This window comes from Callithrix jacchus, chromosome 4 (assembly GCF_049354715.1).
Source record: "Callithrix jacchus isolate 240 chromosome 4, calJac240_pri, whole genome shotgun sequence".
Taxonomy (NCBI): Eukaryota; Metazoa; Chordata; class Mammalia; order Primates; family Cebidae; genus Callithrix; species Callithrix jacchus.
This window is the reverse complement of record NC_133505.1, coordinates 106461816-106590224: the sequence shown is the minus strand read 5'-3', so window position 1 is coordinate 106590224 and position 128409 is coordinate 106461816. Positions and strand designations below refer to the sequence as shown.

The window sequence follows — 128409 nt, the reverse complement described above, 5'->3', positions numbered from 1 at the left end:
ATTCCTATGGTAAAATTGTAGATCAGCATCTTACCCATTTTACAGATGACAAAAATGAGGCTCCGTCCAATTACATGTCTTAGCCAAGGCCTCACAGCGAATAATCTGGCAGAATCAGAATTCAAATTCAAACAAATTCAAATTCATTGTCTAACTCCAAAATCTGTGTGCTCTAGCCAGGGAAGCTGCACCTGTGACTGGACTCAGGGATTGGTGGGGTCTAGGAAAGCAGCAAGAAGAGAGATCTGAAGATGTCATTCAGGGGTTGATTCTGTTGACTTTGATCACATTCAGGCCATGAACTGAAATAGGAAACCCAGGGATATATTAGTTTTATGTGCCCACCCATGCAGAATATGAGGTCCCTAAAGTAACCAATCATTCAGTGGATGTGTCTAGCATGCAATGTGAATGCAGGTTTGGAGTATCAGGAGGGCTCAAAGCCAAAAAGAAATATTTACAACCATGGAACAGGGTGATGGCTAATAACTTGAGGGTAAAGAACATCACCCAGGGGACTTGCAGGGCAGAGATGAGATGAAGACTCAGGCAGGGCCATCCAAGACCCCTGCACTGAGCAGTTCCTCATTACCAAGGGATTTCAAGGCATTTCATAATGCCTAGCCTGGCACAAAAGGCCCTCCTCCACTGGAACCCAGACTTCAGATTCTTTCTCACCTGATTCCAGCAACCAACTCTCCTCTCTGGTTAAACCTACCTGCACTCTCCCAGCTCTGAGCAGTTCCTCATTACCAAGGGATTTCAAGGCAAGAGGCTGAGGTAAGAGGATTACTTGAGCCCAGGATGTTGAGGCTGGGGTAAGCCAAGATTATGCCATCCCCGGGCAACAGAACAAGACATTGTCTCTTAAAAAAAAAATTAGCCCACCAGTTTGGGATACTTTATGTACAAAGTATCCAGAAATAGTAATGGCAACATTATTTAGAATATATAGGTAGGCTTCCAAAGGGACTATATGAAAGGCAATAGCACTTACTGGGATATATATTATAGCGCCTAAAGTCATGGTGGGTTCAGTAGATAGTCACTGGTCAACTTCTGGCCATAGCAAATACTTTCTTATAATTTGGGGCAAGTTACCAAATTTCCCTCAGTTTCAGTTTCCTACTTGTAATAGTGTCACTTATTTACCAAGCAGATAAAATGAGATGGTGCTTAGCCTGGGCCTGACAGCTAGTGAGGCCTTAATAAATGCTAGAAATCGTTGTTATTATAATTACTTAAGCCCATCAAGTCTGCTTATTAGAGCTAGAAGGAACTACACAGAAAATTCAGTCCCAGGACTTAATTTATAGATGAGCAAATGGATGCTCAGGTGTCAGGCCATGATTAGGTGGGGCTCAGATATAAACCAAGTCCTGTGTTTCTTCATCCACTGGCTGGCACTACTCAATAGTCTGTGACATTTTATACCTGCACAGGCCCATGCTTTTACTTGTATTATAAGTGATGAGGCAGAGTGATCTAAATCTGGTTTTTGTTCATTTTCTGAAGAAATAGAACATTTATATTATCAAATCCAAACTTTCTTGATGAGAGAGGAAAATATAATAAAACATTTAAGACAAATCTTTAAGGCCAGGTGTTGTGGCTCAAGCCTGTAATCCCAGCACTTTGGGAGGCCAAGGCAGGTGGATCACGAGGTCCAGAGATTGAGACCATCCTGGTCATCATGGTGAAACCCTGTGTCTACTAAAAATACAAAAAATTAGCTGGGCATGATGGTTCGTGCCTGTAATCCCAGCTACTCAGGAGGCTGAGGCGGGAGAATTGCTTGAACCCAGGAGGCGGAGGTTGCAGTGAGCCGAGATCGCACCATTGCACTCCAGCCTGGGTAACAAGAGCGAAACTCCGTCTCAAAAAAAAGTCAAATCTTTAGAGAGGAAGAGTTATACTGTAGTTACAAAAATCATTGTTGGTGATCCTAATACCGACACTTACGGTAATAATGAAAGCAAATATGTGAAGGGTGAGGTTGAAGTGAAAGTCATGAGGGTGTTTTGTGCACGATATTTTTTTTTTGTTTGTGTTTTGGGGGTTTGTTTGTTTGTTTTAGACCCTGTCTGGGTCACAGAAAAACACTTGTAATGAAAATTTCCACCTATAGGTGGCAAACTTGTACTGCTGTCACTCTGTCCTTCAGTGCCCTTGCAAATAAATGTCATTGGGGATGGAGATCAAAGTGAAATTTGAAGAAAGAAAACAAGAAATCTAAATGGATCCAGAAACAACATTCTCACAAAAAATGTAAAGGAAAAAAACACATAATAATCTCACAAGATACTTAGTCTGATTAATCTGCAAGAATACCTATGAAATTGCACCAAATGCATTTATTCAGGATCCATTTCAGAGTTCCTACAACATAGCATACCCTGGTTTAGAGTGGGAAAGACTCATCCCTGCCTTGAAAGCCCTGACAGCTTGGAGCCTTCCACCCACAAAGCACTTCCAGCAACAGCTCTCATCTGACTTTTGCTGTTGTCTCTGATGTCAGAGATAAGAAAACAGAAGCTCAGAGACACCTGGGGAGTGGCAGACTGGAGCCCAGCTCCTTAGAGTCCAAGTTTTTTCTCTGTCTGCCACTTTATGCTACCTTCACACAAGACAGAAAGTGACAAAGTCATCCAGGATTTGGAAGTAAGAATAACTAACTCTTCGGGGTTTATCACTCACAGGAAAGCCCCCATTCAAGTGATCCTCCTACCTCTGGTTCTTCCAGAGCCTTTGTAAATAGAATGTCCTTGGACGCCCTCATTTCTACCCTTCACCCCAGCTAACCTACACTTACTCCCTAACTATGGATGGGGGTTGTTTCCCAGAGTGAGGGGCAGGATGCCCTGGGGCCTCTACGAAAAGTAGTGAAGACTTTAATTTACAGTGGCCAGGCTTGGTGGCTCATGTCTGCAGTTCCAGCTACTTAGGAGGCTGAGGTAGAAGATTCACTTGAGCCCAGGAGTTTGAGGTTGCAGTGAGCTGTGATTACGTGCCCACTGCTCTTCAGCCTGGATGACAGAGTGAACAAAAAAAGACTTTATTAATAAGAAATAATTATTCTATTGTATTTTTTAAAACTTGATATAGTATACTTGTTTAAATGTGTTTAATTAAAACACTATTGAGTGCCTGTTTAAACGTGTTAAGAGGGAACGATGTCTTTTTTCGTACATTCCTTGCTCCTTTGAAGATTTTTCTATGTATCATCCCAGGCTTATACCTAAGTATTTACATATATGGAGATATGTTCAGTGTGGATATAGAGAGAATTTTCTTCACCCAATTCATGTAGTACTCTGCTGCTCAGTTTTTTCATTTAACAATGTAACTTAGAGAGCTTTAACTACACATATGTCATGCAGTTTAACGTGACATGAGGTTTATAGTTTAAATGTACCATAATATATAAATCATTCCCTTCTCTACTGTGATGTCTAGGTTGCTTCTGTTTCTTACTATTATAAACAGATCTGTAGTGAAGTCCTTTTATATATAGCTGTGTACATGTACAATATCTCTGAAGGATAAATTCCTTAAAAGAAAAAAATTGATACATAATATCAAAGCATTGTTATGCATTTTGAATTTTAAAATAAATACTGTTAAATTACCCCTCACAAAGACTGCCTTTTTATTGACTCCACCTCTTTCTCATTAATGTTCTATGCACAACCTATAGTTTGGGGCACTTTTATTCTGTTTTAACGTTTTGTTTTGTTTTGAGACATGGTATCACTCTGTCACTCAGTCTGGAGTACAGTCGTGCAATCATGGCTCACTGCAGCCTTGACCTCTTGGGCTCAAGGGGATCCTTCTGCCTTAGCCTCTTGAGTAGCTGGGACTATAGGCACACACCACTGTGCCTGGCTAATTTTTAAAAAGTATTTTTTGTATAGATAAGTCTTGTTATGTTGCCTAGGCCTGTCTCGAACTCCTAAGTTCAAGTGATCCTCCTACCTCAGCCTCTCAAAGTACTGGGATTACAGGTGTTAACCACTGTGCCTGGCCCTATGTTTTAATTTTAATCTTGAAGTCTTCCTTCTCCCTCTTTCTCTCACCCCACACTCAATTCACCAAAAACTCTGTTGGATTTACCTTCAAATATGTCCAGAATCTAGCCACTTCTCACCACCTACTCTGCTATCACTCGGTTGAAGCCACCACTGGATCCCTGTAGTAGTGTCCTATGCATCTCCTTGCTTCTGCTCTGCCCTCCTTCAAACTACTGTCAACACAGCAGCCAGAGTGACCCTGTTAAAACAAGTCGGATCATTCTATCCCACAGCTCAAAATCCTGCAATGTATCCTCACTTCACTTCATAAAAATCCTTAGGATGGCCTCCAAGGACCTATGAGATCTGCACCTACAGTCTCTTCTCTTACATTCTCCTCCTCCCTGTCTGTACTCTGCTACAGACACTGATCTTCTTGCTATTCCATGAATACTACCGGCACACCGCCACTTTAGGGTCTTTGCTCTAGCAGTCCCCTCCTTCCTGATAACTACTTGAATAACTCCCTCACCTCCTTCAAGTTGGGTCAAATTTCTCTTTCTCAGTAAAGCCCTTCCAATACTCTTTTTTTTTTTTTTTTTTTTGAGACGGAGTTTCGCTCTTGTTACCCAGGCTGGAGTGCAATGGCGCGATCTCGGCTCACCGCAACCTCCGCCTCCTGGGTTCAGGCAATTCTCCTGCCTCAGCCTCCTGAGTAGCTGGGATTACAGGCACGCGCCACCATGCCCAGCTAATTTTTTGTATTTTTAGTAGAGACGGGGTTTCACCATGTTGACCAGGATGGTCTCGATCTGTTGACCTCGTGATCCACCCACCTCTGCCTCCCAAAGTGCTGGGATTACAGGCGTAAGCCACCGCGCCCGGCCGCCCTTCCAATACTCTTATTCAAAACTACACACATCCCCACTAGCGCCCTATGCTCCTTGCTCTTCTTCTTTTCCCAGTATTTACAACCCTCTTAACTACTACATAATTAACTTTATTACATTCATTGCCTACCTCCCCCAGTTGAATTTACATGCTGCATGGGTGGGATCTTTGCTGTTTTGTTCACTGAAAAAAATCTTCCATAAATATTTGTAATAGTTGCCATTCCTCTCTTTGTTGCAATGGTGAAATAGCTTCAAAAAGCTGTGGTTTTGACACTGAGTCATTCCCTTGTGGATGATGTTGTCCTACTGCTTTTTAAAAATAAGTTTCAAAAAGGAAAACAGAAAAATTGGACATTATCAAAATTTAAAACTTTTGCCTGTGAAAGACTGTAAAGGGGATGAGAAGACTACAGACTGGGAGAAAATATTTACAAATCACAAATCAAAAAAATCAAAAGTAATAATCTCAGTATATAATCAGAATATACAATCTCAAAACTCAACAGTTTAAAAAACACACACACACAAGCAACTCAATTAGAAAATGAACAAAAACATTAACAGACATTTTACCAAAGGGGATACAGAAATGGCAAATAAGTACATGAGAAGATATCTAACGTTATTTGCCATTAGAAAGATGTAAACTAACAAACACCACAATGATATCAAACCTATCTGAATGGCTAACATAAAAAAAAAAAATCACATCAAATGCTGACCAGGCACAGTGACTTATACCTGTAATCCTAGCCCTTTGGGAGGCCAAGTTGGTTGGATTACTTGAGCCCAGGAGTTTGAGACCAGCTTGGCCACACTTATGAAACCCCGTCTCTACAACAAATATAAAAATTTGTTGGGCGTGGTGGTGTGTGCCTGTAGTCCCAGCTACTTGGGGAGCTCAGGTGAGAGGATCACTTGAGATTGAGAAGTAGAGGCTGCAGAGACACTAGGTAACAGAGAGAAAGACAGTTTCAAAAAAGGAAAAATCAAATGCTGGTGAGAATGTGGAGAAATCAGATCACTCATACATGGTGGTAAGGCTGTAAAAAGATGGAGTCACAAATATAGTTTTACCTTTTCTTTTAAAACTATAAATGGACTTCCCATACCACCCAGCAGTTGTACTTTCAGGCATCTGTCCCAGAGAAATGCAAACTTATGTTCATACAGAAACTTGTACTGCAATGCTCACAGCAGATTTATGTATAATATGCAAAAACCGGAAACCACCCAAATGCTCTTCAACTGGGTGAATGGTTAAAATAAAAATTGTGCAGCATCCATACCATTGAATACTACTCAGAAATGAAAAGGAATGAACTATTGATACATGTAACAATGTGAACTGATGATCTCAAGAGGTTGTGCTGAGTGAAAACACCAATCTCAAAAAGTTACATTGCATATGATTCCATTTACATAACATTCATGAAACAAAATGATCAAGATGGAAAAGAGATAAGTGGTTTCCAGGGTGTAGAGATGGGGATGGAGGGAAAGAGATAGGCGTATCTCTAGAGGGGTAATATAAGGGAGTCTTGTGGTGATGGTGCAATTGTGTATCTTAATTGTGGTGATGGTACACTAAGCTACACGTGATCAGACTGCATAGGACTATGAGTGCACACACACACATGCACACACACACACACACACACACACACACATGCACAAATACAAGGATAACTGGAGAAACCTGAATGAGCTCTGTTCATTGTACCAATGTCACTTTCTTGGTATTTATACACACTGTAGTCATGCAAGATGTTACTAGGGCAGGCAGGGTAAAGGGTACACCAGACTTCCCTATACATTTCCTTGCAACTTCCTGTAAATTCATAATTATTTCTAAATTTAAAAGTTAAGAAAAAAGTTTCAAGAAGAAATCCAGGCCAGCTTTCAATTGAGATGTTTTCCCTTGGGGTTACTCTCCTTATTTCCAATACATCTAACCTTAATTTCTTCTTATTTAGTCTTTTTCCACTCTTCAAGGAAAAGCCTGAAAATACTTACTTGAGTGAACATTATTCTTATGTGGTTCTGGGTAAGCTACTCAGCTCTCTGTTCTTCAGCCTTCCCTTTGGAAACTTGGGGAAATATAATCTGTCCCCAACCTCACAGGAATGCAGAAAGTTACAAACTCACAGAAGTTCCAATTAACTCCTTCCATGCTGATATCATAGAGCACGTGGGAATTGAGGTGAGCACTCTCCTCCAGTGAGCACCCACCACATTCTGGTCAGTGCACAGGCACTTAAAATACACAGTCTCACTGGCCAGGTTTTAGCTCATTCGAAAAAGATGTGAAGGTCCTGTATAACCTACAGCATTGCTGACCATTGAAGAACTAGTGGCTGATAACATTATTAAACAGCATAAATTCAGAGTGGGTTTACAATTCTCAAATTTCCAATTAGTCAAAGCAGTAGTAATATTTAAGTTAGTTTTTTTAAAACGCACAAGCTAATTGTCTAATGCAATTTTCAAAAGAAATATACTTGGCTTTTTAAAGCATTTCCCCCTTAATTTGGGCAACAGATTTCTGAACGATTTTGTGCATGTTGATGAGAAAGTTTTGAAAAACTTTCTCCTTAGTACTTCCCACTTCCATATGTCCATCTCTTTTTCTTCCTCACAGTAGCATTTATTTTCATTCTCTACTTTCTCTGGGATATGCCTTCACTAAACAAATTTGCTCTGTCACCTCTATTCTTACACTCACTGGGAATGAAATGTTATTTCCTAGTCACCCATTAAGTGCTGAAAGTCCTGCAAGATTATTCCCATGCATCATGACAAACATTCTTTGAACTGTGTCACTTGAGCCTTGAATCAGCAAGGAGGATAGTTTTGGGAGGGCTGTTGCTAGACCATACAGTGTCTTTGTGCAAATTGGAAAAAGACCTCACCTCTGGATGGGACACAGGACTAAGCTAGGGCTGAATTTCAGCCCTTACCTGCATGGATGAGACACAGCCTCCTTAGTAAGACCCAGAAGTTATGGACGGCACTCTCAAAAATAAACTCAGCTCATCATCACTTTTGTACCCAAATCCACTTGTTGACTTACAGTGATTCCAAGAGTGATCACTTGACTCTTTTATGACCCAGTTTTTTTTCCTGTGTTAGAGTAAAAAAATTTATAAAATACTTAGTCATGAGGTTTTACAAACCTGTCCTGTACAGGTTTCTTATTTATCATTATGACAGTGGTACTAGTACTCATTGGGAGATAAGCAGATTACTCAACTTTGGGACAAATCAGAGTTCTAAATAAGACAGGATACACCAGATATTTTTAGCCTTGTTTAGTTTTCCTCTTCCAGTGCAGTGATCTGTGACTCAACAAAGCCCAACATTCACAACCTGCTGTCAGGGGCCTGATGCATGCATTATCTTGAGTTGAATGAGAACATTTGACTCCTTTGTCAATTTGCAGTAGAACACACCTTCCAGATTTTCTACACTGTGTGATACCAGCAGTGAATATTTCTCATTCAGTGTTCACCTCTGTCAGCTAGTCTGAAAATTGGAACCAGAAATGCTTGACAAATCACTGGCTACATCATGGTTACAGGTGGTGACACATTGCTGCTGATGCTGCTTATTCATGAAACTGGAGGTTAACACCCCGATTCTGAGATGTAAACTAGGGAAAACCCCACATAAAGTATCAGCACTGAGCAGAATAACAGACAGACAATTTTCAACTGAAATGCCGGTTATTAGAAGTCATGTGGAGTCAGGAGTTGCCATGGAATCCATTTGTTTCTAAACCAGCTCCTCCTGCTGGAATAGTTTCTCATTATCATGTCTTTCGTATGGGGTTGGGGGAGAAAGAAAGTGAGAGTGGCATCTAATATAAAACTATGTTATAATTTCAAAGCTCTGAGGCCTTAAAATAAATAGAAAATTAAAAGTTTTTAGGGAAGTTAATGTAAAATTTGAACACCCATTTATATTGTTGTTTGGCTTGGGGTAAAACAACCATATTTCCAACAAGATTTCTTTTCTGTGACTTTTGGTTATTCAAGGAGAATACACAGTAGCTTATGGTATAACATTTATCTTCACTAACTAGTTATCAGATGTCCAGGAGTGAAAATAAATATCAAAGCAGATCTAAACTGAGATGGGCTGCACATTTGCAGTGCACATGTTTTCCTCTGTTTTCTCCTACGTATCATTTTTATTTAGATTCTTAACCAGACCATTATGGCTTTTCCTCCTGTGAAACTGCTGATGAGTCTATCCCCTTGATTCCTCCAAGTTATTTGTTCAAATCATGAGAAGTGATTGGCTAGCATATGTTAATGCTTGAGTTGTTTCTTCCATGAAGTCTCCCATGTGTTTGTAGGTAAAATACAGAAACAGATTGATCAAATATCAACTTGGGACAATTGAATTTCAAACCATACAGAATCCAGAAATTAATCACTGTTTTAACATATGTATGATATAATTGATTATAATTAGACAGAAGATCTGTTGAACGAAGATACATTAGAATTATATTTGCATATTTATCTTGTTCTGTGTTTTCTATGAAAGAATGTTAAATGCTTCATATGAGAAAAAGTGTGGGTAGATGACTCCAGAATCTTGAATCTGTGCTTCTCATTGTCTCCACTTTTGAGTGTTGACTAGTGAGCTACCCGCAGGGATTCAAGAAAGGCTCAGCTGTATTTAAAACCAGGCCCCACATCATCCACCTGCCCAAGGATTTACCCAACTCAGAGCCAAGGCATCCACTGCCCTCAAATAATTTGGGTTGACTGCTTACAGGAGAGCCCTTAGGCATATGAAAAAGCAGCCCTTAGGCATATGAAAAGATGCCAAACCTCCATAATAGAAGAAAAAAATTAAAACTCAATTTTCACTTATTAGACTGGGAAAAAAGTTAATAATGTGCTTCACTGCAAGACTGTAGGGAAACAGTCACCCTCACACATTGCTGATGAGAGTGTCAGTTGGCAAAACTGTCATGGAGGGCAATTTAGCAATGTTTATCAGGAGTACAAACCCACGTATCCTTTGATATAGCAACTCCGTTTTTTGGAATTTGTCCTGTAGGTGTACTTGTACACAGGTAAATGACATGTGTACAGCGTTATCCACTGCAGCATTGTTTGTGATCGCAATAATGGGAAACACGCCTAAATGCCCTCAGTGGGTGAAAGGTTAAAAAATTTATATTGATATTTCCTGGAATGCTATACAGATGTTTAAGAAAGAAAGGATGAAGCAGCTTTCTGTATACTGTCATGAAATGTGAAAGAAAATCAAGGTGAAGAACGGTGTGTAAAATAGAAATCTTAATGTTTGCTTGAAACTCCAGAAAAATAATAAGAAGCTAAGTAGTTGTATAGCAGCAGATATAAACTGGTAGCCCAAGACCCATTCACTTGGTTTGCATAGTGTGTTAAAATTAGGTTTTCTTTAATAAGCTAGATTTCTAGGTAAGGAAAATAAGTGAAGCAGCCCAGGTGTTAAGATAAGAAATGGTGCTGGTAACCTACTCTGTCTGGATTTTCCACTCGGTTTTAGGGTGGAGGGACTCTGCAGTGGGAGCCCTGAGGAGATGAACAGTTTCATACCAGAGATGAAGCTGTGACTCATGGATAGAAATCCTCATCCCAAACCTGTCTCCAAGTTTCTGAAAGAGACTTGGAAACCACCACTGGGAAAAGGCATGCCCAGCATCCACATCATCCCAGGTGTACCCAGGAGCAGCACTAACTTACCATTTCATTTCACACCATAGTCACAGTGCCTAGAACCCATGTAGTTTTATGGTCTAAGAAAAATGTTTCAATGGTTATTTCTTTTACCATCAGAAGAAAAAAATAAATACATAAAATAATGAATATATGATAATGAAACCAACCTGAATTATGCTCATCCGTTTACCAATGCAGTTGCAAAATATAATTTAAAAATATTTTCTTATGCAGGATGGAACCATAAAAGCATGACAAAAGTGCTTAAGGATCAACAAAATAAGGTCATAATGTGACCTTGCACAAGAGGAAGCACTTGCCACTTGAGGGGAGGCCTAGACCTCCCTGGCCCAATGCATCCAGGCAGGGCCTCCTTCTCTGAGACCACCCCCCTGCACCAACCTCACACACACACACACACACACACACACACACACACCACATATCTTGAACACTTTATGCTTAAGTGGTCTTGAAAAATGAAGGAACAGGTTTGGGGCCAAAAGGAGAACCAATGTTGTCTGCTATCTTTCCAGTGTGTCCCACCCCTGCTTGACTGAACCAAACTCTCTGGACTTCTTTCTGCAACATAGCTGAGAACCTCAGAACACTGGAACATTCTGAGAGCACCCTTTGTATTTCCCTGCTCTTCTGAAGCCAAACACCCATGGAAGGTTGGTCTGGCTAAGGCCCCAGCTTCCTCTCCCTCTTCTTGGGACCAACCTCTTTCCTAAGGAGGCAGGAATGAGCCATCTTCAGAGACCTCATCGCTATCACAGAGGACAGCCTCACTCCTGGGCCTCAACTCGATTGCACTATCATTCTATGCTGTATGTTCAAGATCCTACATACTAGGGCCATCGGTTCGAATATTTTCCCTCCTCATAGTCTTCTACTTCAAAAGTAGGCTGAGAAAAAGCAGACTAATGCATTCTTTTTTTAGACGGATTCTCACTCCCTCACTCAGGCTGGTGTGCAGTGACGCGATCTCAGCCACTGCCTTCGCCTCCCGGGTTCAAGCGATTCTCCTGCCTCAGCCTCCTTACTAGCTGGGACTGCAGGCGCGCGCCACCACTCCTGGCTAATTTTTGTATTTTTAGTAGAGACGAGGTTTCACTGTGTTGGTTAGGCTGGTCTCAAAATCCTGTCCTAGTGATCCCCCACCTCGGCCTCCCAAAGTGCTGGGATTACAGGCGGGAGCCACCGCACCCGGCCGGCAATGGTTCTTAAAGTGTAGGTCCCATACCAGCAATATCACCCGGAAACCAGTTAGACACGAAAATAAATTATCGGGCTCCACCCCAGATCTAATGAATCATAAACTCTGGAAGTGAGGCCCAGCAATCTGTGTTTTAAGCAGCCTTCCAGTCAATTCCCATGCACACTCAAGTTCCAAAACCGCGCTAAGAGCAAAAGCGCCCAGATTTTCAAGGGCAGACTCCCAAGTCTCAGGCCCAGAGGTGATGAGTCCAGGGTAGGACCCAGGAATGTGCCCCAGACTCCCGAATCACTGGTTCTTCGGCCCAGACTAGCACAGTGGTGCTTTCCCGGGGTCCTGGGGTTGCGACGCGAAAGCTAGAACAGCTATTGGAGGCTCAGGGCTTGGAGATGCAACCACCTCAGCAGGGGGGCGCCCTCAGCTGTGTTAAGCTGCCACTGCCACTGCATCCCGGGGCGGGTCCAGGGCCCCTCACTGCGCAGCCGGGGGCGGCGTCGGCGCCCCTTGCTCTGAGCTCATCCTTGCTCCCGCTTCCCCCCATTCGTAGCTCCCTAGTGTTCTGAGGCCCTACGCCCCCTTACGGAAAGCCAATTCCGGAGTCGGACCAGGATTTCCGATTCCTAAATCAGGGTGGGGCCTTAGGGCCCAAATTTAAAAGCCGCCCTCCTCCCCCACCGTCATCCCAAGCTACCCAGAGGCTCGGCCAGACTAGAAGCCGGCCGTCTATTTACAGATTGGAAGGATCTTCCTCCCCAGAATCTTTTACCCACCTACGCCACTTCCGAGGGTACACTGGCACCAGGGGCTAGAAGGAAAGTTGGGGTTCAGAGAAAGGAAGAACTCTCTAGAAACTTAGTCCAAAAGCTCTCAAAGCCAGAGGGGCTTAAGTGCTAACCTGAAGTTACAGATAGGTACCTGCTCTCCAACCCATTCTGATGTCCCTTACCCTTTTTCAGGCCACTGACCCCAGCCCGTCCCTCCAGCCGCCCGCCTGGGCCTCGTGAGCGTAGGCCTGACGCAGCCACCTTTTACCAAGAGCAGAGTTTGGTTTGAAATTCGGGAACCTACTTAAGAATCAAAGTGTCTTTTAGCTCGAGTTTCCAATGCAGTGTTTATCTACAGAGTTAGAACCCCTCAGTTGCGTGCCTGTATTCAGCGTTGCTGAAATTTATGTACGCACAGTGTCCTCTGCTCGATTTCTGGAAAATAAAAGTGTGAAAGTGCCTGGACCTGGAGTGGCAGGCACCCACCTGCTCCCATCCTCAAAATGCACAGACTGATTTCTTTCCAGCTAGCAATTATATTTTAAAATATTTATAATATTTTAAACCTTAAAAATTTTGTCTGCAAATACAATGATGCACAATTCAAGAAGCACTTATTTTTTAGCGGCCATTCAAGGTTATGTATATTACACTATGGTTTCCAATATCTGCAAAATTAACCATACTGTTCAGAGAAACTATAAGAAACCCTTACTTGTATTCGCCAATCTCATTTTCCAACTTGGTGCACTTTCTTTTTTTTCTTTTTCTAGTGTGTAACCACTGAAGCGAATCTGGGGGTATTTCAAGGGTCAATTTAGGGAGACAACTGAAAAGCATCACCTCAGAAAAGGTTTTTAAAAATTTTAGATACATAAAATATGCTTTCCAAAACGTCCCTATCAAACAAGTAATATTTACTATAACTTTTAACATAGCAAATATAACCGTATTTTGGGGGGCTCCTACCCTTTGTTTGGGGTCAAGGTTACAAGTGTCCCTTGTTTCTGCCTCAATAACATAACGACTTCGCAGAGACGTGAACGTCTAAATGTGGTAATAAAATGAGTCTAGGGCAATACTACATTATCTAAGTTATTGGCAGTAGAAAATGTTAGTATTTCCTAAGACAATTGTGTGTCCCTAGATAACTTGTGCTTTTCAGTGATAGAGTAAACATCAGATTTTGTATCTTGATTATAAATATATCCTTCATCCTGACCTTGGACACTGAGCAAAATCCATGTCTGTGAGCTTTCGGTAACTGTGCATGTGGGACATGCGAGCATGTAAAAGTGTATGTGTGCATCCCTAGCAGTCTGCAAAAAAAAAAAAAAAAAAAAAAAAAGGAAGAGAAGGGTGGTGGACAGAAATTATTTTACTTTTGATAAGATGCTCAAACATCCTGGAGCAGAGAAGAGTTACTAGAGGAGTTATCCGAAGGCAGGGTGGAGGTCTGTGCCAGAGCAAGGATAGGGGCCGAGGCGCTGAACTCCGGCTCGGCTGTTTGCACCGGAATTCCACCATGCTGTCACTGGTTCTTTTACAACCGAAGGTTCACCTTCTGTAGTCTTGATTTTGCCTTTTGCCAGGAGGGGTCAGAAGGCTCTGAGATGTGCCCTCCCCCTTCTTTCTGGGTGCGCGCGGCATTCTGGACATTGCGCGCACAGGAGCGTGGGTTCCCGAATCCACCCGGCTGGCTCCCCAGGACCACTGGGCTAGAGTCACGGACACCTGCACGTCCTGGCGTCCGAGGTCAAGGGCAGGTTCCATGAGGGCAGCATCCCGGGTTGCCCCAGAAGTGGCAGGAACTCACACGAGGCTGTTGGCCCTGCTTGGTAGGGGAAGGAGGGAGATACTTGTTTGCAGCCCGGCATGGGTTTTCTCCCACATCAGAATCGTATTATGGGTGCCTGAGGTTCCAGAGGCTAAGTGGCGGCCTAGATTCTGTAAGGATCTCTATTTGGGGTTAGTGGGTCGCCCGTGGCCGTCTCTTCGTTTCTCGGGTTTTTCTCCTTATATTGGCAAAGCGGATGGTAGGATTAGCATCTGAGCCTCAAGAAATTCATTTAAAATTTCCCATGCTAGAGGCGAACGCAAATCCTCAGAACACGTGGTAGGCACCTGAGGTTCCGGTTCACGGTTCACGCCTCCGGCTACAGGGCGCGTGGGGGACTGGCTGGCGGGGTCCCCGGGAGGGTGTAGAGCCAGGTCCCTGCGCCCGGGCGGAGGAGTGAAGGAGTCGCATTCCGGCTCCAACCTAGGTTCAAAGATTAGAAAAACAGGTGTTACGTCGTCATGCTAATTCACTCTCTCGGTAAACGCGGCTCAGACAGTTGTGTGCTGAGGGCTTATCCAGAGGCCGTCACCTCGTGGTCGTGCATTCACTTTGTTTATTAAACGGCATCTACTCGGTTCATTGACAACTGAGCTTCATTGGGACATTGGAACAGCCCGCCCAACCCCCCGCCCCACCCCAGGACATCAGTCTTAAGCATGAAGACTTCCTTACTCATTTTGCCCATCTTACTTCGGAAGGCAAAATTACTGCATTTCTTCCTCTGGAAACCCATCATTGCCTGACTCCCTACGCCCCCCGCCCCCAAAAAGTCTCTGCTGTGGACACAGGTTTCAGACCCCTGAGAGGCACTTCCACACCGGTATGTTGTTCTAAGTAGACATAGGGTTGGCATAACCACAGACTTGACTGAAATCCTCTCTAGAACACAGTTGAATAAAAAAAACCACCTCTTAACCCAAAGTGTCATTGCTTCGCCTGGCAGCTATATCTGACCCTGTTGGAGGAGAGAGGAGGGTCAAGAAAGATTATTTTCCTTCTCCACAGGCACCCTCCACCCCTGGCTTTACGCGTAGTAGCCAACTTGACCTTATCTGATCTTTCTGGAATCTTGTGTATAAGTGAGCCATAGTGCATCTCTTGCTATCTTCGTAGCTATCTCTTGTTAAAAGTGCATCATTGGGTGGTTGGAAGCCGCCCAGAACCAGGTCTCTAAGTCGCCTCAGCCACTGGGAAAATGACTCGTCCTGGATTAGAGTCCATTAGCTGGATTCCAGTTTTGAAAGACCTATAAAATTTCCATGCTTCTTTTTCTTTCTATCCAAAACGTTTACCTCCTTCAGCCAGGTGTTGCCCAGATGTGTAAATACCACCAGAAAACTCCTGTTGTCCTTCTACGACGATCTTACTGCCATCGGGCGGCAAAGAGGTGGCAGATGTCTGTATTTTTGAACAAACATTCTTAAAGTTGTTTTGAATATCAGCAGAATGGCACACACCCCTCTTCAAAGTATTTATTTTCTCAGTGGCAATTAGCACCATAAACGAGAGGATAAGTGACCCGTCACTGGTGTTCTCACAGATTTTTATGGCAGATGAAACAACTGCCTCCAAACGCACCTCCAGGATCCGAATCTAGTCACCCGCAGTACCAAAACCAAGGCGGGAATCGAGTCTGTAGGGGTGATTCGTGAGCACAACTGTTTTTGGGACGAGTTGACTTTTTCTTGCTGCTATCTGTTGTGTTTTCTCAGTTCAGAGAAAGAAAAGGCTTTCAAATTAGAGATCTCTAAGAGATAATTAGCAAGAGTCCTGGCCAGCGTTTGTTTAAACAGCTCCTATTAGGGAAATGTGAGCAACATTAAGTCTATTCATGCAGACTGTATCCTTTCTGTAAGGAATATTCATGTTGGACCTTTGTTTTCTGAAACAAAACAGGAAAAATAGTTGGCTGATATTTAAGATAACGGACTGTGGTGAGCTATGCATCTCTACATATCAATCACTCGAATTCTATTTTGCCACGAAATGTAACCTCTTCCCCTAATGTCCCCCTCGCTGCTCCCCAAAGGAAAACTCCCCGACCGAGCTTTCCAGGGTGAAAATAATCACCCCCCGCCAAACCCAATCCATTTAGAAAAAGACGCACTTCTTTGGGATTAAAGACAGTTAACTGTATTTATTTCCTCTGGCAATGAATTCCGTGTGGCCGTCTTCAGAGAAACGAAAAAGAGAAAAAGCCCCAAACCGGCCTCACGCACGCCGTCTGCCCGCGACTGCCCAAGGGATGGGCCTTTGGGCGAACCTTGACTCCTCCGCTGGGAGACCCAGTCAGCCCCGCCGACCTCGGCGGCCTCTGGACGTCCCCGGCTCTGCGGGGCCGCCGCGTTGGACCGAGCGCTCAACCACCCAACTCCGGGGAGCCCGAGGAGCGCGGGTCGCGCCCAACATCGGGAGGGCCCGGGAGGCCGCGAGCAACGGCGGCAAACTGACAGCGCCGACCCCGCACCCGGTGCTCTTTAGGAGCGCAGGGGCCGCGCTGGTAGTAAGATCCAGAGCCCCGAGCCTGGGCGAGCGGGAGGCGGTGCGGGGCCGACTCGCGTCACTCAGCCCTATTGGCCAATGAGCGCCTCGCCCCGGGCCGCGCCAGGCCAATGGGAGGCGAGGAGGCTGGTGAGTGGCATTGAGGGAGGCGGGAGAGAGGCGGCTCGGGAGTGAAGTTGAAGCTAAATCCTTAAGCTATAAAGAAGTTACGGGGGGCAGTTTTCGGCTTCCAATTAGGCATAATAGTGAACTGGCTTCGTAGCAACTACGGAGGCCCAGGATTCTAAAATCACCTAACTCGTCCCAAAGCTTGCATCCTCCTCTTTCTGCCACGCACCCCTCCCCCAATTCATGATCCAGAAAAGGGAGCCGGGAATGCTCTGCTCCTCTCTGTCGGTGGGAAGCGGAGAGGCCGGCGGAGTCGCTGGGTTGGACGGTAGGCATGAATACAGTTAGGAGATGGGCGCCCCCGAACCCTCTGCCGCCTGTGGGGACTGAAGGTAGGTGAAACAGAAGACACCTCGCGCCCGCCCAGTGGCCGCGCAGCTCGGCGGCGGTGCGGGAGAGGCCGCGGAGCCTCCCACCCCCGGGGTGCCTGAGAGGGGCTGTCGCGAGCGCGCCACCTGTTAACCTGGCGCTGTCGGGCCCCGCTGGTTGCCGCCCCTGCTGGGCAGCCCGAGCGCTAGGTCGCCTTGGGAGTCCCGAGGGACTTGGTGTGTGTCACTTTTTGAGGAATCCCTCGGACTTGAGATCCAAGTTAAAGAGGTAGCCACGGTCCAGATCTGCCAAGGTCGGGAACTGAAGGCCCCGCCGCGCAGAGGAGAAATTCTGATTTGCAGAAACCTACTTTCCTGGGACGTGCGCCTGGCTTGGGCGCGGGCTCGGGGACCCGCTGAGAGAAGTCCACTGCGGGTCTTCGAAAATATGCATTTTGTTGTTTGGGCAGCTTCCAGGGAGTCGGGGGTATGCGGCTGGCATAGGTGAGGGAATGCCAGCATTATTTGCAGGGAAACTGTCTCGCTGCTGATTTACCCGTTTCTTTAAAAACAAACCCAAAACGCCTGGCTAGGCGCTGTGAGGCCCTTCTCAGCAGTGTTTTTGGAATTGGGGCAAGTGTGTGAGTGCTTGTGGAGCCGCGGATCTCTTACGCTCTGATGCAATTGTCTTCACAGGAGCCTGAAAGAGTTGTCTGGGGTTCCTGCTCTTCCTAAAGAGGCTCGGAGCCACCTTAAATGCCGCGAGACTGAAGAGCAAAGGTCGGAGATTAGTATGTCGATTTTCCGAGGACCAGGGTTCGAAGCGCGGAGTGGAAGAAAAGGCTGGCTCCTCAGGGGTCCCTCCGGCATTTGATACCCGGAGACCCCCAGGATTGCCCATATTGCGGTGGATCAGCAAATTTCCTATCCGGCATCCCGCATTTTCAAAGAAAATAGTTTCTGTTCATCCTTGCTGGCCTTTTACTGCCATCAATACACTGTTCCTGGTGCAGATCCTTCAGCCTCTTCATTCAAAGTATGTTTTATGTTTTTACCAAATATGATCTCTAATTGAAAGTTTATTTTTTGGTTTTGGATGAATCTGCGGAGCTTAGGTTGTAAGAAGAAAGGGGGAACAAGACACAATGAAAGAAAAGTCCAAAAATGCTGCCCGGACTAGGAGGGAGAAGGAAAACAGTGAATTTTATGAACTGGCTAAATTACTGCCTTTGCCCTCGGCTATCACCTCGCAGCTGGACAAAGCATCCATAATCAGACTCACGACCAGCTATCTCAAAATGAGAGTGGTGTTCCCAGAAGGTAAGTGACTTTGCCCAGATGGAATTTCAGAGGCAGAAGGGGCAGGGGATTTGCCAGGCGAGAAGCCTACACCACTGACTGGAGAAATTCATACATATTTACTTAGATACTCTGCAAAGGGAAGTTTAGCTCGGCTGCTTCACTAAGGTCCTCACTGAACTCAGAATTTCTGTTGTTTTTTCAAAGCTCCCTCTACTTCCCCATTAATACTTTCTCTTCAGTTCATCAGATATGTTTGGTTGGGAAGCAGCCCAACAGTCCTTTTGTCAACACTTCAGATACTAGGCTCAATTGAAAGTACTACTAATCCAAACATGACTTTCTTTTTTACTCCTCTTTTAGAATTGTGTCCAGTAGAAAGCAGGAGCACTGCCAAATTCTGTATTTTCTTCAGGTGTAGGTAGACTCATGTACCTGGAGCTAGCTAAACCGGATAATAATTTCTGTATATGTCTGAAATTTGGCAAATGAGTAACAGGCTCATCTGTGAACAAGTATGCCTGAATTTTTTCAGTCTCTTAAATAAATTCTAAGCAAACTTATTCTGAGTTTTCAAGACATTCACAGATTATGCAACTAACTCTGGAGGTTGATGATTTGCAACTCTGGGCTTGATATTATCTGTAAGATAATTGGCTAGTCCCAGAATACATAAGATTGGATTAAGATGGCTAGCCCGCTTAGAAAATATCTTCTGGGTGGCAGGTTGGCAAACAGATTCTGAGAAAATTGTCTTATAAGGCCTAGAAGTTAGAATAGCTGAGCTAGTGACATGATTTAAAACTTGTACTTAGATTATCAAGATTCACCTTGTGAGGACAAAACAGCTTTCATAGAACACTGTCCTGTATAAAACCATTTATAGTTACTAGAAAAGGACACATTTCTATTTGCCCATCTTTTCCTTTACTTGCACTTAAATAATAAAAACAGATTAAAAATGTTTTTGAAATGTCTGGGGGAAAGGGATTCAGAAGTGTAAAAGAAGGATTACTAAACAAGCAAACAAACAAAAATTCAAGAGAAAGAATTCTGTTTATTTACAATCGAGAATTTCTGATTTGACCCCTGGAAGTTTTCGTTGTTGATTTTAGATGTTTGGAGTTTGTGGTTTTCCATTAAATAAATGGATGGGCAGGAAACAGTCATTATTGGGTTCGGAGTTTCACTTTGCTTGATCATGACATAAAAGTTATTATCTAAGTCAAAAGCCTGCAAAACATGCTCCAAGCTAAAGGAAAACTTTCAAATTATAGTTCAGTTCTACCTTCAAACTACAAGTGATGTTTTAGTCATTCCCTTCTAAAGCTGTTCCTTGAACAGTTCTCCTCTGACCCTGGAAACCGCGGGAAAAAAAGAAATCAAAGCCTAAAGTATCAGAAAAGTTGAAAAGAAAAAAAATAAATAAATAAATAAAAGAAGAAGGAAAAGGAAGGGAAACTTAAATACTAAAAACTACATTTCCCATTCAAATTGTGCTGAGGATTGTTGATGGGATAATTACCATTATACCACACTGCCTTCTATTTAAAAAAGAGATCTCGTTGTCTTTTATACTGTCAGCGCCTACTTTATAAAAATAAAGCTATTGCGAACTCCGCTGGCCGCACTGTTCCTAACAGGATTATTAGCAGTGATTTGTCAGCTCCTGCGGTCTCAGTGGGCTCCCTTTCTGCGTGATTTCCAGCCGGTCTCGTCAATTATCGGTGCCGATGTCGCTCGCTGTTTGATCAGAAGCAGCATATGGTGCTGCTTGTGGGACTGCGAGTAATCGCGGGAGGAGAATAGCTGGGCGGTGTTCTGGGGCGGAGAGCGAGCGGGCCGGGAGAGCTCGGGGAGTCGCCCAGCCAGCGACGCTAGTCGTCTTGGTGCAGACCCGGGGCAGGCGCAGCTGGGAAGATATCGGGTTGTTTTGTTTTCGTTTTTAAAAGAGCGAGCTTTTTTTTTTTTTTTTTTTTTTTTTTTTTGTTTTGTTTTGTTTAAGTGCTAACTCTAGACATTATAAATCGCGCTGTAAATAAATAGGAACAAAAAGTAAAACTCTCACAGCCAACCTCTCGTTATTTTTAAAGACAGCGCTGAGGAAGGCTCCGGCTGGAGTCCCCTTGGTGGCCAGGACGGTCCCCTCTGGCTACTTTAACAGCGACTGTGCTTTCTGCAGCCCCCTCACCTTACTCCCGAACCCCTCCTTTCTCTCCCTTCTGTGTGTGAGTGTGAGTTTATGGGGAGGAGAGGGTGGACGATGTTTGAACTCTGGGCACATCATTTATTTCTCCAGCTACTGTTAAGCTCGTAACTCACCCTCAGCCTCCACCCAGTGAGCTAGACTGGGTCATCAGAACAGCTGGCTCCTAGGGATGAGGTTTTAATTTTGATGGTGGACGAGTCTCAAAAACCCCAAACCCAAACACAGCTCTTTAAAATATTAAAGAACAACAACAACAAAACCACAACAGCTTTCAAAGAAATAAAATAGTCACAATCGCAGGACCAGGGACAACCTGCAGGGGGTGCCAAATTTGGGTTCAGTGTTGACCGAAGGCAGAGAGCGGACAAGATTGGGGTCCAAGGCAGTTGGGAAAACTGATCACTTTACATTGATGTAATTTTTTCTAGTGGTGTTAGATGGAATTTGTTGGAAGATGAAATTCATGTTTACATCTGTCTTGAAGCCATCCTAGCACATAGTAGGTCCTCAATACAATTTTAAGGTTGGGATAAAGATAGCTATAAATGTCCTATCACAGGTAATATGTGGATTTTATAAGTTATATAATCTAATTATTAATCTGATGACATAGATTTAGGTATGAAAATACCATAAAGCTTTGGTTTTGGTCATATATTTCATCTGTAATACACCAAAATGCCAAAGGGCTATAAGTTAAATGAACAAACAAAAATCATTGCGTAATTATATTTGAAAAAATAAATATCCTTAAATACAGGCAATTCCCGTCCGAATACACTTTTTTCTTCTCCCAAGGTCTAGTAGCTTACTTGCCTGGGGGCAAGTTTCAGCTTTTATATGCCTGAGTAGATGAAATTGAACTGTTTAGGTGAAAATAAGGGGGAGTGGTAGGAGAACAGAGAAATGGGATATGGGTACCAGGAATAATTAAGAAAAAAGCATTAGATTGGAGATTTCAGAGGAAAAAAAGAAAATTAGGAAAGCTAACTGAGAAATCACTAACACTTCATATCTCCCAATTAGTGACATATTCTATTCCAAAGTAGCCTTGCAAAGAAAAAGTTGAGGCACATAGAAATGTAAAAATCTTTGAAGTTATCAAAGTCAGAAGGACAGGATCTAAAAAAAAAAAAAAAATAGCATGACTTAATTTTTGTGCAAAATAGGACAAATTCAACTAGAAAGATATATTTGTATCCAGCTATAAATAAATTTTGGCTGGGGGTGCAGTGGCTTGCATAATAAACCTTGAAAAGATGAGATATATTTCCTTATATATAGCTATTCAGAATCTTGGTAACATCACATTGCCATTTCATTGACAACATGTTTTGGAAAAATAAAAATAATTGCAGAGTTGAAATAAGTAACTGCTCAGGAAAGATCGTCTCTACAACAGACAAGGATGATTCAACACACTTCCACAGACGGTTTCTATAATATGCACCTCAAGATTGAAATCCTTAATGGTGTTATAATTTTTTGAGGCAGAATACTGAAAAAGAAAAAGAGGCCCCATTTCCCACGTGGGTCAGTGATTTAAGGCTGTTTTTCTTGCTTCTTGGGGAAATGATTGAGCATTAGGTTTCCATGTTTATTTTCTTACAGAAGTTTTTCTCATTTAAAGGCCTTTAAACACTGTTTACTGCTCCATGCTGGTTTTCTGTGTTTAATTCCAGTTTTGATGTTGACTTAAAATGTGGAGTGCAGAACTAAACTCCGTACAGAGCATTTGCAAGGCAGATTTATGTGCTAAATCAATAAAAAGGAATACTTTTTTATTTAAAGGGAGAGATCGCTAATAAAACAAACAACAACAACAAAAACAACAGGTATTATAAGCTATGGTGGGATGCTTTCAAGTAGGGTACAATTACCCATCTGATGATAAAACGGGGCTGAATTTCTCGAGGACAAATCTAATTTCTCGGGGAGTTGTTTTCCAGTTCTGGGGAATCTTGGCAGCTTGCAGCTTTTACAGACCTAAGTGTAGACAGAATGTGAACCCATAGATTCTCGTCGCATTCTCCGTCCCAGGTATTTATCTGGAAAATAAGGTTTGTACCTGGCTAACACCTAACGATTTTAATGGGCCACCCATTGCCAGTCTTTGATTCCTGACATTTTAAAATTTTGTGAAGGAAGGGGAATCTCAATTATTTAGGAATAGTCCTGCTACTCTAAAAGTGCTAAAACAGTGTCCATGGCAAAGTAAACTTCCTTCCACAGGTAGCCCCACCGAATAGTCGGCTCCTGAGCCTTGCCACTCGGCTTCGGTGGCGCAGGAACGACAGAGGACAGTTCTGTCGAGGCCCCCGTCGCGCCTCCCGCACCGTCCGAAGCACTCAGCCAGCCAGGTCTGAGCGGTGTGTCCCATCTTCTGTCCGCAGTGGCCCCAGCCAAGGGCCTAGCTTGTGGCCTCAGTACGAATCTCCTCACTCCCCAGGCCAGCCCAGGTGCCGCCCCCTGCTCGGCTCAGAGGTCCCGCCAGTGCAGGTGTGTGCCCGCCGCGCCTCCTGCCTTCCCCGCCACTGCTCCCTAAGAACAAGCGGTGGTCAAAACCGTAGCTTGAGGTCTGTCTGTTTGGGCCGTTCCAGGGAAGGCAGCTTAAATGCCGCCTTCCGAGTCCCTGCGCCAAGTTGAACTGAAGTGGGATTCGCCTGCGCCTTCGGGCTCGGCGCTCCAGCGCCGGCCTCTAGGGAGGTGACATCGACAAAGATGGGCCGCATTCGAAGACCCGGAGTCCCAGGGCGACAACGATTGACGTTTTTCGGCCGCCACGCCGGACTGTCTCATAAACAACCCAGTTTTAGTCTAGACCTGGCCGAAACCCGCCCTCCCTGTGTTTCTGCAGTCTTTTCGCGGCGGGCTCCAGCTCTGGCAGCCAGGTTGGCCAGCAGGCTCGACCCTTACGAGAAGCCCAAACTAAGCCCAAACTCGGAGGCCGGAGCTCAACGAAGGCGCAGAGAGAGAGAAAGAGAGAGAGGTGGGGGTCAGCGCTGTGACCTTCATCGCTACCCCACATTTACAGTAGCATTAGTAGATTCCCCGGACAGGGCCGCAGAGTCTCTGGCCCGGGAGCGGCAGGCAGGAGAGGTCAGGTCCCTTGCTGAGGCAGGCACACACTGTGGAGTCCAGGATGCTGCGTGGAAAAAGTCCTGGCCCCTCGCGCTCGCTAATGCCCTCGGGTCAATTACTCCGGCACCTTGGTAGGAGAGGGCGGCAGGCAGCGTGGGCCGCAGCGCCGGAGGTGGGGTCGGGTGCTCCTTCTTGCGTGAAGCGGCCTCCTGCCAGTGAGGCTCCAGGAACTTGGTTCGGGCTGGTAGCACCCATTTAACGTCCGGTCCCTTTTATTCTCCGAAGAGCCGGGCAGCGGAGTCGCCCGGAGCCTGAACACGAAGGCCACTGGACGCCTCAGCGGGGGGACGGCTTGGACAGTATGCATTTAGCGAGGATGCGCAGGACCTGCAGTATACATGGGATTTGGAGTTTTCAGGATTATCCCCTGGGCCAGACTCTCCTACATACTCTCAAGGGACACCCAATTGGTTGAGACAAACTGTTCAGGGACTGCAGTGGCCTCGGCCTCGAAGGGCTTTTCCCTCCTCAGTCACCAAGTCGTGGTCAGGTCGTGGAACAGCGCCTCCTCCCCACTCTCCCGTTTCCTAAAAGGGACATCAATTCGTTGGGGAGGTGAAGGTTCCCGGGAAGGACTGCAAGGAGGATACATTTCTATTGAGATGTAGTGTTTATTTATTAAAAGAAAGAAAAATTTTAAAAGAACAGTAGAACACTCTCTTCTCTTCCCCCTCTTCCTTTCTGAGTGAAGGCGGGTGATGATGCCGGGTCTGTAATCTATATTTTGTCAAGGGTATGAAATTCATTCCGAAGGAAAAGCTCTATCAATTTATTTTTGCTGCTTGCAATAACACAGCTGGATGATGCTTTGAGCTCACGCTAGACTGGGGCTCATCATTCATTCGCCAAGGACGGGCCTAAATGGTGCCTATGGGATTAGGTCAATTTTAGTGGATCTACTTCGCCTCATTTGGTTACTAATTGGTTTCTTGTTTTATAAATCGAAATCTCATTTTCAGGAAATTACAAAACCCGTGTAGTCAGTCCATTGAGGTAATCCTTGGGTCAGGGGGTATTTAAATGGAAATGGCTCAACCGAGCAAGGAGGGTAAAGCAACAGTGAAACTTGCCTGGGTTTCACATGAAATGTGAGCTAGCCCTTTAGATCCATAATAGACACATCCCTTCTAATGCTACTTATGTAAATATGATAAACCAGACTTTAAGGGAAGAGGGGGGCCTGGGAGAAGCAAAATTTATCAGCTAAGGTTAATGTGGCATATCTTGGAAATCTTCCAAAATAGATTCTGTTTTCCTTTGTCTTCGGCCACTTTAGCTCAGGAAAATCCTTTTGTCTAAAACCCGATTTAGTTATCGCCTCCCTCACAGAGCTCCTTTTCTCCTTTGCAAAACCCCGTTCCCTCGGCCTCACCGAATTACAAGAGAATCTTTAGATCTTGTTCCCACTGTAATCCCGCCGCAAAGGGAGCTGGTTTCCTCCTCATTTTAAACAGACAATCAAAGGATTTGCGAATTTTCTGCGGTAGGTCAAGTGCAGAAACGAAATCTCAGCTTACCCCCTCGCCAACTGAAATTGGGTGTGCCAGCGTGCGTCACCGAAGGCAGGAGGCGAGGGGGTCCAGGAAGAAGGTCTTCAGCCTACTTCGAGACTTTAGGGAAGGGGGACACTTTACTAGGACTTGGGAGGTGCTCTCGATATTAGATCGGGAAAGCCCGGCAGGTAGACAAGGGTAGCCAGTCCTTTATAAAACATTAACCCAGACACACCGTGACATTTTGACTGGGAACAGAAAGAGTAGGCAACGCTCCGTGAAAGCAAAAGGTTCTTTAAAAGATGGTGGGGGTGGGGCAGGAGAGGGCGAGGGAGGCCTCTGTTAACCTGCGCCAGTCGGGCTGTTTATTAACCTGTGGGGAAGTCTTCTTTTCCCTCTTAGGCGCATAGTAATGAGGCCGAAACCCAAAACAACAAACAGCCTTGGTTGGCTTCAGGAGTTCCGAACCAGTATTTAACCTGAGCCCAGCCAGGGGGATTTTCAGATCATTCTGGTTGGGAGGCCGCTTCGGGTGTCTTCTGGCCGCTTTGAGAGACCCTCACATTTTTAGGTTAAAGACATTTTGTTGGCCTTAAGTTCAGGCTTCGCACCTTTCTGGGAGCCGCGCGAGACCTGTCCTCATTCGCAACGCAGCCTGCAGCCTCCGCCCGCTCTGGGCTCTCCCGAGTGCCCTGGCTCTTTGCCCCAGCCAAGCTTTGGGGTTTCAGGCCTCCGTGGGCCCCAGAGCGCCCAAGGGCCAACGTCGCCGGCGCCCTCGGCTTTCCCAACAGGGTCCTTTCCCCTTTCCCCTGTGCGACCACCGCAACCAATCCCTCATGTCACTCCTTCTGAGTGGGTATGTCTGAGCCGGGATTTTAAAAGAAAAGAGCATATCGTGACAGAAACCAAGGAGAATAGGTTGGCTGAGACGGGAAGAGCAATACATGTGAGAAGTCGAAGGGGTGTGTACAGGTGACTGTGACTGGGCCCTCCCAGAATGTCCAGGAGGACCCCAGGGACCAGGGCAGCGGAGTCACTCCGGGGAGGAAAGCTGGGGCGGGCTAAAGAGTCGGGAGGAGTTGACCGGGAGCCAGAGAGGCAGACGAGTCCCGAGTGCGGGCGGGGAGCATCAGTGTTTGCAGAGTGGTGGGGAAATCGTTAGATTTATTTAGATGAGCAAACACCCAGAAAGACCGGATTTGAGCTTAAGGGGCGCTCACGGTTCCTCGTTGCCAAGGCTTTGATCGCTTGCTTAGGAAGCAGCTCCTAGCCAACACCTTTTAAAAATCCAACTCCATGTTTTATTTTGAAAGATCTGCACCAACCTCATATTACAAGGCGAGTGTTTATCATTGTGTACTTCTTGGTGATTTGCCCCTTAAAGCAGTGAATCACCTTTCTGAGGGGTGGGAGAGGTCATGTTAAACTTTATTTAATGGTGTAAGAATAAGAGGATTTAACTACCTGGTTAAAATAATTTTAGCAGCAGCACTATTAAAAATATATTACCCATAAATAGCTTAACACAGGTCTTCGGAAGCTTTTCTGCCTTTTTTCTTTTCCTTCCTCAAAAGAACATTTTAGCAGTCTCCATATTAAATTTTTAGAAATAAGCCACAAGAGTCCTGAGCTTTATATATTTTAGCCATTACCAGAGAAAGTTTGCGGCAAAGCCTCCAAAGATCTTAAGGCGAAAACATCAAGGAGAGAAAGAGACGGTCTTTGTTAATAGAATACAGTACCTGTAAAGTAGAAAAGTTGAATGAGCCTCAATTAGAGATGAGAACGAAAATATTGCAAAAAGGTTGTTTTAGCACCCCAAAGTAATTGACTTCTGAAAAAGCCCATGTGGGTTTTGGTGGGGGGCAGGGGGATGGGGCAGGAGTTGTGTGTAAGGCAGGGGTCTAGGAGGGGAAAAAAATAGGAAGAAGGGTTGAGCAGGGATGCTGGTAAAAGTCAGGCTGTAAATCAGCCGCCAGGGAACTGATTTTTCCGATGGGGATTAAAGTCAGAGGCCAAGGGGAGGAGAATCGTTAGAAGCCCCGCAGCCAATCAGAAAGCCCGCCAGGGACCCTTTGGACCTGGCCAGTCTTCTCAGGTCTCTGCGGGCTGGCAGTGGCATTCGCTGGGTGTCGGGACCAGTTCGACCTCGGGAAAAGGATGACAATGAAACTTTGGGCGAGAAGCAGAGTGCCCTCACCCCCGTAAACACACTAGTGAACCTACAGGAAAGTTATGTTATCAGTGGGGTGTAGTTGGAGCTTGGGCCACTTGGAGTCCTGCCAGGGAGCCCTAGGCATGGGCCAGCCCTCCCTGAAAATCTAGGTCTGGTTCCGGAAAGGAAATCTAACCTCTACTGAGCAGCAGAAGGCCGACTGAAATACACACATTCCCATCCCCCGCTGTCCACGTTGAGAGGGCTCCCCTATGGTATCCAGCCAAAGGGCCGGCGCTCGGATAATACAAACTGCCTGCCAGATCTAGGTTCAGTGGCTACAGGATGTTTCTGTGTCTCCACAGGGCTTGGCGAGGCGTGGGGCCACTCGAGTCGGACCAGCCCCCTGGACAACGTTGGCCGAGAACTGGGCTCCCATCTGCTCCAGGTACAGGCCCAGGTCTTCCGGCGGCGCATAAGCTTTGAGGGTCTGAGTGCCTGGCCCTGAGTTGGACTTTTAGTTTCTCGGAAAAAATAAAGGGGGATCTGGACTTCACGTGGACCTCTCAGAGCCCAATAGCTGCTACAAAGTAAAATTTTAGCTTTTGCAGATGATGCCTTAAGAGGTTGAGAGGGAGGCAAGGTGACAAGCCATACATGGGGTTTGGTAGGTAGCCCAGTCAGGCCCCATCAGGGCGACCTAACTGAGAGAGGGGGCACCACTTGTCTCCATTGGGCTGAGGAAACTGGAACACCCCAGATCAGGCAGAAGAGGCAGGGTCACATCCCAAATGAAGGATTTACAAAGGAAACAACAGGAATCTGGTAGAAAGACCTGTCAGTGCTTTAAGCCCACACCTTTCCCATTCAGCTGCATCTGCAACTGATTTTGTCTCCCTGTAGTGTCTGGGTTCCCTCTTCTCTTCCTATTTCCCTTCATGCCAGCCCAGGCTGGGTGCAGGCCCTTGCTTAAGCACAACCCCCCGGCCCCCAGATGATGAGTTTGACCAATTCAAGGCTTCCCATTACCTTGTGGTTTGTAGTGCTCACAGTTTTTAATTGCTCTTTGGCTGCATAAGTTATAGAACAAGTATTTTAAATTGCAAAACCCCAGTGGCATTTTTAGATTTTGCACTTGTCCCCAACTCTGCACCATCATTAGTATTATTATTCAAGTCCACTGGGAGCTACTCTCCTAGGAGCCTTGAACCTAAGCAGCATTTGGGGAATTGAAGCCAGTTTTCCCTGTGGACTGGCATGAGTGGCATCTCTTGACAGGAGCTTCTGTTCCTATCACTATCCTATACCTCTCTCCTTCCCAGACACCAAGGAGATTTTAGTTTCACAGAACAAAGAAAGGGCTTGGGCAAGCATTGTCTCACTGACGTGGCCGCCACACCTTTGATTTTATCTAGAAAGGCATTTAACTCAAAAACATCTTCTATCAGATTTCCCTGTATCCTTCCCCCAATCTTTTCATATTCCCAACTAATTTTCCTCAGAAACATAAACAAAAAACAAAACCCAAAGTTTCCCTGAGCCTTTCTAGCTCTTGCCAATTTATTTCCTCTTCTTCACCCTACATTACTGTCTGGACTGACTTACATTCCCAGTTTCAATGGCCCACCTTCTCCCCATTCACTCCCACATCCCTGCAGTCTGGCATATCTCCCACCCATCATGCTCTTCACAGGCTCCACCACATTTTCATAGCAAGAATTAGATGCGCATCTCTTATCCTAAAGGAGCTCACTCATTCTACAAATTTGGGAGGAGCAATTGCATGCCAGATGGAGAGCCCTGCTCTCATGAAATTTACATTCTAAGGAGAACAGCTTTACAAGCCCACACAGGGGCATTGTATAGTGTACCAGGTGGGATAGGTGCCATGGAGAAAAATAAGGAGGAGAGGAAGGAAGAGTGGTACCTTTTAACATAAGAGATGGTTGGAGAGGGCGTCACTGAGAAGGTAACACTGGTACTAAGACCTGAAGGAGGTGACACTGATGATTTAATATTCTCTCCTTCCCTCAGTTTCTAAAATAGCACTGTTGCCCAGATTCTTCTCTATCTGCCTGCTCCCTTTTGATTTCCCCACCACTGCTTGGCCTGCAAATGCTGTAATTTCCGCAGGGTTCTAGCTCTATTTCTCCTGTCACAGGTTCGAGGCCAAATGGGTAATCTCAGCCAACAACAGCCTCTCAACTCCTTTCTTCACATGAACCCAACTGGTTTCTCCAGTCTAGACTCTCTTCCTGAGCTCCAGATTTTTGTTTTCTACTGAGAACTGGACACATCTAAATGGAAATCTGCCTACACCTGAAGTTTAGCATCTCCAAGACAAGAATGCACTATCTCCCTCCCCCAGAATTCTACTCATACAAAATTTCACTAAATCTTGGTTAATGATGTCACCTTCTACTGAGTGCCTTCACTGAAACCTTGACATTAACCTCTCTCTATCACCAATTAAGTCCACATCCAGAACCATTTCTGAATTAGATTCTCCCCTTTTTAAATGCCCCTTGTGACTACCTTATTTCAGGCTTGACCATCTCTGCTGCAACTGCCTTCTCTGATATCCTCTTCTGCTCTCCTTCCTCCTGTAGATCACTGTCTACATTCTGCCAAACAAAATAAAATTAAATGAAGGCCACATCTAAGCATGCTCTTCTCCTGCTTGGAAACCTCTGTTAGAACTCAAGTGCTTACAGAGCAACTCCAGGTTTCTCAAACTGACATTTCAAGCTCCAAAATCTATCACAGGTGTAGCTCCTCAGTCCTGTCTCTGGTACACTAAACTCATCATCTCAGAATACCCTAGATTGGCACTATCCCCAGACCCAGACTTTGCCACTTCATTCCTTCCATCTAGAATGCTCTTTCTTCCTCCTCCATTTCAAGCTTCCTGTTCAAGGTTCTGCTCAAACATCAGCTCCTCTAAGGCCTGATTGTCCCCCAGGCCTCTGGTCACTCAGGATCTGGGCCCCCTGCCTATTCAGCACTGTCTGTTTAGCTGTGTGGTCATTATAACTGTCCTCAGGCCAGTTGCCCCTGCTGGTCTGACAACTCTTGTCTCTGCCTGGACTGAGGCCTTATTCATAGAGATAGAGACAGTGAAAGTCTTAAGACTTTCCTTCTTGGAGAGCCTGTGAGTTTGATGTATCAATGGAAACATACACACACATACACACTATAGCACTACTCTATGGACTTGCTCCTTGCAAAGCTTCTCATCTTCTAGACCCCCTTCTCCTGGACTCTTTCCAGAGTCACTGGCCAGCTTTCTTCTGTCTACAAACTTTAGACTGCCAGCCCTTCCATGTTGACCGAGTAGTGCATACTGCACTGCTATTCCCAAACCCTGATATTACTCTTTCCATTCATTACAGAGCAGGTAGGCTGTGATTTTTCACCACCAGAACTGTGTGTGTGTGTGTGAGAGAGAGAGAGAGAGTTTGTGTTTGTGTTTTATGAATATATTTTTTCTGTTAATTTAAGTGGATCCGGAGTCTTAGAGGGCACTAGCCTTGTCCGCCACTTACTCTGGATCTCTCCCATTGGGCTGCATGCCCTAGATGCCTACAAATTTAGAATGAACAAAAGGGGCGTATGTGGCTAGTTTTCTATGCCATTTCCTGCCAACTCTGCTCCATTCCATCTCTCTACACTTTTGGTTAAAGTCTCTAATTTCTGTCCTCCTGCTCCCATTTCTCCAGATGGCCCAGAGGGCTCTCTATTCTCTCTATTTCTGCCTCCCCAGACCTTGGATGGCTTCATCTTCGTGGTGGCCCCAGATGGGAAGATCATGTACATTTCAGAGACAGCCTCAGTCCACTTGGGTCTTTCTCAGGTAGGTGAGTGGTTCACATTCCCCACTTGCAGTGTTTACAGTCAGAGCTGGAAGCAGGGGTAGGGGGCTGGGTTGGAGGTTGAGTGTGCTTCTTTAAACCTTTTATATCCACATTTCTGGTGCTGGAAATCTCATAGTTGGCAGGAATACTCTTAAAAGGGTCTGGATCTCTCCATTTCTCAACTTCTCTTCTCCTTTACCTTCCACTCTAGGCCCAAACAATGGCTTCTTTTTTGAGTCCCTACCATAAGCCAGACAACATGAGAGGAGGTTACATATTTATTTCATGATGTCTTTATCAGAACTTTATCAGATCTATCCACATCAATATTAGATAGATCAACGAGACAGAAAATTAACAAGGATATCCAGGACTTGAACTCAGATCCGGAACAAGTAAACTTAATAAACATTTATAGAGCTCTCCACTTTAAATACATAAAATATACATTATTGTCAGTACCACATCGCACCTACTCATAGGTTTAAATGAAATATTAATCGGCCATTATTAAGCACAATTATTGGCATAAAAGAGGTTTTCAATACCCATTTTTAGAATAAAGGAGCATTCCCATTCTCTCTCCCTCTTTTTCTTCCTCTCCTTTACTCCTTTTTTTTCTTTCTTTCTTTCCTTCTCTCAAAAAAAAAAAAAAAAAAACAACTTTGCCAGGGAGCTGTTGCTGCTACTACTGTCATTATCATCATCATTATCACTGCTATTATTATATAGACAAGAAGCAGAATCTTAGATGGGCTGTAAAAGATAGCAAGAAGCAGAGCTGGAATTAGAACTCAGGGCCGATTCCAGAATTCTGGCTGCTGCCCTCACGGTCCTGCAGTTCCCCTGGCCTAATCTGTCAGTCCCTTCACCGGGCATTCCACCGCCACTGGGGCGGCCACATCCTCCTCTTTACAGGTAGAGCTGACCGGAAACAGCATTTATGAATACATTCACCCGGCAGACCACGACGAGATGACGGCGGTGCTCACCGCCCATCAGCCCTACCACTCTCACTTCGTGCAGGGTAAGGTAGACAAGTGCCTGGGACGCTCAGGCCCCTCGCAGTCTGCTTGTGGTTTTCCCCCAATTAGTCGTGGCAGAGACGCGCGCCTCCACGCCGCCAATATCACATGTTCTGAGCTTCCCTCCGTTCCTCTTTCCCAGAGTATGAGATAGAGCGCTCCTTCTTCCTGAGGATGAAGTGCGTCTTGGCCAAGCGTAATGCCGGCCTCACCTGCGGCGGCTACAAGGTGCCTAGCTGGAAGATCCGCGCCGGGTGCAGTCAGAGGGCGCAGAAAGCGAGGCGCCGCGCGGAGTAGGAAGAATGTCCCCTCCCCCTGGCCTTCCCTTGAGGGAGCCCCCAGCTTGTGGCCGAGGAGCCCGCGCCAGGACGCTCCAGGAGGGCCACGGAAATTTGTGAACACCTGGGGACTACGCTTAAAGACAAAGTCTGACTGGGTCCCAATACTGGGTGGCCGCGGGGAATATGAATTTGTGAGCCGTAGAGATGGGTCTTTAGGGTCCCTAAGGCCTCTGAAGGGGAGGGTAACTTTGGTGGATTCCTAAGAGTTTACGCATAGAGTCACATGAGAGGTTAGAAACCAGAGCTTTAGTTCGAAGTTATGCGTCACACGTGAATGTCGTTGAACGTCTTTAGCAGGTTTCAGGGTCCTACTTCGGAAGCGTTAGTGTTGGTGGGGCCAGGCCTCTGCATTTTTAAACACTCCTAGGTGAGTTCAGTGTGACTTTACTAAGACCCCTTGAAGCACCAATAACTTTGGATCCCTTAGTGCATGGGCTTGGTCCGCAGAGCGCTTGTGGCTGAGTGGAGTTTCAACAAGTTTCAACCCCTTCTCCACCTTTTGGGGGCTCTTCTCGACTGTGGCTGAGTCTCCCTTTCTCTCCCCTGCCTCAGGTTATCCACTGCAGCGGCTACTTGAAGATCCGCCAGTACAGCCTGGACATGTCACCCTTCGACGGCTGCTACCAAAACGTGGGCCTGGTGGCCGTGGGCCACTCGCTGCCTCCCAGCGCCGTCACGGAGATCAAGCTACACAGCAATATGTTTATGTTCCGCGCCAGCCTGGACATGAAGCTCATCTTTCTGGACTCCAGGTGGGTGGGCAGGGCCGGATGAGGCCTCCCCTAGCCTGAGGGATGCCCTGCTTAGTGACTGAGAGCTTTCTATTTAAACTATGAGCCCATTTTGCAGATGAGGCGACTTAACCGGCCCTGGAAAGTGAGGACGGACACCTAGGTCTCAGACGGCTATCGAGGGTGGTGGGGGGCATCCCTGCACCCCCCGCCTGCACTCATCCCGCTGGAATTGCTCTCCGCAGGGTGGCGGAGCTGACAGGGTACGAACCTCAGGACCTGATTGAGAAGACCCTGTATCACCATGTGCACGGATGCGACACCTTCCACCTGCGCTGCGCGCACCACTTACGTAAGGCGCCACGCTGACCCGTACCCAGCCAACCTTGGCGCGTCCCCTGGTTAGGGGTGGGGGAGCCGGGATTTAAGTCCCTCGTTAGAGGACAGGTGGCAGCCCAGCTAGCCCGGTGGTGGTGGCGGTGAGGGTCTGCTCCGACACTAGGCTCACCTAAATTCTCTGACATCCGCGGACCGCTAATACAGGCGGATAAAGCGTTTCTAGGAGAAATCCCCCAGAAGGTATAGTATTCTCCTATTGGTATTTTTTTCCCCCATCTGCGAACCACACTAAAAATGAACAAAAACCAGGGCTGGCGCTCACGTGTAGTGACTCGCCTGGCTTTTGATACAGCTTTGTTTTGAGCATCAACTCCCGGGCAGGGAACGTGAGCGCCAGAGTTCATCTGCCCAGAGCCTTACTTACACGGTTAGAAAAGCGAATCTGGAGGAAATCTCAACTCTGTGTTCCCCCCTTTGTTAATGGTGAAGACATCTGGCCACCCCGGTATCATCCCTGTGAGGGTGCCGGAGGGTTCCATGCAATTTAACAGAACAATCAATTCCTGTCATCTCTCCCTCCTGCCTGGTGCAGTTATTAGAGCCCACAGGGGGCCCTCAATTCTCACCACTAGGGATTGCATTTGGGACCAGTCTCGGGCAGGCTGGTTCACCACCATCTGCCTCCTGTCTCCCCATCAGTGCTGGTGAAGGGACAGGTGACCACCAAATACTACAGGTTTCTGGCGAAACACGGCGGCTGGGTTTGGGTACAGAGCTACGCGACCATCGTGCACAACAGCCGCTCCTCCAGGCCACACTGTATCGTCAGCGTCAACTATGTCCTCACGTGAGTGCAACACTGAGACACCTTCACCCACTCCAGGCGATCCTGGTCTCTGCGAGAGTGTGGGTGGTGGCAGGGCCGGGTTAGACAAGGCTGGGGCCAAGAGAAATGCCAGTTTGACCCTCGAATGCTGGCTGCGCTAAGAGGAGGCAGGTCGAACACTCATCTTTTTAAAGAGGCTTTCTTCGTTATATTCTGGAGAAAGATTTAGGAGCTTTTCCACCACAGTCCATATTTGCTTTCTTCTCTTTCTTTTTCTCCCTTAACCTTTTAAGCGAACTCTGCATTAAATAAAACTTAATGCGGCAGAAAGAAAGAGAGGAGAGAGAGAGAGAGAGAGAGAGGGAGGGAGGGAGGGAGGGAGGGAGGGAGGGAGGGAGAGAGAGAGAGAAGGAGAGAGAGAGAGAGAGAGAGAGAGAGGGCGGGGGTGGGGGAGGATCCGACGTACGGAGGCATTTATGGTTAACAAACAGGACATCTGTTTCATTTTTTCTAATCTGGGGTTTGAAGTTCTTAATTTTATCCAGAGTCTCCAATCAAAGTTAAGAGTTCTGAGAGAGTGGTTTCCCCCCGAAACCACAAAGGGGGCTTAAGTGATCCTCCCGGTTGGGAGGATCTGACTTTAACTCGCAGAAAGCAAAGGGACCCGAGCGAACTCTGCAAGTTTTGGCCGGCGCCCAGGCCCCGCGCGGAGTGTAATCGCTTCACTGAGTGAGGAGCTGAGCTCCGGTTAACACCTGTGGGCGCGACTGACAGGGAGGCTGCAGAGGCCTGCATTTGAGCCTTATTCTTTCTAGAAACAATAATCGTTTCTGGTTGCCAGTGTGGCCCTGCAGGCTGATCACGTGGCCTGGTGTGTGGCTGGTGAAGAAAGCACGTTCTGTATAATGTTTCTGAAAGTCGAATTGCTTAGGTTTGAAGACTTTGTGAAGAACTCTTGTGTGTGCAGATGTCACTCCCACCTCCCCACCTTTTTTTTTTTTTTTTTTTTTTTTTTTTGGTAGAGGTTGAAATTCTTGTGATTTTAGGGGATCTCATGGATTGTTTACTTTGGAAGCTAGAAGCGTTGACACACCAGGCACTTAGTAGAATGCTATTTAGACATTAGGAAGTTGGCTAAGGGGTGCTATTTGGAATCAGACTGTACTATAGGTGATGAGGACTAGATTCATTTCGCGTTGTTTTAAATTGCCAAATTAAAAATGTAGTAGTTGGAAATATTGTGCTTGGCAGTAAGACTCTTTATTCCGTGTCTTGTTTAATAAGTAAATTTAATTCAATAGACTTAGAAAACGAATTTGGCTTAGATGAGGATTCAACATTCAAGAATAGTAGCTGGCAATTAAGAATAATCTTTTAATTTTTTATCTTAGAAAACAGTGTTAACATATAATTTTTATAATAGCAAAAAGGCTGTGTATTTTAATACAGAACAGATAACAATATTTTGGATTTCATGAAACAGAACCATCAACTTTATGAATATAGTTCTTCATATTATTAAAATAAATGCAAGAGAAAATGGCAAGGCATAATTCACAAAATAAGCCACTCTGTGAAGCAGTAGTATTAGAGGATGAAAAATTATGTCTGCTTACCATGGAAAGGAAACGGACATTCTTTAAGAAGGTGCTTTGTATGTCTGAGACATCACAAGCATTACACATACACCCTGTTCTCTGGTGGGTGCCTGTGGTTAGTAATCATTTTTTATCAAACAGCAGGGTATATAGTCACACAGACCCATATAAATGATCTGAATGCAAGTTAGACCTCCCAATGGGTAAACTTAATTTATGTTTGAAGTCATTTTGAAATATTCTGTTTTGGTTTTCAGTAGATAAGTGTACATTTTTTCTTCTGTTGATTCTGTCATTCTTGCCTTTACATACTCCTTCAGAACTGCAGGATTAGACGAACAACTTTATATCAAATTAAAAAAAGATGTAATGGGGATAAATAAATGATTAATAGAAGGAAAAAGAGCCTGGTGCCCATTGTTAAAAGATTTTATACCTCTGAATGAAAATGTAAATAAACTCACAGAAGCATGTATACACAGCACACAGATAAAAAGCTGAAATTGACTACCTTTTTATGAGTCTCAGCTTCAATTTCTGGTACAAAAAGTCTTAGGACAATTTTTATAGCTGCAAATGTGGAAATTGCTTTAGATGAAATGTCATCAAGTGGCTCTGTGTGTGTTGACAGGATTTTCATAATGAACAGGTTGCAGTTTGTTTGATGTCCATATCACACATCTGGCTGGAAGTTACTAATTTACATTGTCTTAGCAAATTAAATAGATGACTATTGATTCTCCATGGTTGTAGTGAACTACCACATACTTTTGTTTTTAGGGCTACTTCCCTATGAAGCCTGAGGATAACAAGTGAATTCTTTCCAAATACACCACCTCAAACAATGTACTTAAAACCACAAGCTCTCAAATAGTTTGACATGCCAGATGTTTTCCAAATTTAAACATTTTCATAGCATACATTTTAAAGGGATTTTCATGTCATGAAAGTAGAGATTTTAAATAACCATTGGTCAAATGAGGTTGTGATGTTTTGGTGGAGGCAATATTCATAAGCTCATTGATTTTCTAATTTCCTGATTTATTGCTGAAGTTAAAATATGTCTAGAAAAATAAGTTATTATTTATCTAACAAAGGCAACAATGAATAGACTTATTTAGTAACCTTGTTTTAATAAGCAGTTACAACAGGGACTATAAGAAAACTCAATGGTTTTAGAGGCAGGTGGTATATGTGCTGGTGCTTTTTACTTGCTTTTGTACGCCCACCATATGTTCTGAAAATCCAGAGGGGAAAGTGAGAAGATAGTGTGATGAAATTCTGAAAATTCCTTTAGTTTTTCTGGGTCTCTGAGGTTCAGTGAAGCTTCTACAGTTCTTCATTAAACCCTCACTCCAAAACAAAACAAAACAAGACACTCATCAGTTCATGATTTTCTGTAAGACACATATACCTTGTTAGCTTTACTTTACACATTTAAAAAAGATTTTTCTTATGAGTGTCCTCAAGCTTTGAAATAAGTGTTAAGTATGACAGACCCTGCTCTCTGGTTATTTTCAAGATGGTAGGTGAATGGAACTAGTGTCTAGTAACAAGGATGTTGGGGAAAGTCCAGAATATCTGGAGAGTAAAAAGAAAGTATACTGTTTAAAGACCTAGGTGATTTTTTTCTTGAATTCATATTTTCTTGAGTTTGTTTAATTAGTATTATTAATTATTCATAGCCAGTTCAGATGGAAAACTTTAGTTTTTAATGTAAAGAAAATTGAAAATGTGGAACACCTAATAAACTATGAAAAATAATTTCTAAGAAAATTAAGAGTATTGGTTCTATTTATGTTTTTAGACTACATACATTTTTAAAATAAGAAATATTCTGCCACTTTTAAAGATAACCCAATGAAATATAAAATTTCTATTTTAAGATATTTTAAAATATAAACATTGCAAATATAAAAGCTAAAAAAGAAGTAAATGAATATTCACATTCACATCATCTACATCCAACAGCTGCTAATATTTTCCTGTATTTGCTTTATATCTCTACCTATATGTGTGCCTACTTTTAATGTGTATTTTTTTTTACTAAATCATTTCAAAGTAAGCCACAGATATCAATGCTTCATCCTTGAATAGCATTTTCCTACATAGCCACTGTACCATTTATGATGGCACATTTAAAATGTTCAAAATTATTATGTGTAGAGCTTGCAAAAATTTAGTTGAGAGCTAGTTTACTGGTGCCATTAAAAACAATCTGCCACTAATATTCATCAAGTACTCATTTGTGTATGACCTCAATTAGGCTGACTGATAGATGATATTTTGTGAGCAGACTTTTGTAGGAGAGTTCTAAATGATACTGCATTTAAACTACATTTCTAATAAGACTTGCAAGCTAATACAATTCTGATACTATGTCTAGAACGTAAAAAAGAGAATAAATTTAGTGAGTGATTTGGAAATTTTGGAATCAGATTTAATATCTTCTTTTTCTTAGCAAAGACGGCTTCTCTGCTTATTTATTTTCTAAGTTTAGGATGGAACATTGCTTTTTTAGAAAATCTCACATGGTGTTTTAGAGTGATTCACTGAACATATATGACTAAGTAGTTTTCTGTGTTAAACTTTCTATTTCTGTGTTACTAAAAGCAGAACAAATAGAGGCAATTTACATTGCTAGTGTATATAACATTTGCTGTCTACTAAATATCCCTTTTGAATTCATAGAAAAGTTAGGGCAAATACCAAAGGAGATATACAGTACTTCCTTCATGTCAAAGAAAAGAAAAGGGGTAGTGTAATTACTGAGGATTCCATACTTTTTGTTGTTGTTTGCATGTCATAGTATGTTAACCATAACAATTTATAATTATGAGAACCACTGTAGTTCTTAGAATTAAAAAGGATTTTAAATATTAACATATTCTGTAAATATAAAATCTGACATATCCTCACTATAGAGCAGCAAACATTAAAATGTTCATACCACTTTTCTCTTTTAAGTACATTATTGGTGCTGAGTTAATTTGGGGTTTCAAATTTCAGAAAATTATTTAAAGACCAGTGATATATTATTATTATTACTAGGAGTTTTTAGAGAATATTTGTTTTTAAAAACTTGACCAATAACATGGTTATTGAGTAGATTTATTTTCCTGGTTAGCAAAATCACTCTTATATTATAAATAATGTAAAATGAAGCATCTTTTCACTTAGCAAGCTATGGAAAATAGAAAATAATTTACTCTTATGCCTCAGATCTGTGCAGCATTTGTATAGACTTAATCTTTTTAATCTTCCAAAATAAGAATCATGCACTAATGTATAACCATAAATTAGATTTGATCCTTAATTGTGTTTAATCTTTACTATGATAATATTGAACATCAGAGTCACAGTTGTTCTTTTCAGATAATCTTTCATGTAACTTAATGATTACAAAAATATTCAAGGCATATTTGTATTAATGCTAATTTTATAACTACCAAAACAGTTAAAAGGAAGAGCTGGGAGATTTAGTCTCTTTTGAAATACAAAATACCAGTACCCACTTAAATAATCTTATCCTTCATACACTTTTACTTATAATAGTATTTTATAAAAAGGATCTGTATTTGGTTTTGAATTCATCTTTTATGAACTTATAAACTTTGTATTTTTTTAAACAAATGCTGAATGCACATCTCTTTCAAAGTGCTGTCACATTGGTTACCTGACTTGCTTCTTTGATGGTTCTGCATAGTGGTTGGGTCAGAGATTGCTTTCTGTGTTTTTTAGGTGTGAAAACTTTGGCCCAGATATGCTGAGTAAGTAGCAAAACCAGAATTCAAAGCTGGTGTATCACTCCTACTGTATCTTGCTATTCTCTGTGTATGGGGGAGTGAAAGGTGGTTGTGGGGAAGACATCGGAGAGGCAGAGATGGATTTGAATGAGTGAGGCCTGTAGTGTTCGGCTCATAAAACTTCAGGATAGGCTTTGATCTGAATTTGTGATGAAAGATTAAGAAGCTGCCTCTTTGTTGTTGCTTCACAAACGTGTGCAGATATTGATATTTTCCAAGCTAAAATTTAGCTGTTCTGTCTTCTCAATGACATTCAATTAAGAATGTCTCATTTTTTCCCCATAAGTCTCACTAAGGACATTTTCATTTTGTAAGTAGAAAATGTAGCTTGCAAGCATTTTAGTTTTTGCTGAATTGTTTGCCTCTAGATTATACAGGTCTATTATTGCTATAGTAATTATTCTATTTCTTCAACCAGATTAAACATTTTATGTTTTTGCTAAACAAAAGAGCTAAATCAAATATTAATAGATTTGCAAGCCAAGTCAGAAGATGTGATACAAATTGCCTCCTGTGGCAGGGGTGTATTTCTTACATGGTGTGTGTGTTCATACCCATGGAGATGGGACAGGAGAAAAGAATTGGCCCTTTTCTGCCTCTGAGAGAGAATGGAGGGGATATATGGCAGCAGGGGATGTCCCCTGGGGGTTCTATTTAGAGGCTGAGGATAGAGAACTTCTTGGGGCTGCTGCGCCATCCTCTGGCCCAGTATTCTTGGGACTACTGTGCCATCCTCTAGCACCGTGGCACCGCCACTACCTGGCTGCTTCTCCCTCCCCAGGCCTCTCTGACCTCCATTCCTTCCTTTGTTGTAGCCCTGACCTGGAGGGCACTGACTCACAGAAGTTTCCCTTTAGTTCCTGGGTGGAGGCCACTTGGCGTGTACCAAATGACCATCCTGTATACTTTCCTCTGGCTTTCTCTTAGTCTGGCTGTTGTGAAAAAAGGGTTTTGATCTTTGACTCACATTGTGGGAAAACACGGATCACTGCCTTATTTGAAGGCAGGTACCCATACGTGATTGTGAATCAATGGAGAAATTCAAGGGGGGCTTTACTTGACCTTCAGAAAAACATGTTTTTGTCTCCTGACTTAGTCTACTCACATGGGAAACACTGTTATATTTGATACAAGATGTGTGTGTGGTGGAGGGTGGAGTGGAGTATACATATCTTGATAATTTAGTAAAAGGCTGCTACTCCTCTCACCTTAGCCAATACTTCCTCTCTGTTGTTGGATTATGATGTCTTTCCACATGAGCAGGTGATCACAGAAAATTCACTGGGGTAGACATGCCAATGTCTGAAATTAAGCCTTCATGCAATAAAAGGATTGGTTGGAGTTTAGATGAAACTTAGAATTCCTGAGTACCTGTGAATGGAGGAACTCAACGTTCTGCCTTGCCTAAAGCAATAAACTTCCCCACCCCATCTCCCTTTCCCTTGCCTTTGGAATTCAAAGGACCAGGAAGCTGGCAGGGAAGAGGGTTGATCCTTGGTGATCAACTGAAACGAGAAATTACTTTATAGGGCATTGACAATGTTTGGGGTCTGACTGAGCCTGGCCATCTCCAGAAAGTGATATTGCAGTAGGATTGTGATTGTGTTTTTATAAAGACCCACAGTATCCTTATCCAAGCGATCTGTGAAACAAAGCCATGGGCTTTAGTGCCAGATGTGCTGGGTTAGAATGAAGACTCGGCCACCTAATAGCTGTGAGACCTTGAGCAGATCACTCTGCCCTTTGACCCTCTGTTTTTCCCATATGTGAAATGGGGACATTTGTATCCACCTTTCTGGGATTTATAGAGGATTAAATGAGATAATATATATAGAAAATATAGCACAGTATCTGATAGAAAGCAGGTACTCAGAATTTTTTAGCTATTTTTATTAGTTCTTGCCAATTATGTAATATCAATGAAAATACTTTGAAAGAGAATAGCTTCCTCCTTAACTTGACTTTCTATATCCTCAAATGCATAAATTTAGGTTTTATTTTCCTTTCCTCCCCAGTCCCTCAACACAAAACTCTCCAAGTTTTGTGCTCTTTGTGTGTGGTGATTTCTGCAGTTTGGTTAGGCTTACCTGTTTTTCACTGTTTTCTTGATACTCTAAAGAGAACAGAGATTTCCACATAGCGGGAGAACACACAGCATTTACTGAGCACTTTCTTTGTTCTATAGAGGGTGGAAGGTGTTTTATACAGGTTAGTTTCCTGAGGAAAAGCAGTCATAAGAAACTAATCAAATACAGAGGGTTAATTTAGTTGGAATCAGTGTTTTGTCAATTTGACCAATGCTAGTAATTATAATTTAATGTGCATAAAACACTAAACACTGGCATTTCTGATGGTGTTCAGTGGAACCTTTTGTATATTCCTCATTGCTCTACATGGGCTGAGTATGGCTGTATACCAGTGCTTCACAATGTACAGCAGATTGCAGTGATTAACTGCATGATTGCATGAAGTAGGAATCTTAGCATTTCTCAAGCATTGACAAGTTAGTTGGAAAAATGGAAGCATTTCACTGAAATCTTTGAGAAGTCAGATTAGCCCAATTTGCAATGTTGTAGTGTACTTGTACCATTTTCTAAGGACACAAAGTGACACTGGAGCTATCAGGGAAAGGATGGAATTTTAAGGGTTGGAAGCAGAAGTAGGGTGTTTTGAGATGGATCAGTGACCTATATATGTTTGCCATGTTGTTCTTTTTCAGTAAGTGCTCCTTGTAACACCATTAGTATCACTCTTCAAATTAGATTCAAACAGTGATGGTCTCACTACTTTTGTCTAAGCTGGGTTTTCTCTCTTTCTTTACATTCTTTACTGAGCGTGTTTCTTTTTTTATTTCAATAGTTTTGGGGTGCACAGGTGGTTTTTGGTTACATGGATAGTGGTGATTTATGAAATTTTAGTGCACCTTTCACCCATGCAGTGTAACTGTAGCCAGTATGTAGTCTTTTATTCCTCATTCCCCACAACCTTTCCTCCCAAAGCCCCAAAGTCTATTACCCCATTCTTATGCCTTTGTGTCTTCATAGCTTAGCTCTTATTTATAAAAGAGAACATATGATATTTTAGTTTTCCATTCCTGAATTACTTCACTTAGAACAATGGCCTCCAGCTCCAACAAAAGTTGCTGCAAAAGACAGTATTTTGTTCCTCTTTATGACTGAATAGTATTCCATGGTGTATATATACCACTCACTCATTGATGGGCACTTAGATTGGTTCTATATCTTTGCAATTGCAAATTGTGCTGCTATAAACATGCATGTGCATGTGTCTTTCATATAATGATGTATTTTCCTTTGGGTAGATACCCAGTAGTGGGATTGCTGAATCAAATGGTACTTCTACTTTTAGTTTCTTAAGGAATTCCTATACTGTTTTCTTTTCTTTATATATATATATAAATATACATACACAATTGCAGTTTAGGTTCTGGGGTACATGTAAAGAACCTGCAGGATTGTTGCATAGGTTCATACATGGCAGTGTGGTTTGCTGCCTCCATCCTCATCACCTATATCTGGCATTTCTCCTCATGTTATCCTTCCCCAACTCCCTACCCCACACTATCCCTCCCCTAGTTTCCCCACCACAGACCTCAGTGTGTGGTGCTCTGCAGGAATTCCTATACTGTTTTCTAAAGTGGTTGGACTAATTTACACTTCTACCAGTAGTGTGAAAGTGTTACCTTTTTACCACACTTACACCAATATCTATTGCTTTTTAACTTTTAAATTATGGCCATTCTTGCAGGTATAAGGTGGTATCTCACTGGGGTTTTAGTTTGCATTTCCCTGATGATTAGTAATGTTGAGCATTTCTTCATATGTTTGTTGGCTGTTTGTATAGCTTCTTTTGAGAAATGTCTGTTCATGTCCTTTGCCCACTTTTTCATGGTATTTTTTTTTCTTGTCAATTTCTTTGGGATGCATGTAGATTTTGAATACTTGTTCTTTGTCAGATGCATAGTTTGCAAATGTTTTCTTCCAACCTGTGGGTTGTCTGTTTACTCTGCTGATTGTTTCTTTTGCAGTGCAGAAGCTTTTTGGTTTAATTAGGTCCCATTTATTTATTTATTTATTTATTTGTTACATATTCTTTTCTGGTCATAGCTGTGAATTCTTTGCCTAAACCAATGTTCATAAGAGTTTTTCCAATGTTATCTTCTAGAATTTATGGTTTCAGGTCTTAGATTTAAGAGATTTAAGTCTTTGATCCATCTTGAGTTGATTTTTGTACAAGATGCGAAACGGGGACCCATAACTGAGCATGTTTCTTCAGGCCTGGAAACTATTTATTCTATATCCTCAAACCCACATATTTAGGTGTTTATTTTCTCTCCCCTCCCCAGTCCTGAAACACACAAACCTCCAAGCTTTGTGCTCTTTGTATGTGGTGATTTCTGCAGTTTGGTTAGGCTTACTCTGTTTTTCACTGTTGTCATTGATACTGTAAAGGGAGCAGAGATTTCCATGTAGAGGGAGAAATGTCAGTATTTATGGAGCACCTTCTTTGTTCCAGAGAGGCACAAATTTTCTTGCCTTTCCCAAATTAGTACTGATGTATGTTTGACATGTTCACCTAGTTTTAGTAATAAATACTTTTTTTTTTTTTTTAGCATCTAGGCATAGAACACCATTTTAATTTTTTTTTTTTTTTTTTTTTTTACAGTCCAGAAGTCTTTTATTTTTTTTTAACACCTATTATGCCATGAATTCATAGGGAATAGGTTCCAGCAGCTCAGGCTCCTTCCCATTGGTTCTCACAAAGTGTGCTTCTCTGGGTGGAGCAGGCTGTCGCTTCAGTTGGACCCAGGTACCTTTCTCTTTGGCTTCCTTCTTTTTCTGATCATTTTCCTTCACACGTTTTAGGAAGCTATCTCGGCTCTTAGAGTGCTTGATGTGCTCAATACGCACATCAATTCTCTTGGCAAGAATCTTGCCCTTAACTTGTTTGTTTACAACAATGCCAACAGCATGCTGGGTAACATTGTAGACTCTTCCAGTTTTGCCATGATAGCATTTGGGAGCATTCCTTTTTGAACAGTACCCATTCCCTTGATGTCTACAATATCACCTTTCTTATAGATTCGCATATATGTGGCCAAAGGAACAACTCCATGTTTTCTAAAAGGCCTAGAGAACATGTATCGAGTGCCTCTCCTCTTTCCCTTTGTGTTCATCATTTTGGCGAATTACTGGAAGATGGTGGTTCCAGCTAAAAAGCCATTTTACATTTTTTTTAGGGATATCAGTTTTCTGAATGTAAATCTTATTGAAATGAATACACTGTGCTACCATATATATGATGGTTGTATTTTAAAAACTATTTTCAGAAAGAAAATACGAGGTATATATTAGGATGACAAACACCAGGAGATTAGAGGAGAGGGAGGTTCAAAGTCCCTATAAAGCTGGTTCCAGATTTGCAGGGTCAGAGGGTCTCATTTGATATTATAATCCTGTTGCTATTAGAATATGATGCAGTCTAACCCTTAGACTTCTTAGTTAGATGTTTCAAACTCTGAAAAACATAGGAATGTATTACAAGGTATTTGAAAAATGTTATCAAATGAGATATCATAATATTTTATCCTGTTACATCGCATATTAGTTAAGAGGTTGGGCTCTAGAGTCTATTATCTGTTCCCTAGCACTGCCACTCACTAGCCCAGTGACTGTGGGCAAATTGCTTATCTACACTGTCTCTCTATTTTTGAAAAATCTGTAAAATGCAGGTAATAATAGGTTCTACCTCATAGAGTCAATGGGAACATTTAATGAGATTATGTATAAGGTTGGTGGCCCTGTGCCCAATGCAAAGTCACATTGAGTAGATGTGAATTATTATAGTGGTTATTTTAGTGAAATTGAATAAAATAATTTTGTCCTGCCAACGAATATGAAATAAATGTGTGTGAGTCTTTGGACTGAAGAAGGGAAAGCATGAGTCTTAGGCGGCAGAAAATGGCCCAAGAACAAGAAATCAGCAATTATCTTGATGGATCTGGAAAGATCCTCCTTCAATTGGTTAGAACTAGTGGCCTTTAAGCATTCATGAAAGGCTTATTGGGCACCTATTATGTGTCAGGCACTGTGCCCAGTTCAGAGGACATCAAAATGAGTGAGAGTGTCTGCAGAAAAAAGAAATAAGTGTATGCCCAAGCTGTGTTCTAGCCTGATTTCCCTGAGATGCCTTTATGAAGGAAAGTGCCTCCATCCACAATTAGAAGGAAGAGGGTCCAAAGCATCTTGGCACTGTTTCGGTCACTCCTGAATGAGCTCACAGGTGTGGTCAGACTGCTTTCTGGCTAGACAGTAGGAAGGGAGGAGAGACAGTGGGAGGAATTGGGTACTTTAGGAGGGGTGTGTGGCAGGGTGTGTGTGTGTGATATGCATGCCAGTTCATGACTGGCAGCAAAATAACTGGCTACAGATTAAGGAGTTCAACATTAACTCTCTCAAGGACATTGGCCAGGGTGGGCCCTGTGTGTCTCATTGCCTCAGGGAGAGAAAGCAGTTGATTTTTATCTTGTTGGAATGATGTTTTGTCCTGCCGTAAATGGGATTTTTCAAAATTTTGGGGGTTGAGTTCTGATAGGATTATGAATCTCAGTGAATTTTTAAATTAAAGAATTCTAGATTCAAAATAGTCTTGCAGATGTATTACATTTGAAACGTGTTGCCAATTATTTTAGCTGTTTGTAATATTTTTTGCTTCCTTTTTTTTTTTTATAATAGGTAATTCTCAGGCATTGCTGCTCTGTCTGGGAGCAACTGGGAGGTGGTTGTTAGCTCCAAGCTGAAAGAGGAGTGGCATGTTGTTCTGTTCATTACCTGCTTAGGAAGGCTGAAGAGTAAGACAGACTCACATTTGAAGGGCTGCTGCTTTGTGTGAGAGGTCAGAGAAGCCAGGTGACTTAGCCAACACAACACAGCTAGTGAGTGGTCCAGTGGGCATGCCAACCCAGAGCCTGGCCTCCAGCATCCTCCTAATTTCCTCTTTGTCATGCTTTCTGTAAGTGGATAATGATGTTTTAGGGTGAACCATATGAAATTGTCACTGCTATACATTAAAACAGTTCAATATTGCAATTTCATATGATTCTCCCCAACATTTACAAAGTAACTTATGACATTTTGCCAATATTTTACATGATCTATGGACAGTTTACTCCCTTTTAAAATATGGGATCTCTACAAGGTGACTCCGTTTCTTTAGAGTTTGGGTATACTTGGGACCTACTCAATTGCCAGTCAATGTCCTGAGCCCATCTCTTTTTCACTAATTTTAGCATCAATAATTATGATGTTTTCACAAAACAACAATCAATGTATCACCCACAGAGCATTGTTTTATTTTTTATTTCATTTTATTTTATTTTTGAGACGGGATTTCACTTTTGTTACCCAGGCTGGAGTGCAATGGCGTGATCTCGGCTCACCGCAACCTCTGCCTCCTGGGTTCAGGCAATTCTCCTGCCTCAGCCTCCTGAGTAGCTGGGATTACAGGCAAGCGCCACCATGCCCAGCTAATTTTCTGTATTTTTAGTAGAGACAGGGTTTCACCATGTTGACCAGGATGGTCTCGATCTCTTGACCTCGGGATCTACCCACCTCGGCCTCCCAAAGAACATTGTTTTATTTAGAACATTTAATATTTTACCAGGATTCAAATGGGAGCTGCTGTCTTTACTGGAAGAATATTTTTTCTTTGATTGATTTCTAAATGGATAGGGCCTATGAATGGATCTTTCTTTTTTCCCAGGGATTTCTTGTTCAAACAGAATTTGTTGTATCCACATCAGTAAAGCCCTACTAATATAGGCTGCTGGCCAGATTGTAGAAATAGCCTCATTATATTAAACTGGATGTCATAATAGTACCCATTAAGGTGGGATTCTCTCTGTGTTTGTGCTTTTAAACCCAAGTCCCTTGCCACTTTTTACATCTCTCCAAGAATAGCAACATTCTCTGGTAAAATGCAGTCTTAGAATGTGCTGTCTCTCACCTCCTTCTACTGAAAACCATTACAAAAGTAGAATCCTTGGTTCTGAGCATTTTTAGGGGTTTGCAGCTGATCTTCAGCCATTCATTTTACTCTCGTGCTTGTAATGACTGTAATGTGCTCTTATGACTGGACTGAACCAGGAGCTTCACTTGTTTTAATACCTCCCATTAATTGATATTTGTGTCCAAATAAGTGACAGGCAAAGAGCTGCTTATTTTCAGACCAAGCCAAATGCAACACATACGTTTTTCATTTTAATTTTGATAAGCCGTTAAGAGACTAATAGTGTTGGAAGCCACAACATTTATATTCACTGTTGAAATCTTACCACAGTCCTGGCATAGTGAAGTATTTGTTGTGCTGGATTTGGGTAATGGATCCCTGCAGGGTTACAGCTCAGGAATGCTAGAAGAATGAAACTCACAAAGGGGAGGACAAAGTGGGTGTCAATTTTATTCCTCCAATTAAAGCAGTTAAAGAAATAAAAATATGCAGGACAGCGTTTTATTGTGAAGGCTAATTGAAAACCAGGAAGGAAATATTTAGAGATGTTACATGGCACTTTACAGTATAATCTCTTTTCTTTTTGTGTCTTCTTGGTTGACTCAATAGGACCTTCATTATAAACAAATTTCTGTCATTAGAATCAGCTTAATCTCTGTTGCTATAATTAAGGTACTAGTAAGAAATGTTTTAGAGTGTAGTCCTCTCTATGACAAGCTGGGGATGGTTCATGCGTTCACTCAGCAAATATTTCCCCTGTATTTGCTGTGTGCCAGTGTGGCTGAAAGAGACAAAGTCCCTACCATCATGGAATGTAAGTTTTTAATGTGTGTGTATATATACATATTTAAGTTTTTAAAAATATATTTAAATATACATATATACACACATATATATTTTAAAAAACTTAAATACGTATATATACATACACATTAAAAACTTACATTACATGATGGTAGGGACTTTGTCTCTTTCAGCCACACTGGCACACAGTAAATATATATATATATGTAAATATATATTTTTAAATATATGTTTTAAATATATATATATTTAAAAACTTAAATATGTATATATATACACACACATACATATATATACGTGTGTGTGTGTGTGTGTGTGTGAGAGAGAGAGAGAGAGAGAGTGTCAAGATCATGCATGTTTTACTACACCTTGACCTCCTAGGCTCAAAAGATCCTCCTATGACCTCAGCCTCTGGAGAAGCTGGGACGGCATGCATGTGCCACTGCATCTGGCTAATTTGAGTATAAATTTTAATGTACTTATAAAGAAATTTTAAAATGGCATATAATATCAGAAAGTGGTAGGAGAAAAATTAAGCAGGGCAAAGAGGTGGGAATGGTCAGTGAGGTTTCTCTAAAGACTCGTGAATGAAGGAAGGGAGCCAGCCATGTGAAATCCTGCAGGGAAAGAATTCCCAGCAGAGGGAAGTGAATGCAAAGGCCCTGAGGTGGAAACCAGCTTGGCATGTTGAGGAACAGAGAAGGTCATTCCAGTGGCCACAGAGTAAGGTAGGGGAAGAATGGAAGGAAATGATGCTAGAAGAATAGGTAGGGCCAGATTGTGTTGGATCTTGAAGGTTTTGGGAAACCACTGGAGAATTCTGCACACAGGTGTGATATGATCTAATTTATATGAAAAGATCATTCTGACCAGTTTGGAGAGTAGGCATTTGGGAGCATGGGTGGTGGAGATAGAGAGTACCATTGAGAAATGATTGCAATTGCCTCGGTGAGGGAAGATGATGACTTGAAAGATGAAGTAGTGGCAAAGGGTTGGATTTTGCATATGTTTTGAAGGTAGGCTCGCTGGGATTTGCAGACAGATCGGTTATGGGATATGAGAAGATGAAAGGAGTCAAGAACAATACCTAGATTTTTTAGCCTGAGCAACGTGGGTAAATGGTGGGAAGGAACAATTTGGCGGGCAGAGGCGGCAATCAGGGGTGTGTGTGGACATGGTTAGCTTTGAGATGCCCGTCATTCATCAGAGTGGAAATGTCTTGTAAGCAGTTGAACCTGGGGGTCTGTGGAGTTGGGAGGTCTGGGCTAGATATTAGGGGTAAACAGTGTATGGAATTTAAAGCCAGCAGAGTGGATGAGATCCCCAGAGAGTATGTGTTAATAGAGAAGAGAAGCATCCTGGAGACTAAACACTGAAGCTCTGCAGTGTTTTGGGGTCCGCAGAAATAAGAGGCACTCAGAAGGAGGTTGAGAGGAAGTAAGCAGTTGGGAGTAGGGGTGGGAGTAGTACAGTGAAAGATGAGCAATGAGGTATGCCTTGGGGAAAGTGTGAAGCTTGATTTTTGTCTTTGAAACCCTCCCTTTTCAGTGGTTTCTTATCTTCTCTGTGGTCACCTTCCATCTGATTCCTTGCATTAAAAACAAACAAACAAACAAACTCAGATAACAACTGCTTTAGTTCTGAAAGCATGGCCCCTGATTGCAGCATCATCACCACCCAGTAGTTTGTTAAAAATGCAAATCATTGGGCTCAACCCTAGACCTACAAATGAGAAACTCTAAGGGAAGCATCCCAGCAAGCTGTGTGTTAACACACTCTTCAGGTGCTTCTGAGACATGTTGAAGTTTTAGAACTACTGCTTTCAGGAAAGTAGCTGATTAACTAAATAAGGCATACACTATTATCTCTCTCTCTTTTTTAGAGACAGGGTGTTATTCTGTCACCTAGGCTAAAGTGCAGTGGCATGATCATAGCTCACTGCAGCCTCGAAATGCTCAAGCAATCCTCCTGCCTCAGCCTCTCATGTAGCTAGGATTACAGATACGCACCACTATGCCTGGTTAATTTATTTTTTGTAGAGATGGGGTCTTGCTAGTTGTCCAGGCTGGTCTTGAACTTTTGGCCTCAAGTGATCTGCCCACTTTGGCCAATGAATGAGCCATCACTCATCCAGCCCTACAATTATCTCTTTCTGGACCACCGGCCTAAAGACAGATAGATTAAAATATGAATAAGTTAATTTTAAGCATCAGCCATTAGACCACTATTGAAACAGCCTCATCGTGGCCAGGGAACTTTCTCAAGCCCCATAAATCATAAAAACAGGCTGCTGCTGCCTATTCTGTCATTGGTAATGGGATCTATTGATAACTATGTGTTCTGTGTTGTATTATACAATTTCCCAGACTTCAAGTATAGAGACAATGAAAATTTTGGTGTTTGAGTGGGCAATCCAAAATCTCTAGCCACCACTCAGAACTTATTTTGTTTAAATACAACTTATCTACCAGGCTATTTGAAATAATGTCTGAATACTGAAGCACAGAACAATACTAATAATAATGGTAGGACATTTGTTGAATTGTGGATTTTTATTCATAAAATACACCTCAAATTTATTTTAGCCATTTAAATAATAGAGTTTAATGTATATTTAGCCAAGCATTACAGTAGTAAGGGCTTTAAGGAGATTAGAAATAAATGAATCCAATTAAAGAACATGTCTATGAGATTTGATATGTCATAGGTATGAATGAACTGTTTGCACAGCAACTGTAAAGAAACCATTAATGATTAAATATCTAGAAGAGATTTAATCAAGAATAAATGTTATAGGACATATTTTAAGATATTTAAGTTAAACAGATGAAGATTTGTGCATTTGAAAACATTGCATCATGCCATCATTTTTGTGGTGTCATTTCCTGGGGAGTTCAGAATCTGAGGTTCTACTTTTCTATAATCTACAGAAATGCCAGTGTCTTTGTGTTGCACAGAAAAAGGCAGAGCTTCCAACTGTGCTGTGAGGGCTTATGGGGTCTCCCCACATGAGATCCTGTGGGGAATTTGGGGACTCTGTAGCCTTGGGCATGAGGTCTAAATCTCCCAGTATCATGGAAAATTATTTTATGATTACAGTTTTTTTGTTGTTGTTCCTGGAGTTTGTGTGGAGCTGAAAACAGGAGGTATGCTCCCTTCACCCCCTCCACCAGAGGATAATTTTAGGGTTTAGTAATCAGTTTTGCTAAGAACTGGGTAGGAAGGCTGTTCCTGTGCTAATAGAACCTCAACCAAATATAAGGTGTTCAAAAATGAGATCCTCTATTACCTACCTTTCTTAGGTATTGGGAACATACACTTGGAAAACATTACCTTAATAAGTGACAGTGAAGGGACTGGTGAGAGAGATGGACACAGCAGGTGGGGAGGTGGGAAAAAATGGAAAAGAAGGGCCAGAATAACATGTGTATTTTATTTCCTATTTTTTAAAAATAACAGAAGTAATACAAATGCGATTGATATTAATATGATATTAATATTACTTTGTCTTTGTATTTGCTTCTTTCCTAGAAGTGGGCTAAAATTAGGGTTTTAGATCGTGGAATAAGAGACTGACAATTTTAAATATATGCCTCATTTGAAAGAGGCAGCATATTTTGTGTTTAATTTTTTCAGATCTAACTTTTAATGACCAACACTCCCTTCCAGCCCCCAAGAAAATATGAAACAGAAAAAATACAAGATCAATAGAATGTGGAACTTTGGACTAAAGGATTCACACATATATTTAAACTTTAATAGTTAAATATGGAATGAATTTCTGAGCATAATAAAGGTCCTTAGAACAAGAAATGTGGCCCCATATGATGGTTTACTTCATTTGAACAATGACAAATGTACCATTAAAAAGCCACATGAAACTAAGTTGTTTTAAGAAACTACATGACAAGACTTTCTTTTTTTTTCAGTTATGGTAACAATTTAAATTATATTCTCCTAAGAAGGAAACAGAAAGTCATATAGCTCACATGAAAGCCTTCAGACAGATAATTCTGTAATGAAGGAAGGGCGGAAACAAATCAGAAAGTAAGTGAAATATACATGCACTGAGAAAGCACATGGATATTTTAAAATTACAGATGGTATACCTGAGAAGCTGAACCTTAAGGAAAAGAAATTTACTAGTGCTTTCTCTTTTGTAATTTAATATGCACAAAGAAGAAATTCTGAAAATATAAAGAAAAATATTAATATGAAATTAAAGTACCTGAAGTTTGCCTCAGTTATTATTTTTTAAAAAGAAAGATTTTTCTGATTATAAAAGTCATACATACTAGAGAAACAATTAAGATAATGTAGAGATGTTTAAAGAGATGAAAGACATCTTTAATCCATTTTCAAATATCAACTAAATATTTTAGTTTATTATCTCAGTATATATATATATATATATATATATACACACACACACACACACACACATACAGTACATGTCAAAGAGATAATTTTTAACTTTATTATGGTATATTTTATGCCATTAGAGTAAAAATATTTAATAACTACATAATATTTTATCACATGGATATATCATAATTTAGTATTTTTTTGTTGGTTGTTATTATTTGATTATTTATAATTAAATTTAAGAGATTATGCTGTGATAAAGACCCTTGTATATGGTGGGGTTTTGTTTGTTTGTTTGTTTTTGTTTTTTGAGATGGAGTCTCACTCTGTCCTCCAGGCTGGAGTGCAGTGGTGCCATCTCATCTCACTGCATTTTCTGCCTGCTGGTTCAAGCAATACTTCTGCCTTAGCCTCCCGAGTAACTGGGATTACAGGCATGTGCCACCATGCTGGGCTAATTTTTTGAATTTTAATAGAGATGGGGTTTCACCATGTTGGCCAGGTTGGTCTCTAACTCCTGACATCAAGTGATATACCCACCTCAGTCTCCCAAAGTGCTGGGATTAAAGGCGTGAACCACCACACCCAGCCCTGTATATAGATTATTGATACTTATCTCTAATTATTATCATTAAATATATTCCTCTAGGTGAAATTACCATAGTCCCTCTTTATCCACAGTTTTGCTTTCTGTGGTTTCAGTAATATGAGGTCAACTGCAGTCTAACAATAAGTGAGCGCAGTACAATCAGATATTTTAAGAGAGAGGAAAATAGAGCACATTCACATGTGTTTTACTACAGCATGTAGCTATTATTGTTTTATTTTATTACCAATCATTATTGTTAATCTCTTATTATACCCTATTTTAAAATCAAACTTTATTATGGGTATGTTTTTATAGGAAAAATGGTATATATATGTGTATATATACAGTACTATATGGTTCGGTACTATCCACGATTTCAAGCACCCACTAGGGGTCTTAGAACGTACTCTCTTGGATAGGGGACTAGTGTGCTGAATTTAAGGTATGAACATTCTTAAAACTTTTTATAAACACTACCAGTTTACTCTCTTACTAGCAGTATATAGGAATGTCACTGGGCATGGTGGCTCATGCCAGTAATCTCAGCACCTTAGGGGACGAGGTGGGTGGATCACCTGAGGTTGGGAATTAGACACCAACCTGACCAGCATGGAGAAACCCTGTCTCTACTAAAAATACAAAATTAGCCTGGTGTCATGACACTTTCTCTAATCCCAGCTACTCAGGAGCCTGAGGCAGAAGAATCGTTTAAATCCAGGAGGTGGAGGTTGCCATGAGCCAAGATAGAGCCACTGCACTCCAGCCTGGGCAACAAGAGCAAAACGCCATCTCAAAAAAAAAAAAAGAATGTCCATTTATTTCACCTTATCTTCATTTGGATTTATTGTCATCATCATCATCATTATTATTTAGCCTATTTGAAAGCAAAAATGGCATCTGTTAGCTACTTTAATTCATATAGCTGCTTTAACTCATTTTACTCATGAGGTTAAATCTTTAAAATTGTTTCTCAGCAATTTGTGCATTATTCACATCTTTTTCTTATTTTTCTATTGCAGATATTGTACTTATTATTGATATTAATTTCTCCGAAGTTATTTCTCTGGGAGTCTACAACACTATTCTTTCTAACTCCTTCAATACAATGGTAATAGTCCAAATAAATGGTTGAGGATGAAATTAATTTAAAATTCCCAGTTTGCCTGAGTATTAAATATGCTGAGCCTGAATTATAATTTCATAAAAAAGTGGATTTTATTAATGTGCATAACACTAAAACATGATTTGCTTTTTTTGATTTAAGATCTCACAGAACTTCAGAATCATCATTATTAATTATAATCTGAGAATTTAAGAATCTCTCACATAAACTCACTTACTTAGTAGATATCTTTTTTATTTATGTAAAACTATTTGCCAGTATTTGAATTTTTAGTCATTTGGATTTGAGATGAGCAAAAGTTTATTACAAAGATAATTATTTTGTTAATCACTTGCAAGTGAGCATCTGTTCTATGTCAGACACTGCCAAGACAGTAATAAACGCTGTTATAAGAGAAGGAAGTAAGGAGGTTGTCAAGATATGAAGCCACCATACAGTAAGACAGTGCATTACAAATGCCAGATGAGTGGTTGAGGCAGTGAATGGTACAGGAACTCACAGGAAGGAGCTGGGAGAAATCACCATAGAGGGGTGAGGAAATGAATTTAGATGTAGTGTGATGGCAGGTCTGGATTTAGTCATATTTCCACTTGTTTCATTGGTTGGTATGAAGCTATTACACAATCTCTGTTATGAGGTTGGTTGATTTTACCACATCTTATCAACATTTCACAATTTTTTTTGGTCTTACTTTTTGGTTGTTATTGTTTGCCTGTTGATTACACTCAAGTTTTTCCTTCTTGAAATTATAATGTGATAGCAAGTTTTGTGTCTAAACCATTCCTTACCCTTGTGGTGCCATCCACTCCATAGCATGTTGGAGGAAACCTTCAAAATGGAGAAGAAAGATGGTTTCTAGGCAGAGGCAATGTATGTTTATATAAAACGAAAGACTTTGGGGAAACTATTAAAATCACCAAATCAAATGGAGAAAACTATAAGGAGCAAACATAAATCCACTTATTAGTATGAGACTGTTATATTTCCAAGGGTGCCTTAGTCTAATTTCCCAGCAGATTGTCTTAGTCTGTGAGTCCTTCTCAGTATTCCTCCTTATCAGCTTTCTCTGCTGAGCTCCATGGGAGCTTGAAAATGAAACATAAAGTAGATCTCTCTGTTGCGGAGGTTTACCCAGTGGCCAGGGGGTAACTCTGCCAGAATATAAAGAAGGTCATGCACTTCGTGTAACAGTGACTTTAGAATCCAATTAAAAAGTTTAGTGTAAGGCACAGTCATTCCCACCTAATCCGATCATGGTTTAAAGCAATCCTCTGCTTATTTCAATCAGTGCCTTTAGAGCCAAATCAATTGTATGTCTTTGTTTCCACATTTTCCTTGGTAATTTGATCGCCTTCAGCTGTTTAGAAAAAAAATAGCTCAATTGGGAAATCTGGCAACCTCTTTTGAGAATTGCCACGTAACATAAAGCCAGCAAAGAAGCTCCAGAATGGCCAGCAGACTCCCAATTGACATGACAGAAGCAAAAATAAAGTTGTCTAAAATGAAAGTGGAATATGGTGGGGTGAAAGAGAAAAGTTCTTGCAAATAATCTTGAATCAACAAGAACTGATAAAATACTGTTGATTGCTTTCTCTGTACACGCATTCCAACTTACTTGAAATTGTAAATAGTTCCAGATTTCTTTGTAAATTAGTTTGGCTGTTGGTATTATGGAAGCCATTCTCCCAGTTGAAATGATAGAAATAATGTGAATGCATTTCTCTAAAGTTAACAATGCCTTTTTGTGGTGAAGACACCTTCTATTGGCTTTGCAAGGGTGTCATGCTGAGCTTTCCATATGGGATGTTGGCATTTGCCTCATGAGTGGTCACAGTGTATTGCTTAAGGGAAGGCTGAGGAAGCCCAATGATACAAAAATGGCCCCATTTTCTCTATTGGAATTTGAGTTATTTCAAATATGTACATGACTATTATAAAGTTTAAAGTAGACTCAGATGGTTAATTCTGCAAATTGAATGATTTCTGACTGCCCATAATGGAATAAGAGGATTATTTTGGTCTGTGCAAATATGGGTGAGATTGACAAACTGCAAGTCCTAGTGATTGCAAATTTCCCATTTCTGACTGCTTTCAGAGCTGAGGCACCTGAAAATGTCTGCAGCTCTCTACAAATCATTGAAGGGAGAAATAAACATAAATTTTCCTCAGTTGTGTTTTTAGGAATATGTCACATGGCATGTGCCATAGTTCCTTTCCATATGCCAATCATGTCTGAGGTAACAGCATGCCTTGAGAAAGTTACATTATGGAGCCCCAAACAGGATCTGTGTGGCACTTTTCAAGAAAACTTTAGAAGAAGAGCAGTGCTGTCCTTTATTTATAAAAATTGGCTAAGTCAAATTTCTTGCCACACGAATTTAAGAGTCTCAGTTCTGTGCAGCTGAGTATTTTATTTTGTTCGACTTCATGAAGAAGCATTAAGTAAGTGATTCTACTGATCATGCATTTAACTTTGAGGACATGTGCAATACCAGAAAGTGCCTCACCAAATGGAAGGAAGAGGATAGGACCAGACAATTTGTGTCTGGGTTAGGAGGAAGAAAATGGAATTTATAATGTGATTCCCATCAGCATCTAGCCCTTTAAGCTATACAAATGAAACGCTCGATTTAATAGAATTCTAAAAGTAAAACAAACGCTTTGTTCTTAGTGAATCTGCCATTCAGAGCTGCTCTTGGCAGCACATCAACCGTATTTGAAATGGCTTTAAGTGGGTATTTTTTATTGTGCTTTCCACCCTAGCACATCTTTTGAGCTGTTGGAGTTTTGAACAGAGAAGCAGGAAGGCCAGATTCCTCTCAGTGACTGCATTGCCATAAGTTCCCCATTTGCTGACTTAGCAATAAAGAACTTACCTTAAAAAGTATTATGGCCATACTGTGATAGATTTTAGAGGCTAAAACGTAACAGAGCAAATTGAAATTAGTTTGGGATTGTATTAGTCTGTTTTCGTACTGATGAAAAAGACATGCCCAAGACTGGGGAAAAAAAGAGCTTTAATTGAACTTACAGTTCCATGTGGCTGGGGAGGCTTCAGAATCATGGAGGAGGCAAAAGGCACTGCTTACATGACAGTTGCAAGAGAAAATGAGGGCGAAGCAAAAACGGAAACTCCTGATAGACCCATCAGATCTCATGAGACTTATTCACAATCACAAAAATAGAACAAGAAAGACTGGCCCCTACGATTCAATTACCTCCCCCTGGATCCCTTCCACAACATGTGGGAATTCTGGGAGATGAAATTCAAGTTAAGATTTGGGTGGGGACACAGCCAAACCATATCAGGGATAGAAGAAAGAAATACAGCATCAGGTCCCCCCACCATCCACAGATGGAGTCTTGCTCTGCCACCCAGACTGGAGTGCAGTGGCACCATCTTGGCTCACTGCAACCTCTGCCTCCCAGGTTCAAGCAATTAACCTGCCTCAGCCTCCCAATTCGCTGGGACTATAGGCAGGCGCTACCACACACAGCTAATTTTTGTATTTTTAGTAGAGATGTGGTTTCACGATGTTGATCAGATGGTCTCAATCTCTTGACCCCATGATATGCCTGCCTCAGCCTCCAAAAGTGCTGGAATTACAGGCGTAAGCCATCACACCAAGCCAGCATACGGTTTTATAATGAAATGTACTGTAATCACTACCAAAGTGAAATTATTGTTCTGGGGAGAGCAGGTGCCAAAAACTGTCACGCAGTTTGGAAGGTAAGATCTAATACCATTTATTGAGCATTTACTATGTGCTAGGCACTGTGCTATGAGTTTTTTGCATAATGCTTTATCTAAACTTCACCAAATCTAAGGCCAATTATGGTGGCTCACCCCAGTAATCCCAGTACTTTGGGAGGCCAGGGCAGGAGGATCATTTGAGCCTGGGAGTATGAGACCAACCTGGGCAACATAGTGAGATCTTGTCTCTACTACAAAAAAAAAAAAAAAAATCAATTGAGCATGGTGGTACATGCCTATGGTCCCAGGTACTTGGGAAGCTGAGGTGAGAGGATCACTTGAGCTAAGGAAGTCAAGATTGCAGTGAACTGAGACTGCACCACTGCACTCCAGCCTGAGTGAGAGAGCAAGACCCTGTTTCAGACAAAACAAAACAAAATAAAAGAGTTCACCAAATCCATATGACTTACAAAAAGGAAATTGAGACCTATACACAGAAAGAAGCAGAGATTAGCTTAAACCACTGATCAACCTGCCATCATGGTCTTCCATTAAATTTTGGTGGATTATTTTTGTATTTTTGATGTGTACGAAAGCATTAATATTTGTATTAATTTATCAAGAGTATCTGTGTAACTCTTCCTATTTTTTTAAGAGTTTTCATATGAATATGTGAAATTTTAAACCATATCTTGGTTTTAAATGTTATTTAAACCTATTTAATTTGAAGTATTTCTGTTATGAGAAGCCATGCAAAAATTTTGGGAGACTTTTTCAACAGTGAGATGCATACCTTGGGGGGTCTGAAAGTGTGCAAGAGAAATATAAATCCTTGCTTATTCCCTGCTTATAGCCATAAAGCCCCTCGGCTGAGATGCAGCATTAGAAATGGGTTTACAAAGTTATTTGGCCACTTTCATGGGTGCACAATTCTTACTGTATGTCTAGATCCTGTCAACCGGGAACTAAATATCCACTGGACTATTGTCCAATGAATGGAAGTACATTTGACACAGAAAATGCCCAATGGTGGAGGCTCTCCTGTTAGAGTCCAGTTAACTTGGCTCACTGATATCTAATGGTAGGTAGTTCAGAGAACTCACAGCCCACCTGAGTCTTTTCTCATACAGAAAGGATATTGGGTTGCAAGTTATTAGTGGTCACTGGGGAAAACGATCTTTCTTAATTTCATCCTTGTTATTTTCTTCCTCTTCCATCTATGCGAAATACTGTGTAAATGGCCTTTGGAATATAAGAAAATGTCTCTTAACTCTTGTCCTCTAGGAACTTAGAATCCACTGAGAAAGACAAGATATAATCGCTTGAAAAATAAGGTTAGAGGTGCAAAAGGACAGTTCTTGATTCCTTTGGCACGATACTCAGGAACTGGCCCTGATACCTTCTTCATGAAGGGCTGGAACTTAGTCCTTGTGCTCATTGATGTCTCCTTGGTCCCCAGAACAGGTCCCACACAAAAGAGACACTCAATAAATACCTATTGAATGAATGAATAGCTTTAGCAGTCAGGAAGGGCTTCATAGAGGCAAGTGAGAGTTAATAAGAGTTTTACAGGTGGAAGAGAACCAAGAGAGTTTAAAGTCAATTCGGGACAACTGTTTGGATGAAGCAAAGGATAGATAAAGGAAAATTTTGAAATATTGTCAGAAAAACAAATGGAAGCCACATTTTGAAGGGTACTGCATATCTGACAGAGTGCTCAGGGCCTGTATTGTCCTTAGAAGGAATTGATTAGAGCTGTAAAGCAGACCAGTAATGGGATCGGACTTCCCAAGCCTGAAAGACACATTGCAGATTCACTTTCTAAATTTTTACTGCTCACATAGAAGAACCATTTTTGCTTTTCCTTCTTTATTTTATTTTTTAAAGAAAACTTGCGTTGAGTGGATGGATTATTTGATAGAAAGCCATTGTAATCTGCAGATCGATATCACTGCCCTGTGTTTTGTGGCAGTGATGTTGTTAGAGCTGTTTTGGCTGGTTTCTATTCTTACTCACTTGAGAGACTCCTTGTCTGAATTATATTTACCCATTTTAAATCGACAAGTAAAAAATGTGTATCTGTGGTGCACAACATGATGTTTTAATGTATGTATACATTGCAGAAAATCTAAATCAAACATTTAACATGTGCATTACCTCACATACTTATCATTATGTGTGTGTGTTTTTATGTGGTGAAAATACTTACAATCTACTCTATTAGCTATTTGCAAGTACTGAATTACACTTTTGCTTTTGCCTGATCTTGCTATAGAAGAACCAATAGGGACAAAGAAAAAAGATAAATGAATATTTGCTGATCCATGGAATGTACCAGTCACTTTTACATATATATTTTTACCAATTTATCATGTTTTAGGCCAGGCGCAGTGGCCCATGCCTGTAATTTCAGCACTTTGGGAGGCCAAGGTGGGTGGATCGAACCCGAGGTCAGGAGTTTGAGACCCGTCTGGCCAACATGGCAAAACCCTGTCTCTACTAAAAATACAAAAGTTAGCCAGGCATTGTGGTGGGTGCTTGTAATCCTAGCTATTCGGGAGGCTGAAGCAAGAGAATCGCTTAAACCCAAGAGGTGGAGTTTGCGGTGAACTGAGATTGTACCACTGCACTCCAGCCTAGGTGATAGAATGAGACTCTGTCTTAAAAAAAAAAAAAAAAAAAAATCCAAAGACTATTAAAAATGCATGAAAAAAAATTAAAAGGCAAACCCATTAGAGAATTAGAGAAAATGAAACATAAGAAAAAGAAGCCAGTTTAGTTGCACAAAATGCCTGCCATGAGGACTTTGTACACTTGCTGGCAGTGATTACAAATCAGACTCAAGGCTTGGAGACTTTTGACTTTGTGAAGAGTTACATGATTCACGATGTTCATGAGATTAAAATAAATCAATTACCCAGGGGCAGCCCAGTTAGTTCTGGAACCTGAGAGAAAATTCTCCCATGAGTCTTCATAAAGAAGACTCTCTAAAACATTTTATTTTGGCTGCCAGTGGAAAGGGTTGATATCCTTTTAAGAAAACTGAGGAATCCAATGAGATTCGCTGCTGTCTAGAAGGCAGCAGAGGTTGTATCTGTGCACAGGTCAAGGCTGTCTTCTTTAGCCCCTAGATATCTCAAGCTATACCTTTGTGATGAGCTTTCTAAGATAAGCTTCATACCACAGTCTGCAGTTATTATGCATGTTTATTTGTTTACTGTTTCTTCTCTCCAATATAGTATGATGCACACACAGGCAGGATTTATAGGTGTCTTCTTTATTCTTACATCCCCATGTGGCACAAAGTCTGGTGTATATTAGGAACTCAATAAATAGTTATTGAATGAAGGAAGAAATGAAGGAATGGTGGTAAAACATACCTAAAGTAACTGAATTAATCTGTTGAGAGGAATTTTTAACTATTTATAATTCCAGTTATAATTTAAAACTAGTTAGCTAGCTTTAAAAATGTTTGACTGTTTACCATAATGATTGCTCTTGGAACAGCTGATAGTAGACATTCTTCTTATACTCTTGGTAGACATGCTACCAATAATCCAGTAGCATCAGATGACCACCCCACATAAGAAACTTGTTGTAGAGTGGTTTTTTTGTTGTTGTTGCTGTTGTGGGGCTTTTTTTTTTTTTTTTTTTTTTTGAGATAGAGACTCATTCTGTTGCCAGGCTAGAGTGCACTGGTGCAATCTGCGACCTCTGCCTCCCAAATTCGAGTGATTCTCCTGCCTCAGCCTCACAAGTAGCTGGGACTATAGGCACGTGCCACCAGGTCCAGCTAATTTTTGTATTTTTATCAGAGACATGGTTTCACCATGTTGGCCAGGATGGTCTTGATCTCTTGACCTTGTGATCCACCTGCCTCAGCCTCCCAAAGTGCTGGGATTACAGGTGTGAGCCATTTTGCCCGGCCAAGTGAGTAGGTTTTTTAACTCATATCTCATCAAAGAGCTAACGGAAGTTCAGAGAATTTAAATTATGTGTTTATTTTCCACCTAATAAAAATAACAAAAAAATACGTTGTTACCAGCACACTAGTTAAATGTTAGGCCATGCTAGAATAATCCAGGTGTTTGTGGAAGCTAGTTATATGGCTAACTTTTGCTTGCTTTCTTTTCAAATATGGATTACTATCATTCCTGATGAGAGTATGCATGAATCCATTTCCTATGGTGGCTGATTAAGGGCTTTGTCCTCCTACCCTGCAGAGACACAGAATACAAAGGCCTGCAGCTCTCCCTGGATCAGATCTCAGCCTCCAAACCAGCCTTCTCCTATGCCAGTAGCTCCACTCCCACCATAACGGACAACAGAAAGGGGGCCAAATCCCGGCTCTCGAGCTCAAAGTCAAAATCCAGGACTTCTCCATACCCTCAGGTAAGTGCATTGCTGTTTTGCAACCTTCTTTTTCTGGGGACATGGTTTGAACTTGAAGTTGAGAAAGTATTAAAACTGTTTGGAATGAATTATCTAGTTTTAATAACTAAAACATCTGTCAATCTCTGAAGTTCTCCAAACTATCTGCCTCCTTTTCCTTTAAAATAACTGTGCTAGTAAAAATTTGAAATGATGTTGTGGTTTACCACATTAATTAAAGGTCATGAGAGTCTGGTTGCTGTCAGAACTGTAACTTCTTTGTGATGTTGAGGAGATTGATCCTGAATTTCCCTCCTACCCCATGAGTGACCAGAAATATGTAACCAACAAAACAAAAGACAGGAAAGAAGAGCTTGATGTAGAAAAACGAATCTTGGGACAGGAACTAAAGAAAAAGAAAATTAAGAGGGGGAGGCAAAGCATCAAGGATGCATGTCCCCATGCAATTTGAACACAGACTGGCTATTTACTAGAAGGAATGAAACAGAGAGGGTCTTCCAGATGGCAAAAATGGTAGGAAAAGCAAATTCTTCTCATATTTGCAAGGTGGAGAGATTAGGCCCCAAGATATATTCCAGAAACATTGCAAGGTACAAATAAGATTCCTGGTTCTTGGAAGAAAAAAAAAATTTCCTGTTCAGTCACAGACATAGAAACTAGACTATGTCGGCCGGGTGCGGTGGCTCAAGCCTGTAATCCTGGCACTTTGGGAGGCCAAGGCGGGTGGATCACGAGGTCAAGAGATCGAGACCATCCTGGTCAACATGGTGAAACCCCGTCTCTGTTAAACATACAAAAAATTAGCTGGGCATGGTGGTGCGTGCCTGTAATCCCAGCTACTCAGGAGGCTGAGGCAGGAGAATTGCTTGAACCCAGGAGGCGGAGGTTGTGGTGAGCCGAGATTGCGCCATTGCACTCCAGCCTGGGTAACAAGAGTGAAACTCCATCTCAAAAAAAAAAAAAAAAAAAGAAAAAAAAAAGAAAGCTAGACTATGTCAAAGTGTGTACACAGCTTTCCTGGCCTGAAGGAAGTAGGACAGGACTGAGAATTATCCACTCCCAATATCCTGTAGCCTCCTTATCTCCATCCTTCTCTTTTAATAGCATCATGTCAAACCTCCTGCAGTTCACTAGAGTAGCTCAGGAGATGCTACCTGGGCTAGTATAAAACCAAACTGGAGGCTGGGCATGGGTGGCTTATGCCTGTAACCCCAGCACTTTGGTGTCTGCCTGTCATCCAGCTACTCAGGAGGCTGAGACTGGAAAATGTCTTTTCAATGTATAACTGAGACTGGAAAATGGCTTGAACTCGGGAGGCAGAGGTTGTAGTGAGCTGAGATCAAGCCATTGCACTCCAGGCTGGGCTACAGTGAGACTCTGTCTCAACAAAACGAAAACAAAACAAAACTAGTTTCTGAGTCACTTATTCCTCAAGGTGGTCTTTATCATTTATTTTAAAATATATTTTATAAGTAAAAATAACAATCTGGTGAGTATAGAAACTATTGTTTCCTTATTTGTCAGACTTATGTTATTCTGTTGATATCTATAAGTGTATCTACTATGTGAGAGAATGTTGTTCACTAAACCAGTGGTCACTAAGAAGCTACTATTTGCTAGATTATTTTAGTGGCTTGGTGTATGAAGATGAGAACGTGGTCTCTCCCTCTGAGACTTATGTCACGTGGCTTGAAATCTTCCACAGAAGATCAGATTTCTTTACTCTGGCAAAAGAAAGGAGAGTAGATGTGTAATGCCCAGATGTTTTTCAGTGTATAACTTCCAATGTAAGGACTGGGCACTTTACTTATAGAGTATATATTTTAGTCAAAGTCACTGCAGAGAAGGAAATTCCTCCTCCTCCTCTTCTTTTTCTTGTTCTTCTCCTCCTCCTCCTCCTCCTCCTCCTCCTCCTCCTCCTCCTCCTCCTCCTCCTCCTCCTCCTCCTCCTCCTCCTTTGGAGATGGAGCCTTGCTCTGTTGCCCAGGCTGAAGTGCAATGGTGCGATCTTGGCTCACTGCAATTTCTGCCTCCTGGGTTCAAATTATTCTCCTGCCTCAGCTTCCCCAGTAGCTGGGATTATAGCTGCCTGCCACCAAGCCTGGCTAATTTTTTAGTAGAGACGGAGTTTCACCATGCTGGCCAGGCTGGTCTCAAACTCCCAACCCCAGGCGATCCACCTGCCTCAGCCTCCCAAAGTGCTGGGATTACAGGCGTGAGCCACCATGCCCAGCCAGGAGCTGCTGCTTTTTACAGAACATCTAATGAGAAGCTTTTCTTATTGCTATCTTGTACCTTGGGAAGAGCGTTTTATGATTTCTTTTTACTACTTGGAAGGATGGATTATGCCTTTGGGTAGTTCTTTCCTTTAATGTATAGATGTGTTGGACACATAGATGAAAGAAGAATTTAAATTAGAAAGTACTAAGTAGAAGGAATTTGTCCATTGTTATATAGAAATTAAACCACGAAAATAATATCTTCCTATTGGACCTTCAAAGCCTCACTATCTAGTCTGTTTTCTTTCATGCTCAGGTCTTAATATCTAACATTTCTGTTATTTCAAACTAACAGTAGACTAAATGTTCTAACTACCATTAGACTATCCCTTCTATGTGGTGAGGATGGAAAGAGAGGAGTTAATTTGAAAGTTATACATGTTCTATGGTTTAAAGAAAAGGAGTATAGATGAGTAGAAAGTAGAAAATTTTCTTTTTTAATTTATGTATTTATTTATTTTTAGAGATAGGGTCTCAGTCTGTTGCTCAGGCTGGAGTGCAGTGGCAAGTCCCTAGCTCACTGCAGCCTTGAACTCCTAGGCTCAAGCAATACTTCCCTGTTGTATCAGCTCTCTAAGTAAATGGTACTACAGGCACACAACAACATGCTCCACTAATTTTAAAATTACTTTTTAGTTTTTGTAGACATGGGAGTCTTACTTTGTTGCCAGGCTAGTCTCAAACTTCTTGCCTTGAGTGATCCTCCCGCCTCGGCCTCCCAAAGTGCCCATTCCTCATTTTTTCTCTCCAAAATTGTTCTTTCTTTTAGAAGAGTTCTATGATGTATAAAAATTCACATGCACACACATATGTTCACATAGGATTTATCTTGAAGTTTGTGTATTTGTTATTGTGGTTAATATTTATATAAATTAATCCTTAGAATTTCAACTGTACATTTCATTTGAAATTGCACATCATAAATTAACCTTATTTAACATTTATCTGCCTAGTTAAGGTTATTCTTTAATTGTGTTTGGATAATGATGGTGCTAAGTCAATTACTAACTGAGTTCCTAATGCATGGGTTGCTGATAACTTAGAGAGCAGAAATAAAACATGCTATCCTTGCCGGTATAGACAGACAAGTGAACAATGAATTGTCATAGGCTGAGAGGTTCCTCTAGGGCACACTGGAAAAGCATGATCTCCAGGGCAAACTCATCACCATTTCTGTTGGAGGAAAGCAACTTAGAAGCCCTCCATCTTGGATTCTAAATTCTCAGAATTTTTTAAAAATTAGCTTCTCAAAAACCTTATTTGGTCCAAATTGTTTGTATATTGTTAAGAAATCACTTTTAATTTTCATGCATCATTGCTATTGTATGTCTTTGACTTAGCAGATGCTAGCTGAATACCTGCATTAAAAAGATAGTTCTCTGGCCATCATGATACTTGGGAGTTAGGGGTTGGATAAAAAGTACTAGACTACAAAAAAGTGGTATGAGAAATGCCCTTAAGTTTTGAAGTACCAATGAAGTCATAAATTATATACTAGAATAAGTAGCATCTAGGAGAGGGTGTATACAAAGGACATTGCAGGTGGTGTGAGCAATATGGACTCTGGCCTGGCTGAGAAAGGTGTTGTGGGAGACCTGGTGTTGAGGGTAGAACTCAGGTATATGGGCATAGGGGAAAGGAGAGGGAACTTCAGAAAGCCTAAGATTATGAGGAAGTGCGAGAATAAATTGTTAATATGATTGGGTCTGGGGTTGGAGTAGAGGAGGGTTGATATCTTTTGATGAGAGCAAAGAAAAAGTGATGTGTTTGGAAACATAGATTGATATCAACTATATGCTAGGCCAAAGAGTTTAGAGTTTGTTTTTTTGAGAACTAGTAAAGGTTTTGAACAGGAAATGAAAGGATTAATGTGATCGAAGCAAGGAGAACTATTTAGGGGACTAATTTTAATGGTCTAGTTTGAGTCTATGAAGATCTAAACTAAAGTTCTCTCCTGAAATAAAAAGGTACTCTAGAGGAAGAATGGATAAAATGTCTTTTCCTTGGTTGTTTGTATCTTTTCTTGTCATAAATATATTTTGATTATGGATATTTGGAAATTATACTTTTAAAGCTTACTTTTAGTAGTTACTGATGCACAAATTGGATTCTCTTTTTTGTGTTAATAGCTGCCAAATAAATTATTTTTTAGTGACTAAATGATAAAGCTTTTAATTGTATTTAATTTTAAATATTTCTGTCCATTTTTTCAAAAATAAGGTGATGGTCTTTTTTGTTATTTACATATTTTTGTCATGCAAATTCTCATCAAAATTTTCAAGAGGCAGTTTGCAGAGCAAAAGCAAAATTGGCCTCGTAGGGCAATGTCTTGTGCCTCTTTAGTTACTTATATAAATGGTGATTTAGTGGTTCTATCATTAGGGTGTTTGCTCTGACTAATATGTATTAGGCATATCTAGAAATTTCTAACAGATACCTAACAAATCGCTGACAGTAACACTGCTTTTGGAATTATTTAGGCATCCTTATATGAATATTCAAGACATGCACAAACTGTAATTTGCTATCACTGTAAGAATTAAAGAAAGAAGAGAGAAACATGAAGGGTGGCTTGCCAGTCAACAAGGACAGGTTTACTTTAGAAAATAAACCTGAGAGGGGCTTCTGGCTGAGTTAGGTCAGAGCCATACTCTCTTTCAAAGAGTTTTTAAGGATTCAGGGTGGGAGAGATTATTAGAGTCTTAGACTGCTTCTGTGTCTCTTTGTTGTGCTTATCTGGGAGGGAGAGTTGTATGTCTGTTCCCATACATCTTCCTGCAGCTGCAGGCATGCCCTCCAGTCTGCTTTGAGCTTCCCTATCATAGTACACCTGAAGGGAAAGGAGTGTGCTTATTAAGGCCCACTGTTTTACTGGGGCCCATTGTATGAGTGAAGTTTGGCAGTTACCCCAGAGTTGTCTTATCTGTGTTTTATTGTCTGCTCTTTCTGTCTGCTTGTAGTTAGAAGAGAAGTGATTTCCCTGAAATGCATGAGGCTAGAAAGGGAGCTGGAACTTATAGTGGCTATGTTTGTCTGAAGATGACGGTTCTGCACTGTCAACCTCCATTCAGTTTGTCTGCATTAGTAGACGAAACTTAGGTCCCTTTCTAGTAAAGAAGCCCTTAGGAATGATTTTAGACTTGATTATATTATGGCCACTTAATGAATGACTCAGATACCTTTGTAACTCTTGGGACAGGAGAGTCAAAATAAAATTGTTTTAGAAGAATTGTAAAAAATATTATAGCTAATTTCAAAAGATTCTGCCCATAGCTACTGTGCTGCTGTATGGTAGCAATCTTACCGTTATGACAGTTGTATTTTATTGTTATAAGGTTTGTTATGCTTACGAAAATAGCAATGTATTTTTCATAGTTCTGTTGAATTAGAAATACTGAGTTTATAGAATTTGTTTCAAAGACTTTATCTGCTAGAAATTGCTACAATATTTTCTGTCTATTTTAATGAAACTAGTTACAGCCACATTAACATCAGTTGGATGTTACCTTGGTGTTTTAGTCATGTCAATCATGAATAAATTGCCTCCTCATTCCAGAGTTCCCTTTTAAACTTCTCATTGGCATGTTTATAGTTACATTTATTACAGACAGTGTGTGCCATCCTGTTTTATTGTATCATCCTGCCCTCCTCTTGCCTTTTCCCTAGTCAGTAATAACCAATACACTATATAATTTAGTAATAATAGTGCATACAGAAGACTATATGCTTCTGAAATCTGAAAGTATTTAATCACTTGCCACAGATACATGGTAGCACTTGCAGATTTTATTCCACATCTGTTACCTTAAATAATCCCACAGAACCCTCTTAATTTTCATTGCCCACAATCTGGCTTCCTTTTGGTGAAGGTAGAAACTCTTCTTTTGCAAAGGTTTTCTCTGGCCTCAAAAATATACCAGTGACTACTGTGCTGAGAGATTGACTTTTTAAATCACAGAGATCAGAAGGGTCAATAATTTCTTAAGCATAGTTATCCCTTTATACATAGCACTTTAATCACTATTGGTATAGATATTCCTTCATTTCATGTTTTATATGAAACACCAAAACATCTAATCCCTGACCACTAACAACAAAAAAATTTTAATGCATTTTGTCAGAAAAATTCAGGTTATCTTTCTAGAAAGTCTTATACTAGATAGGTTTATTTGTATTTTCTGGCCATGTATAAATTTGAGGTTAGTCTTCCTCTCCTGTTGAAATTTTAGAAGATTGTTAGAGTAGGACTTTATAGTCTTTTTAGATGGTTTTCTTAAACGAATCTCAGATTATTATTTTAGAAAACGTTTTACTCAGTGGGGTGAGGCCTCTGCAGTTTGGTTTTTACTAATTTTTGCATTTAGTTAAATACTATGATGTGCAATAAAGTAATGCAGGTGAATTCTTAGGAGATTTGTGTCTAGTTGGGGAGGCAAAGCTAACCTGTTAGAGAGGAATTATAAGATGCCATTGGTCCTAGGGTTTCAAGGGCACAATTTCTGCCCTTTTATTCCCTTGGCATATGATTGAGGCAAGGGGCAGACAGCAGTGTCCAGGAACCATTGGCTTCTGCCCATCCATTCCTGTTCACAAACTGGGTTTCTTCATAATTGCTGTACGAAATCACATTCTGGTCACACTATTCCCCATTAATTAACTTTCTTATACTTCCAGATGTATTTGTCACTATCCTGTTTTTCTCTCCTTACCCAGCACATGGATCCCAGGAGGAACCAGGGTGCCTTATTTAAAATAAGTTAGTGAAGTCTGCTATGAAGGACATACAATTTTGTTGAGCAAATATGCATGGTAAAGGAGCATAGAGAAAGGGAACATTTTAGAAGACATAGTGTATAGAAGGGTGAAGAGATGGAAGAGAAACGACAGTAGGGATAGGCAAAAGTGGTTGTTTTCAATGCAGTTTATCTAAGCCATTATAGAGAACTTCTTTGGCCTTCACCTTGCTTTGGAGCACAACAGTATAAGATAGTTATTTATGGTAGATAAAGTAGGTACATGGAATCAGATACAGAATTGTATACCTTTACATTAGTTTACTTAAATGGGTGTATATCTTAGGTATAATATTTTATTGATGTTTACTATCATAACATTATAATATTCACTGATACATGGGATTTTGAATGCATTCTCAATAGTGAGAATTTAATGACAAATCTCACAAAAGTTAAGTAAACAATGGCCAAATTTAGTCACATTAGTTTTCTTGGTAAGGCAGCAGGAATTATTGAAAAAGAAAAGACCAATGAGAAGAAAAAAATGAGAAAAAGTAGCATAAATGAGGAAGGTGAAATTAGACCTAACAACAATGACATGGTAAAAGGAAGAAATTTTGGGGCAGTAAAGGTAAGGTTCATGAGGACAAGAGATGTTGCTCTTGGTAACCAGATTGCCTTGGCCACCTAGAAGTCCTTAGTAGATATTGAGTGAGTGCATGGGTCAATGGATGGATGATCCCACCAAGGTGATGGGGTAGATGGAGAAAGAAGCAAGAGAGTGATGGGATGTGTTAAGTCCTGAGGATACCGTCCTCACCCCAGAGAGCTTACAGATTCAATGGGGGAGATCAAAATGTAAATATAATTTAAACACATGTAGTATATAATGAGATAAAGGAACATGGTGGTGTCAGTGTGGTGACTGTGGTGGTGTTGGTATGTGTTGGGAGCTGACCTGCCCTTCCAGCAATGATCTGGAGGCAGAAGTTGGGAGCAGATAGTGAGAGAACCAATAGCACCTAGGCTTAGAGAGCTCACATGTCATGGGAAGTTATCAGCAAGATTGGGTTTATCCTTGTTTACAAGATTTGCAGAGAGGATGCAAGATGACAGTTAATAAACTCCCGATGTAGTCTGGGTGCCCCTTTAAGGACCAGACTCATGCTCACTCTCAACACCCAGCTGTAATCTCTCCTTTCTTTCTTTCTTTCTTTCTTTCTTTCTTTCTTTCTTTCTTTCTTTCTTTCTTTCTTTCTTTCTTTCTTTTCTTTCTTTCTTTCTTCCTTCCTTTCATTCTTTCTTCCTTCCTTTTTATTTCTTTCATTCCTTCCTTTCTTTTCCTTCCTTCCTTTCCTCCTTTCTTTCCTTATTTCTTTCTTTATCTCTCTCTTCCTTTATCCCTTCCTTCCTTCTTTCCTTTCTTTCTCTCTTTCTTTCTTCCATTCTTCCTTTTCTCCTTTCCTCCTTTCTTTTCTTTTCTCTTCTTTTCTTTCTGATGAGTATTGCTCTGTTGCTCAGGCTGGAGTGCAGTGGCATGATCTCAGCTCACTGCAACCTCCACCTTCCAGGTTCAAGCAATTCTCCTGCCTCAGCCTCCCTATTAGCTGAGATTACAGGCACTTGCCACCACAGCTAGCTAATTTACTAAATTTTTAAAATAGAGACAGGGTTTTACCATATTGGCCAGGCTGGTCTTGAACTCCTGACCTCAGGTAATCCTCCCACCTCAGCCTCCCAAAGTGCTGGGATTACACGCATGAGCCACTATGCCCAGCCCAAGCTGTGATTTTGTGATTTTCTATGCTTTCACCCATTTACTCTTCTTCCCTCAATTGCCTGTGTCCTGGGAGCTCCCTCAGCCTGGGTGATTTTAACAGCATCTTAACTTTCTCCCTATTTTGGAAAATTTTCCTTCTCAGTCTGCCATGTCTCCCAGATTGACCTTAGGAGACCACTGATCACATTAGTGCTTGGAGACTCATCATGGCCCTAGCTGTTCCTCAAGGTCATTTATAATTGGGCCCTAAATAACCTTTACAGCATTCTCTCTTATTGGTCCCCTACCTGAACTTTGTGATCTAGGTAGACTGGTCTACTCACTGTCTGCTGAATGCCTTGTCTTTTTCTGCCCTCATGCTTGTGCTTATACATTTATTTCTACATGCATTGCCACTTTTTTTCAAAATTCAGCTTAAGGTCCAGATTGAGTGCCATCTCTTCCATAAAATATTGCTGAGTTATAATTCTCCTTCGGACCCCTATTTAGGATAATCTGCCTTCTACTGCCTTCTAGACACATCATATCTCCTCTCTTGGACTATAATCTCTTTGAAAGTAATGACATGTCTTTTTCATATCCACCTCACTCCCCTTCCATTTCCACATATTTACTCACTAAATGCTAATGGAATGAATGAATGAATAAATACATAAATTTAAAGAGTGTGGAAACACTTTGTTAATTGTCTGTGGAGATATAAAAACCCCATGAGGAGGGGAACATACTGCTACTAAGAAATTTATAACCTCTGTGAAAAGACAAAACAACCTAGGGATGGTCTGACAAATGACACATCCTCTAATACAAATCAAATACCTAAGTGCTGAGGAGGAATTAGATGTGGTGGAATCTAAGGGTTCTTTTGACAGTAAAACTTTGAACAAGCACTCTGTGTCTCATACTCCAGGGACAGAAAACCATCCATTTCCAGTCCTGATCTGGGTTTTCTAGTCTTCTTGTCCTCACTGTCATCTCCAGTATAAAATGGAAATACGTGACAGCTGATATTTGCTTTTTGTGTGTGTTTTGATAATAAAATACTTGCGTTGGCAGTTGAGGGGCTATGCAGGAAATGCCATTTGACTCTATCTTCCATTTCAGTTACCCATGTTTGTTTATGGCTCAGCCCTAGTTCTAGGGCTCTGTTCTCATGATAATTAGAGTCTTTCTAGATTACATTCTTATTCTTCTTCTAATAATTTGTATACTTTTTTATGCTACATCTTTAATAGTGTTATGCTTATGAAAGATGGATTTTCTCGATAATAAAGGGAAAAGTTTAAAATGTAAACATCATTTAACCGCATGTGGTATGTAATGAGATAAAGGAAATTATCTGTTTGTTTGACTTGGTTTTTGATCTTTTGAACACCAAAGGCCTTGTCAGGGTCACATTCCTTCACAATTTTTTCTTGACTCTGGGTCCCTCCTCACTGTCTTTGTCTGGTTTCAGGCTCTCTGGAACAGGACATTACATTTAGACAACCTCATCTGCCTCTTTATTGTCCTTTTGGTCTCTGATCATTTCTGCCAGAGTAAGATTCCTGAAATATCATTTTCATTATGCCTTACCTTCTCTGCTTAATTACCTACCGGGGTACCTCATTCATTATAGTATGACATCAAATCTTGACAGTCCGGCCCATTGCCTGCCTCACTCTACTCACTCTACCCATGCGAGCCCACCTGCCAACTCCACTCCCATGTCAGCACTCCACTCTAGCTAGACTTTGTTTGCTCTGCCTGAGGATAACTTGCTTCTCAAATCCTATCCACCCATCAAAGCACAGCTGCAGCTCCACCTCTAATCCCCACAGATTCCTGGGCATAAGTCATAATTTATGTTCAACATGTCACTATTCTATAGTGTAGCATGGTTTGGATCAGGGGAAGAGTTAGTATCAAAAAAGAAATCAGGCAGCAGAGGGGAGCGACTGTGCTAAATCAAATGGGAAACCTCTGCTCCCGGCTTAATGGAAGTGATGCTGGAATTTGTGATTCTGCTCCCCAGCTGAAGAGAAGAGGAGAATGGCTGAATCTACTATCAAAATGTATCTAGGGAAATTTATCTTAACAAAATCTATAGAATAAAATATTATTAAAACTAAACAGTAAATTTAAAGAGAACAGTGCTTCATTTGACAGTTTATGGTGGGATTTCACCCTTCTAGAGTTAATGAGTTGAATTTGGTTTATCTTTAGCTAAGAAATGTAGATTTAATTCTTCCTTCTTTCACAGATTTTTAGAAAACTCCTTTAGCATATTATATTGCATTGAATTTCTTTGTTTTCCTGTAAGGTCAAGGATCTGATGCAGAATATACATTTTCTCAAGCTCATGCAGAGCATTCTTCAGGATAGGTCATATGTTAGGCCACAAATCAAGTCTTAATAAATTCAAGAAGGTTGGACTTATGTCAAGTATCTTTTCTTACTGCAGTGGTATGAAACCAAAAATCAGTAACAGGAGGAAAATTTAAAAATTCGCAGTTTCATGGAAATTAAAAAACTCCTGAACAACCAATAGGTCAGAGAATAAATAAAAAAGGAAATAAAAAATATCTTGAGATGATTGAAAATGGGAACACAACATATAAAAATGTCTGGGATGCAGCAAAAGCAGTTTTAAGAGGAAAGTGTTATAAACACACTAAGAAAAAAATGAAACTATCATATAACCCAACTTTATACCTAAAGGAACTATAAGGTAAAAAACAAACTATACCCAGGTTTAGCAAAAGGAAGGAATTAATGAAGATTGGAGCAGAAATAAATGAAATAGAAAATGAAAAACAATAGAAAAGATTAATAAAAAAAGAGTGTTTTTTTGAGAAGAGCAACATAATTGACAAATCTTTACTAGATTAGCCAAAAAAATGATAGCAGACACAAATAAAATTATAAATGGAAGAGGAAATATTATGGCTGATACTACAGAAATATAAGAGACCCCCATGAACAATTATATGCTAATAAATCGGAAACTTACACTTCTGCATGAATTTCTAGAACATACAGCCTACCAAGACTGAATCATTAAGACACAGAATATCTGAACACATCAATACTGTGTAAGAAGATTGAATCAATCATCGAAACCCTCTTAACAGAAAAGTCTAAAATCAGATGACTTCACTGGTGAATTCTCCCACACACTTAAAGAATTAATGCCAATCTTTCTCAAACTCTTCCAAAAAATTGAAGAAGGAACATTTCCAAACTCATTTTACAAGGCCAACATTACCCTGATACCTAAAGCCATAAAAGGACACCACAATAAAAGAAAATGACATGTCAGTATCCCTGGTGAACACAGACACCCAAATTCTCAACATATTACTAGAAAACAAAATTGAACAACACATTAAAAGGATCATACACCATGATTAAGTGGGATTTATCCATGGGATGCAAGGTTGGTTCCATACACAAATCAATAAATGTTATATACCACATTAACTAAATGAAGGATAAAATCATATGATCATCTCAATAGATGCAGGAAAAGCATTGGATAAAATTAAACATCTTTTTATTATTAAAAATGCTCAACGAATTAGTATAGAATGAACGTAACACAACAGGGCAGGCCCACAGCTAACATTATACTCAATGGTGAAAACAGAAAGCTTTCCTTCTAAGACCAGAAACAAAAAGAGAGAAATAGAAAAAGATTATCAAGTTTATATGGAACCAAAAAAGACCCCAAATATCCAAAGCAATCTTGAGAAACAAGAACAATTATTAATGCATTACACTTCCAAACTCCAAACAATATTATTATACAAAGCTGTAATAATCAATATAATAATAGTACGAGCATTAAAACAGACACATACCCCAGTGGAACAGAATAGAGAGCCCAGAAATAAACTCACATATCAACTAACATTTGACAAAGGTGCCAAGAACACAAAATGGGGAAAGGATAGTTTTTTCACTACATTGTACTGGGAAAACCACATATCTACATACAAAAGAATGAAATTGGGCCCTTATCTTAGACAACTCACAAAAAGTAACTTGAATGGATTAAAATCCTAAATGTAAAAACTGCAAGTTTCTAGAAAAAATAAAACAGGGAAAAACTCCTTGATGTATGTCTTGACAATGATTTTTCAAATATGACACCAAAAGCACTGGCAACAAAAGCAAAAATAAATCAATGGAAGTATATCTAACTAAGAAGCTTCTACATAGCAAAGGAAACAATATAATGAAAACGCAGCCTTTGGAGTGAGAGAAAATATTTGCAAATTATGTATCTGATAGAGTTAATATCCCAAACATATAGGAAACTTGTACAACTCAATAGCAAAATAAACAAAAGAGAAAGACAGAAAAAATAAAGAAAAGAAGAAATTATTCTATTAAAAATCACCAAAAAACCTCAATAGACCTTTTCCTGAAGAAGGCATACAAATGATCAACACATACATGAAAAGGTGCTCAACATCACTAATCATCAGAGAAATGCAAATCAAAGTGAGATATCACCTCACCTCATACTTGTTAAGATGGTTGTTAATGCAAGAGATAAGTGTTGACAAAGATGTGTAGAAAAGTGAACCCCTGGCACTGTTAGTGGAATGTAATTGGTACAGCCATTTTGGAAAATGGTATGAAAGTTCTTCACAAAATTAAAAATAGAACCCTGATATGATCCAGCAATCTCACTTCTTATGTACCTGAAGGAAAAATTATCAGTATGTTGAGGAGGTGTCTGCAGTCCCATGTTCCTTGCAGCATTATTCAAAATGAAGACATGGAAACAACCTAAATGTCCATTGATGAATGAATGGATTAAAAATGTATTTATTTACAATGAAATATTACTCAGCCACAAAAGAAGGAAATTCTGCCATTTGCAACAAAGTGGATAATCATGCTAAGTGAAATGAACCACATGGAGAAAGATAAATACTGCATGATTTCACTTATATGTAAAATCTAAGAAAATTAAACTCATAGAAACAGAGAACGATAGTGGTCAGGGCTCAGAGGGTGAAGGAAATGTGGAGATGTTGATCAAAAGGGTACAAACTTTCAGTTATAAGATGGATGAGTTCTGGGGGTCTAATGTAGAGCATGATAACTATAGTTAATAATATTGTATTGCACACCTGAAAGTTGCTAAGAGTAATCTTAAGTTTTCACACCACAGACACACAGAAGGTAATGATGTTAGGTGACAAATGTGTTAACAAACTTGTTTGTGGTATTCATTTCATAGTGTAAACATATATTTAAATTTATCATGCTGTATACCATAAATGTATACAATTTTATTTGTCAATTATACTGCAGTGAAACTTGAGGAAAAGGTTCTGATGTATATTGTTTAATATAGTTTATATTATTTTAGTTTTCCTCATTTTTACTGTACTTGACTTAGAAGAAGCACAGTTGCTTAACTTGGTGGAGGGCCTTTAAGTTTCAATTTCTTTTTACAAGATTACAAATCGGATCGACCTCTTCTTTCAGCGTACAGAAAGTGGGTAATATGTCTGCCAATCTGTTGGCCTAGTTCTAGGACACTGCCAAGAGCAGCTTGGGCAGTTCATCCTTTGTTCAATCACAGAATAAAGCAGTGGAAGACCAAACAAAGCTGCAACAAGGGGTTGGAGCAGGTGGCACCACCTGTACCCATCTAATTCAAACCCATTTAATCTGCCACTTATATGTGAAAAATCGGAGAGTCAGTCAGAGCATCAGTGAAAGGATCAAAGTGATTCTGGCTCATGCCTGAAACCCATCATGGAAGATGACTGCCATTAAAATTATTGCTACTGGTTCTAGAAATCCAGGTTTTTACCCAGTGGGCTAGAACTATTTCTATACTATCTATGCAAGTTGGGATATACTTAAAATCATTCACAGCTGTGGATGTCATGACAGAAAATAACTTAAATACTTATTTTAATTAGTTATTACCTGTTTAAAATCTTCAGTGCAATTAAAATGCTTGCAAGTCTTTGAGACTTCACCTTTGGATCTACAAAAGGAATGGATTGTAGATTTCATGGTTTGGGAACAATTTTCTCCACATGGAATTCTATAGGAGATTCCTTATAGAGTTACACTGAAGGAAACTCAGCCCTGGGTCCTGCGTGCTGATTCCCTTCCAGCTGCACATCACCCTGACAGCTAATGAGATGTCGACTATGGTTACTTTTCTGTGAGAAAAATGAGTGAACCAAATCCCGGGAACATTTTTGTAACTTTTTTGGTGGGTGGAGTGGATTAAGAGAAGGCCTATGACATTTCAAACCACATTTGAGGCATATTTTAAAAACTTCCCATGTTTCTACTTTATGAAACATATCAGATAATTTATAGGTATAAAAGATTTTTTTACCAGAATGTTTTTTTGAGCAAAATACAACTAAAAATGTGGATAAAAGGTTAAAAAAACCACAATAAATAATAGATTAAACCATAAATGAATCAAATTATAAAATAATGGGGAAAATCTTGTGAATAAATACTTTAAAATTGATTTTGGGAAGGTGATAATTCATACCATTCTTTAAAATGAAGGAAGAAATGGCCAAAATATTTAAAATTTCTAATAATTGAATTTTGAATAATCATTTACCTTCTAATTATTTATAGTATAAATGGGCATATTTACTGCTCAGTTCCTCTAGCAAAATTATTCTCAACTGTGGAATGTGACCCAAGATTTATAAAATTTTTCTTTTAGAATATATTCTCCAACTTTTCTCGAAGTTTTTTAAAGCTTAATTCCTTAGAAACTATATGTAATTGAACTGAATTTCATAAACATATCTCAGGAGGGTTCTTTTCCAATGATAAATATTTATGAGATTTGTCTAAAAATCATATTATACTTAGCTTTTATTAATATATATTATATAGATTTATTCTTGCTGTTTATTAATAAGGTAATAAATTAGAAATGAAATGGCAGCAAAAATTTTTATTATTTGTAGGAGTTCAGGAATGTAGAAAATAATTTCTACTTAATATTCTCTTTGCAGCTTTATTTAGTTATGTTTTCTAGGTACTAAAATTTTTCAAGTTAGAAATAAACTTTATTTTTTGACTGCTGTTCAGTTACATTATCACAGGCACATGGTTTCCATCAGCCTCTCAGATTAGCAAAATATATTGCATTATTGTCATTTAAAAATACACTTAATTCTGACATTAGTTTATCTCTTACTCCTATGTTTGTTTCTGAGAAAACTCCCAGCAATTTCCAATGTGTGTAAGCCAAAGCCATTCTTTATAGTAAACGGGACTCCTGTTTGAGGGAAGCATCCCGAGAAGTGGGGGTTATTTTAATGGACATGCTGTATTACTTTAATCTAACCCTTTCACCATCTGTTCTTCCCATAACAGTGAATGAAAAAAAAGAACATATTTTATGTTTCAGGGTTACATTAGTAAAAAAAAAAGATAAAAGTGATTTAAAAGCATGCATATGTTCTTAGTGCAATGCAGTCTGCATCTGTGATTTTTTTTCTCATGGTTCAGACACAAATCAAGAGGAAAGCTGCTCATGCCTGATAGAGTGAAAGTTTTTCATGAAAAACAGGACTTTACCAGAAGAGGGTCTCTTTATATATTTTACAGCTATAAATGATAAAAACCTCAATGAGCTGCCAGAATAAAAATAGATAACTGTGACATCTATTGTTGGAACATCTGGCATTTTTCCTGGGCTGGGTGGTTGCTGCCACATCCGGATGAATGCAGAGCACCTGTCTGGAACATGCTGTTGAAGCAGGCATGAATCTTAGGACCGTAATCAAAAGAAGAGTATCTTTGGGTGTGCTTGTGGTAGGAAACTGTTTCAGTGATTAGAGGACATACCTAAGGGTGTGTCAAGATGGTTTACGGGGTGTAGAGTTGGAGAAAGTACCCTTTGTAAAAATATGCTTGGGGACTTGAAATCTGTTACTGCTTAGAGGGTAGGAAACCATACTTACCTAAGTATAGTATATCTAAGTACAGACCGTGTAAAAAGAAAGGGTTCTGGAATTACAACTTTTCTCTGAAAATTCATAATCATGCAACTTTGGGCAAAAAACTATTTTGAACCTTATTTGTTATGTCTGTAAAGAGACTAATAATATTTTTAAGATGTTGTTAGCATTTAATAAAACAGTGTGGAATCTGCATTGTGACTAATGCATAGCAAGTGCTTTATAATGGTAAATATTGTTGTTATGGGTATTAGTTAGCATAAGCAAATCATATATTAAGTTGCTTCTTAAGTCACAGTTCGTTTCCTTTTTCCTAAATAACTTATCTACTAAAGGAAACAGTGATGTTTTCCTTCTTTGAACTCCTAAACTATATTGTTTTTCTCTCTATTCAGATCTTTGCCTTTTCTAAATAGTATTAAAGTTATGTTCTGTGCATTATTTATATCCCTTTTAATGTGAACACCTTAAAGGTGGGGCTGTATTTCTTTCTATCACCTGGCATGCTGCCGTGCACATAGCAGGCACTCAACAAATATTTGAATGTTAGAATGATTTTTTAAAATAGATCCCATTGGGTGCACATTAAGCCCTAAGGGATGGCTCAAGCCTTTAACCTGATGAACTATCAGTCTCTTCTAGAAGGAATGATTTCGTTACAAGCTGAATTCCAAAGGAGAACTGGGGGACTGTGGATGTCATCTGAAATCTAGCTTTGGCAGTCATCTGAGCTCTCTGCTTGCCGGCCTCAGCCCCCTTTTGGTGGATGGCATTTGATTGCATGTTTCATGAGAACAAGGGCATCCGTCATCTGACTCATATTTTAATTTGCAAAATGAATGCTTGTTTTGAAAATTAAAACTTTAATATGAAATTAGGATAAGTTAAGGTGCAAAGTATTCACAACAACAAAAAACTTTCTAAAAAAGGAGAGGTTTCAGCAAAATTAAAGATAGATTTTCACTGAACTGTCTTAATTGATTGATATAATCTAATGAGAATGAAGAAATCGTTCAGTTTCTTAGCTTTAGAAACTGAAAGGAGAAAACATTGTTACTTTTTTTTTTTAGACAGAGTCTTGCTCTGTCACCCAGACTGGAGTGCAGTGGCACTATCTCAGTTCGCTGCAACCTCTGCCTACCAAGTTCAAGCAATTCTCCTACCTCAGCCTCCCAAGTAGCTGGGACCACAGGCATGTGCCACCATGTAAGGCTAATTTTTTGTATTTTTAGTAGACACAGGGTTTCACTGTGTTAGCCAGGATGATCTTGATCCCCCGACCTCGTGATCCGCCCTCCTCAGCCTCCCAAAGTGCTGGGATTACAGCATGAGCCACTGTGGCCAGCCCATTGTCACCTTTCCAGAGGAAGAATAGCAAATACTCTATAGCCCATAAAGCATGACTGTTTTACTTGAAATAGTGTCAATACCAAAAAAAGGCTAGGAGAACCATCCACAGGCTTGCATGAAACTTAATTGACCATGATTCTCCCTCCTCTCCACTCTTAAAACACATCCTTAGGCTCTTAATCAAATTGTAAATGATTAAAAACTGTTGGTACCAAACTACATTCCAGCTTCGAAAACTGGAGTATTTAGAAGAAAAGGTCCTACTGTTTAGATGACTGGCTAGTGGCCTGATTTGTTTCTGCAGTTGGGAATATTGATTTTTTTAAAAAAATCCTTTAACATACATATCTTATCTTTTATCTGCCTATAAGATGGTACTGAAAACATGGTTTTCTAGGCAACACAGTCTATGGCAGAAAATAATTTTTACAAGATGGCAACCATTTCTGTTTACCTAAGTGAAAGTGATTAAGGACCTTTATATGACATATACACATCTGTACCTTTTGTACTTTTTAGTGCTGTTATATGCATTGTTTATATGATTCTCACTGAAATCCTATAAGATAGTCTATTCCTATTCTATAAATGGGAAAACCAAGGCCCAAGGAAAGTGATCCTTTGTACAAGTCATATCAAATGACAGTAGATCAGGATACGCCCAGTCTGAATCCAAGGTTGGTTTGTACTGAAATCCTTAGTTGATAACTTTGTATTTTCCTATGCACAATATTAATTATCAGAAATAAAAACAAAGATATTTAAAGAAATAGGAGCTTTATTAAAACAAGTTTCCATTTCTTCAGAAAAATGTTGTGTTAAGTAATGGCTTTGTCTGAAATGATTCTATAGAAGAAACAAGGCATAAATTTACTATAAGAGATTTCTCTGATTTTCAAATATTTATTTTAAAATAATTACATACTTTGAGAAAAGTTGTAAGAATAGTATATTCTTGTATACTAGGCTCACCAGTATTTAACATTTTGCCACATTGGCTTTATCATTTTTTTCTTTCTCCTCCCTCTTTCCTCACTATTATTTATTTTTTTGAACCATTATAGAGTAGGTTATATATCTCAGGCCTCTACCCAAACCTTAGTACATTGATGTGTATTTCCTAAGGACAAGAATATTCTCTTATATAACCACAGCACAATTATCAATATCAGAATATTTAATATTAATAATATGTTTTTATCTAATCTTACAAGTGTAAGATATAAGATTTCTCCAGTAATGTTCTTAATAGCATTTGCTATATCCTTTCTAGTACAGGACTCAGTCTAGGAGTCTATATTGTATTTAATTTTCATGTTTCTTTCATCTCCTTTAATCTGAATAGTTCTTTAGACTTGGTTTTTCTTTCATATTATGGGCGTTTTTGAAAAACATAGCCCAGTTATTTTACAGAATTGTTCTTCAATTTGAGTTTGTGTGCTACTTCTTTGTGGTTGGATTCTGGTTATACATGATTCACTGGAATATGTCGTAAGTGAGGTTGTGTCTTCAGAGTGTCTGTCACATTCAGAGGCACATGATGTCCATCTTTCTGAGTTGGTTGGTAATGTTAATTTTGATCACCTGGTCAAAGTGTCATTTGGTTTCTCTACTGTAAACTGTTTTTATTCCCTTCTAATTAAAAAGCAATCTGTGGGGAAACCTTTAAGTCCATAAAAATAGCCTATTTCTCACCAGTTTTTACCCTAGATTTATCATCCATGATCATCTGTGCCCAGATAAATTTTTATTGAGGTGATTGCAAAATGTTAATTTTCTAACTCAACTACTCCCTCCATATTTATCAGTTGGCACTCTACTGTAAGGAAGATTCCTCTATGTTTCCCCATTTATTAGTTAATCAGTTTGGACCCATGGATTTACTTAGTGGGTTACAATTTATTCATTACTGTCATTTACTTTTGCTTAAGTTTTTCTGTATTTGGCTAGAGGGAATTCCTTCAAGCTGGCTCCTGTTTTGTTTTGACATGTCCCTATCATTCCTATGTAGAGCTATCTAAAGCTCTGTATCCCATAGGATCAGATATGTAGTATTTACCATTTTTTACCTCCAAAATTCTGTATTTAATTTGTGTAATTTGTGTTTTTTTCCCCTATTTTCCTGAAGGGTTTAAAGTTTTTTTTTAATCAGATTGAAGAGTTTTATTTTTTAATTTTGTTTTTAATTTCCATGTTTTATTCATTGTCATCAGAGAGTGTTGTTTATATTTCTACTTCATGAAATTTACTGAGGTTTTCTTTACGACCTAATATTTGCTCGATTTTGATGAGTGGGCATCTACATCAAGAAGTTTCTTTCTTTGATATCAGTATGTGAAGTGATATATAGCCATACAATTTAACTGATTAATTTTCTTTTTTTTTTAAGTCTTCTGTAGTCTTTATTATTTTTAAAATTTACTTTACTCTGTTACTGAGGGGTATGTTAGTCTTTTATTTGTCAGAATGTTTCTATATCTCCTTTGTATCTCCTATAGTTCCTGCTTTATATAGATGGCATTGCAATGTTATTTGATGTGTAAATATTCATAAGTTACATCTTCATTTTAAATTCTGGCTTTTAGCAACATAAAATGTCTTTTGTTTTGTTTGTTTTATTTAATGCTTTTTTTAAAGCCTGAATTCTACCTTGCTTGGTTTTACAATCCCAATTCTTGGTTTCTTATTGTTGATATTTGCCTTGTTTATGTTTGCCTTTCCCTTTATTTTTAGCCGTTTGAAACACTGTGCTTCAGGCATGTCACATGATCAGTATAGAACTGGGTTTTGCTCTATATATTATCAGAAAATCCTTTTTAAAAACTGATGATTTAAACCAATTCACATTAATTGATGAGGTTGATATGTTTGAGTCAATGCTGTCATATTATTTAATATTTACTGTATGCATTATGCTATATTTAATGTTTTCCAGATTTGTCTATTTTTGTTTTTAATCAAATTCTTGATTTTGATATACTTCTAAATTAAAAGGCAGTTATCACAGAAAGTACCTATTTATTCTTTATCTGGTTTCCCCAGTGGTAACATCTTGCAAAGCTGTAGTACAATATCACAACCAGGATATTGCATTGTTACTATCAACATACAAAACAATTTCACTACCACGAGGATCCCTCACGTTGCCCTTTTATGACAACATCTACTTTTCTCCTGCTCCTGCTTTTGTCATTAGCCCCTAGCAAGCACTAATCTGTTCTTCATATCTGTAATTTTGTCATTACAAGAATATTGTATAAATGGAATCATATTGCCTTTGGAATTGACTTTTTCACTCAGAATAATTCACTAGAGATTCACCCATGTTGGTGCATGTATCAATGGTTCATTGTTTTCTATTGTTGAGTAATAGTTCATGGTATGAATATATCATATTTTGTTTAAACATTCATCTTTGGAAGGAAATCTGGATTGTTTCCAGTTTTTGGTTATTAAAAATAAAGCTATAACAACTCAGTAACAACAATAACAACTAAAGCAACTCAATTCAAAAATGGGAAAAGGACTTGAATAGACATTTTTCCAAAGATTTACAAATGACCAATATGCCTGTGGAAGGATGCTCAACATCACTAATCATTAGGGAAATGCAAATTAAAACTGCAAAGAGATAGCATCTCACACCCATTAGGATGGCTACTACATACACACACACACACAGAGACACACACATACATAAACAAGTGTTGGTGAGGATGTAGACAAATTGGAGCCCTGTGTACTATTGATGGAAATGTAAAATGGTGCAGCTTCTACAAGAAACAGTATGGCAGATCCTCAAAGAATTCAAAATAGAATTATCATATGATGTAGCGATCCCATTTCTGGTTATGTACAGTAAAGGATTAAAAACAAAGTCTCAAAGACATAGTTGTACACTCATGTTCATAGTAGCTTCATAGCCGAAAGATAGAAGTAACCCAAGTGTCATCAATGGGTGAATGGATAAACAAATTGTGGTATATACAATGGAATACTCTCCAGTTTGAAAAAAGACGGAAATCTTGACACCTGTTTCAACATGGAAAACCTTGAAAACATAATGTTAAGTGAAATAAACAAGTCACAAAAAGACAAATACTTTATGAACTTACTTTGTGAGGTGCCTAGAATAGTCAAAGTAATAGAGACAAGTAGAATGCTGGTTGTCAGAAACTGGAGGGAAGAGGGAATGGGGAGTTATTCTTTAATGGGTACAGAATTCAGTTTTATAAAATGAAGAGTTCTGGAAATGAATGGTGCTGACGGTTGCATGGCTCCATGAATGTACTTAGTGCCATTGAACTATATACTTAAAAATGGATGATAGTAAATTTTACATTATGTGTATTTTGCCATATTGAAAAAAATGGAACAATTAAAGAGGACTTGGAAGTGAAGGGAAGTAGCTGCTATAAATATTCCTGTGCAAGTTTTATATGAATATAGTTTTTATTCCTCTGGGATAAATGTCTTGGACTACATATGGTAATAGCCCATTTAGTTTTTGAGAAGCTGCCAAACTGTTTTCTAGAATAAATACACCATTTTATATTCCCACCAGCATTGTATGAGTGATCCAGTTTTCTTACATCTTTGCCAGCAATGAGTGTTGTCATTATTTTTCATTTTAGCCAGCCTGATAGGTGTATTGTGATATTTCACTGTGGTTTTAATTTGCATCTTCCTAGTCACTAATGATGTTGAATATCTTTTCATATGATTATTTGCCATCTGTATATCTCACCCAGTGAAGTGCCACTTCATATCTTTCACCCTTTTCTGTTGTTATTGTTGTTGCATTTTGGGATTTCTATATATATTCTAGAGGCTAGTCATTTGTTATATATGTAGTTAGTAAATGCTTTTTATCTCTGCTTGTAGTTTGTCTTTTCATTCTCTTAACAAGGTCTTTCTTGAAGCAAAAGATTTTAATTTTGCTCTAGTTCAATTTATCTTTTTTTTCTTTTATGGATTGTGTTTTTCTTGTCAAGTCTAAAAACTTCTTACCTTCCCCCAGATCTTGAAGGTTTTGTTATTTTCTAAAAGCTTTATAATTTTATGTTTTACATTTAAGTCTGTGAACCTTTTGAGTTATTTTTTATATAAGCTATGACACTTAAGTTGAGATTTATTTGGTTTTGCCTGTGAATGTCCAATTACGCTAGCACCATTTGTTGAGAAGTTTATCTTTCCTTCACTGAATTGTCAAAAATCCGTTCAGCATATTGAAGTTTGTCACATTTTCTCCCTCCAAGTAATCCTGATAATATGGGTTGTGTGTGACTTAATTTGTGCTTCTTCATGACCTTAGAGGTTTTGAGGGCAGAATGTGTGGACAGATCCAGATTACAGTGGCTGCCATTATCCTTTAATCTCAGAAGCCTGTAGAATGTATTAATTTATTGACCAAAAGGCATCATGCAATTCCTAATAAAATTGTGCCATAATGGGATACTTGGAGGGAAAATTGGCATTGTAGTAAATTTATAATTTACACAATAGCTTTCTTTCTATAATGATGACAATAAAAATTTGTGGACTTGAATTATAGTTCTCAGTAATTATTTTATTCCAATAACTGAGATGTAGGGACAGGCACAGGAATCATATATTTCAAGACTAAAAAGGATTATACTGTACAGAGTATTAGAACTGAAAGACAAGTTAGATAAGGTTTAATCTAACTCACTATTGCATTTTTATGCGTCATTCATTCATTGCACTGCACATGCTACATATATTGGCTGGCTGCCTTCCTCTCTTTCTGCCTTTTCTTTTCTCAAATATTTAATAAACACCTGAAATATTTTGGATTAAGTGGATTAAGTAATGTGGTTGTAGTGTCCTCAACAGAGTTTACATCAAGTACAGTTCATTTTAAAGGGATGAACTTGGCTCAGAGGTTTGATGGTGCCCACTGGTACAAGTTTATAGGTCTTGAAAACAAAGGTTTACTGCAAAGCTTTTCCTCTGTATCTCCTAAGCAGCATGAGGTCCTGGATCCACCCAACTTCTGCCTGCTTGAGTATCTCAGGGCAATTCACTTGCTGTTGCTGTAGTTTCCTGCCTATTGTCAAGAGGCTTATCCTTCAAATTCTTCTTTGGGTGCTCTTGAAATGTATACCTCCTGTATGCCCAGGTTGTCTCTTGTTGAATTTTCATTGTGATTGAAGGACAGAATGTTCTTCTCTGCTGCGCCAATAGCACTTTCCAATACACACTCAGGAAAAGCTTTTCCCCCTCTCAACAGGGCTCAAAAGTCTTGACTGGAGTACCTCAGAAATAGACCTGGTTTATACTTTTACAAAAACAAGCAGAGTCTAGGCAACTCCTTGCTTGGAATAACACTAATGGTCTGAGTTTCTCTGAGGCAAGCACATGGATGGTACTCTCAAGAAGCACATGTCTAGCACTCAGAAGCGCCAGCCCTGCTTTGTGGAAAGTGGAGGTGGTATCTTGTGAAAAGAGAGTCTGGTGTTCACTGGGAGAAGAGGCTGATGGCATGTGGAAGACATGGTATAGCAACTGAGCCCCAGGATGTCTTGAATTCTCCTACACTATAACCCACCCTGCAGAGAGGGAAGGTGAATTTTTTATTTTTTTCTTGATGGAATATGCTGATAGTCCATATGTGCATGTAGAAAATAATTAAAGTAACAATCAGAAATGGCAAAGGAAGTATCTCAACCTGGAATTTGTACAGGATTCTGTTCTGAGCATGCTATATTGGCATACTTTGAAGATTCCCCAGAGGAAGCTGTGTAGTTCATTTCTCTGTCTCCAAGAGCCCTCCACTAGTTGCCTCTTTGTACTGAAATGGGAAGAGCCAGGATTCTTCTTCCGGCTCAGGGTTGGACTAGTGGGAAGGAGAAAATTTGTTTTGTCTGTGAAGTTCTCATCATGGGTGAAACTTTCTCAACTAGCATGCAACAAGGTTTACAACAGTGGAACCTAGAAACTTTTCTTCTTTCTCCACAACACCACACATGCCCACCCCTGTTTATTTTGGTCTAAAATGGACTTCTATTTTGGTTCCTGGGACTGTGAAACAGTTTCTGCCACTTCTCTGCAAATCTCCCTAATATTGGATTTTTTTTTCTCTCCTTTCTTCCTTAACAGTGTTTTATCTGAAATGTAAAATAATGGTTTTGAGCTCAGGCTTTGAGACTAGACAGTGCCTAGTGAGGTGAGGCGTGAGGTGGCATCTTATTAAAACTTGTAGTAATGTCCTTTTTTCAATCTATAAAATGGAACTGTATTATGTTCAGGTGGTTGTGAGGACTAAATGGCAAAATGTATATGGAATGATTAGCATATTGCCAGACACATAATAAGCTCTCAATAAATGGCATCCATCATTGTTACAGTAGGTAATCTCTTTACAGTACCCAGAATTGTTTGGGATTAGGCAAACAAAAACTGGTAAAAATTATTATTAGATTCTGTATTTTAGTGGCTTGTGAGGGCCTTCAAACTGAGCATACTTCCTAGGGAGATCTATCAAGTGTTTTATGTTTTCTTTCAAAATATGACCAAATAGTCTGGTAGTAGATAAGTTATTTAATTCCAACAAGGTACAGCAATGCCTCTGGCTTGTTGTTTTCTGGTGACCCCTATGCATATTTCAAGTTTTAACTTCGAAAGCAAGAGGCACATCCTAGTGAATAGACCCAACTCTCATATGGAACAAGACTTCTTAAGAGTTACATGTAATGGCCAGATGCGGTGGCTCATGCCTGTAATCCCAGCAGTTTGGGAGGCCGAGGTGGGCAGATCACCTGAGGTTGGGAGTTTGAGACCAGCCTGACCAATATGGAGAAACCCCATCTCTACTAAAAAAAAAAATACAAAATTAGTCAGGTGTGGTGGCACATGCCTATAATCACAGCTACTCAGGAGGCTGAGGCAGGAGAATTGCTTGAACCCCTGAGGTGGAGGTTGCAGTGAGCTGAGATCATGCCGTTGCACTACAGCCTGGACAACAACAGCAAAGATCTGTCTCAAAAAAAAAAAAAAAAAAAGAAAAAAAAGAAAGAAAGAAGAAGAGTTACATGGTAATTGAATTGGGTAAGCACTTATTAATTACTCTGCCATCTATCCAGCATGGCCTTCAGAGAGTTAACAGTCAAGCATGAAGATTAAATTTCAGGACATTGATGCCTTAAACCTTAGGTTTTTGTTTGTCTATTTTAATTAAGAAAAAATGTAAGCTGGGTGTTGTGGCTCATACCTGTAATCTCAGCACTTTGGGAGGCTGAGGTGGGAGAATTGCTTGAGCTCCAGAGTTCAAGACCAGCCTGGGCAACAAGGTGAGACCCTGTCTCTAAAAAAATTTAAAAATTAGTTGTGTGTGGTTGTGCACCTTTGATCCCACCTACTCAGGAAGCTGAGATGGGAGGATTACTTGAGCCCAGGAGGTAGAGACTGCAGTGAACCATGATCATGCCACTGACTCCAGCCTGGGGGACAGAGCCAGACACTGTCAAAAAAAAAGAAAGAAAAATAATGTAACAAATAGAAATAAAATATGGAGCTTACCTGGAATCTCTCTTTGGCAATACTTTTAGGGTAGATGAAGAACCTGGGTTTGAATCTTGGTTCTGTCACCTGCTAACACTGTGGCTTTGGGCAAATCACTCTCTCTGCCTGAACCTTAGCTTCTCTATCCATGAACTGGGAATACTGATAGCACCAGTAAGGGTTTACTATAGGAGCTACGTGGATAGTTTATATGAAGCACTTCATTCAGTGTCTAGTACTTCAGTCTATGTTTGCCATTATTGTTTTTATCTCCTGTTTTCAGTAGCCGAAAGGATTTTCTTTGGAAGCATCATAATGAATTAAGTAATTCCAAGTTAGGTGTGCACAGCCCTGGTGCCAAAACAATGATTATTTTGTCGCCCTCACAACAATTAGACCTTAAGGGTGGTTTTTTTGTTTGTTTGTTTTTTCTTACTGATTGATTGATTTTTGAAATGGACTTTTCTCCCCTACTTGGTTTCAGTATTCAGGATTTCACACGGAAAGATCAGAATCTGATCATGACAGCCAGTGGGGTGGAAGTCCCTTGACTGACACAGCCTCTCCGCAGCTTCTGGATCCCGCCGACAGGCCTGGCTCCCAGCATGATGCATCATGCGCCTACAGACAGTTCTCCGACCGCAGCTCTCTCTGCTATGGCTTTGCGCTTGACCATTCCAGGCTGGTGGAGGAGAGGCATTTCCATACCCAGGCCTGTGAAGGAGGCCGGTGTGAGGCAGGCAGGTACTTCTTGGGAACGCCGCAGGCCGGGAGGGAGCCCTGGTGGGGCTCTCGTGCAGCCTTGCCCCTAACCAAGGCCTCTCCAGAAAGCAGAGAAGCCTATGAAAACAGCATGCCTCACATCGCTTCAGTACACAGGATCCATGGTAAGAGCAGGTGGAAAGGTTTCCAAACTCCAAGCATTAGGCCCTGGGCAGGTTCATCACATTCTAGATGTGACACTAGAGTGAACAATCAAATAGTTTTCTTTGATTTACAAATCAGAACAAATGGGATTTAAAAAGTTCACTCTGTTACTAATTTTTCTAGTGTTTGCCAAATATGCTTAGTTTTGACAAGTGAGTAAAAATGATTCCTATTTTAAGCATCAGAGAGTATAGAAATTATGTAGTTAATTATTAACTATGTCAATTGAATTTGTAGTATGTGTGCATTTACATTCCTCATGTATTATTTTGTTTTGTATTTTCTTGCTTCAAATATGGACTTGAATAGTCTGTAGGTTCATTCGGTCATAGCAATGTTTTTCAATGAGGGCACTATTGATGTGTTGGAGAGGGCCAGCCTTTGTTTTATGGACTGTCACACATATCACAAATGTTTAACCTTTCTGGGCATTAAATGCCAGTAACTTACCCTTTTTTCCCCATTATTTGGCAACCCATAATAATGATCTCGTGAGTAAAGGATAGAGCAATATGTAGAATGCACTGGAATTTTCACCTTGGGATAATTATATGGCTTTATAAACACATTTAAATGGACACCACAGCTAAAGCCTTGATTGTCGCTAATGCTTCCCTTTGTTCATTTCAAAGTAAACTAGTTAAGGAGAGCTCATTACATCCATTCCATGCTTGGGTCCAGACAGGTCTTTGAAACCCTCCCTGTTTCATTAAAAGTCAGTGGCATTAGGGTTGATCTGAAGGCCCTGATGCTACTTCTCTTGTCTTTAGGATGAGAAATGTGCTAGACAATGTTGTTTCCATTCATAAACCTGCCTGTCAAATACCACTCAGAAGCTGAGTAATTTTAATATGTTTCTATTCTTGCTTTCTATTTTTCTGATTTTACTCTGAGTATCTCTAGTTTGGTAGACTGGTAATGGAAACCTAGAGCAAAGGGCAATTACTTGCCAAAGAATAGAGTTAAGTGAAAATCCTGGCTTAACCTACAAGGTCTGGAAGAAAATATTAGAAATACCACAAGAAGAAAGGAGAAAAGGAAAGCAATGCACAGTGTGATCCAGGCCTTCTCTGCTGCATTAAGTAGTTTACAGCTTTCACATATTCCTACCTGTTTCTCTTCTCTCTTTTTATATTCACTTCAGACCATTTTGAGAATAATTCGGTTTATGGAATATACTTTGGATGCCCTATTCCTCCTTATTTTATCTCTTTCCTTGGTTCCAAACAGGTTGTTATTAAAATTGTCTATATTTTTTATTTTTACCTTACATCAAAAACAATCTAAGGTACCTGAGTTGCTGTATGATTACCTGTGAAGCTGAGATGTTTAGCCCTAAATTTGAAAAGATAATATTTTTGTTTTTATTTGGACAAGATTGTATCTATATCTATAATCTTAGTTTATATCTGTCCATGCTTACATATACATATATGTGAATAGATGTATATTTTTAACCTTCAAATACTCTAAAAGTAAATATTAGAGCTTTATTGTAACTTTACTTAAGATATATTAGAGCTTTATTTTAACTCTACTTAAGATATATTTAGCAATATTAACATTTTAGGTTATTTATCTGGAAGTGAGAGAATAATAGTTCAGCCTATATCATTATTTTCCTCAAATCCAATTGAAAACATTTTCCAAGCATCAGTTTAACATGGCACTCTCTAATAAACCAAATTCTATGCATTCTTCTCTTATTTCCAGTCAGACAGGTCTAATAACATATATCCATGGAGAAGTATAAACAAACTTTACCATTTTACTAATTGTCATTCACGATGAACAGAGTTTATGTTCAAAGAAACTTGTTATAAAACTGGTCTGCATTTAAAATTCACTTATTTTACATGAATCCAGTGCAGAAAGTTGACTGTCTATCATGTGAATCTGTGCCTGTTTCAAATATTGGTGTATATATTAAAAATGAAAGATATACAATTTATTTTAATAGAAAAAGGAACTATAGTTATTTTTGAGGGTGAATTCTGAAATCACTTACTTTTGACTTTTCTAATCTCTAGGGCGAGGTCACTGGGATGAAGATAGTGTGGTCAGTTCTCCCGACCCTGGGTCAGCCAGCGAATCGGGTGACCGATATCGTACTGAGCAGTATCAAAGTAGCCCACATGAACCCAGCAAAATTGAAACTCTTATAAGAGCCACCCAGCAAATGATTAAAGAAGAAGAGAACAGATTGCAGCTAAGGAAAGCCCCGTCAGACCAACTGGCTTCCATTAATGGGGCTGGGAAAAAACACTCCCTCTGTTTTGCAAACTACCAACAGCCCCCACCGACAGGTGAAGTCTGCCACGGCTCTGCTCTTGCCAACACTTCACCATGTGACCACATCCAGCAGAGAGAGGGAAAAATGCTGAGTCCCCATGAAAATGACTATGACAACAGTCCCACTGCTTTATCTCGGATAAGTAGTCCCAATTCGGATCGCATTTCAAAATCCAGTTTGATCCTAGCTAAAGACTATCTTCATTCAGATATGTCTCCTCACCAGACAGCAGGAGACCACCCTACTGTCTCTCCAAACTGCTTTGGCTCTCACCGGCAGTATTTTGATAAGCATGCTTACACATTAACTGGATATGCCCTGGAGCACTTATATGACAGCGAAACCATTAGAAACTATTCCTTGGGCTGTAATGGCTCACACTTTGATGTAACTTCCCATCTAAGGATGCAGCCAGACCCAGCACAAGGACACAAGGGAACATCTGTTATAATCACCAATGGAAGCTGATGTTTTGCAGAAATATTTTGTTCTTTAAGGATCTCTGAAACATATTTATAGTTTAATACCCCATTATCAGCATTTACTAGGCCACAGATTGTTAGAGAGGGTAACTTAAGTTACTGGGTATTTGATACGTGTTCCTGTAAAATCAAAGAAAATATAGCACTAGTATTCAGGGTTATACACAGAAAATTGAGCTAAATTGAATACATAAATTTCCCCTCTAATTCTCTGGGAACCAGAATAGATAAATTTTGAATTGAAAAATATTCATGTAGATCAAGTGCGCATACATACCATGTGAGAGGACTGATGAATGGCAACATTGCATTGTGAGTATCCAGTGATCCTCATACACATAAACTGTTACTTACAAATGGCTCTATACATTTTACACATGGAAATATAGGCTATGTCATGTAAATACACCAAAAATGGGTAATTTTCTTTGACTCTATCACACTAAACTTCATAAAGAAATTTCCATTCCCAAAATAACTGAGAAAGAGAGACAGACACATTTTATAAACTGACTTCTTTGTGGTTTCAAATCAGCCAGTTCATTTGGTTCAGGCATAAATTAGAGAAATGGTTCTGGGTAGGGTGCAGAAATGAGTGTTGACCTGGTATCCCTTATAAGCAATCAGGAATAGGTAATTTTTCACCTCACTTTTCAGTTAGACAAGGACCAGGAATGCACTGACATGGCACTAAGTGTTTTTCTAAGTAAAAATACTGAGATATTGGGACACACATCAAAAACCTGGTGTGCTCAATTGGAAATAGTTCTATGAAGATGCAAAGGCCAGAGGCAGACTGAAATAAAATGATATCTCAAAAGACACAATTTAAGAGCTCAGCATAAGTAAACAATATATTTAGGGCTTGCTTGTAAAACCAACTAAATAAAAAATTCAAACCAATTCACCCAGAAAAAAGACTGATAAGTACAAAAATAAAGGGTAAATCAGTGAAGTGCTATATGACAGCAGTGTAAGTGTTTGAAAACGTTTCAAAGTACATATGTGCCAATGTGACAACATGTGGAAAGCCTCAGGAGAGAGTCTAAGATAAAAGCTTAGGTTGATAGACAAGTAGTTAAAAGCTAAGAGCAGTACTCTGAAGGAATATGCAAAGAGTTTATTTTACTTATTGTTGGCAAACAACAAACTTGGTCTTACCTCTGTTTGGTATAGTAGAAAGACCAGCTGACTGGATTCCTGGGCTCTAATTCTGGCCCTACCTGTAACTTAATTTTGTGACCACAGGTGTATCAATCACCATGCCTGGGCCCTAGTTTCCTGATTTGTAAGGCAGCACCAATGTTCCATGGCTCTGTGGTAGAGCAGAACTGAACTTATCACCTAATTAACTCTCTGCTATGAGTTGTCAAGACTGATCATTCTGTTTTTTCTGTACACAGAAGTTTAGATGCTTTGTGACTTAAGCAGGTGTGTGGGCTCTTTTAGGCAGGTTACTGTCAACTTTCTAGATTTAGCAGAAATGCAGTTGGTACAAATTTATGACAGAGAAGAAAAATAGCAAGATTTATTTAATGCACTATTCTCTAATAATTAAAGCAAAATTATATAAGTGACTAGAGAAATTTCATAGATAATATTTCCTAGGAGTCCCATGCCTGAAACTCTTGCCATATTTAAGGAGGGGATATACTGGAAGAACTTGACTTATAATTTTGGAAACAGAACATGAAATTGAATACTCAGGGATTAGTACTATATTTTCATCATTCAACAGTTATTTGACAGTCCATAGGTAGGTGACAATCTGAAGGATAATAAGAAAGACGAATATTGGGTTGTTTGTATATGAAAGAAGAGGCTACATAAAATTAAATAATGTTAACATTTGCACTGTAAATGCAAAAAAGTAAAGTAAGTGAGAAAGTTAGTGGTTATATATATTTTCAAACAATTCAAAGTGCAGTTGACCCTTGAATAACATGTGTTTGAACTGTGCAGGTTCACTTATATGTGGCTTTTTTTTTCAATCAAATGCAGATTTAAAAAACACAGTATTTTGAGAAATATGAAACCCGAGTATACAGACGGCTGATGTTTTGTATAAGTGAGCTCCACAGGGCCAACCGCAGGACTTGAGTATGTTAGAATTTGGTTATATGGGGGTGGTCCTTGAAACCAACTCCCTGTTTACATCAAGGGGCGACTGTACAATTAAAAACTAAATTTTGAATTATACAAATAAGAGTATTTAGTAATTTTGAGGAAATTATTTATGAGAAATCCTGGAATACATAAAATGGAGTTTTGATCAGTTTGCAACATGAAGTAATGTTTTAAGAATGCTAAAGATTTTGTAGAATTCTGTAGATTGATAAATGTTTTGAAGACAAAAATATTTCATGAATATGGTGTATTTTGGAAAGGCAATTTTCACAGATGGGTATTTCTGGTGGCTATACATTCTACCAAATGTGCCAGGGACAGATGCTAAAAGAAATGGAAATTTAAGGACCAGGGAAAATGAAGGATATTAAAGAAAAGACTGTCACTAAAGGAATTTCAGTGAAATTTTTATATGGAAGACAAGTTAACCGGTAGAAGGAAGAAATTATGAATTTCACAGATGAGAGTAATCAGAAGGAATAATGCTCTTTAAAATGACATGATCAATATTTTTAAGGAAATACATAATTAACTAAATTATATCTTGATTCAATATTCTGGTAGATTGACCCAGTTTTAAGTATATAACCATTTTAAAATTTGCCGAATGTCAATAATTTTATAGTAGCACCTTTATTACATTACATAAAATGTCGTATTGACTCACCGTATTGTATAGCTTACATATTTTGCAATATGCCATGATTATCACAAAATGACCCAAGGTAAGTTAAGATATATAATGACAATGTTCCTTGTTAATATACATGTGAATGTGTTAAAATGTATTTATAATCTACATTATTTTGTTCTGTGCAGGAACATATTTCCTCATAATGAAAATGTCATCTGTGTCTTTTAAAATTATAGTACATAAAATAAATATGTTCCTGATAACTTAATCAGTTAAACTTAATTTGGCTTTAGTTTTAATCTTGATTTCCCTAACTTTGCCAAATGCTGAGAACCATGAAACTTGATTAAAATAGAGAAGTACAATTTTTATATCACCTTGGGGATAAATAAACATATGCTCTATCAAATTGCCAGTATACTATGTATCCATTTATTAAATGATACATAGCTCATGGTTTTGTAGAATTCTGGTTTCTAGTAATAGTAAGTATCTTTATTTCCCATTTCACCTGTCATACCTACTTTAAAAATTTGGATGACCAAAGAAATAAACGAATGTTTCCCCAATCTTTCTTGGGAAAATTATATTTAAATTATTATTGAGAATATACAGATTTGATGTGTTATTTTGGATGCATAATATTAATGTCACAATCACTACAGATCAAATACTTAGGTGTGCTTCAGCTCCATAAGTCTTTTGTCAAATTATGCATAATATAATGAGCTTGCTTATCTAAACTGTAATTGCCTGATAAAAGATAATATGAAGTGCTGAGGTGACATTCAAAATGAGACAGGATGCAATAAATAATTTGCCTTCTGTATTTATGCAGAAAAACCACTTGCTCTTTTTTGGTTATTTTTGTAGGACTAGATTTTTCTAGTGGGTACTATTCTTAATTCACTCCAAACCATGTTGTCACATGCTGCCTCTGGGCAGAGAATCCCACTTAAAATAAGCTTTAAAAGGATCTTCTAAAAAAGGCTAATTTGCTTCAATTTTTATTTCTTCTTCTTATGGGGGATGAGAATCATAATACAAGACCATTTGGAAAATATGCATAGATATTTTTAAATGAAATAAAAGACTTCTGCCCTCAAGATCTAAACCAAATAAGTTTGATGGAAGGCAGCACAGGTAAAGAGACCTTCTGAATACAGATTTGATTTTGATAGCTCTCTCTCTCTCTTTCAAGAGTAGGATATTGCTAACACATTCAATACAATCTTTCAGTCCTAATAGTTTTTGGGAGTGACAGAGTGAATGCTGATATCTGGAGAATTGAGCATTTGACCATTTTGGGGTCACTCACTTTGCCTTCTGCAATAGCCTGTACTTTAATACAACCAAATGCAGTCTTTCTGATTTAAAATGTTTGAATGCCCAGATTTGGTTCCCTAGTTCACTCAAATCATAGATGCAGAAATACATCCTGTTTTCACAATGATTTAAAAAAGAATGTAAATCCTATGGTCCTCCAAATAAATGATTCAACTTTCATGTAAATGTCAAGTTTTTGTGAATACAAACTTATGTCTAAGACAGAAAAACCTATTGATCCAGTTCTTACTGTGGAGCTTATTGTGGGTAAAACATTCTTTATCATTCTAAATTTTAAATGAATGACAGAATAGTTACGGACACATGCAAAAGGTATCAGACATAGAAAATATTCTTGGGGAAATTTCTGTGTGGCGCTAATTTCTTGTGCACAAGGGTGTATGGATAGTGCTTAACTCAAAAAGTGAGAGTGTAGTCATTTCCACATGGTGGTTTGTTCAGAGTTCCTTCTCTAGGACTGTATGCAGAAAGCATACACACACACATACACAAAAAATATGATTTTTATATCATATTCATAAAAATGTGCCATATCCAATTATAACACACATACACATACACACACAAATAAATGATGGTTCATACAAGAAATTCTAATTGCTAATTTTAAACCAAACATTTGTAGTTTTGTTTATTGCAACTTTGCTGCATGGGACTTTGCTTTCATAGATCTATATGGTAGGGGGAAATTTGCCCTAATTTGCTGATCTGGGACACATGTAATCACAGTTAAATTTACATCCAATAACTCTGATGTGTTTACATTTCAAAGAAAATGAAATTGGCATGGAAAAAATTTTGAGAATACTAAAAGTTTTTTTTTCCCCAAAGGGAAATATTTCAAAAAAAAAATGAAACATTATGAGTAGGCACTTCAAAAAAGATAAAATATTTTACATTTGTTTTTTGACTAATGTGCTATAAAAAGGATTATATTTGTGAGAAAAGATACTGATTGCCAATATTTCAAATACCATCTTGCAATGTATAGTTTGTAGTGACATTGTAGTATAAAGCTGTAATTTGAAATTTTACTTTGGAATGTAAAGTAGAAAATATTAGCTATGTCAATGATATCTTGCAAACTGTTCCCATTTATAATTATTTATATTGTAAATAGCTTTCTGAAGTAAATTCGAAGTTAATGTGCATAAAATGTATTTATTATGTGGGGAATTTTTTGGTTTAAAATATAGTTACCAACATGCAGTTTGAGTCTGAGTTATTCATTGAAAGAAAAATCTCTGTAGGACAAAAAAGGCTGTCAACTAAAAGAATACTGTAAAAAAACAGGAACGATTTTAGCTCTAGATTCTATTGAAATGGGTAGCACTAAACACACAACACACACATATACACACAGACACACACATGCGTGCACACACACACACACACACTTTAAGATACCTGGGAATAGAAGCATATACATACGCATAGCAACTATTAATGATGAGTCTGTGTTTTATTAGACACTGGAGAATGGTTTTTCAATGTTTCATTAGAACATCTTAAGCAGGACTTCTTTGTTAAATAAAGCAGAAAATTTGAAAGTAAAGATTATGTTTTAAATGCCTAAGTGAATAGAAAACCTATAATATTGAAATTATTTAATTTGCTGTCATTTAAAAATACTCTCAGAATAATGTTAGTTTCAGAATTCAAAGTATTTTAAAAATTCAGAATGAAGAGTTAAGTTCAACAAAAATAGATTGCAGTCTATTCTAGGCAGCAATCTATTCTACCTGGCAATCTATTTTTTTCTCTTAAGCATTTTCATAATGTCCAACATGTTTTTCTTTTTCTCCTCTGGGAATTTCTGATTCACCCTGAAGTATTCAGAAATTGTCAGCTATGGACTAATTCAACAAACCTACACAATTTCTTTTTAATTAAATGGAAATATAGTTTGTATTTTCTGAAGCATTTTATGAAGCTGAAAAAAATATCAAGATATCATTGTTATTAAGATTGTAGCATTTATCAGATATTTTCCATGATTCTTTGAAATACTTGTTTTAGGGCTTTTGCTTCTGCAAATAAAATTGTTTTCACCTACTTTATTCTCCAAAATAACTGTACTTCCAGTTTAATCCACAACTTTTATTGAATAACTACTATGTGTCCCAAATGGGATAGGCACCAAGAATCTTTCTCATTGCAGGGTGTAATAAGAAAGTACATACAATCAGTCTTTCATTTTCTCTATGTGCTCTGAAAGTATAAATTCTTTAGATAATCATGAAAATTACAAGCACTTATTGAACCATCATGTACCAGGCACTGAATCAAGCTCAGATCATCATAGAAATCTGAATCAAGACCATCACAGAGGAAGATACCAATATGCTCCATTTCATTAATGAGACAACTAAGACTCAAAGTCTCACTTGAGTAACTTAGTCACAGAGCTAGTAAGTGGTGAGATGAAATTCGAACCCAGAATGGCTTACTCTAAAACTTTACCTAACTTCATTCTGCTTTCTTTATGTAATAAAATATAATAAAATATAATAATATTTAATATAATAAATCAGCCTGCTGGGATCAGTCTGTCTCTGTTGCCTTGGTAATCATGCAACCCATGGGTATTAGGAACGAAGACAGCCTTCCAGGCCCACCCAGCCATTCTTTCTCAATTAACAAAATGCATATTTCGTGTGTGTGTGTGTGTGTGTGTGTGTGTGCATGTATATAGAGAAAGCAGAATGCAATTAGATAAAAGAAAGCTTTATCTAAATTCATTCTGCTTTCTTTATGTAGGCAATGTTTCTTTCATACACACATTTTGCCTTCCTGCTCAATGAGGGTTCTGATGATTCTTTTATATGACCATGACACCAAGAAAACTTTAGGGCATAATAAGTTCACAGGAAAGTTATCCTAAAAGGTTCCCCATAATACTTGATTTTTTTGAGGCTTTCTCAACAAAATACAAATGGCTTCACTAGTAATTATAAACTATATACCTATTTTACCTCACATTTTCAAGATATGAGCCCAAACAAAAGTTTTACTTTTTCATCATATTTGTTAAACACTTTGTTTCAAGGAAAATTTTCCTTCCTCTTTGGATAAACAACCAAAACTCACTCAAGCAAGAGTCAATATGTGTCAGCGATGACTACATTACTTAAAGGCCTGGTTTTGAGGGTACTCTGCAGGCAGATATTAAGAGGTTATTTCAACCACTACATCATGTATTTTCCTTATTTGAAGGGGAACTTGTCACAGGTTATCTGCAGGAAGGCTGCCCTTTAAAATGGCAGATGATTCCTATAGGATGTTTTTAAGCAATGATGTGCGCCTGCTGGAATCAGTCTGTCTCTTGCTGCCTTGGTAATCATGCAACCCATGGGTATCAGGAACTGAGGTAGCCTTCCAGGCCCACCCAGCCATCCTTGGCCACTGCCCTCTGCCTTATAATGTCAGGAGGGTTGATTCTCCTTAGCACTTCTTGGCCTTTTCATAATTATACTTTATAACTTAATATGTGCTGTATTTACCAATGGAATTAGATCCAGAGTGGGAGAAATGTAAAACAGCTCCTGCTTTGGGAATTTATAAATAATCTCTGCTTTGTTCAGCTTCCCCCAGGTCAGGCTCCTGTGTGGGGAGTAATTCCATATGGGAATCTTACTTGAGTGCTATCTAACTAGACCTTAAAGGGAATCTTGGCAGTATCTCCCAAGCCATAAGGAAATCATTATCAGTTTCTGGTGAGCCTTTTCTCAGAGCTTTGTTTGGTATATACATATAAAACAACAACAAAACCCCAAACCAACCAAGCAAAAACACCTGAACCTGAGGAGTCCTTTATGGATGATGTCTCTAGGGTTCACCTGGAAATGGGTAATTGGATTCTAATGTAAGAAGAAATCATCCAGGCAATAATTGAGGCTCATTATTCAGTGCATTTCTACATTTCTAATTTCCAATTTCAGCCTTTGTGTGAGTCACATGCCCCATTAGTTAGGCTAGACAGGGCTTGTCTATGGTAGTATGCTAAAACTATTTTTTAATTTAAAAGGTCAGAGGCATGTTTTTAATTCACAATTTGTGATTCTGTTACATAATTCAGGGTTGTCGATAACTAAGAAAAGTTTTTTCAGGGTAGGGAGTAAAAGAGATGAGCTTAAATACACCTTCCAGTTTCACAGATCCCTTGTTTAAATCCCCATGTCTATTATGTAATTCACCTTGCTTGTTTCCCTACGTAAAATTAAAATACATAAGAGATGCCCTGTAATGAATGACACAGAATGTCTTGGTTTTGAAATTTATTTTTATTTCATGACACTGCTGTTCCTTCACTTAATGGAATTAAAACGCTTAAGGATTCTGCCACTCTTTCATGCCCACTTTGCATGGTTTATGGCCAGATTTCCTTCTTTAGAGATATTATGTCATATTCCATTGCTCCAAATTTTTATTTTTTCCCCAAGCTCCTCTTACCCTACAGACATCATGTCATTTTACTTCAGGGACCATCTCTAAATGATAAGGTCTTAAAAAATATATACCTATATAACCATTATGCCACTCTCATACCTACCAAACTTAACAATAACTTATTGTCATCGAATATGTGGCACTTTTTTGAAGGAGACTATCATCAGGCATACATTTTTTTCCTCCTATCTCAAGGTCCTCATGCCTGCCTTTGGACTTTCTGTCTCCGGTGCTTCCAAAGCTCTCTTGGTCTACTCACGCTTCTCTCCCTCCTCCCATTTTTGACTCCTCTCAGCTTCTTCCCAGGATTTTTAGGTACACCAGTATTCTTTTAACACATGCTTACATACATGCATACATATACACGCACACACTCCCAGATGGGCCCAGCCTTCAGGCCATAGGCCTCATAGCCACTCAGTTGCTCTTGGTCAATCCTCACGGCAGCTGTTTTCCATTCCGAGAGCACCCTAAATCCGACTCTTAGGTGAAGACGGAGTGCTTTATAGTCCTTGTTGTCCTGAAATGTTTCAATATCTCCTCCCAACACTTCAAAATGTGTCTGTATCTTCACCCTTCTTTTCTGCCTGCTTATCTCATGAAACAGGTGGTTTTTCTTTCCAAGAGTAACTCTTCTTCCTGCGATACCGACGCAGTGACACCGCTAATTGGTCCCTTCTTTTCTCTATTCACTGACTCCTTTGTTTCTGCTTCTGGATATGCTTCAGTCTCTCAATTAGAAAACAATAACAAGAAGAACAAAAATAAGGATAGTCTTCTGGATATTATTCTCTCTTTTCCTATTACCAACAAAAAAGTTTGTTTTTGTTTTTAGATGACGTGATACACGCCTTACTTCCTCTTTTACACATTCCCAAGGTTTAAGGTACAATGTTTCCCTTTTATCTTGTGTTCCCTTATGCACAAGTCATCATGTACTCTTCATTGTCTTTTTATATAGCATCCTGACCCCTTTTCTTGCTATTAAGATTTCCTCCAATCTAGTTTCTACTGCGATTTTCTTTCTTTCTTTTTCTGAGACAAGGTCTCATTCTGTCACCCAGGCTAGAGTGCAGTGGCATGATCACGGCCCACTGCAGCCTTGACCTTCTGGGCTCAAGGCCTGCGCCACTGCACTTGGCTAATTTTTTTTTTTTTTGTAGAGACAGGGTTTTGCCATGTTGCCCAGGGTAGTCATGAACTCTTGAGCTCAAGCAATCTACCCACCTCAGCCTCCCAAAGTACTAGAATCATAGGTGTAAGCCACTGCACGTGGCTCTACTGCCTTTTTCAAAATTATCTTTGACTACTCTCCTACATAATTAGTCTACACCCAACTTGTTGTCCCAGATCACATTTGCCTCTCAGAGGCTGGCAGTGTAGCCAGTGTGCATGTGCTTATGTGCTAAATCAGATCTAGATTTAAATCCCAGCCCTGCTACTTACTAGTGCTGCAACTGTGAACACTCTGGCTTAGTTCTTTCCTTGGTAAAATGGGGATGCAAAAGATTCATATCTCAAAAAGCCCTTGTGAGCATTCAATGAAGCAATGCCTGTGGCACCCTCAGTATAAAGCAGGTGCTCAATAGATGTTAGCTATTAGTGTTAGGAGTCTTCCAGAATAGGGTAATGCAGTTTTCTATTCCCCTTCATTCATCATTCAGTCGGTGCTTAACTGACATTTATCAAGTGTCTACCTGTACTGACTGAAATTCAGCTAGTCCCAGTCACTACAGATAAAAATCCGTGTAGCCCCAACACATGAGGCTCACAGTTGGGGAAGGTGGTGAAAGAGAATGCCCTCCAGTCCTTTCCACATACATAGATGCCGCCTCTCCTGTGAAGCCTGCCTTTCGTGGCCCCTCCTTGACTGATCCCTATGCACTGCCTCAGAATTTACTTTTTTTTTTTCTGAACTCCAAATGTTCCTGGCCAGCTTGCCAGCTGTTCCCTTGTGCTCTCCAGTAAGTTTGTGTGGGCTCTTTCATCAGCAGCAAAGCCCTCGATGCAGGGACTGTTCCCTGTGCCTTCTGTTAGCTTCAGCCCCAGCCCCCGGAACAGCACCTGGCATAGGAGAGAAACATGATGAATCTGTTGGGTGAGTGATTACATGTTGCCTTGCAAATGGTCATGTATTTCAGATTATTTCATCTTGGTCTTCAGTCAGCATTATAAAACCTCCTGTGGCTTATGCAACCCCAAATAATCTCTGGATTGTATAAACAGAATTATAGCTTCTTCGTGTTTTCTTTCTTTTTGTTGTGGGGGCAGAGGGAGGATTGCAAGTAGTTTTTAACATTCTGATTTTAAAACCAGAACAGTAATCATTCTGGATCTCATCCATGTTAATGATTTTGACCTACAACTTGCATACTAAAGGAGATTATATATGAGATACGTTGGCACAGTCTCTGGCTTGTGGGGACCGAACACCTTTGTGTTCCACCTCTTATTCCTCTCAAATCCACTTTTCCCACAGCATCCCCCTAAATGTCTTTCTGCATTTGTGATGCATATTCCATATTTCTAAATTGTATTCCATGACACAAATCCATTTTTTAAAATGTTTCCCAAATCTTATTCCATTATTGAGTGAGATACCACCACAAATTTTCAACTTCCTTGCTTTCTTCCTCCAAATTTCCTTTCTCCTGTTCTGGACATCTCCCACACTGCCAACAGGTCTTCTTCCCAAATAATCTATGTTATTCATCTGCTTAGAAAGCCCTTTTATGTCCCTATAGCAGCTGAATGAAATTTAAATCCCTTAGCCTGTCACTCACTGGGTGCTTTACAACTGAGCCCTACATTACCTCCTCAGCCTTATCTCCATCTGTCACCTTGGATAGCCTAGGTTTTTGCAGTACTGAGTTTTTGACTTTCTGCAATATGCCATGCCTTTCACTGTCCCAGGCCTTGGCACACACTGTTCTCTGGTTGGAATGTTCCACAGCCATTCTTTACTGGGAAAATTCCTCTTCACCCTTCAAGGCACGTAGTTCTCATATGATGTCTAATTCTCTTTGGGAAAGTTTTATACTTTCTTTCTTGGCTCTCACAGTGCATATTTCTGTTATATATTTATTGAGTGTACTATAAGTTACAGGGTTTTTAAAAAATTTAAAAACAAAGGGCTAGTTAAAAATTGATGTAATACACAAATGTGTACAGTAATAAAGAGAATATATACAATTTTGCAACTTCTTTTTTTCATTCAACAATATATCATAGGCATCATTCTATATGAGCTCATATAGCTCTTAATTATCTTTATAGTATTTTATTGTATGGATCTGCTATAGTTTACTTATGATAGAAATATGGTTTTTGACAGACATCTACTTCTTTCCAATTTTTATGTATTATTTAACATCATGTACTATATGTAACAATAAAAGCCTTTGCCAATATATCTTTTTGCATCTGTGACTAAATTTCAATAGAATGGATTTTTAGAAGTAAAATTGCTGATTCAAAGAGTATCTTCGATTTTGATAAGCATTATCAAATTGCCCTTCAAAGACATTTTAAAAGTAGACAATCCTTCCAAAAGTATGTGAGACCATACCCTTGTCCTTTAATAAAGTTTCATAGTTTGTTTTATGTATTTCTTAATTTTATTCTTGTGTATTCAATCATTTTCTGAGCTATTAATATCAACATGCGGATCTTTTTCTATAACTTTTTTTCCTCATTTGGAATTGATAATATATAGAAAAGCACTTGATTTTTGCATATTTTCCTTATACAAATCATCTTTTATTGAACTCTTTATTTCTGATAGTTTTTAGTTGATTCTTCTAAACTTTTTATGGAGACAATATTATTTTTCAATATTTAAATATTTCTTTTTTGAATTTTAGATTAGTATATTTAAAAAAATCAATACCATGCTTAATTTTATCAACTGCCTTTCAGTAGTCAAGATGACAGTACTTTTTTTCTTCTTAATTTCCTAATTTGAGGTATTCTTTCCTAATGTTGACATATTCTTGAATTCCTAGCCAAAACCTACTTGGTCAAATTACTCTTTTCTGTATTAGGTGTGCTAATGCTTAACTTCAGATATCTTCTTCTATATTTTCAGTTGTAATTCATTTTTTTATTTTCATTCCTATTTGAATATGGGCCTTTTGACGGCAGGAAGCATACATCATTTAGCTGTAAATGCCCCACACCACACATAACACTAGGTACACATAGTAAATGCTGAAGCTATGCCTGTCTTTGTGCTCTGCAGACCTAGATTCAACTCGCAGTTCTAACTCTTACTAACAATGTGAGCAGATATGTTTTTTCATTTGTAAAATATGATATTATCTCCTCAAAGGACCCATGTAAAGGTTAAATGGAAGAACATATGTAAACTATCTATGGCAGTGTTCAGAGCAGACAAGCCAATTAAGGCTAACGCCCTTCCTTTGCCTTTCAAACCAGAAAAATAACCTGGATTTACTGGTCATGGCAGAATTATCAGGGAAATCCAAGAATTTTTTTGCAGATAAGATTATGAGTGACTCTAAACCTTCACTTCCCTACTGCAAAATGAACTATGGATGTCATTAGTTCATTGTAAAGCCTTCTTCTGAGCATGGTCATCAAATAATACTTGTTGGGCAGGTTATAATTACAGCTTTAGAAAACCTTAATAGAGTATAGATATCAGGATCAATTAGTAAAAAATTTATGCTGAAATTATAGGTCAGTACTTCATATTTCCTATTTCAGCCACATGTATGCACACATGAACAGAAATATATACACATCTTTTTTCGCTTTTGCTTTTACTTGTCCTGAAAGACTAGGATTGCTACTGACTTATTAAGTCACCAGTTCAGCAATAAGCTTGAGAGTTTTATGATGAGAGTGGTCTAATTTGGACCTTTTATTTTACAAAAAGAGAAAAATAATACCTGGACTGTTTAAACCTGAAACTTTTCTCCACCAAACTTAAATATTAATGGTTTTTTTATATACAGGAGAATAAATTCTATTGCCTATGCATGAAGCTGAATCAATGTCTCAGTAAAACCCTCTGGTGTCATCTCGCTGAATGGTTTCAAATAGGAATACAAAGCCCAGATGAAACTAAGATGAGATAGTAGAAATTGTGACAGGGCTATTTTTGAAATGATGCTCTTAGGAAAAGCTGCTGATTGAAATCAATACCTCAAGACCCGGAATTTGAAAAGACTATTTCTGAGACCTGAGAGGGTCACTGAATAGAAGTGTCAGTTGATGGTATTCAGACCATGCAATTGCTTTCACCAAGGTGCCTCTGTGTTTACTTAAGTGACTTGTGGTAGCTGGTGGCTGAGCATACATTGAGAGAGTCTCCCTTGACTCAGGCTCAGGGGAGGAGGGGACTAGAGGGGACGTTGTCTGTGGTTTAAATGAGGAAGTCCTAGTGTGCTATATTGAAGGAAATGAATTGAATGGGGTTTTCTTTTTTATTTATCCTTGGGAGAAAAAAAAATCTGTGAAAGATGTGAAGAATAGAAACCTTTAAAATATTTTAAAAATTAGTGTACCCAAACCTTGTAATATTCTTCTCAAACCAAGTCCTATTTAATATATTATAATTGATCAGGAAAAATTCATTTGCACAGATTCCTGCTAATGTTTCCAATTTTCTCTGAGGTACATGGAGTCATTTTCTTTTTCTTAGGTGTGAAATTTTGTTTGCAGTGATGTCCTAGGGTGTGGAGTAACACCGAAGCTATTCATGTAATTTCAAGATGCTTTATATAGAAGTTGCCAGATCATTTAATTATACTGAGTAAGATTTTAGACTATTTTGTTGGGTGGGGATAAATATGGAGTTTAATGAAGCTATTAGTCTGTAAGTTTTTTACAGCACTAGATTGTAAATTTTAAATTATAGAAAACTTTGATTTATCTTATTTTCATATGTCAAAGTGATTCCATCTCATTTCAGCATCCTTAGTGTATATGGTATATCTTGATTATTCACTTTATTCTCTATGTTTAGGATAGTTCATTTGAATGAAAATGAATTTCTTTTTATTTCAAGTGCTCTGAACCCAGCTCTCCACTGTCCTATAAACCCATGGGACTATCCCAGATTCATGTGCACGTTACAGATACAGATGACATCACAGAGAGAGGAGTAATAATCCCTCTCCCCACTCCCACCCAGACTCTGTCTCATGCTGCAGATTTGGACATGCTCTTCAGGACTATAAACTTGCTATAAACTTTGTCAAATTGCATGTGAGTGAAGCTTTGGACAGGGAATCAAGGTTTTAAAATGTCAGAAGAACAGTTCGAAAAGTGATGCTGTCCCATCAGCTGCCTTAGTCATGTAAGACCATGTTTTAAAAGGGTAGACTCTTGTTGTGGCCATTGTTCTGAGAAACTCTTCTAGTAGAAAAGTTGTGAACTTAGAGACAGGTGTGAGATAAGGCAGGGCTGGGTAGTCAGGAGCACTACGAGGAAAGCAACCAGCAAGAGGTCTTATAAGTTGTCCGTGTGTGTGTGGCAACACATCTGACCTGGAATCAGAGCCCAATTCTTGAGCATTTACATTGTGAGATTACCATAGCTATGAGGATTCTGCCCCCAATACCCACCACTGGAAGTCTGCCTACTAGGTCTCTTTAGCTTATATACATGCCTGTCAAAAATGATGGGGATAGGGCTGAAGTCCATGTGGAAATTTTCTGCAATTTCTGCTTTTGGATATTTTGGAATCTGAAAACTCGTAAGATCATATAGCCTAAATCTGACAAGTCCAAGGTCTTCTTATACTTGTATTCTCTAAGTCTTAGTATTCACAACCATAAAATGGGAAAGAGTTTCTATTTTAAAGGATTGATAAGGAAATTTAAAAAGTAATATCTTCAAAGCATGGTAGCATAGCTGAACCCAGGACATAATTACTCATCACTCAATAGATATTATGATCAGTACTGTCTTTACTATAATTATTATTATTCTGACATGTTCTTTGACCTAAATTCTATTTCTTGGGAATAACCTGAAGTCAGAATTAATACACATGCATATTTTTTAGTTCATAAGATTTTAAAAGATGTTGCATCTCATCAAAAGCATTATTTGTAAAAGGAAAAAGAAAACATTGGAATGTATGTGATAGCTTTATTTTTATTGCAGTTCTTTAGTGGAATTCCAATATTATTAAGCATGCTTCATGTTTACAGAATTATTTAGGGTACCATCAAGAATACCATAATACTGTCTTCATAAATGGGCACTGTTTTAAAAACTTGGCATAATTAGCAGGAAGATATTCATAGTGTAGGTCTGACATTATTGTGACTGCAATATAAATTCCACGAGGTGAAGAAGACTCAGAGAAAGAAGGCTACAGATTTATCATACTATGATGCATTTGCAATATGGATTGTACTTATCTTTTTATTTGCCACAGACAATGTAAATTAGGAACATCTGAACAAGGATTCAAATAATTTAGCATCTGTAGCTCACTATAAAATACGCTGTTCTGATGCCCAGAGAGAAAAAAGAAATTTACTGTTTTCTAACTCTATTGATAGGATCAGGCTCGGGGTCCCAGAGGTAGCCTCCTACCAATGATGGACAGGGAGTCATTTTGAAAGAAAATTGGGAATATGGCAATGGATCACAGAATTATTTCTTTCTCTTCTCCCTTTAGAAAAACAAAAACAAAAACACTTTCTTCTTTGGTCCAGATGTCAACAATGAATAAAATCTTTTAGAGGAAGTCAAGTTTGGGGTAATGATATCTTCAACCCATTTTCTACCTTAATGTTATTTGTTATTTCTTACTGAAATCATAAGCTGTAGGGAATATAAATGAACAACGGAGCATTTAAATTTATATAAATATCTGAGGTTTGGTGAATAATCCTTAATGGCTATAATGATTTCTTCTTGGATAGCTTCACCAACATGTACAAAGAACTTTATTGTGCTCAGAACATAAAGGTAATCACCATGGCAGTAGACAATGGGAAACTTACCAGACATTTTCATGCTTAATCTTCATTGGACAGATGAAGAAACTGAGGCTTGGAGATTTTTAAACGACTTACCCTAGGTCACTTAGGTCATGAGTCAGGCTCTTCATTTATAATAAAGATAAAATTTCACAATTTGGTTAAGGGTGAAGCTGTGGTCATATATCAGGGTAGTGGGCATCTACTTCTTAAATGTGTTGGGAAAACCTGGACTGCCACAGGAGCTGTGAGCCCAAAAGCAAATGGAAGCTGCCAAACCGCCATGAGAAGGACATTGGCATTGTGGGTGTAGGATGGATGTCCAGAGAGCTTACGGGGAGATAGTAGGGGCAGGTAAGATAATTGGAAAAGCATGTGTCTCATTGTAGAACTTAACCTGCATGGCTAAAGCAAGGAAATGCCTAGTTTTCAGGTGTGTAGATGAGGAAGGCCAGTGGAAACTGGCACATTCCTCATTTAACTCTGAGTGGCTGGTGCATTTTTGAAGTGGCCTTGAAAATGTCCTCATTATACCACAATTGGAAAAATTCGAGTAAAAGGCACAGATTCTCTAAGGCCTGAGAGATCACCTCACTGTTGTCTAATCTGCAATCTGGCTGAGGCATTTTCCCTATTCTCTGATAGTCCCACTGGGGACAGAAGGGGCTTCTCCTTGCTGCACCTATCTAGCAACAAACAACAGCTGGGTAGTTTGGATCCAATTATAGCCACATAATTTGCAAGTGGCTCTAAGCAGACCCGAGGAATCCCACAATTTTCTCTTAGCTGTATGTGTTGAGTTCAGAAAGTGGAACCATAACAACATCCCTCCAGCCTCCCAGGCTACCAGGAGAGCTGCGGCTTAATGCGGAACTGATTTCTTTCTTTGAGCGATAATAGCAAAGCAAGCACTTCAAAAAGACCAATCCATCTCCTCTCCATAAAACGTTAATACCCCTCAATGTACAAAAAAGAGAACAAGCTTCTTACCCTTTGCATGGCAAACATCAACTGAGAAAAGTAAAAAGAACCAAGGGCATTTGAATATCCTCTTTTGCAATCCAACCATTATCCATTTATCCCATATTGGAAGAAAGCACATCCTCTGTGTGGTTTTCCTGTAAGCTTGAGCTTTGCTTACACTTGGAGTTTTTGGGGGAGGGACAGGATCCTCAGTGAAGCAGCCTCCAGCCCTCCCCAAGAAGCCTGGAGACATGAGGATCTGTCTCCTGGGTGTTGGCTGTGCTCCTTCATCAAACCAGCTCCTCCAAGTGGAATTAGGACCAGACATTTGGGAGTAGAGATGCTGTTTTCAAGATGCACATGAGCATGAACTTCTGAAGTGCTTACGACATTGTCATCCTGTACTGCCAAACCCCCGTTTGAAAGGTTACACCATTGGGCTCTTCATTTCTCTTTGCTTTCACCAACTTTCTGTGCTCTTCAGTGCCTGTGCTAATAATAGTACTTGATTCACAGGAGCATATTTGCTTCAGTTCTCACTGCTAGTTAGTGCTGGGGCTGAGATTTAAACACAGGCTCCAACTCTATAGCTGACAATCTCAACCACCATAGAAACCACGTAAGACCCAGGGTCTCCTAGGCTCTTGTTCAAATATGTGCAAAACTATTGCACGAAAATTGCCGCTTACACTTCTGGGGTATGAGATAACTGGGAGAGTTTGTCAATGATATCAAACAATGTCAGTCATATGTTTTACAAAAGAAAAAATAATTCGAATTGAAAAGTTTCTGTTTTTTAAATGTGCCTAATATACGAGTCACTCAAACATTAATATTTGTTTGGAAATTTATAACTAATATCAACATTCACAGTGTGTGTGTGGGTGTGAGGAAGATGGGGGCTGGTGGGATGGAAGAGAAAAGCAATAGGGAATAATTTTAGAGTGTTAGCACTCTGGATAGGTTGGTAGAGGTAAGAAGTAAGTATGGGCCTGCACAATAAGATTTCAAAGGTTTGGGCAGGTCTTCTGACTCTTCAACCTGGAAACTCTAACCCTTTTTTTCTCACAGTCTGTTACTATGGGAAACCATAGCCTCATTATTTGTCCCTTAGTGGGAACTGGTTCATGTGTTTTGTTTTGTTTTTCCCCCATTGGATGTAATATGTTATGGAAGTAGGCAAATGGCAAATATACTAGAAACATAGTAAGTGAAAAACTGGGTTGGGGGAAATATTCAGAAAGATAATATTCATGTAGATAGAGCTCAGTTTGCCCAGGGCAGACTTTAACTGTAACCTTGTGTTTCTTTGAAATCTATCCAAGTAACAAAATTACATTTGTACCCCATAAATTTATACAAATTAAAAAAAAGAGAGAAAGGTCTGGCTCTGTGAAATTAGACTCTTTCCCAGAATCTGAGTTAATCTTTGGGTTCTTTTTGCAACAATAGAGAAATACTTGCCCATAATCTTATCTAACTTATTTCATTGATTTAGTAAATATTTTGAAATAAAGATTTTTTTATAAGGACAGTCTATAAAGAAAAGAAAGAAGTTTTTCTTTTTTTAAAAAAAATATTGTTTCCAAATTATGGAAAAACATGCACTAATGACTAAAATCACCATTCACAAGGCAATTCTGGAAAGAGGATGGTTAACATTAATTAAACTAAAAACAATACCACCTAAACATGTACATAACTATTTTAAATTTATGAGTTCGTTTCATATGGATCTTGTTGATCCTCTCAAGACCAGGCAGATGTCACCACCTATATTTTATAAAGAAGACAATAAGAGAAAAATAAGATGATTTTCTGAAAAGCCCATATGTGGCAAATTTAGGGTCTTCTGGGTCAAGTTAAGGGATCATCTACGTCCTAGTGCAGGGCAAATCCTATACAAACTTTATCACGGTAAGTTGGTCTGATTCAAACTTTTGTCTACGATCCAAGAAAAAGTTCCAAGGGCATGAATAATGCTGCTTTATATACTAGCAAGAATTTTTTTTCTTCTTTTATAATAATCTTTTTTTCTGATCTAAAAATGCATTTTCATTGTAGAAGTTTAGAAATAAAGAGGAAATTATGAAATAGTCACAATACCATCATCCATAGATAACCATCCTTACAATGTTTGTATATTTCCTTCTGGAATTTATGGACCTACCTACCTACCTACCTACCGACCTACTTACCTATATGTCTATCTATTTATCTATCCATCCATCTATCTGGATCTATGGATCTATGTCTCTCTCAGGATCTATCTATCTATCTATCTATCTATCTATCTATCTATCGTGTATGTATATACTGTCTGATATCCTGTTCTTTATACATTTGTTTGTGATGAGGCATCTCTAGATGGCAGTCAATTGATGGTAGAAATAACTCTTTTGAAGGGAAATCTGAAATGTGTATGTAACCTGTAACCCGGGAATAAGAGTAGGAATGGATGAAGATACTGCTGTATCAAGCCAGTTTCTGCTGGTATAATTAATAAGGAAAGAGCAAGAGACTTTATTTTTCTGGTCAAAGATTGAGGTGTGTGACACTCGGCACACAACTCTGGCACACAGCAGTGGCTGCAAATCTCTAGTGTGCTCTGAGAAATTTATTTTCTCTACAGACTGAACCTCAGTGTCCTTAGCTTACCTCCTACTTCAAACAAAAATGATTGTGTAGGACTGACAGTTGCTCAGTGTAGGTCTCTGTCTTAGTCCGTGTGGGCCACTATAACAGATTGTCAGGGACTGGGTGGCTTATGAACTACAGAGATTTATTTCTCGCAGTTACAGAGGCTGGAAGGTCCAAGATCAAGGTGCTGAAATTGGGTGTCTGGCGTGGGGCTTTTTCCTGGTTCATACACAGCCATCTTCTTCCTCTGTCCTGCATGGAAGAATGGACAAGGAACTCTCCTGGCCTCTTCTTTAACAGCACTAGTCCCATTCGTGAGGGCTTCACCCTTATGACCTAATCTCCAAATACCCTTACATTAGGTGATTAGGTTTCAGACATACGAATTTCAGGGGGAGACACAAATATTCAGTCTACTGTAGCCTTTTTAATGACATTAGAACCTCAAATAAAAATATATCTTTTTCAGAAATTGGTGAACAAATTAAGAATTTCTGAGATTAAGAGTTTTTTAATAAAGGGGTAATAGTAAAGTATTTGGTAATGCATTAGTTTTCTATTGCTGTGTAACAAATTTTCATAAATGTAACAGCTTATTGCAAGACTCATTTATTATTATTTTTGCTGTTATTATTTTGAGTTCTTACTCTGTTGCCCGGGCTGAAGTGCGGTGGCTTGATCAGGGCTCACTGCAGCCTTGGCATCCCTGAGCTCAGGCAATCCTGCCGCTTAGCCCTGCCAGTAGCTAGGACTACAGGTGCACACCACCATGCCCAACTAATTTTTGTATTTTTTGTGAAGACCAGGTTTTGCTATGTTGCCCAGGCTGGTCTTGAACTCCTGGGCTCAAGTGATCCACCCACCTGGGCTTCCCATAGTGATGGGATTGCAGGTGTGAGCCACAGTGCCTGGCTGCAATACTCATTTATTAGCTCACAGGTCTATAGGCCAGAAATCTGGACAGGAACAACAGGTTTCCCTGCTCAAGACCTCACAAAACTATACTCAAGGTATTGGTCAGGCTGGGCCTTTTGCTGGAAGGCTGGAGGGAAAAATCTACTTTTAAGCTAATTTGGGTAATTGGTCAAATTCTGCTCCTTCTGGTTGTAAGACTGAGGTTCTGTTTCTTAGTGTCAGCTTTCAGCAGGGACCTCTCTCTGCCCTAAAGTCTGCCCTCACTACTTGGCACATCTTCAAACCAGCAATGGTATATAAAATTTCCCTCATGCTTTGAATCTCTAACTTCCTCTTCTGCCACCAGCTAGAGAAAACTCTCTGCTTTTGAAGGGCTCACTTGATTGTTTCAGGCCTACCAAAATCTCTGTACCTTAAGATCAACTGACTTGGAACTTTAATTACACCTACAAATTCCCTTCACAGCAATTTGTAGATTAGTGTTTGTTTGAATGGACGAAATAGAAATCTTGGGGTTAGGAAGGGCATCTTTAGACTTCTGCCTGTCACAGGGTGTTAAAACACTACCGTTTCTGTCATCTACCAAATCAGGCCTTGAGTCTCCTCTGTACTTCCACATCCCACACAGAAAGATAGAGAAATGTTGTGGGCTTAGAAAACAATAGAGCTAGGTGCTGTGGCTAACGCCTGTTAATCCCAACACTTGGGAAAGGGGAAGAGCCCCTTATAAAACCATCAGATCTCCTGAATATTCATTCACTATCACGAGCACAGCATAGAGGTAACCACCCCCATCATTCAATTACCTTCGCCTAGTCTCTTCTTTGACCCATAGGGATTATGGAGATCACAATTCAAGATGAGATTCAGGTCGGGACACAAAACCTAACCATGTTAATGTGCTAAGCCCAAGTTCCTGCTTGGGAAGAATTCATATATTCAGGCATGGGGCCAGCTATTGGTTTGAAATAACAAATGGTTATTATTTTTCTACACATAAATGGCATGAGAAATATTTAATGCATTACACTGGGTATTAGTTTCAGGTAGTTTGTCACCTTCTAGTTATTAAGGGTTGGTCATGGTTAAGAACTTGGACTCTGGAGCCAGATTTCCTATATTCAAATACCAGTGTTGCCTCAAACCAGCCCTTGGTGTTAGGCAAGTTCCTTCTCCCAGTCTCCATTTCTGGTCTGTAAAATGGGGACAATAATAGAACCTGTCTCAAAGGCCCTAGAACAACATCTGGCACATAGCAAGGACTCAGAATATGTTGGCCGATATTTTCTTGCCATAAAGTATAGAAAGCTGAATTTGGTCTTATTTTATGGTTCAATTTTTTGTCAATCTTATATAGGTAGCTTGATCTTACTGAAAAGTGATTGAAACAAAGTGTCTTAGACAAAAGTAAAGCAAAAATTTCTAAACAAAGCAATTTTTGCTCCTTTGTTAGAGGACAATTCCACCACCACACTGATAACTATAGCTTCTATAGAAGAAACATAATTCCTGAATTAGCTCTTACAGGATAGTCCCATGGAAGAGATTGTTTGCCAGTTATTTCCATGACCTAATAGACACAAGTTGCCTCTAGATTAGAATCATCTAATTATATTTTCCTCCTATTCTAACAGGACTACATTTTATAATACCTGCAGTGAGTTAGTATAAAACTTAGTACTCTTTACAATGGTACTCTCAATTTAATTGATTCTCAGGATCTTCTGCAAAACATGTGGAATCCCAGAATTGCTTTTTAAATGAGAGCTATGAGATAGATAGAAAAATTGTGAGGAAGATCATGTTCTCGACTGGTAACACAACAGTGTTTTCAGGTTACATATAATATCCCAACACCGTTACTTTATACCGTTCTCAGGACTCTCAGAAAAATAACTAAGAGAAGCTGAGATGAGATCCAGGAGAAATAAGTAGCAAGATTATTAGAAAATATAGAGTTCAATGCTGCTTTGGGGCTTGGGTTTTACCTTCTTATTACAAAGGATATTCATTTTGAGCCATGTAAAAGGAGAATATAAAATATATACACTGGTATGGAAATATTTGTGGGAAAAATATTTTATATTCTCAAAAAAGGCATCTGGTGTGTGATGTACCTTCTATTTGTAAATTAACATACAATAATTAATGAAATAGTTGACAATTATTGAATACTAGGTGCCAAACTCTTTAGATATACTCTCTCACTTAATGGTCACAAATGTTACATCATATATATACTATTGCTATGATAAGTTATTAAGGCATCAATAATATCACGTGGTCATAAATGGTTATAAATGTTGCATCATATATATGCTATTGCTGTGATAAGTTATTAAAGCAATGCCTTAATAACTTATCACAGCAATAGCATATATTGCTTATTTTGTACATCTTTAAATCCCAAGTAAACTCCTACCAATGCCCTTTGTGTCAAAGGTAAGGAGAATGTCTTGTTACAAAACCTGTAGTGCTCTCCCAAGTCTATTTTCTCCATTTATTTCTGGCAACTGTAAGAGTATATTTTCTAGCCCCCTGGTATGCAGATGGGGCCATAATTAAGTCCTGGAGGATAAAATGTGGTGGACATGATGCAGGCTACTTTTAGGCCTGGCTCCTAAATATCCTGCATATTCCTGAGCTTTCTTTCTACTGACTAGATGCAGGGGATCCAGTGATGGACACCAAGGCTATAGAATATGGAGAAACTACCAAATAGGTAAAACCTGTTCCCACATTGGTGAGTAAAACTATCTATCTCCATACGCTGTCCTTTGGTATGAGTGGAAAATATTATTGTTGTGTTAAGTGTATTTAAATTTTGGAGTTTGTTTTATTAGCTAACATTACTTATTCCGACCTAAACCAGTTAGTATAAGTGTTTATATATTTGCTAACACGGAAATGAGTCAAAATAATAAGAGTAGCAACATCTATTGTTTGTTAATCTAATGCCAAGGACTGAAGCATAGAGAGGTTAAGTCACTTGATCAAGGCCATAAGCTAATGAGTGATAGGATCAGGATTGAAAACTGGGCAGAATGGCCTTGGAGTTCATGCATTGATCCATTTTGCTCTAACATTTGTTTATGAAACATAGCATGCTATCATTAATATTGCTTTAAAGAAGTAAATCATGGAGTGAAGTGAGCTTCAGCTTTGTTTTTGCTCTAATCATCATTTAAAAAATCTTGTGGGCTGGGTGTGGTGGCTCACGCCTATAATCCTAGCACTTTGAGAGGCTGAGGCAGGCCAATCAAGAGGTCAGGAGTTCGAAACCAGCCTGGCCAACATGGTGAAACCTTGTCTCTACTAAAAATACAAAAATTAGCTGGGAATGGTGGTGGGCACCTGTAATCCTATCTATTCAGGAGGCTGAGGCAGGAGAATCATTTGAACCCAGGAGGTGGATGTTGCAGGGAGTTGAGATAGTGCTATTGCACTCCAACCTGGGTGACAGGGCAAAACTCTTTCTCAAAAAAAAAAAAAAATCTTGTGGTAAGTAGCTACAAATAACTGTAATTTTCATTGCTGGAAACCTCAGCCCTTAGATCGCTGAATAATTATTGCAACTGTTATAGAAATGTAAATAGAAATGCATCATCTTTATAGTTTTCCTTCCCAGCTGGACCAGGATACCTCAACTGAGACATGTAATATCATGTCTACCATTTTTTGTTTTTGATTTTGCAGAATTACTTTTTATTCCCATTAGTCCACATCCTTCACATTTCTCTCTGTACTCCAGCTATCAAAGGAGAATGAACTTTAAAATGTCAAGATCCTGGTTGCGATGGTAGAGGTGGCCTCTGTGAATTTGAGTGGATAGGAGAAATGCCAGTTAAGGGGTAGGCCTCCTACGGACAAAAATGCAGCCCTCTATACTTTCACTCCATGAGAATATATTCTTTGTATTTCTTCTTTCTTAAGCCTCTTGTCTATTTGTCTTAGGCACTATTTGTCTCCTACATAAAGTATGCTTACTAAAACGCCATTGACTTTAAGAAATTTTAAGTATAATTATATGTGATCCTTGCAGAAAAACCATCTTTAAAGTGTTAATAAAAAAAAAGGTTTTAAAAGCTAAATTAGAAACAAAAAAGATCTGAAAACTCTGGAACACATACATATAGAAATGGTTTTTTGAGGACCATATGTTCCTCTTTGTAATACAAATGTGTCGAAAGAGCAAATATCTGCAAAAATCAACTACAGAGAATACCATGTGAGTTAATGGATATCAAGCCATTCAGTCATGAGAAAAATTTGGAGTAATCAGCAGTGGGTCCATCCAGATCCTCTCTCTGCAATGGTGATAAAATTCCAGATGCTGTGCCAGCCATGTGTATGGAGGCTCCAGGATGGAGACACCCCTGGGATGTGTGTGCATGGGGAGAGGGGCAGGACCAGCTCAGCCCTTCCATTTGAAAGCTTTGCATAGCCTGTTTGGAATGCTAATGGGTTATGCTTTCTGCTTATAGAGAAGGTTGGTTTTTTTGTAAAGCATTAAATCCTTCTCTTCTTTCTCTCCCTCCTCCATCTTTCCAGCAGTAATTCTATCTCATTGCATTGATTGATTCTTTCTGGACTGATTTTTACATTCTAATTTGAAGTATATATGCTCTAATCCACAGGAACATAAGAAAGGCATAATAAGGAAAGCAGGCCACATTAAAACAGAGTAAGATTAGAAAGTATTCAAAGGGCTACTCCAGAAAGGAAATGGAAGACAGCGGGGGGAAATATGGAGCTAGTTACCGTGGATGTTATCTGTGCAAGGCAGCAACTTGAAGTTCCTGAACACGTAATGGACCCTTGCCTAATAATATGGCAATGTCAATATTAGCTGTGGGTTTGACTTCAGTTATAATATATTAATTTATATATAGAACACATATTGCAAACAGTGAGAACTGGTTTTTAATCTGACAGACCATCAAAGGGAATTGTGTTAACTAGCAGTTTCACACATCTTCAGCTGAATGATAAATGGTGCTAAATGATGTTGTGCCTGTACAGAATGAGATCCTCAAGGGCCTCCACACCAATAAGGGGGAAAAAACCAAGTTTATTCTATTTAAGGCTGTGAGCATACTTTTTTACATTCATATTTGTGAAAATTGGTAATCCATATACAGCATATGTAATAACCAGAGTGTTTTATTAACAAGGACATTTTATTTCTAATAAGGCTGTGAATAATTTATATTCAAAAACTGAGTTTTGCTAACTCATATTCCTTCTTATTTTGAAGTGGAGCTTTTCAGGGTACTTAGCTGTGATGTCTGGGATGATATTGAGGCTCATTTGCTGAGGACCAGAGAAGGAAAGCGTATTTTAGGGCTGCCCACTGTGCCTTCTTCTCTCTCACACTCCAGTCAGATTCCTCCCTTAGGAAGCCCTGTGATAATCATATTTGGGTTTCTGTTCTCAGTGGATGCCTCTGTTCACCCCTACAAGACTCACCTTGAATTTGTTCTAGCTCTAGCTTCTCCTCATCTCTGAACTTTTATTTTTCCATCCCAGCTATTAGAATTCTTGCTGCCTTTGCAGTTCCATGCACAGGACCATATAGCTAAGGGTAGACTTGTTTCTTTGAGACTCATTGCTTTAATTGACAGCATTTGTGCTCTTTGAGAGCCATGTGAAGCCATCCATGAGAGAGCCCGCCTAGGTTACTGGGAAGTGTGTGCAGACAGCAACAGTGACTTTGGAAGACACAGAGAACTTTACTAGTTTTGCTTTAGAACTTCAAGATCTTCTCTTCCTTCCAACTAAGGCTTGATGAAAACTAACACTCAAGTACCTACTAACTGCTGAATGCTCAAAGGGTGGTACAGTACTAGATTAAGTCTCTGCACATAACAATTTTCAACCATATGCCCCTGGTTGGGGAAATCTCTGGATCCCAGAGTGTCTATCAGAACTGGCACCAAGCTACTATCAAACGACTGAAACATTTTATTTTTCATGACTATTTTATATCACTTCCAGACCTTAAAACTTTTTCCATTTTACTGAAAATTCTTGGTTTATTTGTTGGCAGATCAAACACTGTTCTTAAGTGCACATATTTTAAAATTAACTGTCCTTTAACTTCGGTGAACAAAACCTGCTTGGAAAGCTTTTCACCCCAACACAAACTCTTTTAATTCTTCTCAATTCAGATGAAATGAGGAAAAAGTTTAACTCGCAGGACCTGTGGAATGAGTATCTTTCTACATATGGTGCAGAGCATGTGTGCTTAACGGTCTTCCAAGGCAATAATTTTTAATTTTGAGTAGCTGATGAATTTTGTATGTTTTGAGTCTTTGTTAGTGCACTGATTTAAATTTCATTTTTAAGTTTGAATATATTTACTTTATGAGGAAGTAAGTGATACCTACTAGGGTTTAAGCAACCATCATGTGACTGTGCAGCTCCAGGCAGCCTCAGTTTCTCTCTCTCCTGGACTCTGGATTGGACAAACTTAATATTCTGAGGGATCCAGTATGGCTTTTTTGGTTGAAACCCTGGCTCTGCCATTTTCCAGCTGTGTAACCCTTGAGAGTTTTCTTGAACACTCGAAGCCTTAGTTGCATCATTTGTAAAATAGAGATAAAGCTAAATATCTTATCATAGATAGGGTTGCTGGATTATTAATTGGATTACTACACCTAAAAATCTTAGAATAGTGTCCTAGAACATGTCAGCAATTATTTTGAAGTGGAAACATATCTTAAAGGTAATGATAAAAGCATTTTTCTGATTAAAATTTGGTTTGTTTTATCAGACAAGAAGTGAAAAAGCTTCTCATTGCATCTCTTCTGAAGTGAGATAATGATATTTCGTGAACCACTGCAATTCTGCTTTTACTACTAATTTGCCTATCACACCTTTCCATTATTAGTGTTAATAATGGCATTTGCCAATCTACCTACATGTATAAACTGTAACCCTGTCTGTTTTTCTGAAAGAATAAATTTCTAAACCACATCTTTGATAACTTCAGTGGACATTTTCAGAGAGTCTCCTTCATCTATGGCCTATCTCTGGTTCTTTGGTAACCACACTTCAGCTTCACAGGGTGGGCTCTTGGAGGTCATCTTTGTGTGTTGTCAAGACACCTGACCTGTGATGGACCAGTCACGTTGTTTCGTTCAATGATTTGGCTTTGAAACCAGGCCTCTATTTACTCCATGTGGCTAGAACAGGTAGACCTGGGGGCCAGAGTCTGCCATGAGTCATAGGTGCAGAGTGGAGAAAGGCCATCTGCAGAGACAGAGAGGAAGGGAGTAGACAGTAGAAAGAAGCCAAGATGCAGTTTGGAGAGATTGGAAGAGAGCTGACCTCCAGGATGCTTCCTGGTGTGCAGTCAGTCCCGGATACATTCTTGGCCTTCAGTTTCATGAAGCATTCTCTATCTATATAACTAATGCTCTGTTTTCATTTAAGGTAGCTGAGTAGAAACCAAATACCTTAAAGACTCCTGGTTCTCATCAGTGGTGATCTCAAGTCAAGTGCACAACTCCATTGCCACCACCCACAGACCCCTGGCACTCCTTTGTGGCTTTCTTTTATTCTATTGCTGTTCAATTTTTATGCAGTGAAACTCAATTTCTATGTGTGTTTCAAACAGTTAAATTTTTATTAGCACTTGGAATGTATAACGGTTCATCTGCTTTAGTTATGTACATTTGGAATTAATCTAATTCTATAATTGTGCTGAATGTTTAAGAAATAATCAATTAATTAATGTCTAACCCAGGTTTTGAGGGATGCCTCTAAACCTGTGAAGAATATTTGAAATGACTTGTGCTAACTCATGTTTGAGAAAGATTATCCTTAGCAAACTAACAAAGCAACAGAAAACCAAATACCATTATATTCTCACTTATAAATGGGAGCTAATTTATGAGAATACATGGACACATAGAGGGGAATGACACATGTTGGAGACTATTAGAGGGTGAAGGGTGGGAGGAGGGAGAGGATCAAGAAAAATAACAAATGGGTACTGGACTTAATACCTGGGTGATGAAATAATTTGTACAACAAACCCCCATGACACACATTTACCTATGTAACAAGCCTGCACATGTACCCGTGAGCTTAAAATAAAAGTTTAAGAAAGAAAGAAAGAAACTATGTAATGTTTCTAATATCAGTTGACATAGAATCTCAGAGCAAAGGAAGTCATTGCTTTGGTCTGGCTCAGAAACTGGTCCCTGAGCATGATCCACAGAAATTTCCCAAAGTATGTTCCCTAGAACTCTTGTTTTCAAGGATGTTAATAGTATAATGAATAAAGGCATTGCATGTTCAGACATGCTGTGAAATACTGAATTTAAACAGAGGTAAGTTCTTTTCTTCATTAAATATTTTTTTTCACAAGAGGTTTTATTTAAGGATATATATTGTGATTCTCTAATCTGTGTATAGTTTAGTAATTCCTAAACTAATTGACTATGGAAATTTTTTTCTGTAGAGAACATCTTTTGGGACTAGTGTTCCTTGGAAACTGTTATAGAAACCATCCTCATAGGGTTAACAGAATTAACATGCCAGGTTCTTGGCAAAATATAGTTATAATTACATATTCATCAGGTTGTACTTTGGCCCACTTTCTTGTAACCAAAAGTCATAAAGCACTAAATACTGACCATCTGCATCCTCACTAGTCTTACAGATAGGATCACTGATGTTAGAATTACAAGGCTTTGTGTTTAAGAATTGCTTAAAATGTTTTTCAGATCTTTCTTCAGTTCCAGTGGAATGGCTGATGCCAACCAGTTTATAGACCCCCGCAGAGGAACCCCATTAGTGTGAGAATGAAGTTTTTTTCATCTTCTCTTTCTTGTGACTTCACTCTACACTCTTCAAACAATTAACAGTCCTCACACCTCAGCCTCCTGCAAAATCCTTAGAGCCAGTCCCATGGAGAGGTGGATTTGAGGTTCCCTTCCACCTCTCCATTCAGTTATTTCTCTGCTGCCATCCCTAATGTCTTGAAGGGTGACTTGCTGCACACAAGGCAAACAAACCTATAACCTTTGTTGTGTATTGTTCTAAGGGAAGTGTTTGGGGAAAGTTGTGTTGCACAGTGTTGCTAGGCTTGCCCTGCTCTTAGACTGATTACATAAGCCTTTTCACTTATAAATGATGCTAAAATTTGAAATTACAGCCATTTATAGAAAATCAGATCAGCTTTTAGGTGACATTGACAAAAATAGAACCATAATACTAATGCCACTAACAGAGAACTCTTTCTCTACTGGTGTTTTACAATTCAATTCAGTTCGGAAACTACCTACCTGGAGTTAGTGTCAGATCTCACAAGTTAAAGGGCTGAGTTCCACAAGACTGATCACACTTCAAATGCTAGTCACAAAGCCTGAATTACCACTTGTGCTTTTGACTAACCAGCTATAAACTGGGGGTTCTATGACCCCATTCTCCGATTTGATAGTTGTTAGAATGGCTCACAGAATTCAGGAAAGCACTTTGTTTGTACTTAAAAGTTCACTATAAAGGAAAACTCAGGGACAGTCAAATGGGAGAGTTGCATAGGGCAATGTGTGGGAGCTGGGGTGTGTATGTGGAGAGCTTCCATGACTCCAGGGAGCTATCCTTCCAGTACCTCCATGTGTCTGCCAACCAGAAACTCATCACATGTCAAGAGTTTTTATAGATCTTAATCTCTAGGTCTCCCTCTTCTTCCTGGATGTTGCTAGGAGGAAATAAAAGTTCCAGTTCTAATCACTTGGTCTTCCTGGTGACCAGCCCTATCCTGAGGCTATCTAGGGACCCCAGTCCAAGTTACTTCATTAGCATAAACTCTGACAGGCTCAAAAGGAGTTCCTTATGAATAATAAAAGCAATTCTTGTCACTCAGGAAATTCCAGTGATTTTAGGAACCTGTGCTAGGAACCTAAGGACAAAGACAAAATGCATTTTTCTGTTATATACCACAGTCATATTTCAAGGGCACAAACATCACCCCTACTAGACTTCAAGCTCCTTTAAGTGTCTTATTTATCTTTGAATCCCTACTATAAGGCCAGTTGATGCCAGTCAAGTTGGTTGGATTGAATTATTAATTTACTAAAGAATTCGATATTTTTTATTCTTTCAAAAATTAGAAGGTTGTATGTTTCTTTTTTCAACAACGGACTTCTTTAAAGCACTTCTGTTACTACAACAAAGCTAGCATTTGACTCACTCCATCATTCATCGTGTGTTCCATTTAAGTTCTCAGGGATATATTGCCAACTAGCACTTTTTCTTTTACACATTTCTTTCACATTTAGTGATGTATCTGTTATACCTTTTCTACAGGAAAGAATGATAATTTTTTTTTTTAGTTAGAGAAACCAAGACTTTGTTTATGCACTAATTTGAGAGTCTTAAGTAACGGACTATCAATACCAAAATTTCATAATATTGTAAGATAATGTAATGCAGAACAGTTCACTGTAAGAGTTTGTTGTTCTTATATTATTTATGGAATTGACTCTGGCAGTATGAAAACAAGCTGGGCAAAGATTCTTTAGATTACATGAGTATTCATGCTCATAATGCATATAACATACACATTGCATTTTAATTTATAGGCTTAAGGGAACAGTGATTGAGTAGGAGAGAGAAGAGCTTTTTAAACACCTTCTGGAGAGTGATTTCTATTCTTTGCTGTCACATATCCAATTATTCTTTCTTTCAAATACTTATTCTCTTTCTTTGAGTTTTCCTGGTACAGGTGGCTGCCACTTGTAGAGCTATCAATTTTGCTGCCCCCTTTTAAGGCAGCTATTATTTATGCTAGTTCCTGCATATCCTTCTTTTGATTCATTTACACAAGAACAGCTACAAAACATTTTAAACAGCTTGAAAAAAAAGGTTAACTTTAAGGATCACATGTTATCATGCATAGCCTCCAAAATAAAATGTTTAAGCCTGCTCCAACACAAGTCTTGAGGATTGTGACTTCAACATGCTTTTAATTTGAGCCACTCTTTTAGACGCCAGAAATGTGGGGATCAGCACCATCCCACCAGGGTAATGGCCAGCAAGGCCGTCTTGCCTGGTTGCTGAAATCATAAACTCTGTTAGAGAAAATATTTTTTTTTCTTTTTAATCTTGAAAGTGTGAAAACTGTGTCGTTCAGGATGGCCGTTTTCCTTCTGTTAATTGTTGTTACGTACTTTCCTCTTCCAAATCATTGATTTAAAGTTTGTATGTTAGAATTAATGGCAGGTTTTGTAGTCTGTTAAACCATAAATTACCACTCCTTGTCTTGGTACTGAAAGAGATTACTTAGCCATTCACAATTTTCCATGGGATGTTCTCCAGATGTGTGCCATCTGAAGTCTTCTGACTTCTCTCTCCAGTGGACTAAGCTGGCCTCTTGTTGAGGAAACAAAGAACTGGGAAATATATACATCAATGTTAAAACATGCAGGCCCTCAGACAATGTTAAGATGCCTTCGCACTTTCACTGAGTCCATTTGCGTTTCCTAACAATGCCCCTACTGTGGTGAGCAAGTGCCTGTGCTGTACTTACTCTCCTTTATGTATAATTTTATGCTAATCCTTGAATTGTTCAAGGAGGCTTTAATAGTCAGCTGTCTTTCTCTGTCTTTTGCGGTATCAAATAATGTTACAACTTGAAAATCCCATAGATGTGGGCAATTGTGTCTTTATACAATTCTGGCTCATTGGGTTTTCTAACGTTATGCGTTAAGGATGTAGTTCTTTCCAGTCCATCCTGGAATACTGCGGGGATTCTCAATTTCAAAGTAGCCCAAAGGAGACGGCCATTAAGACGGTGTTGCTGCTAATCCAATTTCCCATAATCTCAAACTCTATGCAAAAGCAAATGTTGAACCTGTAGCTGAACTCAGTCTTTTGAATACCAAACCAAGACCCATAATATATTATCTTAACTATTTTGGGGGAAGGCTGATTGTTTGCAAAATATCTTTGGGTTGCCATTAGTTTGGGTTTAATCCTTTAGAAATATTCAGCACTCAGACCTATTCAAGCTCTCAGAAAACTGGCTCATCTCAGCAGCTCAGCTTGGCTTGTGAGATTGCTTGTGTACTTAGACTCCACTTATTTTGTTCAGGTTCACGATCAGGCGAGACAGCGCTGTCAATTCAAAAAGACATTCTTTTTTCAAACTATTGATCTCCATTGCTCTTGCAAATCCTTTAGTATTGGCTCTCAGGATTACTATAATGCTATAATCATTCTGTTAAGGATTCAGATTTGTGGTGGGCTAAAAGGTGGGAACATCAAAAGGATTGAAATGCCCTTGAAGCAATCAATTTTTGTTCATCAAATACAAATGCTGAGAGGCTGCTTTTGGCTAATAATTTATACCTGAATTAATGACACATGGCTTCCTTCAGTCTTTTCTTCTTGGATTCTTTCCTTCCTTCTCTTAAATGATCTGATTTTATTTTCTGCAAAGTGAGTTTGAATTGCATAGTGTTCTAAACAAGAAGAATGCTTTGGGAAGTAAAGCTTGTTTCACTTGCTTTCAAACTGCTAAGGCAGTAGAAATCTTGTCTTTCTTTTGGCTTTAAAGGAAGGTAAAGCCTAACACCATATCTGTTCTACTTTCCCTCGTAACAGAAAATGCACTTGTGGTTTATGTGTGAGTTACATTCTAGCAGAAGCTTCCAGGAGCAAAAAAAGTTTCTGTTAAAATCACGAATGCTGTCACGTGACTCAATTGCTTTTGCACAAAACAGCTCCAACAGACAAAAGTTTATTCGTAATACATAACAAAGTGATGCTATAGTCAGGGCAGATTTTTCTTTGGTATTAATAAATATAATTTACACATTTCTGTTAAGGTAGTGATTAAACGACTGAACATTTGAAAATCTATGAAGGCTTTTAAATTACTTCCATTTGCACTTTTCCCTCATCATCTTCTATTTCTCTAAGTGAGAATGTGAATGTTTATATTTTAAGCTATGATGTAACCTTCCAATGGGAGCACTGAATGTCTGCACACTTCCATGTGCCCAGCCAGCTTCAGAAATAATCAAGACACATAAAGGGAAAGTTCTAAATGGGATATGAGTGTGAAGAGCAGAATGCAGAACAGCATATAGAAGCCCCCCGCAAACCTTATGGATATGGTCTCTGCTACTTGGAAATTTTTATTATTTAGAAAGAAACTTTTGAATATTTTAGAAGTATGTATTTACATATATAAATTGAGTTCCTATTTATATATTAATCTGACTTTTGATTAATTTTGCTGTATTTGTTTGAGTTATGATCATATTTTGAAATGATAAAACTGGAGATGGGGGGAATAAAAGAATGGATTAATAGGTACAAATATATAGTTGGATAGAAGAAACAAAGCCTAGAGTTTGAGAGATCAGTTGAATGACTACATACAATAATCTATTGTATATTTCAAAATAGGTAGAAGAGAATAATTTGAATGTTTCTAGCATAAGGAAAAGACAAATATTTAAGGTGATAGATATCCCAGTAATACTGATTTGATCTTTAATATTACATGAATGTATAAACTGTCACATGTATCACCAAAATATGTACATCTATTATGCATCAATTAAAAATAAAATTATTTAAAAATTAAAACAATACTAAAAGTAGTCTTTAATGAAGACTAAGTAACTCACATCTTTTGCCTCATCTCATCCTAATTTTGGTTCAAATTAGTGACAATAAATACTTATTGAATTCCTCCTATACCATGGTTGAGTTTCCAGAGCCCAGTGCTGAGCCTGGCATATGGTAGACATTCAGAAGATATTTCTTCCAAGAATGAAA

The 128409-nt window shown here is 39.3% G+C and overlaps 1 protein-coding gene across 2 annotated transcripts; it reads left to right on the top strand.

Annotated features, from left to right (window-relative positions):
- The first annotated feature begins 17161 nt into the window (after positions 1–17161).
- SIM1 (SIM bHLH transcription factor 1) lies at positions 17162–98884 on the top strand. Of its 2 annotated transcripts, none has more exons than XM_002746862.5 (12): positions 17162–17451; positions 18124–18747; positions 28090–28172; positions 31488–31577; positions 32497–32605; positions 32746–32831; positions 33497–33696; positions 33921–34027; positions 34714–34861; positions 63071–63239; positions 90350–90752; positions 92823–98884. In XM_002746862.5, exons 2-12 carry the CDS (start codon positions 18573–18575, stop codon positions 93551–93553), a joined length of 2301 nt encoding a protein of 766 aa, XP_002746908.1. In that variant the 5' UTR covers positions 17162–17451; positions 18124–18572; the 3' UTR covers positions 93554–98884. The 2 variants fall into 2 exon arrangements, with proteins under 2 accessions (XP_002746908.1, XP_054110263.1); XM_054254288.2 differs by having other exon boundaries at positions 31488–31581; positions 32501–32605.
- Positions 98885–128409: the final 29525 nt, after the last annotated feature.

What these genes read in the sequence shown, in the direction of transcription:
- SIM1 (XM_002746862.5), top strand. Translation starts at nt 18,573, where the DNA reads ATGAAAGAAAAGTCCAAAAATGCTGCCCGGACTAGGAGGGAGAAGGAA. An exon ending in TCCACTTGGGTCTTTCTCAG is followed by an intron (nt 31,578 to 32,496) that starts GTAGGTGAGTGG and finishes TCCTCTTTACAG; the next exon opens with GTAGAGCTGACCGGAAACAG. An exon ending in AGCGTCAACTATGTCCTCAC is followed by an intron (nt 34,862 to 63,070) that starts GTGAGTGCAACA and finishes CCTACCCTGCAG; the next exon opens with AGACACAGAATACAAAGGCC.